Source organism: Bactrocera oleae, chromosome 5 (genome assembly GCF_042242935.1).
Source record: "Bactrocera oleae isolate idBacOlea1 chromosome 5, idBacOlea1, whole genome shotgun sequence".
NCBI lineage: Eukaryota > Metazoa > Arthropoda > Insecta > Diptera > Tephritidae > Bactrocera > Bactrocera oleae.
The window spans coordinates 38963173-39107351 of NC_091539.1; the positions used below are offsets into that span (position 1 = coordinate 38963173).

The 144179-nt window shown below is 33.6% G+C and overlaps 4 protein-coding genes and 1 long non-coding RNA gene across 7 annotated transcripts; 2 read left to right on the top strand and 3 right to left on the bottom strand.

The window, feature by feature from the left end:
* Positions 1-2799: 2799 nt before the first annotated feature.
* Positions 2800-67300, top strand: sbm (L-type amino acid transporter sobremesa). Of its 2 annotated transcripts, none has more exons than XM_014233566.3 (8): positions 2800-2914; positions 46783-46998; positions 54745-54846; positions 61829-62071; positions 62564-63062; positions 63130-63226; positions 64260-64578; positions 64652-67300. In XM_014233566.3, exons 1-8 carry the CDS (start codon positions 2875-2877, stop codon positions 64714-64716), a joined length of 1581 nt encoding a protein of 526 aa, XP_014089041.1. In that variant the 5' UTR covers positions 2800-2874; the 3' UTR covers positions 64717-67300. The 2 variants fall into 2 exon arrangements, with proteins under 2 accessions (XP_014089041.1, XP_069966559.1); XM_070110458.1 differs by lacking the exon at positions 2800-2914 and adding an exon at positions 41964-43793.
* A 1166-nt stretch (positions 67301-68466) lies between these two features.
* On the bottom strand, positions 68467-69425 carry nmdyn-D6 (nucleoside diphosphate kinase 6). Its single transcript, XM_014233548.3, has 2 exons — positions 69136-69425; positions 68467-69071 (listed from the first exon to the last, which is right to left on the bottom strand). Exons 1-2 carry the CDS (start codon positions 69333-69335, stop codon positions 68822-68824), a joined length of 450 nt encoding a protein of 149 aa, XP_014089023.1. The 5' UTR covers positions 69336-69425; the 3' UTR covers positions 68467-68821.
* A 103-nt stretch (positions 69426-69528) lies between these two features.
* On the top strand, positions 69529-70794 carry LOC106616703 (probable RNA-binding protein 18). Of its 2 annotated transcripts, none has more exons than XM_014233539.3 (5): positions 69529-69675; positions 69739-69833; positions 69925-70045; positions 70106-70198; positions 70283-70794. In XM_014233539.3, exons 1-5 carry the CDS (start codon positions 69673-69675, stop codon positions 70589-70591), a joined length of 621 nt encoding a protein of 206 aa, XP_014089014.1. In that variant the 5' UTR covers positions 69529-69672; the 3' UTR covers positions 70592-70794. The 2 variants fall into 2 exon arrangements, with proteins under 2 accessions (XP_014089014.1, XP_014089015.1); XM_014233540.3 differs by having other exon boundaries at positions 69971-70045.
* Positions 70770-72035, bottom strand: mRpS25 (mitochondrial ribosomal protein S25). Its single transcript, XM_014233541.3, has 3 exons — positions 71792-72035; positions 71532-71726; positions 70770-71023 (listed from the first exon to the last, which is right to left on the bottom strand). The coding sequence occupies exons 1-3, from the start codon at positions 71926-71928 to the stop codon at positions 70852-70854; spliced, it is 504 nt and encodes a 167-aa protein (XP_014089016.2). The 5' UTR covers positions 71929-72035; the 3' UTR covers positions 70770-70851.
* A 58194-nt stretch (positions 72036-130229) lies between these two features.
* LOC118681481 (uncharacterized) lies at positions 130230-131034 on the bottom strand. Its single transcript, XR_004977229.2, has 2 exons — positions 130907-131034; positions 130230-130393 (listed from the first exon to the last, which is right to left on the bottom strand). It is a non-coding gene; the product is annotated as an uncharacterized lncRNA (long non-coding RNA).
* Between the last annotated feature and the right edge of the window lie 13145 nt (positions 131035-144179).

The following is a 144179-nucleotide window of genomic DNA, read 5'->3' on the forward strand; positions in this document are numbered from 1 at the left end:
ATCAAAACATAAGCCCTTAGACACATTTAATGGAGATTTGGTGAAGTGCAACAGCGTACTTTTCTAGAAGTACTCTTGATTACAAATTGCAGGTAAATACTAAAAAAAGTGTAATAAAATATTGGCTTGATAATTAAATTAGGAATATTTTTGGTCACTTAACTCATGTACATGTGCATATATTTAGCTAAATAAACAAGCTGTCATTTTAATTTGCTTGTGGCAGGTAAGAAAGCTGTGTTACGTATACGCAGTGGTCGTTAATTGCAAAGTACACACATACATATGTATATGTTTAACGATCAACAAAAGTAATAAAAACTAAAACGAATTTTGATAGAAATTGTAAGTAAGTATGCATATATAAATTTATATGACTTTGGGTTAGTCAAAGTTAGGCACTGTAATAACAGTTGACTCTTAAAGTATGTGGGTGTAAGAAAGAAATTTTTTATATCAGAGCGGAAATTCGAGACAAGTTCAACAAACAACAATTTTAAATAGAATGAACAATAACTCAACTCATGGTGACATCAGTTTTGCAATATTTCGCCATAATGCTGTCATAAGAAAAAAATATATAAAAAGTCAAAAAACTTAATGGAAATTTAATTGAATCACATGCCTTATCACATGGAAGGTTAACTGTAGGTAATTGGAAAAAATCACGCTTTATTTTCTTTCAATTTCTAAACTAAATTGCATACTATACATGTTAATTTATTCGCACGTCCCTCTTGCTTAGTATAAATCGTTATATTAAGGAAAGTAAAGCAATAAGCTCATAAGGGATTCACATGTCGCTTTGCGATACTTAAAGCAAATTGGAAAATAGCAATTAAAGTGAAAGTTATGAGACTGTTAGAATGATTTATCGGTTTGAGAATCGGGCAGTGAGCTTACTTAAAATCCATTTTTATTATGAAAATTATACGGAAACGAAAATAAATTTTTCACATATCATTCAAAATCATAGAGGTCTTCAAGGGTATCGAAATCGGTGTTAAAATTTCGAATTCGAGCATAAATAAGTTAGAAAAATTATTATGTGTTTTTCAAAGCTTTTTCGAATTTTGATATTCGGCAATTCGTAGACCCATGCCAAATATCGAAGCAGTAAAAGCTCTATTTTTATTATCTGTATTTTTGAATCCTAGCAAGTGATATTTTGGTATTTAACCAATGCATTTTTACGGGTTTCGTGTTTTTTTAATTCTCTATCGAATATATGAAATTTTAAGAAAATCGATTTTTCCATATTTCGATATGTTATACCGCGTGGCCCTTAATATTAGTTGAGCACTCATCTATCTTATTTTAAAACAATTGATACAGTATTTTTTTTTTTAATTTGCAAAAATGCATCAGAGCCCATTTGACATTTTTGAAATTGATAAGGGTTAGGCCCACTCGCAGCTTCTCGAAACCTCTACGAACTACGAACACTTACAAAAGGAAACAATAACTGATTGTGGGACGGCAAAAGTCTGGCGAAAAAGGTTTTAATTTTTCGCTCTGCTAAGAAAGTTATTTACGTCACGTTCATCAATAGATAAGTCTGGAGGTGGTTAGTGAATCTAGTTAAGACCTCTATGCCTTCCTGTCCTCTCAATGTAAATAAGGATGTAGCATTCCATCTACCATAATTATAGCGCCTAAGTGAGCTTGACATAGCAATACGTACAATCTAAATGAATAAAAGTTTTCAGATCCTGAATCTAAGTTCATTGCAACTACGAACCGAGTTATATTTTTTGTAATGAATTTTAATTTATAATTTATTCAACATTAGGAAAATCGGTCAGAAACCACTGGTACCTTCCAAAAAAACTAGACTTTAACTCTGCTAAGAGTATACTTTAAAATTAAAATGTAATTTTCCGTCTACAAACAAGCTCGAGGAACTGGAATTTTTTATAAATCGAAGGAAACTCTTCTCACTGTGTGTACTTTTAAAAATAATAATATAGCAAACCGTTTGCTTCAAAGCCGCTGCCCACTTTAGTCTTTAATGCAACACATAACTGATAATTTTCAATCATGACTCAAGGTGTCATATGTGTTACTCCCAAAGGCTGCATAGATTCCTTAGAAACATAATTGTTGTTACTATATTATTGAAGAACAGATCGAACTTGAACTTTTATAGTTAATTATTATATTAATATATTTAAAATTTAATAATTTTAAAGTTATTAAAATTCGATTGCATTATTTGTTCTTCGTATCTGGTAAATTTGTCTAATAAATCATTTCATATATGTATGTATGTGGAATCTGATCGCTGCATAATTTTATTTTCCTTTCAATTTCTTATTTACTTTTTTGACACAAAGTAGATTTGAGTCGTATTTTTGTGTTGCTTATTTCTGAGATTTATTTAAGAAAAAATCTGTTTTGATTACAACAGAAAGATAAGACCGATTTTTTGGACGTTTTCACACACATATACACGCAGCCATACATATTACAAAAAAATACGGGGAATATTAAAGGAATCGGAAATATGAACAACAGCAGCATTGCAAGAAATCGTCCATACACAATTCACCGAGAATTGTCTGAGAGCTTTACAACTTTGTTGTAATGTGTAGCAATTACATTTGTATGTATGTGCCGTTTGATAAAGAGCTAATTTATAGCAAAAACCACGACTCGTGTACTCCTCGGACAATTGCTCGTTTGCGCCGACGCCATCAATGTACCACCACCACAATGGGCAATTCAACTCAGCTCAGCTCAGTACAGCTGAACTCAACTCAGCAGTGCATTTGTGTTTGTTATAAATACAGACAGCACAACTCTCCAGCTTTCATTCTCTCGCAGTGGTTAAAGTGACATGAAAGTGAAGACATCGGTGTACTGTAACAAGTCATGTATCATGATCCAAACACAGCTAATATTCTTGCCAATGGTAAGCAAAATTTGTAGCAAGCTACATTTTTCTTTTGTACAAAAAATTTGAATGAAATATATAAAAAAAACTGACAATTTGAGAAACAAGCAATAACGGACTATTGAAAATAAGTCTTCCAATGCAAAAAAGGACTCTATGAAATGAAGAAGTGCAATTTTTTGTGTGAAAAATACGTGCGAAAATGCAATATTGTGGCTAAATACAAATTTTTATGTATATATAATATATATGTGTGTGTGTGTGTGCGAAAAAAAGTTCAATAGCTCATGCATGGATGTCTAAAGCGAGCGTTTGTACTACAATTGTGCTAAAAGTGTCTAGTGTATGTGTGTATGCTTGCATGATTGTGCCATGTGGCCGCTCTAATAGCCAGTTGGCGTATTGTCGCGCAGTCAGTCAGGCATTCTTCGCCTGATTTTCTGCCATACTACAAGCATCGTGCTGAATATGGGCGCGGCGTATCTTGCGTTTGACGTGTGCCTAGCAGGTGGTATGCAACATATTCTGATATGCCTACTAACAGCGCTATGACCCAACATGTGGGCGGAAGATGCACTAAAATTAACAAAATTGATATGTATGTACATACATATGTTACATATATTATATATGTATTTCAAAAGAAACCTGAGTAGTTGGCGAGAGGGTCTTATACTAAATTTAAAATATTTTCTTAAACAATACTTATTTATATATATAAAAATGAAACCAGTTTCCCGTTGTCACGCCATAACTTGAGAACGTTTTCTAATACTCTGTAGAAGGTTCTTACGGAAAAAAATATTAAGAAAATGTCTGAAAAAGATTGAAAAAATACATTTAATTTTGCATATTTTAAAAAATGCGTAACGAATGACACCGTAATTCACAGCCATAGACTATATTGAAAGAGCATCGTTTGTTCGGAAATGTGGTTACTTAATTAAATTCTATCGCATTAATTTACTAATTTTTGAAAATTACTCGTCACAATTAAATGTACCGACTTTGACGGTAATATAATATTAATAATACCAGTGATGATTTCATTATAACGTAAGTATTTAATAATAATAAAATATGTGTACTATGAGTTAGATTTCAGAATAGAAGTTAGATTTCATATTCTAACTGCAACCAAATTCGAAATGCCCTAAACTTCCAGCCAATTTCAGTACTATTGTACACGGACAAAATTAATTAATTGCCCGTATTTTCCCAGTCGCACAAAATAATTATTCAAATCATAACTGGCTCGGTAATCGAGCTATATAGACAGAAAAAATTGCTGAAATTAGTTTTAATAATAGCATTTTACTAAATTATACTGCTTAGTCAATATAATTTAATTATACCTTAGCCACAGCAAGGTGTGGCCGGGGTCTTCTAGTACTAAATAAAAAAAGTTAAAAATATAGAAATTGAAATTTTCTTGGGTGTATATATTGAAAAAAAATTTATTTTCTAATAAAATTGTCCATCCAAACTCCTTATCGCTTGTAACAGTTGTAAAACTAAAAGTAAAAACTAAAGTTATACCAAGCTCATTAACGGTATCAATTCACAGACTGTAGAAATTGCACTGAAGGAAAATATGGTCTCCTAAGGTTTTCTGAAAAAAAACACAAATTTCTATGCTTGCAAGTATACACCGTTGTTTTCTTTTATGCACGAAATTCATTCTTACGATAATAAGGGTATTTATATATGAAATGCTTGTTTTCAGCAGTCGCCTGGCTGCACTACTGTGTGTATCTGCTCAGCCAAAGTATGACACAGTGTCATAATTTGGCATAAGAAAATTTAAAAAATCTTACTTGAAAATAATTTCTGATAAATTGCGAAATTTATAATTACATAAATAACATGTTTTATGTAAATATATTGAAGTCTCTATGACCACTGCTTTAAAAAAAAAACACTTCAGTGACATTATATGCTGCTAATACTTCAAAAAATAACCACTGCATATAATGTGGAAAGATTTTTATTTGAATGTGGCGAAGGAAAACCGCTGACCGAATTACTTTTTTTTAAAGCACTTCGTTTTTTGATAACCCAGAAAAGGTTGGGAAATAAGGAAACAGAAAACAAAAAAGAAAAAATTGGTTTTTTTATGTTTCGATTGGTTATACCTTTAAAATTAACATACGTAAAATTTTCAATTGATATCTCGAAAAGTTCTTTCGTCACAGCCTTTTAAAATGTATCCGCTGAGTTCGATCAGCTTACTCAATTTATCTCTGGAAGCGAAACAGCATTTTTCGATTTTTTTACTCGGAGATAAATGATCCGATCACAATCAATCAATAATTTTTTTCTCTCCATACAATTACCTACCAGTTTTTTGACTCGATCAAATATCGAAATTTAATACGACCAAAATTTTGGGGTAAAATAAAACTTTTTAAACGCCGCCATTTTGCATTTTTCGATCGTATGTTATTTTGCGGAAAATATCTGCTAGTAGAGTGGGTATCCTTTTTTATCGTCGTCGAAGATCGCGTGTAATTCGAAAAATATTTAATTTTCTTTCTAAAATTGTTTATTGTGTATTCTTAAAATTTGTATTTATACGCTATTACGTATAAAATTAATAAAAAATTGATGTAGTAGTTTTGTTTTTTAAATTAAAAAAATTCGCCTTTTTCTAGAGTTGCCACCTGATAAAAAAGAGAATACAAAGTATTATAAAGTATGCCAAGCAAATGGCGTTCAATAAATATTTTCTACTTTTTTATATAAATTATTGCTTGTAATTAGTGAAAGCACAGCTAATAGAATTGTAGATCGGCACATTGTTGCTCGTTCTTATGATTGGAGGAATTCATATATACCATTTATCTTGTAATATTTGCTAACTTAATAGATACGTGCTGTACTTTCATCGGCAACGGCTTTTATCAAGAAGCAGAACGAAAAATTTACTCTTAATTGTATAGCTCAAATCGGCCCACCGTGCATTCCGATGCAGCACATTGTTGGTAGTTCGGGTCGAAATTTCACTATACTGACGTTAAATTTCCCAATGTTATTTCACCAACTGCCTGATGCGCATGCGACCGGAAGAGCCTTGAAATGCAATTATATGCAGAGAACTTAGAGCGCGAGAAAGGAAAGTCAAAAAAAGACATGTTGAGCATAGTCAGAGAACACTTGAATGCAATGAAATATATGCACATAATAAATATATGCGACTGCATACCAATTTGGTAATGAGAAAGCTCCTGGTTCATACACCCTTATTTTGGCATTCAAAAACAATGTGGGCTGACTACAAATACTCAGCAACATTTTGCTATATGAGAGCGTTGCGATGCTTACGTATAGATGTAACATTTTTAATTAAAATAAAAAGGCGAGAGCGCATCTACTCAGCCGGAAAATAAAGAAAAATTTTGTTGGTGACCCAACAGAAGGACAGCCGGATATAGGCAGATGCAGACAGCAAATTGGTATATACAAGCATATATATGTAGATGCACATACATATGTATTGAGAGAGTGCGAGAGGCAAATATTAACGTGAATTGATGGTCCCAAAGGTATCTTGCTGTGGCAGCAGTGCTTTACACTCAAAATTCATTTGTAGGTGACTAAGTTACCAGGCGGCCGGGTCTAATCGGCCGACAGGCAGCTACCAAGTTGCTTGCTGCTCTTTGTTGCTTGATGTGTGCACCGCGAGGTGCCTGTTGTAATTGTGCAGAACACCAGCTGCAAGCGGCAACAGCTGTTTTTGGTGGCGTGCCCACCAATCAATAGCGAAAACAGCAGCAACAGCGACGCACTAAAAGCTGCAAGAAGTGCGTTAGTGTGTCAACACAGTTGGTTGTAATTATATACCTATATAATACTGTATACACATTTTCTCCACCCCCTCAAAGCATTTAACCGCCTTTTGTGTATTTATAGATACATTTATGCTCGTACTTTATACTTATGTACTTAAGTTCACCGTTACCTAAACAGTGCCGGCATTGAGACACCGGTGGCCTTGTTTTGTGTTGCCCTCTTTTATTTCCAGGCATCATCAGCGACAGCAATAAGCCGATTCGCCGCCAAGTAGCAGGCATTTTATGACATTTCATCACTTGTTTCTTTATCACTTTGCGATTTTTGTTAAAAAATGGGGTTAAGGATGAATTCACCCTAAGAAGCAGGAAGGGGTTAAACTGCTCTTTAGTATAAGGATGCTTATCGTTTGGGAAGGTACTTCAGAGTATTTCGTAAGAAAACATTGATCAGAATACTGGAAAGCTCAAATTCCTTCAGTCATAGAAGTGGAATAAGCATTTCATATTATTTTAGTCTTAGTTTAGTCAATTAGCAAATTGTTTTCACTAATAATAATTTTTTACCATAAAAGAAATTCATGGCAGTAATACATGCCTAACAATATTTTCCGAAAATTCTCATTGTAAAGCTGCAGTGCATTGATGTTACGAAGTATAAAAATTGGTTTATATTTATACAAAAAATAGTTCCAGTGACTCCTGTCAGCCTAATGTAGTCATAAATATGTAAATAATAATTGAATCACATCTTCAGCGCGCCTATTGTTTCAATTGAATTGTTTCGATTGCAGCGCTATCTACTGTTTTTTTTCTATATGGAACTATATCTGAGAATTAGTTAGGTATCTTAATCAGACTTGTAGGGAAATATTTTTAGTATGAGCAGTCATTCGCTAAATTCACAATTTACAGTTTAACTTGATTAACGAATTCGACCTAAATCCATATATCGACAGACACGAAACAGAAAAGTTATATAATAAATTATACGTTATTTACCGGCTTAATAATGAAATTTAGTAACAAGATAGTATTTGTATTTAATAAATAAAACTTATAAGAAAAGATGATGTTATATTACATCATATTAAAATTATCACATATATTAATATACAGTTAATTATATATAGTTAAAATAATGATTAAATTTATGATCTCATTGTTTTAAGTCAGAGCAAAGTTACGTTCATATTTATATACATATAGTCCGACTCAATTCACACTGTCATTTTATTTTGTTTAGCACTCAGAATTTGTGTATTTTGTAATTAGCGACAGCGCTCACTTTCGTCTATATATGTATATACGGTTTAAAACCAATTTTATTTCTTTGTAGCTTGTAAAAACAAAAACTGTACTTTAAGTAATTAACTAACGATAAAATAACTGAACGCGTATATTTATGTATAAACAAAATGAAAAAACAGTTGAAGCAAAAACAAACCTATTCACTACAAATAGCTGTTGATTGATTTGATATGTATATATATGAATAGATCTGCTAAAAACTACAAAGGTTTTGTAAAAGTTATGAAATTAAAGAAATAATAATAAACAGCGTAAGACCCGCATAATTGCCAATAATGACCAATACCCACAGTAAGCACGCAGTAAGCACTATGTATGTAGATTTCGCCTGCAGGGCATAAACAAAGCTAAGAAAAGCGTATAGAGCAACACTTGAAATTGTGGCCAATATTATTGACTTTTAGCTACGAAAAATAGGTAAAACAAGTTGGCTAGAAAATAGAGTTTTATTTTTGTATATTTTCAAATGATTTTATTTTATTTTATATTTTTTTCTTGCTGCTTTTATTTTACTCCCAACGTCGATGGCTGCGTGATCTCGTTCACGGCATTCAAATTATTTGTTTTCGTATCTTAAGTATGTATCTGTAAATGTATCAAACTTTCTATCCATTTCTTCCTGCGTTTTGTTTAAATTGCAAATGATAAGGTCTAATAGCAAAAAGTGTTAGCTGCAAAAATGGTGCACGTGACGAAATGAACGTAACGGCAAAAGCCTGAACTGAAATTAATTTCGCACAAAATTTTTCCAGCTCAAATGGCTTTTATACTTATGTGCTCCAAATGCAGCTCAAAGCCAGTTAATTATTTAATATTATGTCGGAAATTTGCCAATTTGAAAAGTAAAGGTTAATTTGCGTTTATTAGTATAAATTTGTTTTTGTTTTTGTTTTGAAAGTATCGTCAATTATTTGCTATTGCTTGTAGTTGTAGTCTGATTGACACGGTTATCTTTATATATGCAGATTGTTGAGTTCTTGTCAAAATCAGTATCTAACCTGCATTGCTGATAAGTATGTCAAGCCATAAAGTCAAAATGATGAATTATCAAGTACCTGTGATATAGTTTTAAAACTTTGTGATTAATGTATGTATGTATTTTCATAAATTATGTGTCTGTAAATAACGTTTTTAGCTGCTTTTGGCATTAAATCATTAAAAGTTTTATATGATTAATGGATCAAAAAAAAAAGTTTAATTGGTCACGCAGAAACGTTCTGAATGAAATAATACTAAAACAACAAAAAACTATAGCTTCGGTGTAATACCCTTCACAAACACAAAATATTCTGTACAAGCACTTAATTCCGATCGTGCAGTTGGTATGGCAGCATATGCTATAGTGGTCCGATATCAGCGGTTCCGACAAATGAGCACCTTTTTGAGGAGAAAAGAGTGTGCAAAATTACAGATCGATATCTCAAAAACTGAAAGACTAGTTCACGTATATACATACAGACCGACATGGCTAAACCGACTCAGCTCGTCGTGCTGATCATATATACTTTATAGAGTCTCTGACGTTTCCTTTTGGCTGTTACAAACATCGTGGTAAACCTAATATACCCTGTTCAGAGTATAAGAAAAAAAAACGTTAACTTCGGCTGCACCGAAGCTATAATACTTCTCACCAATAAAAAAGTGTTCCTACAATAATATTATTTAGATTGACAGACAAATATGTCTAAATCGAATCTGGTCACATGTATATATATATATATATATACCTATATGTACTTCATAGGGTAACCAACGTTGCTTCCTGTTTGAGGTGTAAAGAAACGGTGGTAAAGAAATTGGTTTATTCGCGATTTAACAAAAAATATATATTTTTTCCTGCATTAACTATTTTAAGGACAAAAAATGTAAAAGATTTTAAATAACTTTGTGCAAAATTTAATAAAAAGACTTTCAATTTTCTTTTTTTTCACTGCCATTATTAATTATGTATTAGAGAACAGTTCTGCAAAATTACGTGTTCTTAGCCCTTTTTTTGAAAGGCAAGCAACCGGAAAACGAAATAACTGAATAATTGGTTGTATACAAGATATTTGATTTAGTTGTCCGATCTGGCCGATTCCGACAAATCTCAAAATGCACCTATGTATTACCATAAGTTTCATTCGGATATTTCAAAAATGGACGAAGATATTTTTATAATCCTGAAAAAAAAACTTTCCCTAAAAAATCGCTGCCCCGAAATCGGTTTTATCCCCATATTCTCTCAGGCAAAGTTGTTCAGAATTTATTAACTTAAATGTTACAACTCATTAATTGATTAGAGCATTTCAAACTTCTTAAAAGTAACTTTAAAAAAAAACATACAAAACCATATTTAAACCTCAGATTATTTAGAGATATAGAGTATATGCTCCAATAAGTACGCCACTTTATATCGTGACTGTCACCGAATTGTAGTAGCTGACCAAATATGGTAATTTTCAGAATCGTGCAGCCAAAGTAAAGAAATAGACATTTAAGACATACTCTTAATATATTTAGTTATTATGAACTATTTTCTCTTGGACTCAAACAACGTCTTAGTTAGTTAGTTAGAGTTTACTAATTGACCAAATTAATTATAATAATTATAAGAGAGGCGTTAACTTTCCAATATTCTGATCAGTTGTTTTTATTTTATTTGTTTAAATTTAGTTATTATAATTAGTGAAAGCAATTTGCTGAAACTGACTAAACTTAGACTAAATTATTGTGAAATGCATATTAGATTTGTAGGACTATAGGAATTTGAACTTTCCAATATTTTCTTAATTTAGTCAATTATTAAAGACAATTTGGTAACTGTCTAAATCAAGAGGGTAGAAATGCCTATTTCATTTCTATGACTGCAGGAATTTGGACTTTTCAATGGGAAATTTTGTTCTTTAAAATTTTTATATTCAGGATAGTTTGTAATTTAGTTTTAGTTTCAAGCGATTTCAATTAAATCTCCAACTCGTTCATAATAAGTTCTTCAATAATTAGTATATTTATGTAAAGAATGACATAGGAAATACGTAATTCGTATTCAGTTGCTAATAAAGCGGTGTCAACTATTTCTTATACACATGTATAACTAACAATTTTTGCGAATCCATATATACAATAATAAATATAAAAAGTACTTATAAACACACAGCCATACAAGTATAAATGTATATACGTGTCTATGTACTTATGATTTTGTCATATACGAGTATGAATTCATACATTTTTTGGTTAACCAGACTGAAATGCCATTAAAAGGGGTTTTTACATATCACGTTTCTTTATTGTTGCAATTTTTGTTGGAGTTTTGTTGATTTAGTAAACCTTGATAATAGTCACATGTACACATTAAATGTGTATTTGTTGTTATAAAAGGCAAATGATAATATTTTCATTTCGCCTGGTTTGATTTTTGCTAACCATGCAAATTGATTTTGTGGCATCAAATGACAGTGTCGCGGCGACGCGGCTGTTGATAAAGAATGGCGGCATTTTTGTGGTGAGCAGTAATACATGTTTGTATATGTGTGTAGTTTTTCAAATAAATTTACATACATACATATGAATTTGTACGCTGTGATTTCTACACATATTATTATACTATATATATATATATATATTTATATTATGTATGTATGTATGTATAAAAAATACTGTATTATGATTAGCCATGCGAGATATACAAATATATCGAAAGCGGCTAGGTGAACTTGGAACTGCTTTCAACTGATAGTATTATAAATTATTGTTTATTATAGATACACCTACGTAAGAGTACATATATATGTACATTGCAGCGAAATACTTAAACGCCAAACAATGTAAGCTAGCGACATTTGTGCTATGCCACAATAGAAAATAGAATAAAAATTAAAACTATAAAAATTAAAAAATGTATATGTATGTATGACAAATACAAAAAAAATCAAACTGAAATAATGTAAGCAAGATCAAAGAAATTGGAGTAAAATAAAATAGCAATAATAAGAAAAATATAAAATAATGAAACTAAAATAATGAAACTAAATTTTAAAAATACGTCGTATTCATTTAAAATAACTTCAAATGATCTCTTACGGTTTTTTCGTAAACTTAACCATTTAAAAGATATTAAAGATTGAAGTTTGACTATTTTGAAGCAAATTTAGTTTTTTTCTTTAATTTATAACTCAATGAAAAAAAATAATTTTAAATTACAAAGCTCATAACCTTATAGGAAATTTAGTACTCAATTTTTTATTTTTTTTTTATTTTGTGTTTTCTTTTGATAGGCATTGATGTCTGACGATGAATATCTCGTAAAAGCTTAACTTAATCGAAAAATTTTGAATTTTTCTATTTGATAATAAAAAATAGAATACCGTTAGGCGAAAGACCTTTCCATTAAAATCAACAGCTTATACTTGGAGTCTTTCTTGAGGTGGCTATGAACCAATTTTTCAGTGTACGTAGCGAAAAAAAGCATTCGGATTTTTTGACCCACCCTAGTATATATAGTATATTATATTATAAAGTATGCAAAAAAAGTAAGTTCATCCGTGTACATACTTCTTGATACCATTTATATACTGTTAAAAAATATAAATAGTATGTAAATAATATTTACTTCAGAACTGTTCTGGCGCCACTAACATGAATACTCACTTTATTTCAGAAGCTTTCACTTTTATTGGTATTCGGAAATCTATTTCGTATGCAAACAAAGTATCAACTTAATTGTATGAACATCCTACTATTTACTCTGTATATATGCATAATATATGTAAATATATAGATTTGTGTATACGAGTATACATTACACTTACCAGTTCTTTCCTTTGTGCCTTCTACGTCACAATATTCTATAACCATCAATTTCTGCTTTTGTTCAAACTTTCTCGTGCTTTGGAGGTGTGTCCCCTGCGGACTGTTACCATATTAAGCTGTCAGCATCCTTTCGAATGGATTTGTTTACTTTGTAGCTTAACTTAGTCCTATTTGAAAATATTTATACAAACTGATAAACACACGAATGTGCGTTGAGCTCGTAACTTTTACTCTTCATTTCACTTTCTATCTCGTATTTGCCAAAGTTATTTGAAGGGCTTTTGCGATTAATCTTTAACTGTTAGACAATAACATTGTTCGGAGTGTTTTATAGACTTTATCTCTTTAATAATTTACTTATGTTTTTGTTTAAACTTTTATGTGCTACTAAAATTTATAAAAACTAATTTAGCGGCAATTTAAATTGCTTAACGCTCACGTAATGAGATTATAGAGAAATTGCGAGATAATTGAATTTAAATGAGCTAACTCTGAGGGTAACGGATTTTTGATTACAAATTGCTTAGTTTTAAGTTTTATAAAATTATAAATATCAGTGGCAATGTCGTAATTTTGTGAACAAACAAAACAAAAACTTTAAACGAGCTACGTAACAAATTTATTTTGAATGTGTCAAGTTGCAATCTTACACCAAACGTTTCCTAAAAAATCCTAGGAAGCCTCTTGACACTCATATGTTAACCTTATGTATTCATGATCAAATTGGGATTAAATATCCTTTTAGTAACCTAATCATTTTTTCGACTTACTGTCGCACATAAAATGTCAAATATTTAGCACTCAATTATTTAACTAAATGTCAGATGATAAATAAACTTCAACAACGCATCGTCGACACAGAGTGTTTGTATATGTGTCTAAAAACGGTAACAATCGGATAGTGATGGAATGTATGAGAAATGAGCTAAGAAACAGACAATTTAGTGAGCAATCAAGAAGTGACAGGACACGCACCGTAATTAATCAACCACTTCTCAATGTGTGCGCGAGCTGATTCGCATTTCCTTAGGCGCTCAATTGTCAAATATGTATATAAATAGAAAAATTATTTATATTGAACTGCATAAATTTGGTGGGCGTTATTTGTGGTGCTAATGCTAGTATATAAGTATATCCATTATTTTATTTATATTCTATTAGCAGGTTCCTTTCTCATACAATAAATATCTAATAAATTTAGGTATATAGTATGTATACAGGTACTTAACATAGAAGAAAATTTATGAACACAGTAAAAAGGTTTGGTTATGTCTGTGCTAAGGAAGGTACATACATATATCCTGCCTACATAAGAAGGGGTGTGACATAATCTTTTCTACTAAATTGCTTCATATTAATTACAGTAAACCCGAAAGCCGTCAGTACAGTGATTTAACTGAATTATACACTAAAGATCAAATATGACCCGGACTGGTCCATATATCTGCAAACTTAATCGATCAATTTAGTTTTTGCTATATTGGTAAAACATTTTTTAGTATATGTTTCAAATAAAATCTTTATCAATGGCTTGACCATATATTTGTATTTTTTCCGATTGTTGGCAACTCTGGTCAGAAATGCATATCCTGGTTTCTTAATCAGCGTAAATACAATATTGTCGCTTGTATGAACAAGTTTATAAGTTTTAAATTTTATTTTTTAGTTAGTTGGTAACTCCGGAACTATTTTAAAATTGAACCCAACCTTGAGAGAGAATTATTATAACGGGTAGGTTTTTCATTATTAGTAATGTCGAAATGCGAAGGATCATATTTCGATTTTGGCAACTAACTTCGAAAAACGCAGAAATTATTATTTTTTCTTTATGACTCAACGTCTTGAAAAATTTTAGTTTGTTTCAATATCCAACGCAGTGTTGTAGTTTTTTTGATTCAGTATTAAATTTTTTTTTCATTCTTTTGGTTTTGTTTTAATTTTTAATTTAATTATGTTTTATGTGAACATGCTTTTACGACTAAATCCATTCCACATGCGTTAAAAATAGAATATATATACATACTTGTACGTATACATATGAACATATATACACACTTATATATTAACTTATTCATAAACCGAAATGATCAATGAAATTTCAACGAGGCAGGCAAACCTGTATAATCAGAATTGTATCGCGTTTCAATGTTCAAGTACTGAACGCCCTTATTACGTATGTATATATCGTGAGGACAAAATATGTGAATGCAAAAGCCGGCTTGGGTAGGGTCGGGGTCGTATAAGTAACATACGGGAACAAATATACATTCATATGTGCAAATACATACATACTTACATATGTATAAGTGCGTAGGTGTTAACCCAACTGTGCCAAGCGTAAGTCAAGATGCTAATGCTTGTAGTTGACATAGAGCGGAGAGAGCTAGTATAATGGGAGGGAAACATTTCAGAGAATATGTATGCATGAAAGAGCAGATGCCCAAGAGCAAATTACTCGTATATGCTCGCAACTGTTATGTAATGTTATATGTGATATATGGTACTTATATTGTTCGTAGAGTGAGACTATGTGTGGCTAAAATTACTGGACTACCACTTGCCGTGTTTGCTATGACGCTTCAGTGGGAGCTGTGGTGTAATTGCTGCAAATGAAGCGATTGCCTTTGCTGTTAGTTGTGCTCTTCGTGACTGGCAGGGTGAATACGATGCTGTTGCAAGTTAGTGGGGAGCTGGTGAAATCATTTACTGGTAATAATAACAGTAGCAAATAAGAGTTTTCAATTCAAAGGGATGTGTGTGGGATAATGATGAAGTGGGCAACACGTGGGGTGTTAAATTGTTATCGAAATAGAAAAAAAAGTACACAACGTAATAATTTATGAATAAAAATAATTGTGCTCTTTTTCTTCATATTGCCTGTCGAAAGGGGTATAATAGTATATAATCTTCAGAAATTCAATACATTATTATTAAAAAAAATTATTTTTCTTGAGCAAAAAAGGTTAATAAAGATTTCTTTAGGTGGAAAGTACGTGTAGAGACCAAAAAAAAGTACTGTTTCGCGACTAATTTCGAGAAAATGAAAACGGTGCATATAAAATGGATACCATATATGTATATTTAGGGCAATGTTTAAAAGATAATAAAAAAACATTTATTACCGCAATCCTTATTTAAGATCCTAAAATCAAGCATTACTTCGCTCGAGGAAGTTAACCATGAAATTACTCTTAAAAAATATGCCGCCATATATGTGGTGTTCTTAAATTGAAATTATATTTAACTGAAACGAAGTCCTCTCATCGATTTACAAGTAGTCGCAACATAAGCAACTTATGAGCTACTTACATCTATAGCACAGAGCCCCTCACATTTTTTTATCGAGCCACTATTCTCGTTATAGCAATAAAAGAGTTCTTTTTAAAAATTCTTCTGTAAAAAGAGAGAAAAGTCTTAGTCTAAGAAACGAAACATATCGAACCAACAAACCGGTTGCACCTATATTATTTTAAATTTATATTCCCAGCCTCACCAAATGTATCAAATACTCATCTTTTTTATGGAAAATAATGTGACAATTATTCGCACTAAATTAAGCAAAATGCAACAAAAATAGAAATATTTATCGGTGGTTTAAAACGAGTGAATTTTTTTTAACCATCTTCTCTAGACAACATTTCTTCAGCCATTGTTATTCCAAAGCTATCCCAGTAATTTACAACTTACTCTATTCGTCCTATCAAGGACGTTGATTGGAGCGCACGCGCATGAAATTCTATTGCCTTTCATAAATTAGGCACGAGTGAATTAAATAAAGCATATACAACAACACCACCAATAACAACAGACGGTGATTTTGTACCGTGGGCTATTTTTATTTTTCTTTGCTACTTCATTCGGAACAAATATAAGTACATATATATAAATGAATATTTATACATATACGTCTGTATATGGTTTAAACATTTCACCACAAAGCCAAAAAGGCAGTCAGCGCGGAAACAGGCGCTTCATTTGTAAATGGGAAAATGGGCTTGCTGAATATTTTTATGAACAGACAAAGTGGCGAGTGCATGTGACGCCAGAGCTATTGATACTGTATATCATATATTATTATATATTTAAGTATGTATAGACACATAAACATATATAGGTATAACAAAACTTGCATATACAAATTTGTTCCTGGGATGCCTACTGTTCACTGGCGGCTGTTCTGATGAATATATATAAAAGCTACGCAATTGCTTGTGCGTCACGAAGCAGCCGGCACAGTGCTGCTGTGTTTGAGCTTTTAGAGTTGCGAGTGCATAAAGAGTGCCGCGCGGCACACAAGACTTCGCATACAAATGGCAAAAGCACAGGCGTGCAGCAAAACCGCGGAAGCGTCCAAATTATAACTGTTATGCTGCTATTCTAATACATACGTATAAAGCATATGTTTAATATATGTATGTAATTATTAGTACAGTAGTATTTCGAAATAACGAATATATCAATTGTCAGGCCAGTTCGTTATTTCGATTTTCTCGCTAGTTCGAGTACTCACTTAGCGAGGTATGTTTTCACTAAAAATAAGTAAACTATCCAAAAAATGTAGTTCAATAAATTGTTTTATTAAATTATTTGTTAAAAAAAAAAATCAAAAAAGGAGCAATTCAAAGCGTATATGCCTGTTGCCTTAAAGGAAGTAATATGCTCAAAAACCAAACTTATGGAATCAAAATATTTGCATATCAGTAATATAAGTTTGTGTAGCTATTTAAAAAATTCATTAATCGTCGTTTGTTTCGTCGTTTAGAATACGAAGATTAAGATTTTATCAATACAAAAAGTTGTATGTAATCGACATTGTTCTGCTTTACCACTGGAGTAGCTTATTAAAGCATTTGATAAAAGTTGCTTCAGAGATAGACTTCCATGCCAAAAGTAATGCTGTCACATCATCATAAAACTTAAAGGCCTTCAAAAATGCAACCTCATCTCCCTCCTTATTTGCAAAAACTCTGGACAAAATACTGTACTTATAATGCAGTTTTACTAATCTAATAGAATTTTGGCTGTGGGGGAACATTTGAAGGCATATAAGATACGCATATTTTGGCACCAACGGAGCCAACGCTCTTAAATAAATTTTTTTTTACAAAATTTCGACACTCGTTAAACTTTTTTGTGCTGATTAACAATTTAAATTTTTTAAGTAAAATTTTTTTTTGCACTCATATTTTTACTGCGCAGATGCTTTTTACACATAGTTGAAAATAAAAGAAACTCAAACTTAAACATTAATAAAATAACTGTTTCTTTTGAATTTATTTCATGTTTTGCTTTGTATTTTGTTTTCACCATAATTTTATTTTAAACCCTTTCTACATAGGTCTTCTTTATGTTATTCGTTAAACCGAATAACGACAAATCTCACGTGTTCGTTTTTGAGGGTACTCAATGAAAAAAATTAGCTTGTTCGTTATAAGCGGTTTTCGTTAAAACGAATATTCGTTATTTCAGAATACAAATGTATATATGCTGTGTAAGCAAACCACATAACAGTAAAGTGTTTCTCTTTGTATTTATATGTAAATACAAATACAGGCATCCAAATACATACAAATATATGCGTACTTTGAAATCTTTTGCATGTACTTTGGCAGATTTGCGGCAGCACATGTAGTCATTACAATCTGAGGTTTGAGTCATTTTTCGTCCTTCGTTTTCTCACTTAAATTACTATGTTCGAGTAGAATAGAACATTCGATACTTTCTATTTAATTATTTTGAAATTATTTCCAAATTCGAATTCGAAATCACCATATGTGAACAGTTGGTCGGATTATGGGAATAATGTTATTTAAATTTAGGGGCAATACGTTTCTTACAATCTCTTGAGATATATTCAAATAATTCCCGGCCTAACCATTCGATTGTACCCTTTTTATATATTTTCTTAACTAGGCGACTACAAATTAGAAATTCGAAAATACACGTGCTATTAGAGCGACTTCACCCATTTTCGGTAGCTGTTTACCTGCCAGAACAATTGTTGGCCATTTGATCCTCTAATTTATAACTAATGGCTTCAACGTAAAAATTTATGGTCAACCACCCATAAGTTGTCTAATTATTAAAAAGAGTACATACCATCCTTTTAAAATTTTTTTTGAATTTTAAAAGTTCTTAGTTAGATTAAGTTTGAGTAGTTATATGAAAAGTGAGTTTGACATTTATCAGCAATCATATTTTCGAGATTGTACTATTATTTAAAGCGGTTCCAAATTGTTGTCAAAAAGTTGGCAAAGATAGCTCTAGCGGTTTAATAGATGTGAATATATTAAATAAACGCGGATCAGCCACACTCATATTTAAATATATAACACTTATATTTATTTTAATTTTTAAACTAAAATATAGTTATAATATTAATGAATTGAAGTGAAAGCGTTGCAATTGTATGATATCGTTAATACTGCCTTCTAGAAAAAAATTACAAGATTTACTCCTTAAATCAAATCAAAATTCTTAAAGATAATAATTGAAATCCCTTTTTACTATTATATTAGGTAAAGTAAAAAGTTCGTTCGGGTTTTACCTAAGAGATGGCGTTATTGTCTATAGTACTAGTGTTACGTGTCGCATCATGTCATAATATACGGCGCTGAAAACGTTTATTCGCGCTAAAAGTTTGTCTTTGACAGTTTTTCGATTGATTTACTCAGTTCATTGTGAGCGCTCGTCAAAGATGGACACCAGCAAAGAGAAAATTCGCTATATTTTACAATTTTTCTTCAATCAAGGCGAAAAAGCAGCCAAAGCGGCTGAAAAAATTAACTTAGTTTATGGGCCCGATACTGTAAACGAACGTGTAGCACAAAAGTGATTTGCCTGGTTCCGTTCCGGTAATTTCGATGTCAAAGATGCACCACGCGTCGGGAGGCCTGTCGTCGAAAATTGCGATAAAATCATGAAAATAGTGGAAACAGACCGTCACGTGAGCACTTATTTAATTGCTGAGGAACTAAAGATAAGCCAGAAAACCGTTTGGAACCATTTGCATAACCTTGGTTTCAAAAAGGAGCTCGATGTTTGGGTGTCACACGAACTAACGCAAAAAACATGATGGACCGAATTTCCATCTGCGAATCGCTGCTGAATCGCAACAAAATCGACCCGTTTCTGAAGCGGATTGTGACTGGCGATGAAAAATGGGTCACTTATAATAACATTGAGCGCAAACGGTCGTGGTCAAAGCTCCGGGAAGCGGCCCAGATGGTGGCCAAGACCTGATTGACGGCCAGGAAGGTTTTGCTGTGTGTTTGGTGGGATGGGCAAGGAATCATCTACTGCGAGCGGCTCCCCTATGGCCAAACGCTCAATTCAGCCCTCTACTGCCAACAACTGTACCGCTTGAAGGCAGCACTCATCCAGAAGAGGCCATCTTTGATCAACACAGGCCGAATTGTGTTCCATCAGAACAACGCCAAGCCACACACGTCTTTGGCGACTCGCCAGAAGCTCCTGGAGCTCGGATGGGAGGTTCTAATGCACCCACCTTATAGTCCGGACCTGGCACCAAGTGATTACCATCTTTTCCTGTCCATGGCGAACGCGCTTAATGGTGAGAAGTTGGCCTCAAGAGAGGCCTGTGAAAATTGGCTCTCCGAGTTTTTTGGCAATAGGGACGCAGTCTTCTACGAGAGGGGTATAATGAAGTTGGCATCTCGTTGGCAAGAAGTTTACGAACAAAACGGCGCATATTTGACTTAAATCGGACAAATGTACACAAAGTTATCGTGTTTTGAAAAATCGATAAAAAACCGAACGAACTTTTTACTTTACCTAATATTTTGAGAAATAGGTACTCGATCATTGAAGCGCCATTCTTAGTGATCTCCTTGAAGGACCTAAGTTCCATTCCAGATTCCGACTAAAATTGGTCGGAGGACATCGGTAAACCTCCGAACTTTAGTGCCATGCACTTATATTCTCCTAAAATTCGGTCAGTAAGTTTAAAATTTGTTGGCGCCTCAGAGAGTATTAATTAAACTTAACACTTAAGTTCTTAGGGATAAGGTCATAACATGCGAGGTATAATTTTGAATACATAAAATAATATAAACATTTAATAGATATAAAGGATTAATTAAAATAAAATATCTCTTTTCTACCAAAAATATAAATTTAATGATATATATATTAGGGTGGGTGTATTTTAACTCGAAAATTTTCTTTAAAACTGAGTCTCTAAAAAAATTTTTTTTTTGGCAAACATTTTCTTTTTTAAAATCTACAGATTTTACCCCCAGGCTAAGCCAAACATTTTTTTTTTCGCTCCACCCTAATATATATATTCGAATAGGTATATATATATCTACATATATTGTGTGAATTTTTCGCTTGCTGTTGCTAACTGAGCGTTCACAGTTATTTATTATTTAAATGAAATTGTCACATTGACGTAACACATCACTGACGTGCTGTTCACATGCATGTTAAGTGAAATTATGCAAATACACACATACATATGCTATGCATGCATATGCGTGTATTTATATATATTTATTATGTACACACACAAAAGGCTATTCCTGACTCTGTATATAGGTACAATATGTTTACAGGCATGACAGCATATTGAGGTCACTGAACTATGCACATATAAAAATATAAATAAATTCTATACAGATTGCATATAATAACTTATTAAGATACATATACACACAAATAATTAGATGCGAGAACTGGCAAGTGGCATGCCATTGTTTTTGATAGAAATTTCTAGTGATTTTTTAAGTAATTCCACACAAGCATCTTTACACACATATGCAGAAGGAGACAGATGCGTTAGCATTTTATTTAAACTCGTATTTTCATCAATTTTGATTGACAATTGATTTGCAAAAACAATTGAACACACAAGTTTGTAAATTGAGTAATAAATATGGAGTAAGAAAGCGAAATTCAGCAATCAGACGTACTGTAAATATTGCTCAATATTATGCAAACTTCCCAGCAGATATACAGTTATTCAATGCAACGAGTTGTATGTGTATTAGTTGGTGTGTACTTGTAATACAAAATTCTCTGTAAATATCGGAGCGCATGTCAATTTTGAACATTCGAGCTCATATTGGAAGTCCAAACTTTCGTTTTTAATCAAACTTTTCGGAAGGTTACAAACTTTCAGCAAAGTTTCCAATTGAAAAAGTACTTGTATATGTATTGGCTCCCGCTACACATAGTTAATTGATCATGTGCTTTACATATTTACAAAGGGCTATACTCATTTGCAAACCACAAAAATTAATTTTTTTGTCTTTCTTTTGATTAGATATTTTATTTAATAAATAACTAAAAATAATGTACGTTTACAGAATTTAATGTACTTAAATAATGGGCGAATCTTTTAAAAAAGTTTCAATTTTCTTGTTCCTGTTTGGAGGCTCTCCGAGCAATGATATCTGGCGATGAGTAAGATTTTTTGTTATTTTTTATTTAAAATTATATACAGAAAATGACTGAAAGATAAGTCAACATTGATTGTTGATTTTTGAGGAAATAGCGGCTTTCAAAAAAGTCGTTCTAGGGTGTAAAAAGTTATACTTCATTACCTGAGCCGTACCGTCGATCAAATCGGTCGGTCCAGCCGTTTCGGTTTCGGAGAAAATTTCCTCATCGACTTTAAAAACAGCGTTTAGAGAAAATCGTTTTAGGTATTGGGAACCGATTTGTATGCTTGGAGACATTCTTACAAATACCCTCATATCTCCGACAATATTCTCAAATATATGTACATGCGTTATATATGCCAAATAATCGATTCTTTGAAATCAACAAGTGGATATAACCGCTTACATTTGTTTTAAAATATATATTATTAACGTTTTTTGTAACAAAAAAGGAATGGAATTGAAGTAATTTCCAGCATAGTACGTAGACTTAGTCAAAAAAATCTGCTTAAAATCAAAATTTTTGTTTCATTTTTGCTCAAAAATTTAGGCTGGGGATAAAGGATACCTACTCTTAAAAGTTTCTCAGCTCATTAAATTTGTTTAGTTGATTAACAGTAGGACGCTATGAAGAATTACTTTGGATGTGGAAGCCTAACTTGATAATGGGTTAGAAACATAGAACTATATCTTCCAATAAACTTTAAAAATGTGTAAACCTATAATACGCGGATTTTTGTTTTTGAAAACAATATTTATTCAATCGTCTACTGTAATGTTGTCGCCTTCAAAATAGTCCCCACTCGGTATTATACACTTATGCCAACGTTTTTCCAATCGTCGAAATACTTCTCAAACTCGATTTTTGAAAAAGCTCTTAGCTCCTTCAGCGATTTTCATCTATATTGTAAAACGACGGCCCTGTAAGTTTCTCTTTACTTTTGGAAAAGTAAGGAAAAAGTCACACGGAGCCATGTCTGGCGAATATGTAGGCTGGGGCATCGTTACTGTACTGTTTTTGGCCAAGAACAAGCAACGAAATGTGAGCTTTTAGCAAGAAAAAATCGCCAAGCTTATAACTTTTGCAGCTGCTACAGACAAAGTAAGCAATGTATACAATTGAAAATATTATCGTACTTCAGGGGGATGTATACCAACGTAATAAAAAAAATGGACTCTCCAAGCCCGCGATATTTTAAATTTCCAAAATTCCCGTTATTTCTTGAACACACCTCGTATCTCTTTTTAAAAAATATGCCAAATATGAATGTAAATATATACGCACTGATTTTCTAACGTTTTCTAAGGAACTATTAAGCATTCAGATCACTTATGTTGAATTCCAATATCCTGCTTAATTTATAAGTAGCAGCTTACATAAAAACGCAACACTCCGGTACTGACTTGCTATATTATTTTCAATTAAAGTGGTAAACTATTTATATATAAATATATATATACAATATTAGCTGTTTGATACCTTACTACTTAAATGTCGGTCCATGAGAAACTGTACTTTTAACTTTAAAACTAAACTTAGGTAACAGTTACTTCATTATACCCAATTTTCTGGTGATTACTGATTAATAATAGCAATGGATATAAAATTACTTAGCTAAATAAATTAAGTTAGTTATGATTTTCTGAAAAATCATTAGTGCTTTAATACAATGCCATTCAATTTTCTCACCACACTCTGTCACACCTTATATATTTTCTATTGTAGAAATTAAATTAACTACCACTTTGATGTAGGTATTAGTTAACTGCTGTTGACAAGCTGTCATGCATGCTAATTTACCTCTGAAATTGTACCAATTTTTGCAAGAAATTTATACAACAATAGTTTCAGCGACAAAGTACATGTATAAATATATGTATGTGTGTTTCCATCAAAATAGTGTGTGATTCTTCCTCATTCACATCTCGGGCTTGTATGTAGTTGTTGGTTATGCCACTTCAAATGTTACGTATACGCCATGTCTACACCCACGCAGGTACATATTAATGTCACGTATACGCCTCGAACATTGAATACGAATTAATGTACAATAAATATGGTAGATATATAGATACAATGAAAATGTCAACTAATTGTCAACTATTGCGTTATCAATATGTCAGACCATAAGTCGTAGCCTACTGGCGCTATTATTAGAGAATGGTGGTGAAGTGAGTACGTACAGTAGCTTTTCTATAGAAGGTTTGTACATCTGGTAGCTCTATGTATTATATAAATATTCAAGCAACAGAACTGAATTAATATTTTATTCAAATATATATTAATGAAGACATACTGTCGTTATATTTATTTAAAAATTTCTGAAGAAAATTTTCACATTTCACAAATTTTATAATTTTTCAAAATTTTTAAGATAAAATCGTATGCGAATATATTTATATGCATTTACAACAAAATCATATATTTTGTTAGTAATCTGAATACTTTTTTCGCCACAATCAATGTGTAGATACAATGTTATTGCACTAAATTCATTTTCATCCTTTCTCATATGAAAAGATCATAATCTAGCTATAAATTCGGTATCCGAATTTCAATTACTTTTTTTGGTACTTTTTTATGTGATTTATGTACATGCTTAGAGATAAGCATGTGTTTTATTAAAACAGCCTCTGTAATATATTCAAAAGCATTAAGTGTAGAAAGTAGAAAGAAAATGTGGAAAAAGTAAAAATAACAACACTAGTTGTTATCTTATTGTGTCTTGTATCTTATTGTGAAGCTTAGTTATGGCAATTTATTTGTTTTTGATTAATGGCGTTTTGTGGGCGTTGCAGTGGTTCGATTACGCCCATCTGCAATACCAACCGACTTACGGTATCAAGCAACATGTGTACCAAGTTTCATAAAGATATCTCAATTTTTACTCAAGTTACAGCTTACACGGACGGACGAACGGACGGACAGACAGTCACTCGGATTTCAACTCGTCTCTTCATCCTGATCATTTATATATATACCCTATATCTAACTCGATTAGTTTTAGGTGATACAAACAACCGTTAGGTGAACAAAACTATTATGTGCTAACATGTTGCTACAGAGTATAATAGAGTAAATATATTTTTGTCAATATAAAATTTTATATAAAATAAAATACACAAACAAAACTTGATATTATTGAAAAAAAAAATTGAAAATTGAATGAAATGTACATTTATGTGATAGAAAAATTTAATTCTTTCTTAATATTTATCATTGCGTTCCCACACACATGTATGTATATATCTTCAATATATACATAAGAGCATGCAAAACGATATTTTGTACCGTGCGTCATTGAATAGTTTTTTTTTGCTTAAAAAGCAAAATTGATCAATTAGGTCGCCCATGCCACTATTTGCAGACATCAGTATTGATAATATCATAGTCGCAGTTTTTTTTTGCTATGGCTTCCCTATACGAGTGTACAATTGGTTGATTATACTTACTCATTTGCCAATTGCTACTGACGTCTTTTTCTTATCGAAAATATACATATGACTTCGTTTGATTTTTTCAAAGCTGAATGACATAGTCACAAGTTCGAGGCTACTCACGCGCTTTTTTATGAATTATATACTCATATATAGAATGTATATACATATGGTATCTACTTATATGCGCGTGGAAGCACAAATAAAGCAATGTCCTATCTAAATTTGTACATACACATGTATATATGTATGAGTGTATAAAAATGCCAAAGGTTTCATCAAATAAGATGAATCACATGTGGTTGCGGACATTACCATTAGATTGCGTTTTGCTTAACATTCGCTCCCATATACATCTGTATATGCATGTCCGGTGTTCATGTATGTGTGAGCGTGTTTACATTCCTTTAATAATTTATGTTACTCGCTTACAAAATGACAACCGCTTAGTTAATGTTATTGGTTGGTGCACAAACACACACGAACACAAGCACTCAAACATAAACTTGTACATATAAATAATTCATTTGCGGAGGTTCGCAAAAAATTTTTCAATGGCAAATGCCAAGCTTTGTTTTGATGAACAACAACTGTTAGGCCCACACAATCATAAATTGTGCATATGTGTGTGCGAATTTGGCTCTAAGCTAATTTGTGTTTCTAGTGCCGTTATAATGCGTTTACATATTTGCAGATCAAGGATATAAATAAATTCCCATATAAAAATATGGCAAGCATTTGTCAATAGTGGCAGCATGTTATATCAATTTGTATGCCATTTTTCGTGTGTGTGTGTATGGATGAGCATGTTTACTTGTTTGTGTTTAGTTTATAAAATACTTATGTGCGATCAGCGGCAATTGTGCCATCATATTTTTGCACCCGATGGCAGCCCTGTAGGAACAATTTGATTTTGTTAGTTGGTTGTATTATAGGTTAGCAACTATATTTCCCGAATTTTAAATAAACCAACAAATTTATTTGTGAACCTCTATGAATAATTAAAATCTGTTAAGTCAGTAACGTGTAGTCAATCGCTAAGCGCTTTTAAAGCTCATTTCACTAAAATAGCAAAGAAATATTTCGAACAGGGATGATTTCAGTGTAAGGTATATACTTTGTGCGTGTGTAGCGAACGTGGAATTATCTGCATTTCTGATTTCAATGATTGATTGAAATCAATTCAATGTACTAGCTGCATTTGCGTCAGATTAATTCATTAGCACTATTTTTATACGACTGAGGTGAAAAAACTAATATATTATAGAAATAACAGCGTGTTTCCGCAACAACTGGGAAAGCAAGAAATGGCTAGCTAATGATTACGTATACTTCTAAGGATTATAAACTAAAGATAGAGCTAAGGTCTGTTTAGTAATGGAGGCTTTACAGTCACGTCACTTTTGATTCATTTAGGTGGGTATTTACTCACTACGAGTATAGGTGTCTTTGCTGATCAAGCGCTAACTGAAAGCATCGAAAACCGATCTGTTCAAGCGTAGATCGAAGACAGATAGCTTTTTATATGGCCCTGTACCAACTGAAATGTAAAGCCATTTTTATTGTAATGACCGAAACATTGGACCATCCTTCATTGAGAATCATGAAAATAGATTCATATAAGGGAAGATTAACGAAAATAGGTAAAATCCCCAGGTTTGGGGTTCTACAAGAAAATTTTGGTTCAAAGTGAATTTACTGGAATTTAAAGACTGAAATGTTGCTCAATACCATAGAGGACCTTTTAAAGTCTGTTGGCATGAACGAGAATCAAACAAGTGATAAACATATTCGCAACTCAGGTCGATACCAAAGCTGGGGTCATTTGGAGAAGTTCACAAGGGTTGAATAGCTGGACAATTATTAAGGATTTTTTCACGTGCCTTGTTTTCTTACAGTTTTGAAAGTTATATTTTTCCACTCTGAGTCCATAGATATTCGGGTTTCGAATAATATCTGGTATAACCCACTTACTTCGAAAATTAGGTTGGGAAAATAAAGATGATGCTATTGCATCCCTAACCGGAGTTACCAACTTAGGTTGATTAAACCAGATGCAAGTCCAAAAAGTAAAGAGAACAAGATGGCAACCCAAAAGCACACTAATTCTAGAAAATATTTTTTGTTTCATTGCAAAATAATTTTGTACTATCTATATACATACATATATAAAAATTACGGACCACGTTTTGTCCGAGAAAACTTCAAAACTACTGAAACGATTTTAATTAAATTTAGCACACTAGGTCCAATTTGAACCAACTACAAAGGGATAGTTCATATCTCAATTATGTTAAAAGTCAAAAAAATTCATAAATAAAAGAATATATTTCTAAAAATAAGCAAAATTAAAAAAAAATATATTTATTATTATAATTTTGAGTCAGATACTAAATGGAAAATTCACTATTTCTTCCTTTGACAAATATAATATTTGAATCAATCATTTTCAAAATACAACCAGAAGTACAATCCCTTGGATTTTTATACCGGTAATATTCGCCTTTATTCGTAAATAATGTTTTCACTGTATTGAATAATTTATTATAATAGTATTTCATGTATACCATAGCAACGCGTGACCGAATCTGATGGTAATATAAAAATTAATTAGAATCTTTAAAAATTTCTATTATTCACCAATGAATGCGCCTGTGAAAAATATTTATATTAACTAATATACTAAAACTAAATTTTGTCGTTCAATTTCACACAGTGGAATGATAGATAAAATAAAAATATACAGAATATAAGAATTTTTTCACACTTTTACACCTACAATAGCTTAATAATATTTATTTTATATCGTATTAATGAAGGCAGAGTGTCTATTAAGGCATTTTCTTCCCCGTGTTAATTATCACTCAACGGATGATTGTTTAATTATTTCATGAGCGGTGCAGCGGATAATAAAAGCACATTTACTATTCTATTAACTGATCCACGACGCCGTAGATCTTGGCGATGTTGAAAAATTTATACAGCGACTTACATGAATATGAAAGGAAATTAGTGCAAATATTTGTTTTTCAATTATTTCATATGTATGTGTGAGTGCAGTTACTGGCCGCTGCGCATGACGTGGTGGAATGTGTGGGGGTATATTAAAATTTATTGCTGTAATATCTGGATGAACGCTATACATATATGTAAGAGCACGTCTGTACGAAAATTTTTCATTCACGAAGAACTTGTAGGAAAATTAGCTAATGGATAATTGCATTGGTTTTATTGGGCATTAAGGATGGTTATTAATTCTTTAAAAAAATGCTGATTTCTAGAAGGTTTCATTGATAAGTGGTAATGAGGGAAGGAATTTAGTTCTATGCTGCAAGTAAAATACTGAGTAGCTCTATTTGTCCGAAAAAACTTATTTATTTACTCCAACTTATTTCAGCAGAGTTTAAGATGAATGTGTCTAAAATATTAACTTTCGAACTAAGTCCAAATTTTCAGAATTATTTGCTACATTTATGTATTGTTTCGTTGTCTTTCTCATTGTGATTGGAAATAAATTAAAGGAAATTATGAAAATTATACTTCTAAATAAGGAGCTCAGATCAGTGGATACAGCATATATATTTTTTTTAATATCGTAGAATATAATCAACATTTGGCTTTGGGACCTTATGTTTTCCGGTAAAGATAGTTTGCTTTAGAAGGCAGACAACAAAAGACAGGAGTTCAGAGCTGGTGAGTCAAGTGACTTAACAATTAAAGCCTCCACTAGGCCACCTTTCTAAAGAAACATTTTAAGCGAATATTTTAACACACAATTTAATTGATTACCCATTAAAACAAAGAAAAACTGTTAACTTCGGCTACATTGAAGCTATAATATCCGGCAGCTGCATTTCTTATAGCAACTTTACATATAATTAATCTCATAACGCAATCTGAGTTGTTATGGAAACTATAAGTTTGTATGGAAACTATATGCTATAGTGGTCTGATATCGGCAGCAAATGAGCAGCTTCTTGGGGACAAAGGGACGTGTTTGTTTCAGATCGATATCGCAAAAACTGAGAGACTAGTTCGCATTTACGAGTATACAGACGGATATGACTAAATCAACTCAGCTCTTTACGTTGATCATTTGTATATATATTTTAAAGGGTCTCCAACGTTTCTTTTAGAGTGTTACAATCTTCGTGGCAAACTTAATATACCCTATTCAGGGTATAAAAATTAATCTATTATTTCATTTATTGTTGTTCACGACTTTATTATATTTGTTTTCTAAGCAATGCTAAAAATTCTCCGCCAAATTGTAAATTTTCTTATTAAAAGAAATGGACACATTTGGATTGTTATTTAAATTGTTCTTAATGAATTGGAATAAGCATTTAAATGAGTTTAAAAATGTGTAAATATTTTTATTTAGATAAATAAATAAGTTACGACAATAAATTAAGTGAAACAATTAACAACCTAATAACGATCAAATAAACACTGAGCAACGCAATTATATACAAGCACACCTTGGTGATAGTTTCTAGTTTAGTGAAATATCAAAAAAGAAAGTAATGAAAGTAAAATTGGAAGTAATCACGTCTACGGCCACCTTGAAAACCATTCAGCCAAAGTCAGACGCAGCGTATGAGTAACCAAATCACGCGGTCTTCGACAGACAATCGCTTTGCTTACTCGTTTAGCTTTGCTTATACATATATCCATATTTGTGACTTTTTTTGTAATAAATATTTTAAATTTTATTGTATTTAATTTAACAGTATTTATATACTTTTATTTTATGCGCTTGTCGACTTTTTATTGGCTTGCGGCCAATTTTTGAGCGTATTAATACCAAATACCATTCAAAATTCTTGATATATTTGATGTGTTGGCATATAGAAATACAGTTGCATTTATAAAGATTAAAAATCATACAGACAGATATCATTTCTGACGTACTCATTGAAATGCTGCCATTTTTCATTCAGATTTACGTGTGTTGTTGATGACAGCGATGATCCGCCTTAGATCCGTCGTTCTATGCAAGCGTATACTTTATAATTATATACAGACCTATAATATATATTAATATAAAGTGGGAACTTAAATAAATTTAAAAATAACAATAAATGCTTGCCTTGCGCTGTCGATCTTTGTCTTAATTTGTATACATTGAAATATTAACAAGTGCTGCGCTAGATTTTGTCAATTTATAATGCATGTAATTTAAATAGGAAATGCCATAAAATCCATTGAACCGTTGTTGCTCTAAATTTTCGCTTTATAAATTATATAAATTCGAGCTCGTCAGCTATAGGCAAAAATAAATTATGAACAGCTGCGTTGAGCGTCATAAATTTCTTATCTGTAAAATATGGCATATTATCAAAAGATTTGTAGACTTTTTACTTTAATTTATAGTAAAAATTCTGATAGACATATATAGTAGAGATATATGTATACAGGTATTTTATGTGTAATACAGTAATTTTCATAACTCAATTGGAATTTTCTAGTTGCGTCTTTCTGTTACTCTCTGAAAGCATTGTGACTCCTTCTACATGAGCTTTGGAATCACATTTCTTAACCATAGCTACTTAGAGCAAGATAAAATGAGGAATACCGTGCTGTAGTTGAACGAAAGATCGCAGCTTATATATTATTATATTTTTTAGTGTTCAAAACTTTAAAGTGTTTTTTCCAACTTCAACTCACATTTTCAAAGTTGGTGATTGGTCATGGATTTACACGAATTAACCTTAAAAAATTCTACAAGATTTTGTGACTTACAGAAAGCGTCAAGACTGTACAATGGTTCAAATATATTTTTATATAATTCAACTGAGCTAAGTCAATAATTAGTAGATAAAGTCCACATTCGACGAACAATATTTCCAATCGATAAATAGATCATCATTCTTATCCCAGAACATAGTTATATAAAGCGAGTACAACATGATGATGAGGCGATTCGTGAAGTGTTCAAGAGAAAAAGCTAACCGAATCGGAACTGACTGAAATTAACAAAGTTCAGCGCATAAAAATTCTGAATAAGTGAAAGCACTCAACCCTGTACCAGCTGTTGATAGGAAAGGAAAAAAGGCTACTATTTATTTGAAAGGTCAGATGGAAAATATTTTTTTGCATTTCTTGTAACGAAGAATAAATTAAGTTTTAAACTAGTGTCATCTATTCCATTTACACTTGATATTTCACGACCGAACCCGTATGAGCAAAGCACGATTAAAATTAGAACGTTATTCTTACGATGTTCTACATTTTAACAGTTAGAAAAAAATGTCTTTTTTAATAACTCATTATATAAAAAAATTAATTAAAATATACACATGAACTGTTATTACAAGACACAATCATTAACGCCTCATGTATATAAATATATATTCTTATATACCATATACTACATATTATATATATCATACGAGTATATGTATACGTTCGTAGTATAATTATATAAAATCTGCAGGCCGTCAGCGACAAAGCTATTAAAAGTGTCACAGCTACGATCAACATGCTGATGATGAGCATTTGTTCGTTAAATTGTACATTCCTACAGAAGAAGCATTAATTGAAACGTATTACTCGCCTTAATAATTTTCAATTTACGATTGTATGGGTACATACCTAATAATTTTGCAGTCCACAAAAAGTCGGCAAATATTTACAGCAATGACAGCTTTAAATGAGCGCGGAGTCAATTAAAATGTGTTGTTGCAATAAATTTGTTGAGTAGAAATCATTAGTGTGAAAGTTTCATTCAAATTCAGAGAGTAAGAGAGATACATGTATGGTATTTAGATTTGAGCTTGCTAATAAAGCCTGTGAGCGTAAAGCTTACGCTATATCACCATTTGAGAAGATACAAATTAACCAGCTGAGCTTATGTAATATAGTCTTACACTGAAGTGAATGTATAAGGGTGTAAAAGCTTGTGGTTCTAGATATTATTCAATTTAGAGTTCTACAGATTTTCAATTGCCTATTAATTAAGAGATAAATTGAGGTTTATAGACTTTTCTCGGAAATACTTTATTTTTTTGCACCAATTATTGCCACATTATAATCATTAAATAAAAAAAAAATATATATATATATAAACGATATACAAATACTTTCAACTGACAGGGTAAATAAAGTTCAAATAAACTACTCGGGAAGACAGTTCAATGGTGTCTTTTGAATATGAAAATATAATATAAAACATTTGTGTTGTTCATTTGATTTTAGCTAGGCTCTGATAAACTGCAGATATCTCCTTTCGGCTGAAATTGATCAATGTATAAAATATGTTAATAAATTACTTTCTCCTAGCTCCCATGTACTACAAATATACGTATACTTTTCCCTCCTTTTGGTCAATCGTATCTGGTATAAGTGATCATTACGTGGATTGTTCAAAATATATTAAAAAAACAAAAATGGTGAGGGTACACATTGGGGTATACCTTTACTAAGCTCTCTTTTAAGAAAAAATATATTAAGTTCCAACATTTTGGGTAATTTATGCCGCATATGTCGGTCCTTAAATCAGATGTTCTAATAACATTTGGAGATATTGTTTCGCTTGCCGTCTTAAAATGCCCTTCAAAATATATCCCTACCTCCCTATATCTTTAATAAACTAGCACTCTTCTACTCGGTATTTATTAAAAATAAAAAGTAATATAACTTAACTTACTAGGAGGGAATGTGCTTAGTGCTGGTTCCCACACGAAGACTTTTGTTTCTTCGACTCTTAGTTTGTGAGCGAGCAGGTGAAGAAGAAAGAAGAATTCGGTTTTCCTTTTCATTTTGAAATTCTGGTTTCTCATAGATATTTAGAATACATTCGGAAATTTAAGTTTTGTCGTCTATTTTTTTATGTAATATGATATGCAAATATGAATAAGGACAAAAATATTTTTATGTACCGCTTAAATGAAGCGTACAAGAATTTAAGAATATAATAAAAAATTAAATGAATTTTCTGTCGAACTCGAGTTACCGGATTCTGAGCGCCTCTGTAAACGTAACACTAATGAGCAACAAAAGTGTTCGTATCTGAATTCAGACTAAAGGGTACTTGGTGCACAATATAGGTACAAACAGAATTATATTGTACACCTATTTTCAAACCAAAGCTTTTGCTGGAAATTTGTGTAGGCAGATGTACAATAACAAACAATTCATACGCCGTAAGTTCTTAAAAAATTCTAAAGTATTAATATTTGGCTCAAACTGAATATATACTTTCTTCTATGTTTTATTCACATTAAAACTATAGACAAATTTCTATAACTCCCGTTTTTAAACCTATAAATTCTTGAAAATATTCTCGAACCGATAATAAATATAAAATATTTCTGAGCATACTTCGTCACGACAGACGCATAATGCAACAAAGCTAAATGATATGAATAAAAATTGCACTTGTGGACAATCTGCAACAATGAAGCAGGCGTTTGTATGCTATTTTTATAAACGCTCATATAATAGTCGGTTTGCCATTGGAGCTGTGCGCCTCTACAAATGTCAATGTCGACCGCAGGCAATAAGATGCAGTGAATGGAATCTTTGCGGCATGGCCATGCAACATGGATGCGTTAGATAAAAAAAGCTTTTATTCACATGCGCACACAAACATATAAATAAATGCACATAAATGCTGTTATTACGAATGTGAATGTTTAGGGGGAGGACAGCAATTAAGGCGTGCCCACATGCGTTAGCACAAAACTATGCATTATTGCCGATGGCAAATATATGGTGAAGTTGTCAGTTGCAAAATAATGCATAGCAATTTGTGTGCGCAAAATGTAGGCCATTTAAAAACGGCCTTAAAAATTTGCTAAAAGTCTATAAAAAATGATCGCATATTTATGTGTGGTTAAATTCCTTGTAGCGCCGCAGAAATCGATTTCGGCATGCCTTTGCCGACATTTGAAAGGAAAAGTCGCAGTGCGGCGGTCGACGGAAACTATACCTTTAATTATAGATACATATATATACCCATTTATACTTACATGTACATATACCTACATCTTTAATCATGTGATTTAATTTGCGCCGCACTATCCAATTCATAATACCGACGCAGCGTCGGAGATTGCCTTTGTGAATTCTTACGATACTGGCATAGTAAGGTATCTGCAAAGAAATAAATGTATAATCTAAATCGAATAGATAATTTGAAGATGTGTGAATTTTCACAGACAAAATTTTTGCTTATTTATTTTATTTAATTAAAAAATATTCTAAAGCAATAATAATTATTTTAACGAATCTATCAGTGAAATCTTTAGACAAATAATAAATAATTATAAAATATTCAAAAGCAATAAAAATAATTTAAACGAATCTATCAGGGAAATCTTTAAACAAATAAATAACGAAAAAAAAATACGAATCAAATACACAAATATTTCGCCGGACCATGTGACACTGCTTGCTGCCGCGCTGTCAGTGACGTCAATTTGCTTTGATCTTCATTTCATTTTTGCTAATTCAAAATTTCGTATTGTTTTACTAGCAGCTTCCACCGGTTGTCCAAGGCATCACTATTATTTATATGAATTTTTTTTTTAACAAAATATTTAACATATTTTTTTAATAATTTTTGAACAAAATATAGTAGTAGCAGTTAGTAGGTTAATTTTCAATCGCAAACTAGAGTTTATTGGCTAATTTGGTGTTTAGTTTAAAATTGACTAACAAACACGGAGTTCACTATTGGCAACAATCACTTTAACTCAACTTATACGCCACATTTTCACAATTGGAAGAATACCCCTGGTTTTTAATAAAGAAACCTTGGAATATTAAACTCACAGTTTTGTTAACCACTCCAAAGAGAAAATTAGAACGTCGATCATACACACAACAGTATAGTAATAAATTCGGATTTATGATGTAACACAAACATATCTACTGTTACTTCAATAATTTTAGACGGTATTTGAAACACTTAGAGTAAGTTATCTGTAGACAAAAGTTGTAACAACAGAAACGGAAATATATTATATAATAATAATAATCATATAATTTCTTTCCATAATAATTTAAATTAATTTGGAATCTTTAAGAAACTAAGAGATAAAGTAGTTTACCAAAAAGTATTCCGTTCTAGAATACCAATTTGTTAAGAACCTGCACATTTTGCAAGTTTTATACGACAGTGAAGTGAACTAAACAACAAAGCCACATGCTACGCTCGGGTATAATCACTAACGTCTAACTAACTCTAATTATGTCCGGATATATACTCGTACTATATGTAGGTATACCATAAATGTAAATGCTTTTCACAAAATTCATGTGGTAGATATTATTAAAAAAATCAGGTATCTCTAGGTAATTATGTGTCTGTGTATTTATATGTATATTCCATATCTGCCTCAATGCTTTACTATTAGTATAAAAAATAGCAAACAAACAACAATTTAGTATTTTGGTTGCTGTTGCGCGTGTCATGTGCAGATTTTGCCTTTTTATTGCTGCTTTTTTGAAAATTAATTATAGTGTAAAAAACTGTTTTCGATTTGTTGAAAGTTGAGGTTTCCTTGAGCGACTGAATACAAGCGTGACTTTCGAAATGACTACAAAATATAATATTTATTTGTGAATAGTCAAAATATCCGTCTGTATCTTTTTTGAGATTGGGGGGGTAAGAATTTGTCCACAGCATGACATGGTTTCGCCTGAGACAATAGGACCAGAAAGCAGTTTTCACGCTTTCTCTGGTTGTGAAGCCTATCCGAAACGAACTGATTAGCGCATATTCTACATGTTTTGAAAGAGATGTTTAAAGAGTTGGCGAAAGATCCTTTTAGCATATTTATTGTAAGAGTGGTATTCAAAACATTTAAAAATAATTCTCTCTAGACACTTAAATAGGGAAACAACGTAAATATGTATATTAAGATAAAACCTAGAAGTATTTAAAACATAATATTTCGTGAAAATTGGAGCCTCTTGTAATCGACCCTCTTACAAGTAGGAACTCATACTCAAAAGAAACAATTTTAAAGAGCATGAAAAAAAAATGTGTGACCATAAAGGTTAAAAACGGATTTTAGAACTGAACGAAATTGTTGAGACTGAGGCAATATTTACAAAGTTATGAGAAAATCAAAAGAAGTACCGCTTTAATAACTTGTTGGAAGTGTCTCTTCAGCTGTAGATCTTCAGTTAAAAATATAGGAAGAGTAAGGCAAGAATGGGCAGAGACAAACAGTACAGCTTTTCTTTTAAGTAGTAGCTCTATAGACTGTAACTTTTTTAAAGTTTGAGTAAATGGACGCTTGTAGTTCCATAGTAGAGTAAACTCTTCGAAGGGCTATTTCATCAAAAAGATTTTGATTCTGTATTATTTACTTTTTTAGTATAAAAATATAAATAAAAGTATAAATATATACTTATATATATGTATATACATATCATCGTGTGCTTGAACTCTGAAAAGAGTGCCTGCAATAACGAAAATCAGACGTAATTAACACTCTTCGTTTCTCAATTTGACGTCAACACTCTAATGATAGTTTTCGCGTGCCACACGATTATATACTCGAGTGACTTTCGATAACTGATGCATAATAGATTTGTACTTATACAAACGTGCGGAAAATATTAAAAAATATTGTAATTAGTGCAAGTCATTTAGAACACACAAAGAGAAAAATGTAAGAAAACAAAACCGGAAGATTCAGAAGCGTACACGAAATACAATTAAATTTTATATTAAATATTAAAAAAATATTAATATTACATTAATGACATTAGCCGACCAGACAAGGTTAATATAAAAGAGTAAAATTTTGAGGTCGTTAAGACTGATATTCAGGACACCTAAATCACTTATGTTTGCAGTAAGTATGGTTATCCAATCCAATCCTTAATGCCGTTTCCTAGAGCATGCGCGACGGTTTACTAGATTTGTTTCCAACCGTTGGCTTTTCGGCACATTCATTATTTTGGTTTGAAATTAATTGCTACAATCTAGATTGATTTTATGGCGGATTATTTTCTAAAATAACACAAATTGATATTTCACTTGATGACCAATTTATATACCAAAACTACGTTATAAAACAAATAGGATCACAAATGCAAATATATTATATAAATAAAATCGAAAGCTGTTGCGGAAGCAATAAGAAGCACACATTTTTATATACTTGTAAGCACATACAGTTACTGACAATTAAATAGAATCAAGTAGATGGTTCTGAAATAATTAATAATCTTTATATTTGTTGGATAGATTTCCGATTTGTTTTGCCTGTAATCTTTTAAAACACCATGATGGTAGCTCTGTTATATTTTACTGTTATCTTTGTGTTCAAATTAAACAAAAGTGTGCGCCAAAAAAATAGAAGCAAGGAATGAAAAGACCAATTATAGCCGTTATTTAGTAAAAGTTATATTGTAAGTATATAATCAGTAGGATATTTGTTAAAGCTTGACACTTTGTTGCAATTAAATATTATTTGCATAGCGGCAGAGCGTATGTTAAGTTCATGAAAAATTTACAAAATAACAGTTATATCCAAAGGGAAGTTGCAAAAATTATAAAAAAAATCCCAGGAATTTGTGTTTACTGCTTTGAGGGGACAGCCACGAAAAACGACGTCTCAGGATGACAATTACATAGAGATTTTATCAAAACACGATTCTTTCTAGTCCTCTGTAGCTATCCAAAAAGAATTTGGCGTAGGATTTTTCGGGAACTGTTGCGCGTCGCCTTTTAGAAAAGAAACTTTTAGGAATGTTGTCCCGGAAAGTCTCAATATTGACAAAAAAAACAGCGGAACAATCGGATTGCTTCTGCTTCAGCGCATATCAATTGGACCGGTGACAACAATAAATTAACACGTATAACAATAAATAATAATGGCAATAAATTGAATGACAAGTGGAGGTACATATACAAATATATATATTATTATATATGGTATATATATATATATGCATATACGTATGAATATGTAGAGCAAAATTACCGAGTGACTAAGAAGAATTCGAAATAAAAGAAAAATGCAAATGCCCACGCGCTAATTTTGACGTCGAAATTTTGCTTTTCTTATTGACACATTGGAGGCATACGCGGGTACATATGTGTGTATGTGTTTGTGTGCTACTTAATTTAACACTTATCATGGGTGTGCATATATACATATTTATGTTAATTTTTATATGAAATCGGTGGAAAGGTAAAAAATAAGAAAATTGAGTACCGCATGGTTACATACAAACATGGTTACTAGACTCATGTGTGCTATATTTGTATAGAACGTGAGAATTGTTTAGTAAAAAATACATACCTTAACCGACGTTATCTTAATTCTGGGCTCAAGGCATCAACTGTAATACACTGCAGTGAATAATTTTTGTGCTTCTCAGTTGCTTGGTTAGAAGTCTATACTAGAGTACAATGTATGCGTTGTAGTTGGATAGCAAACGGTTTGTGATGATTCTGTAGAGAAATATGTTGGCTTTTCTTACAAAAAAAAATAAGAAAAAAGGTCACACCTCGGCTGTATATGTATGTGGGTGAGTAAAAAGAAACCAATATTTTTACGCTTGGTACTCAGAAAAATAGGTTCTTAGATACCTCTAAGAAAGTCTCTCCAAGTATGTTCTCATAAATATAACGAAAAGATCCTCCGTCTTACATTTTCTATTTTTTTCTTATTTTGATATAAAAAATTCAAATCTCGCTTTCAACTACTTCAAATAATATCTCGTTTCATAGATCAAGTAGGAAACTCTACAAAACGGTCTGTTACCATTTTTTCGTTATCCTAACTGTTTAAAAAATATTACCGGTTGAAGTTTGATTATTTTAAGGCAAATTTGTTTTTTCCTTTTGAATTTTTTAACTCCATGAAAAAAAAATCATTTAACTTGCAAAGCTCATAAGTAGTCTTGTAGGAAATCTACTGCTCTACCAAAAATGGTCTATTTTTTTGATTTATTAATTTTTATTTTTTCTATTGATATGCATTGATGGTTGACTATGAATGTCTCGTACACGCTGAATTTAATCGTAAAATTATAAGGGACCATTTTGTAGATTAGCTGGAAATGACATTTGAATTTTTCTATTTGATAATAAGAAGCGAAAAAAAAATTTGTTCGGAGATTTTGGCATTATCTTAGATATGCCAAATTTTGTGTGGATTTCTTGTCAGATAAAAACAATTTCCATGCAAGGATTTGATTGTGATTGATCAGATTGTTGTTGTTCAGTGGATAACGAAATAAATTCAAAGATGCAGCCTGCTTCATTATATATTCGATCTAATAATTGTGGGTATAAAAAATGCGTGGTCGCTCGAGTTTACCTCTACCTTATTTACAGTATAGATAATTATATAGCTAGATACAAACATATGTGCCCTATCAAAGTTTATTATTAACCCCACAAACTTTTTTCTTTACACCGTTATTCATTATTGTATATTGGGTAACGAGTCTTCTGCCACCTGAGAGTGAGAACAAACAAATGAAAATATTAATTTTCAATGTGGGTGTGTAGTTGAATTGTAAATATTAAGGAAAATCCATCTGGCTCTTGATAGGTGCACATTTGTTTGAACATATATTTATACGTAGCAGAAAAAGAGACACAAAATATGAATTTTATAAACAAGTACTGTAGTAGTAATATTTTTGATGAATGAGTTGAATTTTGGTTATCACTTCTGAATGAAATATATAATATAAACAGTTGAGATTGGATTTTATATTTTTCTCAAATATTCTATAAGCAGGAAAACTATAGCCAGATGATATTTGGTTAGAATTTGTTTGATTGTTTTGTATAGCAATTGAAATATGAAACATTTACATGAAAATATCCAAGAGAAATTTTCAAAACCTTCATCTTTCATAAGGAACACAGATACTTTTTGAACGCTTGCTGGTTTATTAGCGTTCCAAAATTTCTCATACTACCTATTAGCTAATCAAGCGAATTTAATAAAACCCACTTAGTGTTTTTTTAAAGCTCATGCCCTCTAGGTGGCGCTAAAATCAAAATATTTTCTAAATGTATGGATTTAATGCGAAACATTTTACAGCTCCTTAATTTTTACGTGAGTTAAATTTCTAGTTAAAATAATTCACTTTATATGTACTTTAATAGCCCGAAAGATATTTTGAAATATGAAGAACTTAGTATCCCTATGGTTCTCCGTTTAAACTCATTCTCCCCCTACTCAGTCTCAATAGTTACGAAATTATAAAGTTCAGACGTATGGAGAGGGTGATAAAACTGTGACTGTTTTTTACCATACATAAGATAGAGATTTCATTACCCACTCAAATGTGTTTTTTTAACCCACTAAAAATGCGATGTAATTCAACAGCTATTTATCATTGAAATCGCGAATTACACTTTCTTGATTTTCTTACTAACATTTCTCTGAAGCTATCTCCTATTGCCTACATTCGGAGAGTTTTCGGGTATGTTGTGATAACGATCGCTTTCAGGCAATTCGAATGTTGGGCACGTACTTTAATTTGACTGCAACGAAACTTAGGAAACCACGCATTGAAATTCACGAGTCTAATGCAATTAAAAATACTTGACTTATCTAACTACCCTTGTTCTAAGATATATTTTAATTTCGTTTCTTTTGCATTAGTCTCAAATAAAATGTGTCTGTTTTCAGCTTAGATTAAGACTTTGTATTTGTATTTCCAGTTAGAAAACAATTAACGAATATGAATAATAAAAATGGAAGTAAATCAAAACAAAAAATGTTTACAATGCAGTAAGCAGAAACCAATATTGGAGTAAGGAATTTATTTACAGTGCAAACAAAGTGCGACAGTCTGTGGAATATGATCGCAGACATGTGAATTGATTTATGTATGTATGTGTGGATATATGCATGCATACAAATGTATGTTGCTATGTTATAATTTTTTATGTGGCTGAAATTGTTGTTGTATATGAAATATATGTGTATGAACGTATATATAAACAATAAAAAAATATGAATTCCCAATTAAAGAGTACTTATGTACACTCAAAATGTTCAATTGGATTGCATATGAAAAGTACTCATACTAAGACTCACTCATTTACTCAAATGGAAAATGTGAAGAAGCGGCTACATACAACTGGTACTCGGGTGTAAATATTAGCATTTAATATGTATGTAGATGTGTGCGAGGTGTGCGGTAGCTGATGACCGATTTTAAAGCAAAAAAAAAACCGGCAAAAATTACAAACACAAAATTCAATTGAGCACTGTAGCAATTGAGAGTTTCTGGTGGTTAAAAGAAGAATTTATTATTTCTAGCAATTATTGCAAATTTACACTTTCAGTTATACGAAAGTATCCAACGAATACAGAGCGAATATTGAGTGATTGGTTGATTGGTTGTGGCGAAAGAACGTGTGAAAATTACTGAAAATTTTTAATGTAATGCATAAGAGTTTGGCGAGATCATATGGTAGATAGCAAAGAAGTGAAGTGCTAATTATTTAAAACTTTTTCAGTGAAAAGCGCCTGAAAACACACATGGCTAGAGACATCTGAAGAAGCAATATATTAAAAAGATATTTTATGAAAAAGTGAAAAAAATTAATATAAAAAGTTATACGTGCTATTTAAGACAACAAAAAGAGCAAATAAATTTTTAACAAAAACAATATACAACAACAAAATAGCGACGAATTCAAAGTTGGCAAAAAGAGAATTTTCATAATTTATTGCAACACCAAAAACACGCAAGGTGGAGTCTAAATGCATAGAACAAAAGAAACAAAAAAGATAACATATTAAATACTAAAAAAATAAATGAATTGGTGCAAACATTTTAATGACTTTTAATGCTGACGTGTACTGTGCAGAGGAAAATTTATATTAAGAAAAATTACTAAAAATAGACAGTTGAAAAACTGGAGGCGTGAGAAACGGAAATCTCAAGCAGAAAAAAAATAATAATAATAAATAAAGAATTGTGAACTTAAATAGAAAAAGTCAAAAGAAATCGTAATTAAAAACACAAAAAACATTTAAGAACTAAGCTGTAAATTAAAAAAAAAAAAGAGAGAACTGAAAAAATCTTAACAAATTCTTGCATAGCCAAAGCTCAGTGGCAGAACTTGTGACGAAGACAACCGAAATAAGTTCGGCAGAACAAAACAGACACCAGTGCTCTCTTCCTCTCAACATTGCAAGCGCATAACTCAGCAATAAGAAGAAAAAATCACAAAAAATTGTACCTAAATACGTAATCTCATACGAAATTCGTCGGCGAGAACGGCGCGAAAAACTTCCAAATTCTTGCATCATTTTCTGACGCTGCGCGAAGAACGTCATCGTACTATTGCATATTTTCTCCAAGCTGCTGGAGCGTGCAATTAAGCAATGTATATATAAAAACCTATCATGACAAAAAAGGCAAAAAGCCAAAAAGAAAAGTGAGCTAGGCGGAGCGCCACATCGTCAAGGTGTAAAGAAGAGTGTGCGAACACGCTAAAATACTTTCCTGTATTACTGAAATTCTGTTCGCCAAGGCCCAGCATCAGCCAATGCGCGCCACACACTCTACGTATAGACATTACAAAAAAATTTCATTAATACATACATGATATATGTAAAAATACATATATATATATACACACATATATATATATACATATATTTAATTATTTGCCGAAAACTTTGCTGTGCTTGCGAACTTTGCCGAACTGATTCGAGTGGCACACCGCGCACCCGCTCCCATCATCTGTTTGCGGGTTCGGCCTTGTTCATCCGCTTCAAGTTGACAATTTTTCCCGGCATCCGCTGTTTGTTGGCAGCGTCAACCACGCTTTTCCTTTGCAGCTGTCTTCGTTTGTGCGCTTCGTGTGCTCGCACCGACATACACACACACATCAGATAGGAATTGGCAATCGTTTGCGCCTTCGGCAACCTTCAAAGCATCTGAATCGGCAACATCAACATCATCGGCATCATAGACGTCTGCAGGCGCCAATTTTTCGATTCACAGCGAGGTATAATCGGACGTGTGGCCACGATACGCGAACAGTCTACTGAAATCCGTTGTTGTCGTCGTTCGCTCGTAGTTGAAATTTGCGGCGAAATAATTTGTAAAATTCGTTATCCGTCCATGCCATGCGCGATAAAATCACACAACTATTTTGCTTGCAAAAGAACGCATGCAAAAATAATACAACAGATAATCGAGGTGTGTGTTCATTAACGGTTCTACTACTTACACGTTGACATATACATACATATATAAATAGATGCATACGTACTTGTATGTTTGCTTGTCCATCTACACATATGTGTGTACTGCCTCTATATATTTATGTGGTCATTTAGAAATACGTGTGCGTGTGTTTGTGCCGCCTACATAATTTTACAGATTTTTCGAAAATTTTATTTTTTATATTTCGGCTAAAAATAAATGGCTTGTAGTGGATATCCAAAAAGAAAATCACATTTTTTCGACAGTGTTGGAAGCATTTAAAACAGAATTAGTGGACAATGCAATATTAATTGTTAGACGTAGAAGTAAAATAATAAAAAAAACAATGAGCAACTACAGAAAAAAATACAGAATTATGTTCAGAACAAAAAACCAAAATAAATAAATACAAATTAAAATAAAAAATTAAAAAGGATAAGAAACATAATATAATAAATTTGAAGAAAAAACGAAACTTCGGTTGCAAGGAAGCTATGATACCTTCACAAAAAAAGTTTCCTTACAAAACTTTGATTTTGTTCCGCCAATTTGAATGGCAGCTATATTCTATAATGGGCCAATCTGATTAATATGTTCGGAGCTTGAAGTGTCAATAATCCATGCCAAATTTTGTGTAGATATATTTTCAAATAAAAATGTTTCCTATACAAGGACTTGATTTTGATCAATCAGTTTGTAAGGCACCTAAATGCAGATATCGGCGCTTCCGATAAATGAACAGCTCTTTACCGGAGAAGAGGACGTGTGTAAAATTTCAGATCGATCCGTCATTCCATCGAAAATTTACATTGAAATATTTTTTTCGTACAAAATATATTTTGCTGTGTTCTTTGAGGCAAAATATTGGACACATATTTTTTATTTCGACTCAATATGCCAAATTTTGGAGTTATGAATTTTCAATTTTGAATAAAGTACCTTTAAACATTTGCGTATACAAACAAAAGTAATTCTATATAAAAATAAATAACTAGCTGGCCTATTCTTTACGATTTTTTCTCAACTTTCCAATGAGAAAAATTTTGAAGTTTTTCGCCTTTTTTTATAATCAAAAAATAGGTTTTTATAAACAAATATTTTTTTTTCAATTTCGAACTATTTGTATACTGTATTTTTAATGAAAAATGTACATACCATATATAGATATACATATTTACAGGGGCTTCGGCCATTCTTTCTGAGTGTTGCAAATTTCGTACAAAAATAAAAGAATATTTGAATAAATTATATAAAATGATAAAGCAAATTACGAAGAAAAGAAAAATTAATAAAATATCGAATAAAAATCAAAAATAAAAAATTAAAACTTTAAATATAATAAAATATTTGAAATAAATAAAACATCGAATAAAATGTTTAAAACAAATTAATATCAAACATTCTTAGATAAGGGTGACCCAGTAAAATAAATAAAAAAACTGAAACAAATAAAAAAACAAATAAAACAAAACAAGTAAGGACGTGCTAAGTTCGAGTGTAACCGAACATTTCATAACAACTTGCAAGCAAGAGCGGGGGATATACCTTCAGGTGTTGGCAAAACTTTATGTTAAGTGAAAAGGTTCAACTTTATTATTCGACGAAATAGTGAATGTATTACAATCAAATTTGGCATCATATTAACTTATTTTGAAAGTCATAGACTCACTTAGTATTATTATTATATTTTCCTTCTCGTCAGTACTTACAGTTATATGGTGGATAAAGCAAGTTTTCACCCGATTTTTATCCATTTTAGGCACACAAATAGTGATTTGTATAGTGGAAAGTGAAAAAATCAGATGGAAAACAAAGTTTTGTTATATGGGAAGTAGGCTGGTACGCTGTTACATGGGAATGTCAAAATAATTTTATCTACCAAATTTGGTTGAAATATGTGTAGTAGGTTCGGTGATATGGGATTTCACCTAAATGTGGACAGTGTCACGACGCATTTCGTTATTGATTTATCACACTTTTAGAAGTTTTTAACAAAACCATTACTTGGGGATTGGGCGTGGTTATCATCCGATTTCACCTATTGTCCCTGTCGCAAGAGGTGTCGAAAAAGTATGTCCTTTGCAATTTGGGTGATATAGCTCTAATAGTTTAGGAGATATATATATTAATCCCATTAGGAGGCGAAGTCACCCCCACTATTAAAAAATTAAACATACACAAGCAATTTTTCAAAACGCACATATGCTTCTCAATATTGCGATTCGTTGCACCAAATTCCGGATTTTGTGTATAATTTGCGGCTTAGTATAGGTTTTCGATTAATGACATTTTGTGGGCATGTCGTGGTCCGATTACGCCCATCTATGAACTCGTCCTCACTTTTTTGCAAACATACACGTGTACCAACTTTCATTACGATATTTTAATTTTAACTGAAGTTACAGCGTGCATAAACAGACGGACGGACAGTCACTTGGAATTTAACTTGATATAAATAACTGTTAGGTGAACAAAACCAATATACTCTGTAGCAACATGTTGCAAGAGTATAAAAATCTAAAAGAACTAAAGGGTATAATTAAATATATCAAATACATTAATAAAACATAAATAAAATATATTTTAAATAATTTCGATTCATAAAATTTATAACAACTGAATTAAATCCAATATAAAAATTATAAAATGAAATTAAAATACTATAATGAAACTATTAAAAATAAAAAACAAAGTTATATTAAATTGAAAAAAACTTTGGTTTGTTGCTTTTCAGCACATATATATAAAAAATAAAAATAAGATTTTTTTTTATTAAAAATTAGAACAATTATATATCAATAGTGTATTAAAACTAAATTTGTATTAAACACTTTGCTAATTGTGCTACACTCTTTCTTTCTTTTCATTTCTGTGCTATCCTTAACATGGTCATTTATACAAAAATTGTGAAATATTGGCATATTGTGAACGCAATAATAATTTCATTAAACAAAATAAAAAAATAACAAAAATAATGAAATAGGACATAATGTGCCAATTAAAGTCACGAGCAACGGGACAACGAGTGCCAATGGGTCTTTTGGGGCAGAAGGGCCCGAAACAGAGACCGACTCATCAGGGACCGGGGGGATGCGGAAGTCGTTGGAGAGGAAGGGCTCAGCGCCGAACGACGCTGTTCACCTCCAGAGACGGGTGGGACTCTTCAGTGGGGTGGCTTTAATTGTCGGGACCATGATAGGTGAGTACAACAAATATATATTATACTTAAATCGTATGCAAATTTTGAAACAGTAATACTAAACCAAATTAGATACATAAATATAGTTAGTTCTTTAAATCCATCTTCCTATCATGATTCCTTTTAGTTATGAGCGTTAAAGGTTTATTAATAATCTATACATATTTTTTCAAAAATCAGACTACAATTTTCCTCGTAAAATACGAAAATTTCCACACCCAGAAATTCCAAGGACAATAATTTTAATTTATACTATGAATATATTTTTTTTGTGTATAAGTCAATATTAAGTTTCGAAATTTTTGGACTCAGTTGATAGCCTGGTTTTCCGATTATTTGTGTTACTTGACCTCAGTTTGAAGAAAACACGAATGGAACGAAACTGAACACGTTGTTTCGTTAATATTGTAGATTTATTTCTATGAAAACATTTATAGCAGCTGATGAGATGAAGAAGTAATAAACATTTTGAATTTTATGGATTTCAAATTTAAAATCGTCTGAAATAACAACCCTGCAGTGAAACACCAAATATAAATTTACCAGGTTAGAACTAGAAATTTCTCTCGGAAAGGAAAATAGAAACCACCAGAAATATACCGTTTCTAGAACGATTTTGATAATTTCGAGCAGTGGTTTGGCTACTACTTAAAAGCAACTCCATTATTTTTGCACTAAATTGAAGGTTTTGTTTAGCATAGTTAGAATTATTATTAACATGTTAGCTATCGATGTGTATTGCCTGGCTTTGTCCTGATGGATAAGAAAGCCCCTCATATTCGCTAAAGCTAACCATTTGTGGGTGATCGCTTATTTCAAATGGTCAAATTGTTGACATCACAAGTCTGATTAAAAGTTTGGACGTAGGGAAGTAGCTCATATTAAATGCATCCCTGCTAACCGTTTTCACTTGACGTTGTCATAAGTGACCCACTTGTCATCACCAGTAACCATCCGCTTCAGAAATAGATGGAGTTTTTTGCGATTCATCAGATATTCACAGATACAAATTCATAACCCATAACCTGCTTCTCTTTATATTCAGGCTTATTTATGGTAAATGACAACAAGTTGAGCTTCTGGGCAATTGAAACTGCACTTATATGACTTGGCCGAACTTGACGATTCCATTACTTTTCGATATTTTCAACAATTGGCCTTCCAGGTCGTGGTGCATCTTTGACATCATATAAATCCCTGAGAAATTTTTTTAGTACAAAATCCTGTTTTTCTAAAGCTGTATTCCGTAATCAAGTTGCACTTATACAACGGGAGATAGAGAATACAAAAGTCATATAGAAAGCCATATAATATAATATATTTCTTTTTACAAAACCTAATAGTTTCTATTTTGAGCTGATTTGAGCATGACGCGGTTTTTAGCCGAAATCTGAAATGATGTAATCAATAGTATATATTTTTCACCAATTTTGTATGCTAAGAAATCTTAGAAAAGTAGCATAAATTATTTATAACTTACAACATATAAAATGGCAGTAACTTTCATATTACTAATACAAACTACCACGGACCGGAAATTGCATGAAGAATATGAATTTGAAAATTAACACACAATTTTAAGCTAGTTGCCTGAAAAAGTTGTATTTTTATAATATACAGTCATTATTTAACACATTACGAACGCATAAGCAATGGTATTTAGCGCGTAAATGTACAGTATTATTTATAGCAAAAATAATTTCTTATTTCTCAACGATTAAAATGTGATTAAAAGAGAATTTATTATGTTTATGTGTTTAAAGCGAATTTAGTAAATAACTTAACGCTAATAAAGCGCAAGAAATGCCAGTACAGTATATGCGTAGATATGTTCATATGTGTGGTATCTTATTGGCACGTAGGCAAAAATATTCAACCAAAGTTTTATAAATATATATACATTCAAGTGAAAATTAAAGCAATACAATATTTTTTGCCCACGAAATCAGCAAAATATATTGAATGAAAGAAATTTGAGTACAATTCATAAAAAAAGGAATGAAAATAATAAAAACAATAACAATAATATTATATTAATAATAGTAATGTAAAAATGAAATGAATTCCTTTATTTTAAATTTAAGTTTAAGTTTTGCTAGTTCTTTTTAGCCACTATGTTTGATAACAAGTCGACTTAAGGTTAACAAATAAGGATACAAGATATTTATATTGAAATTTATCTTGATTTTGATCGGTCAGTTTGTATGGCAGCTATATCTTATCCGACACTTTTTAAAATTAAGCTAAAAATCCTGCTTTGCAGGGATATTTGTTTCTCTGTATATAGATTAATTTGAACCTATCAATTCAATATATATAAGTTTTCCTTGGCTCACCCTAATATACATATATACATAAGCATACTGCATAGTTGACCCAGGCCGTTGTACTTTAAATTTGATTAAAAACCAATTAATTTACTCTGAATTCCCTTAAAACACAATGTGACCTGTCTATAATCCTCCTCGATTGACAATTCCAATACTGCAATGTGTATCTCACATACATATACAAATATATTTTAGCGCAAAGAATGTTTTAATTTCATTTTTTAGATGTTAAAAACTGTTGCGTGCAATTAGGACATGAAACGTCAAAGACATATATGTGTATATAAGAAGTATTTGAGAGAAAAAGAAAGAGAAAACAATAAAACAAACGCTAAATTGAAACATAGAAAAAATAAATGTTCCACACTCTCTTGCGTAGGTGTTTTGGCAAGCGACGCGAAGGCTCGAAAAAAATCGAAAAGCAAATGAAATGTACCACATGACTATCACTAATTAAGTTATTTATTCATACATTAAAAAAACTTAAAAAAATTAAATAAAGAAATCTAAGAATTTTCAATGCTAATATATACCTATAAGAAAAATGGGTGTGGCAACGAAATTTGCTATAACAAAATCTGAATATATTTATTAAAATATATATACTGTCACTTATTTAAATATATGCGTATATATTTTCTTTAGTGAATATCGTGAGGGTATAAACCTTGAAAAAGCCTAATAAATCTGCCATAGTAGCAATAGATTAATAAACAAGATCATAACGACTCAGGATATAGCTCTTTCCATTTACCCGCAATTCAAAATTGTTATTAAATATTAAAATACATTTAATCTTCATAAACCACTAGTGTAAATTTTACACACTTTTGACTGAAAATTTGTTGGAAAGATCGTCTACGAATAAACTCCCTGAGCAGGAGGCTGTGAAGAGGACATTGTATTTTTTATTAATTTTTATTATACTTTAAAGCTACTCAATATTTTTTACAAAAAATCTGGAAAAAATTTTAATTTATTTCCGTTACTTTGGGGGTTTATACCTTCTCTTCTACGGTTTTGTCGACAACAGCATTACTTCAAATAAAATTTTTTCAAGAATCGGAGCGTATGCATTTTTTAATAGTTTCTTTTAGATGCATTTTCGTGCTTATTTCTATTGCGTGGTCATCAAATACAGATTTAACTCAGTAATGGGGTATCCTGCTTACCCGATAGCTTAAAATACCGTTTTTATAGGATTTCTCGAATTTGAGAATAGAACTAAGAAAGATTTAGTTAAAAAAAATATTTGATAAAATATTTTACATCGGTTAAAAATTTATGTGAGGAATCTAAAAATAAAGATTCTGTAGTCTATAATTTAAAATCTCGATAATTAAACGAAACTGGTTAGACTCACACACTTTTTATGAACTTTGTATTTTTTAGAGGTTAAACAACTATTGCATGCTTAAACATAGATTTATGAATGAATTATTAACGAAAAGTTAATGAGAAATTTGACACTTGTGGAAATTATAAAATAAAAAATAGATTCGTCCAAAAATATGAATGAATAGGTAGGTAAATGTTTAGCGATATTTCGCTTTGTTGTAAATACAAGCATGTGTATGTATGTATAAAAAAATATCGATTATTATTTTTTTTCATTTTGTACTCTGAAATCGGTTGGTAGACACCTCAAAAAAATTCTCTCCCTCTAGTAGTAATTATTGGAAAGGAAAATTCATATCGCAGTATCTACTATTTGTAATGTTGAAGTTTAATTATTTTAAGGCATATTTATGTTTTTTTATTCAATCATTTTTATTTTTTTTTATGAATTTTATAACACACTAACAAAAAATTATTATGATACCTTTAATAATTTTTGAACAGTGTAGTTTACGAAAATATTGTAAGACTCCATTTTTGTAGAGTAATCAGTTTTATAAAAATATAAAGACGATATATATTTTTTTCAAATAATACTAGTTTACAGTCATTTTGCGACTGTGATGGAGGCTGTTTCTTGCTAATTTTGGATTGCTAAAACCGAAAATGATAGTAAAATTTCCTAACAGGTAGGATTTTTTGTTTCGTAGTCAAGGGGTGTAAAGATCTAACTGCCTAGCACCATTTACTAAAATGACAAAAATAGCCGTACGTCATGGAAAATTTTTGAACTTAAATTCGTAATCAGCACACCTCAATACACCCACAGACCTCTTAGCACATTAGTCGCAAATTGTTTCTTCAGATTTGTTGAGTAGTGTAATACATAGATACTGAGATATGAATTCTTCTTTCCAAATAATAAGGATTCCTCCTAATACTAAGAGCTCTTACTTAAAGAGAATATTACGAGTTGTCTACAAACCAATTTTACAGAGAGTAAAGTAAAAAAAAAGATAAGTGATTTTGTAACACTTTCTGATATATACGCGTATGTATGTATAAACTTATTCCTATATACCTATATATATTCTTGCGTTCGTGCATTTTGTCATGCCAAAAGTGGCTTCTGAAATCACTTTCACTTTGAATTCCAAAATTTCTAAAACAATTTAACAGTACATACTATTAATAGTGAGCATCGCAATGGCCCTGTGCTGAAACGTTGTCACCATTGAAATATCTAATACACGCACACAGATAGATACACTTACACAATATGTATGACTTTTGTTATTTTCGCTTATTTTCTGCATTTATATATAAATAATATAGTTTGAACTTTTTGTTCTATATTTACCGAAGTTTATGGTTATAGGTGTCCACAATATCATCGTAAAAATATAAGAAAAACAAAAATGTTTCTATTGTGCGGCGCCAGAACATTGACCAGCCTTGTGTGGAGGTCAGGGTTTGATGAATTAGAAGTAATATTTGTGAATAGTTTGTATTTGTATTTCGTGGATATTCAACTCAATTTATAATGTGTTTTATAGATTAGATAAACTTGTCTTTAAAAGTTGGTTTAAATGGTTTCCATATCCAGTTAAGAAAGTTAGGTTAGTTCTAGCATGCCAGTTTTAAAACCGAGGGAGGAAAGTTAGGTTAGGTATGCTGTATCCCTTCAGATGATCGGATATTATAAAGAGTAGAGTATTGTGTAACAGTATACATCATAAATTATTTTCTTATTTAACTTCAAACAATCTAAAATTAAATATGTCATACGCGGTCTTAATTTAACTAATAAAAATTATATTATGTAAGCTTTTGGGGTCCGTCAAAGCAACCCAACTTTAAGCTTGAGAAATGCGCAGCTTTGAAAAGAGCACGCGTATAACCACTAACCATGGTTATGATTATGAAAAATAAAAATCACACCCTACTTACCATATACCTGACGTCCGTTTATAATTTGTATGACCCATAAAAGCATCGCGTGACAAGTTGTAACGTTCTACTTGTAGTAGCGTCAAAGGAACAATAACGTTACATAATACATACAAATAAAAATGCATTATATGCGTATTTTACTATACATACATACATACATGGTAACATATCTACAGTTGGTACATAAAAAATTTAGTATGCATAAGCCTTGCTTGCCCGTCAAATACATACCCACAGTAAATATACACACACAGGGCCTTTGAATGCCATGGCGTCTATTGCAGTTTAAGGTCGAAGGTCAAATATAACCGAGTACATACAATTTTGTTGGAATATTGCAATGCAGTTGCTCAAGGACATTCGCAATTTGTGCGGCATATATGCTGAAAGTAGTCAAAAAAAAAATTGGGAAACTACACAAAACTTAGTTAAAGTGAAATAAAAAGTTTGGTAGATTTTTAAAATTAGTTATGTAAGTACATAGCACATATTTTAGGCAAAGGATGGATGATTTAAGTTTGGATGTACATATAGTTAATATACAAATGCAATCTATCTATAAAAAAGCAGGTATATACTTATGTACCATATATCCTTATGTAATATATGGTCAGAGGAATACTTTTCTTACGCAATACTGTGCTTGCTCAATAAATTGTTCTCACTGCGTGGCGTCAGTGTAATTGAATTGCAAATAAAAATTGATATAACGGCTTAAATACAAATTTGTTTACCGTTGGCTAGTTAAAGTATGAATCAGTCATTCGTAAATATTTATATACGAAATTATAATAATTTATTCTGCTTAATTAGAACTTATCTACTTGTATAAGCAATAAAGACTGTACTTAAGGGTTTTAAAATTAATTAAAAATTATACATTACTATAAATAAAAATAAGAAAAAGAACAATTAGCTCGATTTATGAAAATCCTTAAGTGTTCATTATTGTTAAACTAATAAATGCGGTAGATAATGATGTTCTACTCTGAACAGGCTATATTAAGGTTGCCACGAAGTTTGTAACAGTCAGAAAAAGACGTCAGGGATACGCTATAGTATATATAAATGATCAGCGTGACGAGCTGAGTCGATTTAGTCGTCGGTTGTCCGTCTATATATTGTATATGCGAACTAGTCCCTCAGTTTTTGACTTATTAATTCAAAATTTTGCAAACGTCGTTTTCTCTCCAAGAAACTGCCCATTTGCCGGTTCACTATAGTATATATCTGCTATACAAACTGATCGTTGGAACTCAATTCCTTGTATAAAATTGCAAACTTCAACCATATTGCTCAGATCGGACTACTGTAGCATATAGCTCCCATAGAAAATGACCCATCAAAATCAAGATAAATATCTTCATAAGAGATTCGTTTTTCTGATTAAGTAATCTGAATTCGACTTGAAGGTTGTTTATACCAAAATACCATTTCCATGCATTAATTTGCAAAAGTCAAAGTCAAAAAGTGATTCAAAGAAAAAAAGATATGGTGAACAGGTGTAGGCGACAGCGAAATTGCCCTAAAAGCGCGAAAATTGCTGACGCAAATTGAACTTATCATATGTAGTTATAAGTTCACCATGACCAACGTCCAAGACGATTTTCGCAAATGACTGCAAATATGCCACCATATTATTTTGACACATATATATTATTTTACAAATATTTTGCGAAGTTTGTTGGAAGCATATTCTTGCCAGTATAGATGTTTTAGATATAATTTGTGATAAAAGTAATCACTCAGGTAGAAGTAGGGAAAATTAAAAAAAAAATTGCTTTAAAATGTATGATTGGTCTCAAGTACGAGTTTTAGCCAGAGGAAGTATTTTTTAAAGAAAAATTATATTTTTTCGCTTAAGAGAATTTATAATAACGTTTTTGCTATTGTGTTTTAGGGCGTCGCATGAGGAAAATATACATATTAACTACTAAAAATGAATTTATTTAATTTATACATACAATATATTACCTTTTAAAATAAAACTTCTCGTATTGTTTACATTTTTTGTATTGTTGTTAGTTTATGTGTTACTCCAACACCATTTATATATTTTATAGATATTAACTTAATTTTTCTTAATAAATATTTTTAACATTCTCCTTTTACGCTTAATTTTCAGGGTCTGGAATATTTGTGTCACCTTCAGGTCTACTAGTTCGTACTGGTTCCGTTGGTGTTAGCTTTATTATATGGCTGGCCTGTGGTTTGCTCTCCTTGTTGGGTAAGTAAAGCCAGTAATCGATTAGGAATTAAAAATTTACCCTAATACGCTGTTGAGTACGATTTTGTGACTATGAATAAATTGTGATGAATCGAACAAGCAACTCGCATTTCAAATAGAGCCAGCATAGTGGCTATACCACTTTAATGAGGTACCCAAATACTCTTTTTGTATTGAATATTATTATTAATGTTGTTTCTACTTGAAATTGTTTGACTATTAGGAAAAAGTTAAATATAGCGAGCAGAGAAGTGTCAAATCGCTAATAGGACGACTAACTTGCCTGCAAGTTATTGCGCACATTTACTTAACGCATGATATATTTTTGCTTAAGAATATATTCATTCTACTTAAAGTACACAACAAAAACTTAGATTTCAATAGCAAACTCATAATAGAAGTTCACTAGTTAGCTACGAGAATATTAGGGAAGTAATACATTTTTATTAAAGTAGCATGGAATTGTAATAGATATATGTTGAAAATACATTTTTAACATGCTCAATACTATATCTTATAACTTCACTATACTTCGAATATATGGAATAATTATATTAATTTAAAACTTAAATACGCAATATGCCTTAAGAGTTTTAGAAGTAAATGTAATATTTTTTGTATCTACCCAAGGTTAATTTTTCATTTTCACTGAAGTTACACATACGCCCTGTTGTCAAGCGTTGAGCAAATTACAAAATGACCATACTTACCGTGCTTAATACTAGCGATGGTTTTTAATTTGAAAAAGGCAGTGTTAACAGCATCTGATCAAATAAGGACTGCTATTAAATAATTAATACTAAAAAATTACCTAGCACCACCGAAGCTATGAAATGGCCTCATTAAACTGAACAAAACCAAAAAAACAACAAAAAAATATAGTACTCCAAAGTTGTTCTAAATCTGTCGGGGTTAAAGAAGTTAATTAAATAATTTTTCTTTTGTTCTTGCAAAAATTATATATTTACTATAGACTACAAATATTTCAAATTTATTATTTATATTTATATTTATAAATTTTCACAGCATATAATTTCTATTGATTTTTATTAGCGCCAAGCTAGACTGAAGTAATTGACATTTCCACCCACAAGCAAATTCATCAAAATTGCTAAATGAAATACGCCAGAAATCATCACAACCTTATGTCAAGTATTGGGCGTTTAGGAGTTTATAACATTGTATGGAATTTGCAAATGTGCGAGCGCAAATATACATGCATACATACCTATGTACGAGTACATTATTCTGTTTTGTCAACAAGTGTTTAGGTAGTTCTTTTGTTTCTAATTGCATTGTAATAATTTTCCCAATTATTTTACGTCGCATTTGAAACAGCCGCGTTGCACATGATTAACGGTCGTGCAACTCTCAAAAATCGACACAAATACATATGTAAATACGAGTACATACAGGTATGTGTGTACATATGTATAACGGTGTAAATGCACCTGTAAACCTGTGGATGCCACTAGCTATCGCATTTTGTTTGGCAAATTGTCAATAATTTCACACTTGGCCGGGCTCTGGCGTCGCTTAGAAACAACATGCACATTTGCTTACATACTCATAAGCCCATATATGTGCATGTGTGTGTTTGCACGTAAATCTACATGTGTTTTGTTGCATTCGTTTGTGGCGCCCATTTGTCATTTGTGCAGCGCTTGCAAAGTAATGTGTTGAGAAATTAATTAAATAAAATGTGCTTCATAAAATGTATTTATATAGAGTATATATATAAAATAATATATAGTATTGAAATGTGTATACGTGCATTTTAGCAGAAGCATTTATTTAGCGATTAATATTATGTGTATATATATACATATTTGACAAGTTTGCCAAAGAGATTATGGTGCGATGTTTGTATATCTTGATGTGATTCTTCAATATAGGTCACTTTGGTAGAGTTAATTTTTTAATATTAAAAAAGGATTTTAGAAATTTTGAGCAAAGGATTGATGGTTTTAAATTTTTTTGCTTGAATATAATGTCACGAAAAAGGGGCGAAAACTGAAGAAAGGTAACTGAACGCATTTTTCCATAGGAGCAAAAAAAACTATTTATTTATCTAGCGTTGATCTTTGTTGTAAAAAAAAATTTTATAAATTTAAAATTGCGTCTTTCTCTTCGAATAAAGAAAGCGGACACAATATGAATAGTGAGAGCTGAATAGAGAGGAGCTAATTTTCAGAAAACCGGATGTACATAAATGAAAGAAATATGTTGTAGTTGTTGTAGTAGTCGTTACTTTTTCACATAATTTTTACGAATGCCGAGAAAGCAGTCTTTAATCGGATATCCGGATCTGTACATTTACTAAGCTCAACTGCAGTGAAAATGGAAGACTGTTTTATGCAGTTACAATAAAGTATTTAAAGAAGGCTCCCATTTTTGAAGTGACAACAACAATTTAGTTTAATTTCTACTATTTCAAAACCCGTGGTTAATTAGCCGCATTTGCTCTAGGTAAAGATCTTTAGAACACTTCATATATATACATTTGCCTTCGCAGAAACCCATTGCCTTCAGATGTCCTTAAGAGTCTTTTCAATACAGATTTAAAATATGAAAAGCAGAAAATCTCGGATGCAAAAACTGTCTTACAACAATTTCGAATAGAATCTTTCAGTGTTATTTTGAATGATAATTGCCAAAAGCTATGCAAGACTTTGATATGTCAAACTGCGATCTTTGATTTGTTATTAAAAGCTGTCCGGTCTAATTAAATCTACCTCAGATCTTCGCCTATTTTTTAACAAACTTTCACGAGCCGTGGAGTATTTAGTATTCTATATTAAGAGGAATTAATAATGTTAATTTTGCAGCCACCGTGCTTTGAAATCCTGTACGTGTAAATTGGTTGGACGCTGACTTAACGAAATTTCTCAAAACTTCTGAATCTTTTACAAAATCGGCGTCAAGTAGAAGTCGCAAAAGAGATGCTTCACAACATAGCTTACATTCATCAAACCCATCATTACTGGTGACGAGTTGTGAGTTTATGAATATGACGTCGGAACCGATCAACAAACTACGTTAAAGTCGGTAAAAAAAATCAAGATGATGCTCATCGTTTTTATTGATTACCTTGGAGTGGTTTATTATGAATTTATTTCACGGGGTCAAACATAATAAATGCAATATTTTTATTAGAAAAGAACTGTCCATAAGAGCACACCACTCTCTCACTAGGACGTCGCTCATATTTGCAACCTTAAACCACAATCTGGCAACCCTTATCTGTCTCTAAAGTGATAAATACATTTTCAAAGTTCCTCATATTACTGTTTATTTAATCCAAAGAAAGAATAACTTAAATTCACTTTTAAAAATTTGTCTCGCATTATTGAACATTAACAATACGCATGATGTACACTAAACGTGAACACAGGAACTTCCAATTAACTCAGAGACTCATAAGCACCCCAATGGTCGTAAACTCAAAACCTTACCTCGAGTTTGTTCATTAAGATATCATGAACTTTTAATACCCTGAACAGGGTATATTAAGTTTGCCACAAAGTTTGTAAGACTAGGAGGAAACGTCGGAATATATATATAAATAAAATATATATATAAATGATCAGCATGATGAGCTGAGTTGATTTAGCCGTCTATCTGTCTGTCCGTCTGTCTGTATATATAAAAACTAGTCACTCAGTTTTTAAGCTATCGATCTGAAATTTTGCACATGTCCTTTCTTCACTAAGAAGCTGCTCATTTGTCGGAACGGACCACTATAGCATATAGCTGCCATACAAACTGAACAATCGGAATCAAGTGCTTGTAAGGAGTCTTTGTATTTGTGAAGGGTGTTATAGTGTATTGTAAAGTGTAAATATATTTAAAAAAATAACAGATGTACATTATTCTCAGTTTGTCGCCACATCTGTGGGGTTACCAATGTTATGTATTCCTGGCAAGGCAAGTTGTTTCCGATCATTTGATACCCAGTTTTCCGCGAATTTTGTCTGAGTAAATAGTTGCTAATTATGCATACGTCCCACTTGTAGATAGACTGCTTTTCTTTTCTTTATATCTTTAATAATTTTCTGTTTAGACTCTATCTATTCATAGAATTTTGGTAATCCTACTCTAGCTTGTTGATATCTGCTGTATTCAGAGTCAAGGTCGCTTACGCCAAGTAAACAAATGTTAAGATTCATTTCAAAGATCGTATTGGCTAGTTTTCCGCACTTGTACTAAGGATGCTTACACTAACCGAGTACTAACTAGAAGCGATTAGGGTAGTAAAAAAGAGTCTTGCTATAAGGTTCGTGCTCACATTTTTTTCAGATTTTATGGTTAATAACTTTCTGTTAATTGCCAATTATATGCTAACAATTAATGCGTTCAAATTATTTCCGAAAACTGAATATGGTAGCAGGAATCAAGCAGATAAAGCGTGTTATTTGTAAGCAAATATGGCTATAATCTTCTCAAACTGTAAACAATCCACTGCGTAAGCACTTCGGTAGTCGATATGATCACAGGAATATTCTTTACATACTTATGACTTAATAAATAAAACAGTAAATATAAGCTTTCAAATACATTCAGTATGAATGTACGTATGTGGGTTTGTTGTTGCAACGCTCGAATGTGGACAATTCGTATGCCCAAACTGATTTGAGATCTGCAAAAATAATAGAAACCATTACAAGCATCAACAACCAGAATAAACAAAATGCATAAGCATATACACACAAACACCCCTTTTTAGTATTCACTAGCAGAGCTGTATAAATAGAGCTAAAGGCCACAAATCGCATATAAACAGCAGTCACTTGTCGTTTAACCACGATTAAACAGATGCAATATCGATATGGAGTTTGCACAACTAACCATTCTTCCTAAGCGATATTTCCTAAAAATATTAGATGGATAAAATAAAAATAAAATTTCTCTCGATTGAACTTGTTCTCCTTTTTCTATACTGATAATATAGCCGCCTAAACGATTTTAAGCAATAGTTCATACATGGTTCCTTCCTTTCCCAATTCAAAATACCACCACCAAACCTTTACATATGGTTCTTATACTGCTGATGAACTCAATCTTTCTTTTTACTCACCAGATGGTACCACAATGAACCCTTTCATTACTGGAAACTTTGCACCCATTCAAAGAACATTAAACAACTTCAAAATTATAAATATCAAGAGTGACTAGCGAAAAGCGAACTCAAGTTTTATATGAGGTCTGAAGATATTTTCGTGTACCGCCGGACCCAATCGTCTTGCTTCTTTTTTTAATTTAGACAAAGCGGAACTGAACCCGAAATACCCAAAAGTTGGACGTTCTCATAAGAGTTCTCCAGAAGAGTTTTTCCATCTTCTTACTAAGTAGATAGATTGCAGAATAACATTTAACATAGTCACATACGTTTGGCTGGAATATCAAATAGGATCATAGCTATATAAATATTTTTACTGTTGGCTCTCGTACTGAGATTGAAACAGGATTAAGGATAAAGCAGGTGTTGATAAACACCACAGATGTTGTTATTGAAATTTCACAATAAAACTTCCAAACAACCCAATCAGGATTCGATTACCAAAAAAAAATGGCTTGGGCTGAATATAAAGCGAGTCAAAGTAGAACAAAAAATTGCCCTAATTTTCGACAGGTAGGGTTTTTAAAAATGCTACGCCGGTGATCGCCTTATTTTATAACTATACTCCCGCTTCATTTGCTAATAGCGAAAGTCTAACTAATGCCCGCACGTAGTATTTTTATGATGTATTTTATTTTTATACAAGTAATAGAGAAAATAATATAAGTAAATGTATAAAGATATTAGGAAATAAATTTGCATTGCAATACAAAGTTGAGAACTGCAAAAAAGGCGATCGCGTTGACCTCCACAGTATCTTATCAATTAACCCCTCGACGAAAATTGAGAGAATTTTTTCTTAACTTTTCAAATCGCTTCTTAAGGATAGAAAGTGATCATTGAAGTGGTTTTTATAGTTTTCACCATAGATTCTTGTTTGTTGATTCATTTTTTTGCGTTTGCGTTTTTGTTGTATATGCGTATGCGTATGCGTTTTTATGTTTTGCTTATTCAAAGTATACATTTGCCACAATTGAGGGATATGACCAACCTTTTCAACTGGGAGGATCTGAACCGCCAATAATATCAATATTGGATATGCTATTTATATGAGCAAGACACGAAAAAGCTTCTGTGAATTACAAGCAAAAACTGGCATCAATGAAAAATATCTGTATGTATGTATTTAATGCATTGCGCCCCAACTGCACTGCGTCATACTCAATGGGCAAGCGAGTGTAGAAACACAAGCAAAACAACACCCAACAAATAATAATGTGCAAAAGTAGAAACACAAATGATGAGTAATATGTGTCGATGTACAATATAATAAGTACTACTAAGCAACAACAATAATAACAATAGCAATCAGCTGGCAGCTGGCAGCTGGCAGCGAGCGGCTGTACGCACAATAAAAATACAGTGAGCTAAACAGAGGAACATACTTGTAATACATACATACATTGCGAGTGAGATTTTGGTGGTGAAGAAACCGGTTCTCCATAAGATCGTCGGCACGAAATGTTGCGGTGGAGGCATCGGTAGACAAAGCTTTAAGCATGTATTGTACATACGGTGTGGCAAGTTAGATTAGAAGAAGCAACTGCTAAAGTAATTGTGTTCGAATTACATACTCATACTGAACTACATACCCTGCAGTGAAATCAACTAGGCATAAGTTTTTTCAGAACCAGTTATAAACTACTTCAAAACTACATTTTATTAAGTTTAGAGATATTTTCATGGAGGAATGGATGTTTTTATATTATTTTAAAAGTATTTATATGTTTATATAAGGTAGATTCTTATAAGGAGATGTGTAGATTATAATTTTTTAATATAATTAACTTTCCAACGACTAATTTTATCAAAATATCTTCTCGGCATTACAATAAATCAACATTTGGCCTAATCTATTTTCAGGCGCTCTGGCATATGCTGAGTTGGGTACGATGAACACATCGTCTGGCGCTGAGTGGGCATATTTTATGGACGCATTTGGTCCGGCTCCCGCATTTTTGTTCTCATGGGTATCGACATTGGTCCTGAAGCCATCGCAAATGGCTATAATTTGTCTCTCCTTTGCGCAGTATGCAGTTGAGGCATTCGTCACCGAATGCGATCCACCAACATCGGTGGTTAAAATGGTTGCACTGCTGGCAATTGGTAAGCTCAACAACAAACTATAGATGCTATGCACATACATATTTATGCTTTTTCGTTTGCTTAGTTGTGTTTTTATCCTCAAAATCCTTGAAATGCTAAAACAAAAATAAAAACAAAAATAATAAAATTCAAAGGAACAAATAGTAACCCCAAAACACAACAAACAACAAGAAAAAAAGTCAAAAGCAAATCATGCAAACGTTCACCCATACACATACATATTATACATACGCACAAACGAAGTTTTCTTTAAACTAGTTTTTTTTATTAATTTTTTGACAAAATTGTTCTCTATATTTCTCCTCAATACTATTCCGGCTATTGTATACTTTTTGTAACCACTCATCCGTCCTATCAAATAAAAAAAAAATTATATATATGTAAAAAAAATCAAAAAACAACCATCAAAACTTCCTACGTCCCACTACGATGCCTCCGCCTCTCCGACTCTGCCTACTACGCCTTCTACGTCCAACTCGCCCCCCTCTATAGTTATGATACTGTTCGTGAATTGTTATAGTGTGAATCTGGGCATGGCTGTGCAGAACATATTCACCGCTGCCAAATTGGTTGCCGTCCTCATAGTGATTTGCGGCGGCGCCTGGAAATTATTCCAAGGCAATACACAACACCTGTCGAATGCATTTAGTGGCGACACACCCACCTTGGGCGCTGTAGCGACCGCTTTTTACACCGGCCTCTGGGCCTACGATGGCTGGAATAATTTGAACTATGTCACCGAAGAAATCAAGAATCCAAGCAAGAATTTGCCACGTTCCATCATAATTGGCATACCGTTGGTGACACTGTGCTACGCGCTCATCAATATATCATATTTAGCGGCGATGTCACCCACCGAAATGATTGACTCAGAAGCCGTCGCCGTGACCTTCGGCAATCGCATACTGGGAGCTATGGCTTGGCTAATGCCGCTAAGTGTGACAGTGAGCACTTTTGGTAGCGCCAACGGTACACTCTTCGCGGCTGGACGGTAAGTTGGCAACTAAGAATTAAGCAATGCTTTTTTTCCTTGAAACTATTAATTTTTTTCATTCCAGTTTGTGCTTTGCCGCGAGCCGTGAGGGTCATCTAATGGATATACTGTCGTACGTGCATGTACGTCGTCTAACACCAGCACCAGGATTGATTTTCCATGTGAGTATTTATTCAATTTAAGCTAGTTCTGCGACCATGCAATTTAATAAGGACGAGAGCACTTTAATATTTTGATATAGTAAAGAAAGGATTGGGGCCTTTAAAGAAAGTAGTCTACTAGTTTGCATTTGAGGTGCGGGTCCAACACTGTTGTTGTTATTATTAAAACGGTATAAGACAAACAGTTTTGGAGATAAGGCCGAGCTGACAATTTTTGGTTTGGACCTTTTCGGTTACGTAGACTCGACTGTTAGCAGCTCAATGCTAGTTGTCAACGTCCAGGGAACGTCATGATTCGACAAGGTTCGACCAGAAGACGTGGATCGTAGTAGGTGGAAGTATAGAAGAGGACAGGGCTCATTTATTAAAGTCTGTTTGCACCAAGTGGAGTGATAACAGTTTCACCTACAGAACGCAATTAAGTAAGCGTTACGCTAATTCTGGGAACATCATTCATTGGGAATGACGTACTTTGTTTATAGGGTGTCGTTACTACATCTAATTTTAAAATTTTATTTATGGGTCTTTGGGAGGTAGTTTTGCTTGATGTGTGTGAGTGTCTAAACAAGAGCTTTTACACGACGGTATCCCAATATATATGGCATGGAGAGAAGTATGGAGCATGGATAGCAATATTCATTAAGGGTCTTCAAATCGATGAAATCGCTAAAGGGAAATTGGGCTCGAAAGCCATCGTGATACCACTAGACACAAAACAGAGTACTAAGCCCGATCTAAATAGTCTTAGATCCTCGAAATAACAGCCCTGTGTTGGTTAAAATCCGGATAAATTTCGGTAACGTAGAACTGGCTGTTGTGGGAATTAAAGGCATGAAACATTAACTTAATACACGTCTAAGCTTTATGCAAAAACTTCCTGTAGAAAATTTGAAACGAAGCGGAGATAAAAGAACTTTCTCTTCAATTCGTCCGATTGGGCTCCTGGTCACTAATAAAAATTTTTAACATTCATACTAGAACTCAAGAACTAGCAACTAAGTTCTATATATAATAATACTATTTTCAATTTCAGTCGCTCATCGCTACCGCCATGGTCTTGTACGGCACCATCGGTTCATTGATTGACTTCTTCAGCTTCACCGCTTGGATTTTCTATGGCGGTGCTATGTTGGCGCTGATTGTTATGCGTTTCACCAAACCCAACTATCCAAGGCCATACAAAGTGCCTATCATCATTCCTGTTGTGGTGCTGGTGATCTCAATATATCTAGTGGTGGCGCCGATCATCGATACACCGCGCATCGAATACTTATATGCGTTGCTCTTCATCTTGGGCGGCTTGATATTCTATGTGCCATTCGTTAAACTAGGCATGACACCAAGATTTATGAGTAAGTCCATGAATGTACATATATTAACAAATATAATATTTAATGTTATATTTTCTTTTTCGCTTTTGCTCAGACAAAGTGACACTTTTCTTCCAGCTGCTGTTGGAAGTGGTGCCAACTTCATCGATGTTCGAATAAGCAATTAAAAAACCAATTTCATTAATACCGGCTGAGACAAAAAAATATTGAAAAATGTGTTACAAGAGTAACAAACAAAAAAATATAACAAAATTTTAATCATTCAATGTAAAGTAAAGGAGAGACTATCTATTCAGGATCTGAGAGAATAATGTACGTACGAAATAGGTTAACTGTCTAAACTACATAATATAGCAGAGCAGTAAACACAAATATTCAACTATGAAACGTGTTGCAGTTAAATAATAGATTTACAAAAAAAAAATTTATATAAAAAAAACAAAAATTAAAAAAAAAATATAAAAAAAATTAAGAAAATATATGCATTATATAAAGTTTCTGCTAAAGACCTACATATATACAATATTATATATTTTTTTAGTTGTAAGCTTATTAGAATCATCAGATTGTTGTCAAAACTTAGTAAAACGTTTACAAAACAATGTTATTGTTTCTAAAACATTACATTAAATGTGAAAAATGTAGCTTGAATTGCTATAAAAAAAGTTTATTTAACTAGATGCGATGATATAGTTAGGATTTAGTATATGTATATTTAGGTACATAATACAAAATAAGTATGTGTGCTCATGATATATGCTATATTTGTGGTATATTATGATATATAGTGTTTAGAAATTTATGTAAATTGTAAGTTTTATGAGCTGATGTTTGAGAAATGGTGGAACAGTGAGCGGCTGACGACAGCAGAATATTGAATTTTTGATAAAATAATGAGGAAGCCAAAAGCAAAAACGAGTTAAGCAGCTGACTCAGCTAAACAGCTGTTATTTGAGTGAGGTTATCGCGTTTTCCAGTTAATTTAATGAGGCATTTTTATAACAACAACCATAAAAATAAGTGAAGAAAACTTAATTGTTGATATATTGTATCAAGCTGGTTCAAAAAACAGTTTATAGAGAAACAGACAGTTGAAAAACTGTTATTTGAGTGAAGTTGTGGCGTTTTCTAGTAAATTGATAGGGGTATAATTATCGTTATAACAAGATCTTTAATTAAAAATGCTTACTTGCTGATAAATAGGCCTTCCAGGTGTTCAAAAAACAAATTTCCAACTACCCGCTCTTTTAGATTTCAAATTTGATTCACAAGTTGGTGTAAATAAAATAATGCTCAAGACAAAATACTTACATTTCTGCAATCCAAAAGCTGCATATCAATGTAAAAAGGTAGCAAAACACATTCAAATCAAAAATATTCTAAAATTGTATACAATATTATCCTCATTCAGCATCAGCATTATGCCGCTCATTGGCCTTCATCTGTCATCGTCAGCTAAATTTCATTGAACAAATCAGAATTTTAACGCATAGCAATATTTTAATTCGGTAAAAGTTTATGGAAAAGGAAAAAGAAAACGCAAAAAATCAATAAGTTAGACTATACGAGTATTCGCTCTATATATGTATATTTTAGAATCGTTTTAAAATCCTAACCGGAAAAAATTGTGAAAACCATGGGACTGCTGTAGGCATTAAATTTATTAAATATTTATAATTTACTAAAAGGACAATGGAATTTAGAGTTATAGAACTGCAAAGCTACTTATATAGAAATTGTTATTTGACATACCCTACAATAAAAAATAAAACAAAATAAAACAGCTTCAAACACAGCAAAAGCGGTAAGCTATGAACTTATTAGTTCAAAATTGTTGTAATTAGCAACTAAAACTATTGCACACAACTGAAAAGTCCAAAAGCTTTCGAACTTGCTGTGTACAAAGCTAAAAAAAAATATAAAAAAACATTGCTACAATTTAAGGAGCAAAGTAAAACAAAAATAAAAATAGAAAAATAATCCCAGAAAATCACACAAAAATTATTGCACACCGCTTACTACCTAGATACCATTTGATATTTGGTTAGAAGTGTTTGAAGCAAATAAAAATAAATTTATATTATCATTCTCAATTTCGTATAATTATTTTTAAATTAAGTTAAAAAGACAAAGTACTATAAATATAATAAGCCACTGCTTATACACATGTATTTATGTATATGTGTCATTTACACTTTATGGTAAACAACCGCTATAAAGAGCAAAAATGTATGGAAAACAGTAATATGTATGTACCATCAAAATAATATCACATAATAAGCAGCATGTATACATGTTTTCTCTAACTCAACAATATTTTCGAGCATTTCGGCATTTAATATGAGAAACTTTTGCGCCACTTATTATACACATATGTACATACATATACTATATATGATTATAACAACAATCAAACAACATATATGCATATACACACAGATTTCCAAGAACAGCGTTTTAAATTAACAAATTATTAACTATAAATCTATACATAGATACATACTTACATGAATTCATATATGTAAGTGCACATGTATTTTGGAAACTGTTTTTCTACACTTTTTGTCTTACGATTATACTTTTTATATAGTATTTCGTTATACGAATATATGATTAATCCTTTTGAGAAATTTATTTTTAATTTACTACAACCTCGAAGATACGGTTACAACAAAAAAAATGAAAAAGCTATTATAAACTTGTATTGAGAATTTATCAATAAATCATCAACTACAAAAAAAAACATGTGTGGCTTTTATTTATTATTTTTATACACTGAACAAGGAATATTAAGTGTGCCACGAAATTTGTAACACCCAGAAAGCAACGTTGGTGAACCTATGGAGTACATATATACATATATTTGTCTGTCTGTCTGTATATACGTACCATATGTACCATACAAACTGGACGATCAAATTCAAGTTTTTGTATGGAAAACATTTTTATTTGAGAAGATATCTTTACGAGATATGGCATGGGTTTTTGCCTAAAGCAATGATGCAATCTCCAAAGAAATTGTTCAGAACAGATTACTATAGCATATAGCTACTATACAAACCGAACGATCGGAATCAAGCTCTTTAAGGAATCTTTTGTATTTGTGAAGGGTATTATAGCTTAGGTGCAACCGAAGATAACGTATTTTCTAGTGTTAATTTCAATTTGAAGACGATAAGGAATTTCAACAACATTTTTTATAACAACTGATATGAACGATATAAAATTAACTTACAAAACTCTTTACATTCCCCTCAACAGTTGGCTCTACATAACCGAAACGATCAGGATTTATATACGGTCAATCACTGTCAAGTCAGCAGAATTCATTAAAATTATATTTTATGCATCTACAATAACAATTTCTTGAGGAATGCTATGTCTCTATATACACCACATCCATTCGGACCAAATTGCATTTACACCAATTTGTACTTGGAACTTGGAAGAAAGCGTGCACGTGGTTATCTGTTGTATGGTAAAGTTGAAAGACCTTTAAATAATGTTAGTTGCAAAGTCGTATAAGTAATTGGGATTTTTTAATTCCAAGCTGTACTAACAAATATTCCAGAGAATGTAATATAACTTCAGTAGTTTTGGATATACACATATTAAACATAAGTTCACTACTTTTAATCAAGTTTCCAAACGTATCAAGTTTGGTGCAGATATACAACTTTTAAGTGTGTCTGTTGCGCAGATAAATTGATGGAGAGACAGACATCGTCTATTTGATTTCTGTCTATAATCTAACTATTTATATCGCTTCTAATCCCATATTTAACTCAATATAACATATACAGACAATTGTTATTCGAAGTTATGTAGCATAAACACATTTTCTAACATCGGCTGCGAAACACAGATATAGCTTGCTCTTCTCCATTTTTTTATAGTAAATTAAGCATCATTGTTATAAGCATATTTTATTTGTATCACTGTATTTCTTTAGGGAGTAGTCCAACTTGTTAGAAAAGTGTTTACTCAAAATGACAAATTTATTTATTCTATTTTTTTTGGAGACAGGGTCTCCACAACGATTATTTTTTCTAACAGTAATAAAAAAAATACTCAACTAAAAGCAAAAAAAAAATCATATTAAATTTCATACTAGTGCTTATAATCCAGTCTTAAAACTATTTAACAATCTTGCTAACATTTACATTACTTATTATTTACAAATTGTAATCCATTTGGAACTCAACAGCTACATATGCGTAAACAAATCCATTCAAAACAGTTTCAGGTTAACATAATCCTTCAGTCAACTATTGTTGTCAATAGCCGATAATTGATTTATATTTAACTCAGGGAATAAAATAGAAATTTCTCTTGTCGCAGATTCTTCACTATCGGAACCATGGCAGGCATTACGTGTATCCGAGAGACCATATAGCGCACGTATACAATCAGGATGTGAGTACACAGTTTTGAAAACCTTTGTTGGGCCCATCAATTCGCGCCACTTGGCGATACTGCCTTTTGACTGCAGCACGAACGCATGACAAGGGCCACTGGCAACAAAGAATGGTAAAAATAAGCTTTATTGATTTATGGATTTATATAGGATAATAATACCTGCCCATAAATGTAACAAGTCTATTGTAGAAGAACTTTCCTTTATGCTCGGCATAGAAATGCTCAGACAACTCTTTCGTAATATGCACTTCTTTGGTGTGTAGTATTGTAAAATGCTGCTCTATCATTTGTTTTATCTGTTGGAATGCGTAGACATTACGAACTACATGTGGTTTAAGGAGCGCCAAAGTAATTTCCATTTAAAAAAATTATATGTTTACTTAAAATTACCGAAATGCTAAAATTGAATGGAATTTTAATCAGCTGTCCTGTGAGAATAGTAGAAACAGCCACTAAAATGTTCCCAAGTTGTTAGTTGCCAGGCAACACTGATAAAACCAGAGAACGTAAAATACATGATTTACGTTCTTTGGTAATGTTTTGTTTTTAATTTGCCGCTGTGCAACACTGCAATAAACTGCTTTCCGAATGTTTCCATAAAGAAATGTCAAACGCATACTATTTATTGATTGATTTCTTTACGTTCTTCGTTAGTGTACTTTGGCAAATACTTTTGTTTACAAAATTACAAAAATAATGGCAAGTTTATTGATAAATTTACTGTGCCAAACACAATTTTAATGCATGGAATTAATATTGCAGGCGACAAGCAGTGGTAAAAGTTGCAACAGCGGTAGTGGTGGTGTACTAGAAGAACGACGTATATGGATTGGCAATTTAGATCCAAGGCTAAGCGAGTAAGTTAATAGTTCCTTATCTACTTTGTATATTGTGGTTTGTTCAGTTAAACTAATCTGTCAATTTCATTTTCGTGCGTTGCTATTATTGGTATCAACTCTTGAAAATTTTGCAAAAATGCGGTCCTGTCGAAAAGTTTGATATGCTCTTTCACAAGAGCGGCCCATTGGTTGGGCAATCGCGTGGATACGCTTTCGTCACATTCGGAACGGTGAGTAAACATAATACTGGCAAAACTTGTGTACTTACTAAAGAAAAAACCTTAAAAAAGGCGGACGCGGCGTTAAAAGCTCTGGAGAAATTAAATGGCACACCCATAGCGAATCGGCCAATTGTGATACGGCTGGCGAAGAATGTTAATTACGTAAGTGTCTACACATTATTTTAAGTAGACACGCATATCCTTCATATGGATACATATACATATATTAATGCTTCTCATGTTTAGGACGAACTCAACAAACAAAAACCACGCATCGAAATACCTGCACTTGGTTCCAGCTCACGCGATGAACAAATGAGTAGAGAAGATGCGATACGAGCAATAGAGTCGAAATTACGTGCGCTGGAACGCAACGGTGAGGAAGAGTTGGAGTTGAATCTTTTGAACTCGGCTAGCACACAAGTACCGTTTATACAACGTTATCAATTCAACAAAGACCGTGATGTAAGCAGTAGTACCTCAGGCGGGCGCACATACACAAAGCCATATAATTCTGCGCCATATAACCGACATCAGCGGCCAAAACGAAGATAGAAACTGGAAACGACGGGAGGTATCGACAAATTCTGTTTAGTGTTTATTCTGTATCGTGGAACAATGTATCTGGACTTTCATCAATTTCATCAAGTATTTATAATTGTATTCATATGCGCGCTATCCATCCGTATACTTATCAAATATTGTGTTCAGAGACTTAAGCCAAATAAAGTGATTTATTTGTAAACATTGTAACTTGATATATGTGTTTTATTTAGGAATTAGGCTAAAAGTGTAAAATGCTGGCTTTTGTCATATTACTTTGGCGCAAAGATAAATTTGCCACGCAGATGATCAGGCAATTTAACAGTGCCAGGGCATAGCACTTGACCGGGTATCTCACAGATGCAATGTCTATCGCAGCCATAACCAAAGTTGGCAGGATTGTCTTTACTCTCCGCTAAATGTGCCTCTGCGTCCAATTGGGCCCTGTAAGGTGAATAGAAAGACGGAAAATTGTACGTAAAAATAAAGAAAACACGCTAACTTCGGCTTCACCGAAGCAATTACACCCTTCATATATAAAAAAGTTTCCATACAACTTGATCTTGATTGGTCAAGTTAGTAGCATTGCCTTAGTTAGTAATCCCTGCCAAATTTCGTGATGATACCATGTCAAATAAACACGTTTTCCATACAAGAACTTGATTTTGATCATTCGGTACATATAGCATATATGCCATAGTTAACCGATATCGACGGTTCCGACAAATAATCAGCTTTTTGGGAAGAAAAGGACGTGTACAAAATTTAAGAGCGATGTTTCAAAAACTTAGGGGCTACTTTGCGTTATACAGGCAGAAGGAAGGCTTGTCTTGCTGATCTTTTATATATACATTTTATAGGGTTTCCGACCTTCCTTTCAAGGCATAACAAGGTTAACAGTTGTACAGGTGTCTCGCTGGAGGTTACGACGACATTTCTCTACAGTACTCACTTTGACTTGCCAACAACTTTGCACAGATGTTCTATAATTTCCTCACGATCTCGGCTATCTATGTCGATGAGCATATCACGTCCGTCGTCAAAGTAGCAGCGCACAAACGGGGAGGGCGTCAAGTTCTTAAATGTCACCACTTGTACATTTGGATTCTTATATTGTATTTGATTCAAATTCCAAAACACAAAGTCTCTAAAAATATAAAAGGCATTAGATGAAATAAACTTAAGCCTGGAACTGTGTTGGATAACACTCACCTGGCGCCTTTGTGGTGGTCACCATACACATTGTAATTGACACTGAAGATTTTCACTTTGTCCTTGAGCACAAGGCGTCCTGCATTCAAATATTCAATGGTACGCCGTATAGGCGCGCGACCCTTCATGAAAGGCATGCCGACAGACTTTTTTATTTAAGTTTTATTAGAGAAAATAAGAAATTACAAAACCAAAGGCCGCTTATTGAAAATGCGGTTGCATATATGCACAGCTGACAGTTTATGCAAACAGCTGTTTTCGAATTCGAAGTCCAATTAGCAAAACTATAGCGCTACTATATCGACAGTAATGGCTTCCGTTCCGTTAGTTTTGCAGACATTTTCGACAAATTTCTGTGCGCGTTTTTGTTGTGAGTTTTTGTGAAATAATTGTTTTTATTTACTGTGTAAAGTGATAAAAGGTGCTATTAAGTTGTGCTTTTTTGTTTATAGTGTGTTTATAATGTGTTACAGGAAACACAGTGCAAATGCCTATGCCCTCATTATGGTGCTTGTGTGTTTGTTCGTCATTTTGCCGAAACGCCTGTTACCACTTATGTGCAGGAAAATTTTCTTTAATAAACTTTCTATTTTAGCAATGAAAAGCTTTTTAGCATGATTTTTAAGTTTATTTACAGCTTCTGCTGTGTTTGTGAAAGTAAACAAGTTTATGCAAATGCTTACAAGTGCCATTTTAGCAAGCAAAGGCAGTCATTTTAGCATGACTTCGCTTAGCTGTGATTTCATATTAGGGTTGTACAATTCGAATTTCGAAGTTCGAAGTATTCCGGAAAAATGTTTCCTGGAAGTGTGCAATAGTGTTTTGCCTTTATGGTTAATGGTGATTTGTATTTCCGGTAAATGTGAGTGTTTTGTGATAGAAAATTTAAAATATCAAAGCGGCTGCTCGGAATGGCTTGTGGAAATTTGCATCAGGTGGTAAGTGAGCATTTTATACATTGTTTATTAATATAGCTATGGTTGCGAATTTGTTTAGAAAAATTGGGATTATATAATAAATTTTATGCTTGTTAATTCCAAAGCAGAATTAAAAATTAATAAAATATTTTTAATTTAAAAATTGAAATAACAAGTAAAAAAAAAAAGAATGATTAAAAACTAAAAAGGTAACAAAACCTCATTACTAGAAATAATACCGAAATCAGAATTAAAAATCCGAAATTAAAAATTAATAAAATACGTATTTTTAATTTAAAAATTGGAGTATCAAATATTTTTTAAATCAAATGCTGGAACAAAAATGGATAAAAATTTAAGATTTATTGTACATATTTCTAACTGAAAAATTATAATTAATATTAATTTAATGTAAATAAGACAAATAATGTCAAACCATTTTTATTGGGAATTTAATAAAAATAAGTCTTCCTTATAAAAAGATAATCAAAACGGTAGAACACGAAATTACAAAATTCAAATTTATAATGAAAAACTGCGGTTTATCATTTATATATTTGTCAACCCGGTATTTACCTCATTAAAATTTTTCTTTTTAATTTTCCTTTCACTTTAATTTGTTGTAAATTTTTAGGTCCGGTAATTGAAAGATCATATCTTATTATGAGTTTTGGGATTACATAATAAAAAATATTAATTTAAGTGTTAATTCAATTATATTTTTAATGAATTATTTCTTCCCTGTATATTTACAGGTCGGTTGAAAAATGTCTGCGCTCGAAATAAAAAAATACTGTTTTTGGTACGGAATATATATTTTTATTCAATATAATCTCCCTTAACTTCAATACACTGATTGCAAAGATCCTCCAATAATTTTATGCCATCCCTATAATGACTTTTGGGAAGCTCTGCAAAATACCCGTTTACGGCTGTAATAATTTCTTCATTCGGCAAAAAACGCTTTCCACGAAGGAATTATTTCAGGTTTCTGAAAAGTTAGTAGTCGTTGGGATCTGGTGAATATGATGGCTACTCCAGCAATTCGTACTGGTTGAGTTTTGTTATTGTTAAAACACCTTTGTGGGCAGGTGCATTGTCTTGATGAAAAATGAATTTTTTGTGCTGCAAACCAGGTCTTTTCTCACGAATTTTTTCATCCAGCTGGTCTAAAAGGTTGCAATAATATTCAGAGTTGATTTTTTATTTTTCTGCAGATAATCAATCAACAAAATTCCTTTTGCATCCCAAAAAATCATGTCATAACCTTCTTTGTTGATCATTGTGACTTCACCTGCTTTGGAGCTGAACAACCAGCTTCAGTCCACTGTTAACGTTCTTGTTTCAATTTAGGACCATGGTGGTAGATCTAAGTCCCAACCATAGTTATAAAACGACACAAGAAATCGGTTTTATTCTGTTTAAAACGCTCCAAATTATGCTGAGAAATTTGTTTTCGATCCCGAAAGGGGTTTCGAAGTTAATGTTTTGCTCCTATATCGATTTCAAGGCCATTTTCCACCCAGCAAACGGTAGAATAATCTCTTCAAGTATTTGGACGTGAAGGTGTAAGTTTATACTTTCCTTAATAAAAAATATTGGACCAAGCAAAGCCAGGAAAAACTCCCACACACTTTTTGTATGTTTTGGAATGCGGTTTTGTCGGCGCTAAAACATTAAAAACGAAGTTTTGCGTACGTTCAACATTTTCGGCAATCTTACACTGCTTCTTTCCTTTCACGATTATGTTTTGTAATTTGCCTTGCAGTTGCTCTCTTACTCCTCAAAGTATGTAGTTTATTCATAATTGTAAATAAACTGTTTGAACTGAAATATAAAAGATTCTTACCTCACCTTTAACATAATTAGGTAATTAACAATTATTTAACAATTTACTAAAATTAAATATCGTGTTATTGTGAAAGAACTTTCTTCGAATAAAATTGTTTTAACTTATATTAAAAAGGGATAATTTTTCCATCAGCATCTGTCTAAAATCGTAGCTATTCAGAAGATGTAATCAAACTCTAAACAAATTGCTTGTTACCGCTCTTAATATTGGCAATAAAGCCTCATAATAATCCGTTAAACAGATGTTAACTTTTTTACACTTTATCCATTACTGCCTACATACATATATATGTATATTGCTCTATGTGCGTCTATATCTAAATATATGTACTTATATATAGGCTTATATATAATATTGTAAATCTTAAAGACTCATAAAGCAACGTCATTATGGATGTGTTACTAAAACACAAGGCTTCAAAGTTGATACTTGTAGAGAAGAATGTTAATATTTGCTTCATTTGTGTGTACGTATATACTTGTAAATATGTGTATGTAAATATTTGTTTGTGCTTGTTTAAGTTGTAAAAACGTTTTTCTAAACGCATTGTTGTTTGCTCTTTCATTTCTTCTTTACTCATTGTTTCAACCAATAACTTATCAGTGCTTTTTCATTCAATGCATCTTCGTTTTTTGTTTGCAACACACATTAGCTTTTCCACTGATTTTTTCCATTTGATGGCTTTCTACATTTACCATTTTCATAACTGACCATTAACATAAGTCTAGAGGGAATTTATCTGGCTATTAATGAACACTGGAATTTGCATGTGAATTTGCATATTGTTGTAGTTGTAATTTATAGATATGTACTAAATACTAACTAAATACTCTTACTACTGATCATGGTGTTATTTTGTGTAAAAGAACCAATGAGCTTTTATGGTGAAAAAGTTAAATACTTTTCCAAAAAATTCAAAAATTTTCTATACACAGCAACAACAAATTTTAGGGGCTATATCCACTTGCAAGTCATATTTAATATATAAAAAATAATAATGTACATTTAATGAATTTAATGTCTTTCAACAATCACTGATTTATTTTTAAAACATTTGGATTCCTTTGATCCCGTAGCTGTAGAAAATAGGTATCTGGTGGCGATGACTATGTTTATACCCTGAACAAAGTATATTAAGTTTGCAACGAAGTTTGTAACACCCCAACGTCGGAGGCCCTATAAAATATATGCATAAATAATGAGAATGATGAGCTGTGTGGATTTAGCCATGTCCGTCTACCTGTCTGTCCGTATATATTCGAATCAGCCCCTCAGTTTTCTAGTTATTGTTCTGAAATGTCCTGTCCTTTCCTCACTAAGAAGCCAATATCGGATCACTATATCATATAGTTGCCATACAAATTGCACGATAAAGTTCTTGTAAGAAACCATTGTATTTGTGAAAAATATTATATAAAGCTTCGGAGAATGTTTTCAAATGCATATACCTATGTACACTCGATACACTCGTACATATAAGGAAACAAATTTCGATTTTTTTCTTGAGTAAAAGGCGTTTTTGTTCATAAGGGGTTTCGAACCCTTTTACAGAATTTACAGGTGCTTTTCTCGTCATATGATATCTTTAGCAGAATCCTATACACTTAATTTGTTCAACTCGGCTCAGAAATATTTCCCGATTTCCTATCAATTGGGCGGAAATTCTTTTTTATAGCTCACGTGTTATTTTTTTTTCTCATATATTACTTCATTTCGAGTGTACGTCACGTTGTTGAACAGGCATTAGCAGTGAACTTATGGTTATTACAGCTATGAGCAATTCTAACTCTTTCAATTCGCATACTCCTGTTTGCTCCGATGCTAGTATTGTAGATGTAGATGAAGGGTTCCTCATATTAAAAATAATATTATCCAGTCTTAAGTGTATTATGTTGCGTACACCTTAACATATTTTCAATTATCACTTAACTGAAAGCAAGAAGGAACTCTACTAGATATTTATAACCTCAATTTCAATAGCGGAAATACATTTGATTTCCTTGTTTTGATTCTACTGTTATTCTTTTTCACCAACATCGTCGTTCTGCGCTTTAAGGTTTTGTTGACACAGTGTATTGTTTGTTTGTACTATTGCATATTTTTGGTCCCACGAGTATGCTCGGAAAGGAAAATCCATTGCTTAGTAGACTGTAAAAAGTTTTTCCATATTTGATTAGTGTGAAGATGAATATCTGTTATCTCCTTGAGTGAATTTTCATTTTTTATATATGTATGTACATATGTATATTGTATTATATATACTTACAGTCGTACAATTGTATTACATTTTATTCAGTATTTTGTTCGCAAAAATTGCTCGTTTTGCAATATGTATTGTGAAGCTTACATACATACCTACGTAAAAGAATAAGAGCGATACAGATCGGGTTGTCTAAATGCTTGTCTTCGTTCAATTTCATATACAACAACATATCTCTGCGAAGCATGTGTGATATACCTATAAACAAATAAATTCATATGACATATTTGAAGATGACAGCAACAACAAAAAAAAATTAAGTTTGGATATTTCAATGTTTATGTGTGCTAAGTATGCAACTAAAGAATTTTACTTATTGTAAATATATATTTATTTCTAGTAGGGTGGGCCTCAATAGGGGACAACAAACTTTAGCTCAGGATATTTTAAGAATACCTTTTTAATCGTTAGATAAATTTTCTTTTAAGCGAGACAGAATGGAGTTCTACAAAGATGTTGTTTTCCGGAAAAGCTGCCGACTGATGTAAAACTTTTGTGACGGTTTAATATTCTGCGAAGGATTATAGACCTGTTTCTGTGTCATAGGTTAAAACAAGTATTTTTGAGTTCTTAACCGACCAAACTTAAATCTAAGAATGTTCGTCCAGCGATTCTACGTTGCCAAGTGTCTGAAGGTGGGATTTTAGAGATAGATGTTCTGTGGCGACCCCTACAATGCCCTTAGTTCTCTCTTACCTAAAAGTAGTTCTAGTGCTCCAAGATCTGAGATGTTTTTCTAGAGTCTATTGCTGCAACAACTGAGGGAGCTGAGTGGTGCCTATTTATTTCCTTTTATACCTACTTACATATATGACTGCATACTCAAATAATTTTCACCAAGTTTTCCACTGTCTCATTATTGCCGCCTTATACTCATATAACCTTATTGCCGCTTCGCTGACGCGTTAACGTAGAATCCCAGTTGGCTCGTTCTGTTATTCCAACAATTTCAGCTTGAACAACTGAATTGTAGTCATTTAGTTTGAAGCTGCCTTTTGAGTATGGACTAATATAGAGTAAGTCTGCTCTTGTTTCATTCTTTGACTCATCGGTGAATACATAACTTTCGCTGATGGTATTATCGGCTCTTCTTGTCTCGGTCACACTGCCATTATAGCCCGAGTTCTGTAGCTAGATCATTTATTTGAACATGCTGGGCTTGGTTCCAATGGCCAAGAATCTTGAGTCGTCAGTGTATTACTTTTACTAGTTGGTAGAAAGAGGCTCTGCAGATCCTTCAGCAGAAGGAGTTCGACTTTTGCTGTACAGAATCAAGAAATGTTCAAGGAAGAGTTCGATGGCATTACCTGCTGTCATCAGCATTTAAGGGAAGCGCAATTTCCTTATGGCTTTCTGAGAACTTTAAAAGGTAGTAAATAAACTGTGCGAGTTCCCAGATTAATAATCTTAAGATGTGAATTTTGAATTACCTATAAAACGTCTCTAATTCTTATCAAAGTTCATGTGTGACAGTGGCGTCTAAGGACCACCTTAATATGCGCGTAAGTGAGTGGCATATATGGTAGATACTTATATGATTTATTTTGCATATCACGTTGATGATGCAGTCATGCGGAATGAGTTTAGTTGAGGAGCATTTGTGGTCACATGAGAAATTCAAACGACGCTCGTCGACGACGAAGTCAGTCAGTAGAAAAGGGATCGCGGCATTTAAGCTGCTGTAGGGAAGCATGCAGACAGTCGTGTAGACAATGGCAGCAAGGGATAATCTGAGTACACTATATTTTTGAGTATGAGTGTGAGTTTACCTACATATGTATGTATATATGTGTGCTATATATTTTTGCGAATATAAACAAGCAGTTGCAATCGTATTTTTGCGCTTTTTGCTTTATCTGTTTTGCTTATTCACGTGTTTACCTTTGTACATGTACACACAAACATACATAAAATTATTACACTTGCATGCATTTAAACACAAACATTTGTACATAGTATATAGGGCTAGGTAACGGTATATATACATATTAATGTCTACACGAGTTTTCCTACACGTTTAGTTGAGTTTCACAGCCGCCCTTCTCACACCCGACCGCCGTATGCAAAGTGTGTTTGTATGCCGGAAATGACAACAATAACAACCGGTAACAGTACAGGAAGACATAAAATAAAGCAGTGAACAGGAAAAAATGGCACAACGCAAACGTCATTTCTTGCCACAGCAGCATTTCTACTTTCACACATTCACCATTACAGGGCGGCGCTGTCAACTGCACATGTGTGTGTTTATGGCGCATATTTGTATGTACCATATATCATGCATGCTTTGTTATTGTTGTACGCCTTGTTAGTTGCATTTATTACACGTTTAAGTGCAAAGTTGCCGATTGTCACTAAGCGCATTCTGTGGCAGATCCCACTTCGCAAAACGCAGGCACGCACACATAGCCACACACGCATGCGGACGCTTAGCACTGAAAGTCATTCAATAATGTGCAAATGCAGAGTGAGGTGAGAAGTGAGACCAAAACCTTATACAACACTGTGGGGAGTAGTGTGTGTGTTGCTGCAAGCGAGCGTTTTCCCTGCAAGCAGACAGTTGGACAGGTAAAAGGCAGCTAGCGCTTACCTTCAGTATAGAAAATACATTTCTTAAATGAAATATGATTTTAAATATTTCATTTCATATTTTAAAATGAAGAGTTTATTGCTGTAGGATTAAAAAGAGTGCTTGCACTACAGTCGGTTAGGTTTTTGTTATTTAAAAATATGTTTTTTTTGTGTTACGGAAATTGAAGCTACCAATGTCCTTTGCTAGAACTACATATGAAGCACGAGGAAATGTAGAAATAAAATAAATACTTAATAAATAATAAGAATGTCCCAAAAATGTGTGCTTGGGATAGAAATTCTCAATTTGTGAAATGAAAATTTATAAAATAATAGCTTAGCTGTGGTTTGTGGCTAAAAAGTTGAAGAGTTTGAATTTAGAGATTTCTTTGTCCCAATAAGAATAAATATTTTTTATAGTAATTTTCTTTCAATATAAAAGCAGTTGAAGTGCAGTGTTATAACAATATTTTCAAAATATCTACTTAAGAAAAATAAGATTTTTAGGAAATAATAAATTGGAGACAAAAGGAATTATTTTAAACATAATATTTATATTTTTATTCCTGAAGATTAATTTAATCTATTTTATATCCTAAAAATGCAAAACAAAACACAAACACCGCCTGCAGGCTAAAATACCATCTGATCACATTCAGATCGGATTAGTGCGCGCGCAAACCGAATCAACAAATATTTCTTTACTAGGTTGGTCCAACTTTTTTTTTACTCTCGTGTGAAATTTGATCTCCATATATAATTCATGTGTGGCAGTTGTTTCTCTACGGCGCGAAAGGTTTGTCTGACGATTTATACAGAAAAAAAGTAATTAACCAACGAGTTTGCTTGAAGTTTGCGTTTCCAATGGAATCACGGTTACGGGATCGTTGGAAATGTAGCAGAAGTGTTTTGAGGAGTCTACTTTATCATGAACACAAGTATTTGAGTGGCAAGAAGCATTCAGTGAAGGTCGTGAAGTCATCGAAAACATGCCTTACGCGAGTCATCCATTGACCTCTGTTAATAACGAAAACATCGAAAAGAGAGAAAACAGCGTATCTCAACGTCTCTTATGGATCGACTGAACATATTTTGGTTAAAGAGATGCTTGATAATGTAGCTAAGAACCCTACATTCATCAAACTCATAATTACTGGTGGCGAGATGTGGGTTTATAAATACCTGTATAACTTGTAAAACCTGTTCAATAATCTAGCGAATGGCGCTTCAAAAATGAGCCGAAACCGAAAAAACCAAAAGATGACTCAGCTGAGGCTTATGGAAGCGTTTGGAAAATTTGATTAGTTGGAGACATGCTTGTATTGGTTCAAAATGAGCCTATTTTATAGCCGAAAATATTAATATACGTAAACATGTTTTTTTGTCAGTCCGGGTAATTTTGTGCAGCCTGGGAGCCACAAAAGTTTCTCTTGTAATGTCTTCATACTTTATAAAAATTAAACATGAATCCAACGTTACACTCAAGGATGTGGGGTGTAAGCAAATAATCCAACTTAATGAAACCTGAATCAAGAAATGGACCACTCCGTTAGTCTGCTTTTTGTGTACGTTAATGATCTATGCTAATAAATACGCTAAGTGTGACTAGCTGAATACTAACATTTATTTTAAGTTTTTTGTAAAAGATAAAACTAAAAAACCAAAAACTTGGTTATGATTAAACTTTTTCTTAACACTGGAACTATTCCGGTATTTTTTATGTGACACAAGTTTGAGACATCCACATTAAAACCTTCAATTCTAGCATAATATAAGGTTGTCATATATCTCCCTTCCGCTTTTTTGCTCTTCAGTCAATGCTTTATAAAAAGTGTTATAGTGATCGGATTTAGTTAAAATATGCGCCGTTTTGTTCGATGATCTGTTTCCATATAGACGGCAAATTCATAATACCTTCCTCGCAGAAGCCCCCCTCCTTATTTGCGAAGAATTCGGACAGCCACTTTTCACAAGCCTCTTTTGAGTTCAACTTCACACCACCAAGGGCATTCGCCATGGACAGGAACAGGTGGCTACGTCCGGGCTATATGGTGGATGCGATAAAACCTCCCATCCGAGCTCCCGTAGCTTCTGGCGAGTCATAAACGAAGTGTGTGGTCTGGCGTTGTCCTGGTGGAACACTACACCCTTCCTGTTGGCCAATTCTGGACGCTTCTGGTCGATCGCCTGCTTCAAGCGGTCCAGTTGTTCGCAGTAGATGGTAGAATTAAGCGTCTGGCCATATGAGAGCAGCTCATAGTGAATGATTCCCTTCAAATCCCACCAAACACACAGCAAAACCTTCCTGGCCGTCAATCCCGGCTTGGCCACAGTTTGGGACGATTCACCGGCCTTCGACCACGGCCGTTTTCGCTTGATATTGTCGTATGTGATCCATTTTTCGTCGCCAGTCACCATCCGCTTCTAGAATGGGACGAGTTCGTTCCGTTTCAGCAGCATATCGCAGGCGTTGATTCGGTCCAGAAGGTTTTTTTGCGTCAAATTATGCGGCACCCAAACATCAAACTTTTTTTTGTATCCAGCCTTCTGCAGATGGTTCAAAATGGTTTGGTGACTAACTCCCATCTCCTGGGCGATGTCACGAGATGCCATATGCCGGTCTAACTCGATGTATTCCATGATTTGATCGGTATTTGTCGTCACAGGTCTTCCGCCGGCTGGCTTATCCATGGTGTCGTTTTCACCGGCTCTGAATCGTCGAAACCATTCCTCCGCCAAACACCATTAATCTCACGGAACGTTTCTCTAGCGGATTTGCCTTTAACGAAGGAAAACTTTAAAATAGCGCGAATTTCGGCGTTAGTGAACTCCATGTTTACACGTCTATAACTGTTGAACGCAATATCCAAACTAATCATGCATAGCGTTGTTTTGTAGGTTATGTCAAGACCTTTCAAATTATGTATAGTGTTGCCAGATACGAGCTCTGTAGCGCTTTGTACATAGCCGCGAAATTCAAAAGACAAAAAAGCGGAAGGGAGATATTTGACAACCTTATATTATTATTTAACAGAAATTATATACTTAAATGTAATAATAAATTTACTTAAGCAACTTTAAAAGTGACTTCTATATTATTAAACATATGCGAAAATGTAACATAATCAATTTCCAACTGTGATATTTTTTCCGCTTCCTGTACCGATTTCTCTCTAAAAGATATTTTGGGTACTTTTGTATTCACAATGGATAAAAATCCTGGTATAATCAAATCGGATAGTGATTGCGAAGATTTGGATGACCGATCTCGATATTGATATGTTCTTTAATATTGTAGAACATACTTTTATTCTATCAGTAATAGTTTCAACAGCCTATGCGACGAAAGACGTTTTAGAGCACTTTTTTTACTCGTTGGGTTATGTTACTTAAGTTTTAGTAAGGCTCCGTAATCCTTACTAGCATTAAATATAGCCTTTGATACTTAGAGTGCATTTATCTTTGCAATGGAGAAGGGATTTTTGAAATCGGCTCAGTAGTTTTTGAGTTTATTCAACATTCATGTTTGTCCGTACATGTAAGCTGTAACTTGAGAAAAAATTAAGATATCTTGATCAAACTTGGTACACGTATTCTGTGGCATCGTATTAAGTATTGTAAATGAGCAGAATCGGACCACTGCCACGCCCACAAAACGCCATCAATCGGAAACGTATAAAGTGCCATAACTAAGCCGTCAAGATATTAAAAAGTAATTTCGCACAACAAATCACATTAAGGAGGGGCACTTGTGGCTTGAAAATCTTAAAGAATGGGGCCCAGCTTTCTAATTAGTTTAATGTATATATCTTCCAAATGATTCAAGATATATCACCCAAATTTACCCAGGATAAAATTTTTCACCCTTCATAACACAGTGTGAAAATAGTTGAAATCGAATAATAATACCGGCCACTCCCAATTTAGCGGTTTTGTTAAAAATTACTTAAAGTGCGATAAACATTAAGTTTTACATCCAGATTGGGAGGAGCCTAAAAGTGGACGATGCCACGCCCATCGTCCACTCTTAGGAGAAATCATCTCATGCCCCGTTAGTCCGATTTATACCAAATTCGACAAATAACATTCTTCTGATATTCCGTTATTACAGTGCGAAAATGGAGGAAATCAGACAACAACCACGCCTACTTCCCATATAACACAGTATTAAATTCTATCTAAGTCGTTCATTTTCCAGTGTGCCACCTTATAACCAAAAATTGTTCAAATCAGACCAAAACTGTTCACGCCCCCAGGTACTGAATATGTGGACCCCAGTGCCTTTAGTTGACATTTTACCGCAAATATTGGTCATCGTGTGGAATATGTAATTGAAATTCAATGCTTGTATGTCAAAAAAAAAAAAACGGGTTGAATCGGGTCAATACTTCCCATTTAGCTAATATAAAGATTTTCGAACTTTCGGGTGATTTAATGGTATAGAAATTATAATTGCCAGACTGCTTGTACCGAAGTAGCTAAAATCATAATACTTAAGATAACTGCAATGTCTGACCAAATAAATGTTTTTTTGTGTGTATGTATATATCTATATTAGAAGCGACGGAGACGAATGAAGATGTAACACTTATGCATGAAGCTGAATCACTTTTCACAGATTTATGCCATTGTTTGCATTTTCGCTGTAACTTAATTTCACAGCTCACTTATAATATATTTCGCCAATTTGTTGTTACTGCAGATTTGCGGTCCTCTAAAATTGGTGTTTCCCAAGGAGCCAAGCCATCTTAACATGATCTAACATAAGGAATGCTTACATATTATAAATTTGTACTCTCAAGTATATCTGCAGAGCACTTGAAGCTCAAAGGAAATATGCAATCTGTCCTGTGTGTGTGTGGGTTGCATATGTGCATGTGTGGGCGCAATGTTGCATGCAGCCAGGCACTTATGCATTTAATATAGTTCATGAAATATTGTGATTAGGTTACAACTACTTATTTGCTGCAAGTAGTAGAGCAGCAAGCTGAAGGATAACTGCTGCGTTGCAGCGTGGAGTATGAGTTGCATTTGTATGTAAATAGTAGAGAAACATACACATGCCATAAAGCACACGGGTGTGTGTGTGTGTTTGTTCTTAAGCATATGCTAAATTCTTCCAAGCAATTCACTTTCTTGCTGGTTTTTTCGCGCATATTCTTTAAGTCTCTTTTTCTCTCTCTACGAACGTTATATCTTTAATGGCCGTCAAGGCCATAGTGTTGCCATATGAAACATTACTTGCTCCTTAAACTCTTTCTAGAATCTTATAAAAAATCGTTTATGAAGGCCTCTTTTATATTTAAAAATTTATTTAGTACTTTAAAATCATAAAGATTACAGCTAAATCAATCTCCATATATAAATACATCCTGAACAGGGTATATTAGGTTTGCCACGAAGTTTGTAACACCCAGAACGAAACGTCGAATACCCTCTAGAGTATATACATATGCAAATCAGCGTGACGAACTGAGTCGATTTAGCCATGCCCGACTGTCTGTCCGTCCGTCTGTCTGTACACGAACTAGTTCCTCAGCTTCTGAGATATCGATCTGAAATTTTGCACCAGTCCTTTTGTCACCACGAAGCTGTTTTTTTTTAACGGAATCGCCGATAATGTTAATAGCTGCGATATAAACTGATCGATCAAATTAAAACAAATTTCTGAAAAGCTTTTTTTTTGACAAGACAAAACAAGAACAAATTGTTCAGTTCAGATCATTATAGCATGTATGGTTGCCATACAATCTAACCGATCAAAATAAAGATAAATATCTTCATAAAAGATCTTTTTTCTTTATTAAGTAACCCTAATTCGACTAGAAGAGCTTTTATATCAAACAATGTGACTAGAAAGATGCAAAAGGTTTTTCGTTAAGTGCAAACCGTTAGCCGCCTTTAGACTTACTAAAACGGCTCTGTCAGAATTATGAATACATTAAAATTACAGTTTTGTTATTCCTTAGGAACGTATAATGGAGCACTAATTATATTTTCAGCCTCATCTTAAATTTCTTTTGCTTTATAAGGTGCTGCTTCCCTAACTCAACTTGGCTCTATTAGTGATTTCGCTGCTAAATATTAACTTATTTTGATCTCTCTCTATAACCTTATTAGATATCAATAGTTGTACTTTATTATCATTTTTTGCATTAAATTTTCAAGAAAGTGGAACTCAAAACCTCAAATTTGTAAAGTAAATGCTCACAAAAAAAAATCGATATTTATAAATGTTTTCCAAAGTGTTATTTTTGACACAAATTTTACTAAATGACAACATAGTTCGATTCTAACCATGTTTTTCTTTGAGGCCATATTTCGTCTTCCGTTTTTTACGTTTTAGTCCAGAGTTTAACTGACATTATTTGTCGTATATTTGTTTATTTCACGGATTCAGAAATTTTGACTTATGCCCCAAAAAATAATAAAAATAGCAAAAACTCATATATAACATTTGGAACATAAAAATAGATAGATAAAATTTAGAACATTTAAAACATATAATCACCCAAATTTTTTAAGTTCAGAACAATGTGGCAACACTGTGCAAGTGTACCCATTATTCAGTCGACTACACAAGTAATAAATTCTTCCTCCTTTACATACATATGTATTCCTTAAGCATTTCATATTTTGTGCTCCAATTTTTTCTTCCTACCCCATGCTATTTGCACTGCTTGTTGTCTTTGGCAAATTGCGGCAATGGACACGATAATTTAGATGTGCATCTGTGTGGATAAAATGGCCTTTAGCTGCGGTTTGGCCGGCATCTTCATTCACTGCAACACGCCAGCGTTCCGAAACGGAAGCGAAGTGGGGCAAATGCGTTGTAGAAGTCATAAACGACCGAAAAATAAAAAAGCAACAACAGCAAAAATCCAACAAGGCGACAGTAAGCAGTTAGTGTGGCAATATGGCGAGTGGTGTATGGCATATGGCAACTACATTCTTGTATCGCTGCCTTGTGTGCGGACATCTTCCCTGTGTATGTGTGTATATGTACGTTAGTATGTGTTTATGTGTCCGTGTGATTATGTGCCAGGCATACTACGAGCATCTCGAGAGCTTTTCGCTTTACTGCAGGCGTTTCACAGCGTTTCTTGACTCGCCTGCAATCGCACCGACATTGTTTTAGACATTAAAATGCAAATTCGATTTGATGCAGCCACTACCGTTAGTTTCCACTTGACAATATTAAATGCATACATACACTCTCCGCAATCGCTCCTGCATTCAATCTTTCGATTTGTTAAATTATGTTTTTATTAGATCGTTGAATTTATTTAAAAATTTTGATTTATATATGTATACATACATACATGCATATAAGTATGTATGTCTGTCTCAATATTATTATGAGTGTCACCATAAAGTAAATATATTATATAAATGTGTGTGTAGGTCATGAAATTTGCTTGCAAACATATTATAATATAGATATTGCATATATTTATAGCCGTTAAAACGATTTAACAATGCTCTCGGTTGGTTAAATGGTTTGCCTGTGAGTGGTTTGGATAAGCGTTTGTGTGCATGTGTGTGTTTTATGCACATCATTTACCATTGGCCGTAAGTGTACTATAAATCATTTATTGTCATTTTTATCATGAATTTTTCCTTATAAATAAGCGAACGTAAAATTTATATTTGTCTATTGATTTAACTGCTCAATCAGAAAATCTATGAGCATGTTGGTATATAAGACTCAAGAGGCAGTTAATAGCAAAACAAGAAAAAACACATTAACTTCGGTTGTACCGCTATCACACCCTTTGCAAATACAAAATATTTGTTAGTTTGTATGACAGCTATGTGCCATAGTGATCCGAACTGAACTTAATATATAATATATGCTAAAATTTTTTATTAACATGAAAGTTGTTTCCTTATCTGAATAAGGAATTTAGAACATTTAAGTCTAGAGCTCTAAAAAGACCCAGCTTTGATAATTAGTTCTAGGAGCAAGGAAAAAAAAGTTCACTTTCTTCCATTTTTCAATTAACTTGTCGAAATCACCAAATTTCGGAATAATCTTTTTCTAAAGGACCTTACAGGCGTTGGTGATTCGTGGAATTCGTGTTATATGTGTTTTTAGTCTTACATCAATGGAGCATTTGCAAGTGGGTACCTGTGATAGTCTCCCAGTACCCTCGTCGAAAATTGGACTGGGAATTGTTTTTTGTTTTGCGAACTGAATGATGTTGGTGGAACCTTCAAGTGTACTAAAATCTATAGAAATTTCAATGTTTTGGAAATTATAGACGGGTTTACCCTCTTATTGCATCATTATTGAAGCCGATACCTTAGCGATGATGTGTTTGCTGGTTAAGCAGTTTCAGTTTTCCAAGTATTTTATTCTAGAACCACTTCTACAAGTATACTTATTTTGGATGGTGAATTGACTAAACGAATAGCCAACGTTAAGAGTTGTCATTATAAAATGAAGTTTTTTACAACTAAAATCAAAAATAAATTTATATTCCACATCAACATCGCTATATTAGCTAAGTTAAATGTATTTCACTGATTTAAGTACTGTTATTTGCATAGTTTGTCTGCTATAAAGTTACAACTTATATTCATACATAGGATTAGCTTGATGGTCTCGATAAGTGTGGATATTTTATAATACTGCCGTCTCGAGCCATCCCCAAAAGTTTTCAATTAAATTTGCATATTGGAAATTGTTATTACTTTCTAATAATTACTTCTAATCCCCTCCTACACTATTATACCTGCTACTTTACTGTAAATGGTCTATAGAATGACTTTTCTCCCTTTAGATGTCATAAGTATATTTACCGGTAGCTTTCAAATTTAACTTATTCGTTTCGATTACAGAATTTTATGCCATTCCGTTGTCCATATTTTAAGGGTCATATTAACGTTTTTCAAATTTGTAATCATAGTTTAAATTCAGTTATCGAATACTTGCCTAATAGTGGTTATGCGCTCATTAGTACCAGCTTTTTCCCTAATTTCAACTATCGAAACATGCAAATTTTACACTTTCCTTAAAGTAAGTCTGGCATTTACTGGATAAACACTATGGGTATACTTTTCATGTATTTTGTCATATTTATAAATAATTATTTTTGATTGTTACTTTTAAGCAACTATAAACTCTGTTACATGTTCGGCCGAGCTTTACTTCATATCTGTGGACAGTTTTTGATCTTATTCGTTAGTCTCATGCTTCTAATGAAACGTTTTATGTGAGGCGTACACCTGCGGTTCTTATGGTTCTTATGTAATTTTAGATTGCGACTCTCTGACTATGAGTTATTCCTTCAATCCTTAAAATTATTTCGTGATGCCATTCCACTGGGATACAGTAGACACACTCGTAATAATCTAACCCAATTTGTCCAAAATGAGCTCGAATCCCCGAATAATATTTGCATATCTTTCGGCTCATGGAGTTTTAAACTAGGGAATATTCTTACGTTCTTTTCATTATGGTCTTGCCATTTTCTTGCAGCTCACTAAATGAAAACAAAAAGAGTGAAAGCTTTCACTTCCAATTTTCCAAAATTCCCACACTTGCTTGCATATATTTCTTAATTACTCGGCATTACTTTTAAAATTTATTTTCTATGAAAAGTTCATAAATTCTTGTAAAACACTAATAAAAACAATAGCCTTGCTAAACTCTTCGGAATGTTTACTCTGTCGTTGATGGTCGACCGCACACTGCATAAACAAAACTGACCGAAAACTTGCAGCAAATTCACACATTTTTGTGTGCTCGGACAAATAAAGTGCTACGAATGGTAAGAAGGGGGTAAAATGGGATGCTGAAATGTTGAAGAACGAAAACAATGGCGAATTAAGTGTTAATGGCGTCCACGTGTACGTGTGTGTGTGTGTGTAGGACGTGTGGGAGCGAGTGTTGATGAAATTCCTCATTTCGACATAAAAGCAAACAGGCGATGCAATTTTAGATCGCCTAAGTTTACGTTGAGCCAACAATCTTTACATACTCAATTTGATGAAATTGCAAGAAATGACCTTTGCAATTATAGAGGTTCTCTGTATTACAAAATAACGGATGGGTATGCTGAGTGTAAAGTAGTAAGTGTGTCTCTGCCTACGAGTGTAAATACAAAGAGTTCGTAATGAAATTAAGAAATTTCAATTAAGACTGTAACCCAGTCCGAATACAAACTGACACAAGGAGCTGAGCAAAAATTGCTTGCCTCAAACAATCGTTTGCGTCCCGGCAGGAATGGTATATATTATATATACTTTGTCTTTGTAGACTAGAGTTTTCTAAATACTTGCATATAAGTATGTACAGTCACTCACAGTGAAAGTCGGACAAGAACTAAGCAAAATTTCTACTGATAATAAATTTGTAATGAAAAAAGATATTAAACTCAATTTTTTTTTATTTTATTACAAAAAGTCCTACTGTTAGAATACAATAAAAACATATACATATTCAAAGTAACGTAAAATTAAGGAGCAAAAACTGATCATGGAGCAAAAACTGAGCAAAGGCTACTTTTCGCCTCACATTGAAAGTCGGGCAAACTGTATATCTACCGAATATAACGGTAAATATGCCGTTATATCTGTTCTAAGCTTTATTATAAGCCTAAATATTTGTAATTTGAGTAAATATTTCCCTCTATATGAAGCTGAAAGACTTTTTTTTTATTATGGACTAGAAAAATGTAGCTTTATGAAAATATAAGACCTGACCTTAAAATTTCCATAGACTTAACGTCTTTAAGAGCAAATTTCCTTTGCACAAGTCATAAGACAAGTCGAAACTAAAACAAAGGTTGTGAGGACCACTATGCACAGCGGATGATTTTTCGTGGAGAGCATTTTTATTTCCGAAACAATTATTTCAGATATCGTTGTAAGAATCTATTTTTATAACATACTATAAAATACTAGAATTCAAACCCCATCTATTAACCCTTAGTCAATAAACTAGGTTTCATAAGACGTGCTATGCTAAATCTTCGAATCATCCGCATTTTTACACATTTTCAACACAATACCATTTTTTCCTTGTTACTCTTCTCTAGAGCTTGTTGCTCTACAAGGTTGTGCAATCTCACACGATTTAGGACTGTAGCCTTTGCGTTATTCCAAGTGATTTTGACATCGGTTAATTCGCACAGTACCAACCTCCTACATGTTAATTCTTGTCAGTCGCGAGCTCTTTTCCTTCTTGCGAATCTCAGTTAAGCGAGACACTCGTAATACTGTCTGGAGTCTTCATCAGAAGCAGCGCCATTTTCTGCAATTTATTTGCTTCAATACGGGTTCTTCTTTCGTCAAACTCTATGATTGCTTACCGTTTTGAGCTAGAATATTCTGAAAATGATTTGTACGACATTATTAGTGTTAGTTAAATTGGAGAAGTGGACATCAGTATAGATTAAATCATTTTTAAACCTCATTCAGAAGTCCGATATATTTTCAAGACAAACACTGCGTTTTTGTCGAAAAAATCCTTGGATACTGTCGACTGTTGTAAGATACAATTTTTCTTCACTATTCTCGATACAATCACTACTGTTTTTGTTACATCCTGAACGGGGTCTATAAGTTTGCCACGATAAAATAAAGGATCAGGTCTGTCTGTTTGTACTTGTATGTATGCGAACTTATCCCTCAATTTTTGATCGATCGAAATCAAGTCCTTGTGCGTGAAACTTATTTGACGAAATATTTTCACGTAATTTGGGACATATTATTGTTCAAGGCAACGCTACAATCTTCGAAGAAATTTATTCTTATCAGACCACTATAGCTGAATGAACGGAAACAAGTCCTTGTATGGAAAACTTTTTCATTTGACAAGTTATCTTCAAGATCTGTAATCTCCGAAGAACCGCCGATATCGGACCACTCCAGCATATAGCTGCCGAACAACCGGTCAAAATCAAGTTTTTGTAGAAATCTTTTGTATTTGTGAAGAGTATTCCAGCTTCGGCGCAAACGTAGTTAACTTTTTTGCTTGTTATACATTAAGTTAGGCTATATGTGTGGTATAAAAGCATGGTGAGATAAGTTCTTTAAAAGACGGCAAACTTAATGTGTTGATCACGTTTTCTAAACTACTAAATTAATTCGTTCTGAAACGAAAACACCTTTCAACATTTCCTTAAATGATTCTTACTACCTCTTAATATTTCATTAAATGAACAATTCTACGGTTGTGTTAAAAAAATAACGGGAAGATTGGGAATTGGAAAAAATAAATTTATTCATTTGTCTACACTATTGCTATCGCCTTAAAATAGTCTCCATTAAATATTATGCACTTATGCAAGCACTTCTTCTAATCGTTGAAACCTTTCTCAAACTCGATTTTTGGGAAAGCCTTTAGCCCTTTCAGTGATGCGTTTTTAATCTCATCTATGGTTGTAAAACGATGGCTCTGTAAGGTTCTCTTTATTTTTGGAAATAGGAAAAAGTCACGTGGAGGCTGGGGCATCGTATAGTACTGTTTTTGGCCAAGAATTCACGAAAAAAATCCTTGGTTGACTTATGCTAACAAATGAAAATCGTAAAGCTCATAAAATCACGTCTAAGCTTAGCGGCTTATCGTATTTCAGGAGTATTTTTTTTAATATAAGTAATAAAAACCATTTTTGCAATTGAACTCTCTAAACTCGCGAAATTTCGATTTAAAATTTAAAGTGTTGAACACACCTAATATAGCGATCTACCTACCTTTTTGCAACAAGCTACCATTCGGTCTCGAAAATATTCTGTTCGTCTATATGCGTGGGTTCATGCGTTGGAGCCGACTTTTAAGTAGAACAATGACAAAGGGAAAGAGCGGCTGTTTTGATAGCTTTTGCCAAAAAGCATTTATCAGCATTTCCAAACAAAAGCAAAACAAAGGAAAAATATGCAACTACAAAACAAAAACAACATAATAAAAACAAATGGGCAGTTGGATCGGTTTATCGTTGCAATGCAAATTTTAGCTTCGGTTTTAGCAAATGGAAAATTTAATTTGAATAGTTTTGAACATGTCGCTAAAGAAAAGTTTTAATATAATTGTTTATCCAGTTGTTTTGATATTTTACATATTTACACACTAACAAATACATAAGCAAATTTTATGACCATTCAAAGTCAAAGCACTCAGCATTGCCTCGGGCTACTGCAGTATTTTTCTGTATTGCTGCGTAATGTAATGCAGCAAAAAGTATTGGTACAAAAATGAAAATAAATTCTTAGCTGAGGCCGAAAGTGAGCCGTATCGTAAAGAGCAGTTCAATTCGAGAGTTTACAATTAAATGTGAAGCATTTTGTTGCCAATGCGCAAAACTGCAAGGAGAGAAGAAGAAAGTATGTGCCTCCTCGCCTTCTGCTTCCGCCTAGAATAACAGTAGAAGCAACTGCCAAAAAGCCAAATTACAACACTGATTGTAAGTCGGTCCGATGTAGACATGCAGACAGCAGCAGCAAAACAATTAGTGCAATGCCAAATGCAACTTTCTCTGCTGTGAAAGCTAGGAAAGCTCGAAAAGTTACGCTGGATGAGCATTCAAGTAATACAATGCAACAACAAATGTAATGTGTATGTAAGCCAATGTAATCACAACAAAAATTTCACTTGGCAGCGGTTGCCTCCACCATATGAATATATTCCTATTTATTATGTTCGTAAAAACCATGAAAATGAGACATTTCACGAAACTATGAGGGCGAATGCCAGTAATTGTTGCATTTTAATTAATTCAAATTTTTTCTGGAGTTTTTAATTAAGCTATTGGACGGCTAGATAGTGAAATCTATGTATGTACGTAAACAAACTTTACAGAGCTAATCCTTTTTACTGATCCCTAAATGCTCACTAGATTAAAGCTTTGTTAAAGGGAAGACGTGCTGTGTTTATTTGCCCATATAATCAAAATACACTTGCCCCAGCGTTTTTTAAAGTGTTTAATAATTTTTAAATAACAGGTACCACTACTATAACCTTAGCCCTTTATGAAACATGATTATAGTATTACTGGGCTATGACAATTAAATTTTCATGTATAACTTACCTAATGAAGTCTGTAGAGCAAAACCAAAGGGTAGAGTTTTTACTTTCGAAAAATCGATTTTTTTCTCTTATCTTATTGTTTAACATTTCAAGAATATGTCCTTAAAATTTTAGGTCGATAGAAGCAATATTCTTAAAGTTATTTTCTTATTAATCTTCTGGCCTTTAACGCTCCAACCAATAGTTCATAAACTTTAGACGAGTTTTTCTCAAAACTACTCAATTAAATTCAAAACTACAAGTACTTGACCGATTCATTTCAAACTTTATACACATTTTCGACACATAAAATACCGCCACCAATATTAGTAAAAAAAATTTTTTTTACATGAAGGGTGTTTTCCACCCCCAAAATGGCGAACTTTTTAGTGGAAAATAACAGTTTACACTTTAAATAGCCGACAAATTTTTTTAAATAAAAAAAATTATCAGAGAACATTGGGGGGGAAGATTTGATCATAATTTAACTAATTTTTCTTGGTTTTTTTTCGGATAATTTCCAGCCGAGTTATGGTGAACACCACAAATTGTTTATTTTCTCAAGACGTTCTTGGGGAAGCTCTGTTACCGGCTTATGCTTCAATATTCCTGCATGAAAAATTACCCTATATTGTCGAAAATATGCTCAATAATGTACAAAAGGTCCGAATAAAATTACTCAATCCATATTTAAGTAAATAATTCGCAAAAAAGTCTTTTTTTTACCTTGAAACCTTACCCCCCCTTCATAGTATCTCAGAGAGTACAAAAAATTTATTTTTGCCTTTTTTGTTTTAAATTTGTTGTTTCGTTGCACTAAAGTGAGCTTCTCAAAAAAAAGAAAAAAAGGGGAGATTTGGTCACTAGAGGACATCTAAAATAGAAAAACCGATAAGATTATTGCTTTGTGAGCTTGTCATTCTGGCTGGAACTAGGATTGAACAATTTCGTTTAAGAATAAAAAAAATGGTTGATTTCGAAAACAAGTAAAAATTTTTTTAAAATAGAAATGGGGCTGTAAAATGGAAAGTTAGCGATAAAAAAAGATCCCAGTTCTTGTGAGAGCTATCGATGAGTAAAATAACGTATTTAAATTTCACCCCAATCGGTTGGATAGCAAATTTTTTTTATCATTCAGGCCGGGTTGTTTCGAGAAAAAAGTCTTAAAGTTTCAACAGATTAAATATATTTCTATTTATAAGCGTACTCTAATTAGACGCTCCCGTATAGGTGCTATAACTTCGTCAATGTTATAGCCAAATGACCAAATTTGACTTGGGCTGACAATAAAAACTACTTTTTATTATCGTTTTCAAAATATGCTTCTGAACCTATACAAACATGCCGACGCTTAAGCTAATTTCCATACACTTGTTATAAGCCTCGGTAGAGATGGCCTTCAGTGCCTTCAACGAATTTTAGTTTTTCGGTTTCGACACATTTTTGGACGCCATTCGCAATTGTTAGACAGTTTTGACGTCATATTCACTAATTCACGTGTTGTCACCTGTAATGATGCGTTCGATGAATGTAAGGTCCTCAGCTACGTTGTCAAGCAACTCTTTTGCGGTTTCTATATTGGTATTGACACGTTTCATACCCAAAACATTAACCAAAGTATGTTGTGTCGATCCATAAGAGATGTTGACATCCTTTGCTGGTCCGAGGCAAATTTTCGATGACTTCACGACCTTCACTGAATGCTTTGTGCCACTCAAACACTTATGTTTATGGTAAAGTTTACTCTTCAAAATACTTTCTCTTCTACTATTCTCTAGCTGCAAATCTGTAGGAAACACCGAATTTCAAGCAAGCTCGTTGTTAATTTTTTTTTTATAGTGAAATGGCCACACAAAATTTTCGCGTCGTACACAACAGCTGCCAAACACACACTAATTGACATATGGAGATCAAACTTCTCACTGATATACATACATGTGTATGTATCACTTAATCAATTTAATTGTAAACTGTTTGAGAATTGCAAATGAAGCAATATACTTTTGATAGCCTTAAGTTAAGTTGACAAAATATAATAGAAGCGAATTTACTCACCAAATTCTTAACTTTTCTGCTTTCCATTTCTCATTACTTTCCATTAGATATTCATTAATCCATCTACTATTTAAATGAATAACATGTATGAATTTTTAAGCCACATAATAAACATAAAAACCTTACTAAAAGTCAACTTAAACTTTTAAGAGCTATCCACAATATGTTATAACTTAATTTCCAATTTATAGTATATATAGTATAAAATAACTTGAACGTCGAATAAATTCTCATTTCTTTTTAACAACTTTTAATGTGGCTGCCTTCTTAAATCGTCGCAAGTTAATTGCACTGACCTTTATATTTGCCATTAATGCGTTATTACTCGTCGACAGCATATTTACATACAATTTAATAGTATGCAGTGGAACACAACTGCCATAAAATGTATCGGAACGCTCTTATCCCAAGCACGCACCGTCCAGGGCGAACGCATAAAAGGCATTGAATATGAAATCTTTACAGACACGCAGGAGTAAGGTCACACCAAGAACAAGCCATTCGGCTCGTAATGGCCTGTAAAACGAACATCATTTTAATTCCTTTTAAACTTTTAGAGATCCCCCACTCTCGCTTTCACGCTTACGCTATAGCACGCGCGCTTTCTCTCTCCCTTTCACTTACTCTGTCTCTCTTCGAACACTAATTCAATCTTGTTGAGCGAAAATTTATGTTCAAAAGTTTTAAGTAATTCAAATACTTAAAAAATTGCCCAGATACAGAATTGTGTGCTTATTTGGACAAGGAAGTAAAACGAATGTAAAAGAGCTCAGTTAAAAAATGAGAGGATTGGAGCAAGTAAGCGCGCTTCCTGGCAAGGCCATGCAAAAATACCGACAATAAATTCAAGATGTTGCTATTGATGGTAATATATTGTTGTTGTTGCCTACAACAACAATGTAAACTTCGAATATCCGTGATATTTTAGAAATGTATGCCCCGTTTTCAAACGAAATTATATAAATACTTAATAGGTGGTTTATGCATAAGTGTTCTTATGCTGAAATCTCAAATCGTGCAATTAACAATTTACAGTAAGTAGCTCTTTAACTCGCATTGGCTCACGTAAGTGTGGGTAAATCAATTAAATTTTAGCGGATTACCAATGAGAGACCACATTATGCCTGTCGCCATTTTCAAATAATTTTAAGCTGCTAAGTTGGAGGAATTAATATTTGAAGAGGCGAGTTAAGCGTTTCTGGTAGTTATTGCTAACAGCGGTTATTTATTGCGCACAATCTCGTATTGAGTATAATTGTTATATTCGTTTTTGAAGACTCTTACGGTATGTAAATTGGATTTTATAATTACGATTCGGAGTACTTGAGCTTTATTGAATAAAAGATTGTTGCTTTCATTTTGAGAACATTGCACTCGCTATGTCTACTTAAGTTGTTTCAGATGTTAGACTTGAGCTTTTGTAATGAGTGGCAAAAGAGTACTCAACTCGCTTTTGCGTTGCTCTCATGGTTTTGTGGTTTCAACGTTTTTTTCCCAGGCTAATTAAATAAATTTATTTCTAGAGAGGGGCATGTTTAGGTTTAGTTATAGATCGATGTTTCATTTCAATTCATCCATTGTAATGCTGTGACCCCCAGAAAGTCAGTTACAGGAAACAAAATTTAAATTAGTACTAAGTACTGGTATTGTATGGTGATACAACTACATTATTAAATTCCCATAACAACCGGTGCTACGTTACAAGAATTATTCTGGGTTTATTTGATCAAAGACTTACTATGATGCCTTAACCCGATTTAGATCTACTGTTTTGCTAGTGTAAATGCTTTGCTACAAATTGCTTTTAAAGGATTTTAGTTGCAGTTATACTATTTAAATCCATTTACACAAGTGAAGAGATAAAAAAAAATGGAATTTTCACATATAATATTATGGCTAAATATTTAAAAAATATTCTTGAAAAAAGAAAGATTTCTTAAAAATATGAAAAAAATATTTGTTGAAACTTTTACACAAGCCTTTACGGATCGCGATTATTATATAAATATTCTTTATAATGATGTAAACAAAGTTATAAGCTGTTCCAAAATAGTGTTTTATGAGAGAGGGTTAAGGTTTGATTTTGTTTATTCGATACTAAGCGGATAGATATCAAAAAAATATGAGAAAATGATCTATGAAAGATTGTTTGATATTGGTTTAGGAATGAAGCGTTCTGAGAGAGATAATTCTTCGTTTACAAAGATGAAACCATCAAAAAAACTAAGAGCTAGCAAACAAAACTCTTGTCTTTGATTCCTATGAGGGGCTGTTTCACTTAATTATAAGATGGTTTATAGGTTGCACATACTAATGTGTATTGTTAAAGGGCGCAAGTTAAAAAATGCAATTTTTGAAGAAAAAAAATAAATTTTAAGGGTATATTTATAAATATTTTCAGAACACACAGTAAAATATAAAAATTAAATAAGTTTTGAAATACTCGCGGTATCTGACGGCTTTATAAACAAGAAAAAAAGTTTTCCGTACAAGCCCTTGATTCCGATTGTTTAGTTCATACAGCGGACATACACGCTGTGTTGGTTTAATCCAAGGAGAAGATCGGAATCACTGCAGCAGTGAAGGACCTCTTTTTATATCTTGAACAGGGTATATTAAGTTTACCATCCTGTTTGTAACACCCAAAAGGAAACGTCAGAGAGCCTATATATGTATATAAATGATCAGCATGACGACTATAATATTTATGTAAACTGACCGATCAAAAGCGAGTCCTCCTATCGAAAACTTTTTAATTTGACAGGGTGTTGTCACGAAATTTGCCACAAATTATTATCTAAGCTTCACAACAATTTCCGAATGTATTGTTCTGATCGGACCACTATATCATATAGCTGCCATATAAACTGGTCGATCAAATGTTTTTTTTAAACTTACGTACTATAAAAAATGCATCTGTGATATCAAAGCTTCGAAGTCAACGTTTTTTTGTTTGGACTTTTGATTATATGGTGGTTGATGTATATGTATATTTGATTGTGAGTAAAAATGATATTAATATACTAGTACCGCCTGAAAATATTTTTTGTGACTACGGGTCTCCACTTACAACTTTTTATAAGATTTTACAGTTATTACCCAGATAGCGTTCCTCAAAACTATGTTAGTAAAATTGAACACATTTGATATACAAGTATAATCTTTCATATCTCACTCTGTCATAACGTACTAGGATTAGCCACAAATATTTCTTTTAAAAAATACAATATGAAATGAATATCGCTAAGCATAATTTGTAATTGTTTTTGGAAGGGGAATAGAAAATTAGAGACAGAGAAAAAGAGCTTTCAGAGTTTAAGGATTTACTGCATGACTGGCGCTTTAGTAATGCCTTTTCGATGTGTCTTTTGTATTAAATTTCCACTACCGGTGTAACAAAATCCAATATTTTCCTACTATCTATGTATAATACACACATATTTCCGATACTTCTAGAAGCAGGTCACTTAAGCAAAATTAATTCAATTCTTTCTGGCCAACTTGAAGATAATTGGAAATGAAGACCTGCCTTTGGCAGAGCGGCGGATAACTACTTATGTAGGTAGAAGGAATTGACAGATTAGCTGCATGCGTAAGACTACTTTCCACACGAACATAAACAAAGCGATGAGAACAATCACATTGAAAGGAAAAGCGGCACAGAAAGAGTAAGCCAGTGGTTATGCCAACCATATGGATTGATGCATAGATCAACTTAATTGGGCTCGTAGATTGAGACGCAGGCCGCTGCAAACGGGTAGACTGAGTTAGCAACAGAACACGTGTCGTGACGAGCAACCACAGCGAAGTGGTTCGCCTGCTGAGCTCCAAGTACATTTGCGAAATTGCAAATATTTGGACCGCAGATCTGTATGGTTACATATGTGCGTATATATGTATGTATGAATTGTACATATTGTACTGTATGTATGTATTTATATATAAATTCACTTATCTATACATAAGTATCTAAACTGGCGCTCGCGCTTCTCACTATTACGAAATACACGGAATTTGTGCTGGTTTCCCATTGCGGAGGCCTACTTTTAGGTGTTTAGCATAACATATGGCTCACAGACGCAAGCCAATTCAATTGATAGCCTACGCAGATTTCCGTCAATGCGGCTGCTGCCATTGGTTAAGGTTAAACTGTGTGTATGTGTGCGTAGCTGTTTTTGCGTCGAAGTTTTAATGAGGCGTTGACCAGCCTCGGGCTAACGGTACAACGCGCATATCGATTATTAGTAAGCGTGGGCTTTCTGCGTTGGCGGTTGCCATTTAAAATCGGAAAAGCCAACTAAAGTATTCGTATTTTAGTCAATGCATAGCTGTTGAGGGGTGGGTGGCGGCAGTCTCTTAAGTAATTGCTTAAAACGCTAATTACGAAATTTCAATAGCTGAAGATTTTAATTAGAATAAATTAGAAACAAATATGCTCATTATTATTGCACGAGCGGCTGATTATTTTCCATATTCCCTAATATTTGTAAATATGTTTGTATGTGTTTGTACTGTAATGTGTGCGCATTGGGTCGTGTTTTTCCGCTTTCCTAATGGCGATTTTGTGTGAAATTAATTTGATTTTCATAAAGCACACTTTTTCCCGTACAAAACGCTCAGCCGCTGCGGAAGGCACGAAAAAAGTTTGCTTTTCTCTTTTGATTATTTTTTTGTTTTATTTTCCGTGGCTTGCCGCAAGTTCGTGCCATTTGCTGCCGCATTGGCTATCGATGCGGTTAAAATCGCTATTGGCGCTTACATACGCAATTATAACTTTGCGGGTTCGCTTTTGTGTTTCGGCTAATTGAAAATGCGCATTTTTATTTTAAAGTGTTGGAAATTTGTACGCTTTAATTGTTCGGGGCGTTAATTCAGTAGGGGTTGTGGACGATCCTTATAATTTGTTACATTGTTGCTTGCAGCGAGTTTAATTAAGTGTGCTGCTACAAGTATTTCGAGTAATATTAATAAAAGGTGGTTTTTTAGAACTACGCAGCATTTCTAAATTAGTTTGCAAGATTTTTTTTTATGAACGTAACTCTTTATATATTTTTGAACCTTCTTTTAATAAAGTTAACAAATTAAATATGAGAGAATTGCTCTTTTTGGAATTATATACTTTTTTTATGAGTTAATATTTTTTATTGGTTATAAATAATTTTAATAATGTTTAGAAACACGAATTTTATTCCCACGATGCTTGTAACATCCAAAATGAAACGTCGGAGATCATATAAAATATATACATAAATGTATACATGACGATATACGTGTCTATATACACGTGTACGCGAACTAATTCCTCAGTTTTTAAGATATCGATCTGATATTTGAATTTATTTTATCGGAACTGTTGATATCGGACCACTATAACATATAGCTGCTATATAAAATGAACGATCAAAATTAAAGTCTTGTATGAAAACTTCTTTATTTGTGAAAGGTATTATAGTTGCGGTGCAGCCGAAATTAACGTTTTTTCTGGTTTAACCATAGTTTGGCGTGTTTTGAACATTTCCGTGCAAATGTTATATCATGTCAAAGAGAAAGTCCGCGTCAGTAAACCTGAACATAAAACATCACAACTCGCAAAGCATTCAGTGAAGGTCGAAAAATCAACGAAAACTTGATTCATGTGAGATGTCCATTCATCTCTGTTAATTACGATAACATCGAAATAGTTAAAGAACCAGTACTTGAAGATCGTGTTGGCATCAGAGAGATAGTAGAAGATCTGAACCATTTTCAACACATTTTGAGTATGAAGAGTGTCAATGCTAGTACCAAAATACTTAAATCTTTTGAAAAAAACGACGCCGATTAGAGGTCGCAAAAGAGATGTTTGACAACGTAGCTGATGACTTTATATTCATCGAATGCATTGTTACTGGTGACGAGAAGTGGATTTATGAATATTACGTCGAAACTGTCCAATAATTTAGCTAATGTCAGTTTAAAAATGAACAAGTGTACGGAAAATTGGATTAAGCGTTGTATTGGCTCAGGCACCTTTTTTGAAGGCGATAATAAAGATATGTGTTAAAATAAGTGAAAGTGTGGTTTCTTTTCACAGGACGAGTCAAAATTAATTAGGATGGTTCCTTTTGTTTTGATGATAAATATTTATTTTACCATGATTTGGACAATTCTTTCTCTGATGATAGCACACCGCAAAAATTGGCAACGAAAATATCCACAATTTGGCTTTGTTGGGATAAACAACAATATTAATTAGAGCTTACACATATACAAGTACCTTACAAATTCTTGGTTGCCCACGCGACATGGCGCTGTATGAATGCTCAGTACATTTGATATATAACTTTAACTACGCTTACCTTTTAAAAGAAAGTTTTTATAAAAAAATCAATCAGACCTACAACAAAATCAACTAGAGAAATGACGGACACGCGAATGCCATTTTTGTAAAGGAGTAAATTTCCTACTAAACAATGAGTGCAATTAAAAACCATTTTTTTCATTAATTTAAAAAATTTATAAGAACAACAAATTGCTATAAAAAACTCAAACTTCAACCGTTAATATCTTTTAAACGGTTAGGTTTACGAAAAAATCGAAACAAATCTTTTTTGTAGAGTATTCAACTTCCTTTTAAACGAGAAGACCGTTCTGTTACAATCAAGAGCTCATACTTGGAGAGACATTCGAAGAGGTGTCTAAGTGTTTACAGAGTACCAAGAGACAAAAAAATTTTCTTTTTTGTACTCACTCTAATATATAGTATTGGGTGCATCGTGTTCATATGTGGCTATATTCATTTCAAAGGTACTGTCATTTCGCGTCGTTTTCAGTAGATGTCATTTGTTTCAGCGTGAACAACAATTTGTTTCATTCATTTAAAAATGTCGAAATTTCTACCAGATAAAGTGTTTTTGCGGGAAGTTTTTCTTCATTACGTTAACATGAAGAAAAGTGCTACCGAAAGCCATCGTATTTTACTGGACGTTTATGTTGACCATGCTTTAGTCCAACAAACGTGCCAAAAGTGGTTGCACGGACTTGGACGACGGAGAACGACCCGGACAGCCAAAAAAATTTCAAGACGAAGAATTGGAGACATTGCTCGACGCAGATGCATGCCAGACGCAAGAAGAACTTGCAAAAGTATTAGAAGTTGACCAGACGATTAAAATCATTCGGATTCATCTAGAAGCTTGGAAATTGGATGCCTTATGAATTAAAGCCAAGAGACGTCTAACGTCGAAAAAAAGGAATTTTTGCATCGGATTGTCACTGGCGATGAAAAATGGATTCATTATGACAACCCACAGCGCAAGAGATCGTATGTGAAGTCCGGCCAACCATCGACATCCATGGTAAAGCCGAATATCCATGGTGCCAAGGTTATGCTATGTATTTGGTGGGACCACAAGGGTGTGCTCTATTATGAGCTATTGAAATCGGGTCAGACGATCAATGGGGACCTCTACCGAAAACAGTTGATTCTTTTGAAAAAGGCCATCGCGGAAAAACGACCAGAATATATTTTTCATTATGACAACGCTCGGCCACATGTTTTAAGGCCAGTTAAAAATTATTTGGAAAACTGTGGGTGGGAAGCTCTACCTCACCCGCCTTATAGACCAGACATAGCACCTTCCGACTACCACTTGTTAAAATCAATGCAGAATGCCCTCACCGGAGTACGCTTCACTTCAGAACAGGGTATCAGAAATTGGCTCGATTCTTTCTTGACCTCCAAGCCGGAGAAGTTCTTTTGGGATGGGATCCACAAACTGCCAGAAAGATGGGCAAACATCGTATATATTTATACAGTAGATACCAGTTGCCAGCTTCTACGGCATTCACTTTGTCTAGAACATTTGAAAATCCAAATAGTTATTTAGATTATCAGTTATATGGATCAGCTTCAGTTTACTGCCTTCCATAAAATTTTGTGTAGATTTTTTAATGCTTTCGTGAGGAACAGCTGCTTCTGCACGTTCATTGGACTCAATGTTCGGTGACTCAATCAGTTTCGGTGCTCATCTGGTCGGTGCGGATGTAAAAAATTACTTACGAATGATTGCATCACCTAAATAAATTTCAGTATCGCCTTCTTGTGGAAATACCATTAACTGTTCATTCTGCCCCTTGTATAGTGGTGATTAAATATAAGCAATTGACATAACATATTTTTCACAAATACTTTATTGCCATCAAAAATTAAGACTGACTTGTATATTTATTAATATAATTATCCTGATTCTTGTAGGTAGAACTTCGATTCATCAGACCAAAAAAATGTGTCTAAGGCTGTTCCGTCCAATTAGGAGAGATCACACAAAAGTTGATCTGGTTTTCTATTTTTACTTTCATAGAAAACTGTGGTTTTGCTATTTCCATTTATAATGGAGTTGTCAAACCCAAGTGTTCACTTTTCGCTTCTCTTGAAACTGCTTTAAGATGTACAAGCTTTTTCTAGATTCCTAAGCTTTTCTGATTACAGTTTATATTGTAATATAGCTATGTATGTATGCTTTAGGGAAACTAAGAGCTCACTGAAAACTCTTGATGAAACACCAATTGTAATGGTAAGAAATGTAATTACCATTATGTTCATGAATTGTAAAAAACTGGTTTATATGATCAAGAATCCCAGCAAAATATCATGTTTTTTTGTATCCTGAACGGGGTATATTATATATTGCCACGAAGTTCGTAACACCCAGAAAGAAACGTCGGAAACCTTATAAAGCATACGAGTATATATAAATGAACAGCTTCTTGATTTTGACATGTCATTCCGTCTGTATGTTTGTTGTTACTTGTTTATGCGATCTGATATCGGACCGCTACGGCATATAACTGCCATACAAACTAACCGATCAATACCAAGTCCTTGTATGAAAAACTTTTTTATTTATTATCTTCAATTTTGCATAGACTATTGTTCAAGATAATGCTTTAATCTTGGATTATATTTTTTCGATCCAACTACTATAGCATATAAATGAACCAAGTCCGTCTTTGGAAATCTTTTTTATGAAGGCGTTTATAGCTTCGGTGCAGTCGAATTGACCGTTTTTTCTTGTTTTTAATAATAATTAATTAATAATATAAAAATAATATAAAAAGGACAGAAATTAAAGTGTGTAAAATATAATATAATTCATAACTTCGATCATATACAAATACTCTTCTTAAAAGATTCCCAGCGTTGCTGTAGTTTTGTCTTATTTAAACTACCGCTACTGTGGCAACACGCGAAACTCGCACTCCTCATCGCCACCTTGTGACTTCCCGTTATCGTATAGAGTAAGCCAACAAAAACCAGAAACACACCATTAAACATGCAACAATGTGCCAAATTTATTTGCGGCCCATCGCCCAGCAGTTGTGCGCGGCTGTGACAGATAGGCGGCGCATAAGCGCCAAAAGCCATAAAACTATCGCGTTCACAGCCACCATTAGCATTGTGTGATGGCAGATGAAGTGTGACAAATTTACTAATTTCCGCTGCCACAACCGAAAGGAAAAAAAGTGATGTACTCTCTATCGCTTTGTAGGCAGAGCAGGCGAGTCTTCGCGCGGCCTGCTGACAAGAAAGCTGTGCCGGAGTTGGTCACCAAGCTGCTTGACTGCCGCGTAGTTGGTTGAGTGTTGGTGGAGGCTTCACAGGCGCGCCGTGCTCTTCCGCAGCTACTTAATGGCGAAGTTATCGCATGTCTTCTGCATGTGGCCGCCGTGAAATGCTTTCGGCTCACGTGTGCGCTTGTCCATTCGAGTCGCGCAGAAAGAAATAAGCCAACCGAAAATTAGCAAAACTTTCACGAAAAATTTATCGCAGCTAAAGCAAACAACGTGTCTGATTTATGTTGATTACTTAGTTTGCAGGTCTTGTTCGCTAACAGGATTTCTCAACGTGAAGCCTTAAATAGTTGCGCTGGTCGGAAGATTTTTCATGCAAGCTGGCGGCGAGCTTTCATACATTGTTGCGCTAGAAATGTATTGAGCTTCTGTTATTATATTTACATTAGTGAAATTATTGTTTCTGCGTTTTTTTTCTTTCATATACATAGTTGCACGCCGGCGTTGTTAAGAGGTGGCACAGTAAAATAAAAATAACAAGTGTAACCGAACATTTCGTACTCTTACAACTTGCAAGGCTCAAAGCCGGCTAAATACCTAAAGGTTTTGGTAATAATAAAAAATGTAGGGAAAGCGTTCTTTGTTCGACGAAGTCGTAAATGAATTAATTTCGGAAATATATATCTTAGATTAACTGATATTTTCTACAGAAAGTCAGCCATACGCACTGGGGTCCACATATTCGGTATGTGGGGGCTTGAACATTTATGGTCTGATTTTGATAACTTTTAGACCCGCGATAATGATTGATACATCAAGGGCACTATTTGTGCAAAGTTTTATCCGAAAGTATTCATTAGTGCTTGATTTGTGTACTGGAAAGAGAAAGAATTAATTGGTATTTCGCAAAGCAATATACGAATGTCATGATAATGAAACCTACCGAGTTTGGTGGAAATCGGTCAAGCAGGTCTCAACCAACGGTTTTAACAAAACCGTTACGTGGGGAGCGGGTTGGGTTATAATCCGATTTTATCCGTTATTACAGTGTCGGGAGGGGTGCTTAAGGAATTCGCTCTGAGCGAATTTGGTTTGTGTAGCTTAAGTGGCTTAGGAGATATGTATACTAAACTTATAAAGGGATGGGGCCACGCCCACTTTTTGAAAAGTTTTAGCCTACATATGCCTTGTGCCAAATTACAGTTTTATATCTAATTGTAGTGCTTAGTTTTGGCATTTTGCAGGTTTTCGATTGATGGCGTTTTGTGGGCGTGGCAGTGGTCCGATAGCATGCATCGACGAACTTGTTTTCACTTCTTTTGCTAAGGAATACGTGTACCAAATTTGATTAGGATATCTCCATTTTTACGCAGGTTGCAGCTTGCACAGACAGACAGGCAAATGGACGGACAGACAGTCACTCGGATTTCAATTCGTCTCGTCGTCCTGATTTATATTTATATATAAAACCCTATATCTAACTCGATTATTTTTAGGTGACACAAACAACCGTTAGATGAATAAAGCTATTATACTCTGTAGCAACATGTTGTAAGAGTATAAAAAAAGATAAATGTGAGTAAGAATTGTTGCGTAAGAAAAATAAAACCTTTCAGCGTAATTCGCGCATCTGCAGAAACTTGCGAGCGCTTACAGTTTGTCGCTTCGATAGTTCAACATTTGTTCATCGCTTCATTCTTCTTTCGCGTTCTTTTCTGTTTTTTCTAATATTCAAACAATTTACCACACTTTTTTTTAACAACTTAAGTATGAGCAGATTCTAAAGTATTTTATCTTCGTTATTAATTCTATTTGGATCTCTTTTTTAGTTGCTCCAACGTAGCAGTTATTTTCATTGTTCTCACTTGTGTCTGCTCTCACTCTTCAATTTCGCTGTGTAGTTTCCCTGGATCTTGTTTTTAATTCCGAAAAAGTTTCAATTGTTTGGATATTTCAGTGTGTAACCTAATAGAACTGTTTTTGGATATTAAAAAAATAGTAAGAATTCGAATGAATTCGTTGAGCGTCCTTCGGGTTGTAATTGAATTATTATTTTTCTAAGCTACTGCCAGAAGTGAAATACCCGAATGGAAATGATGGACTCGAACTCTTAGACCTAGTTGAATGTGGTATAGAAAGCAACAGAGCAATTAAGGAATAATGAAGATGCTTAAGATAGCTCAGCTTTAATTTGGAAAAGTGAAAATTGTTATAAGTTCTTCAAAATATTATAGATAAGATTTTTATGTAGCTGTATCCGGCGTGCCCAGCTATGCCCCTTTTTATACTCTCAACATGTTGCTACATAGTATAATATTTTTGTTCATTTACTTTTATTATATGGTATATGAATTGTTTTGACTTTCAGCATAAAAAGTATCTATGTCCGTCCCTGACTTGCAAGTGGACATAACTCTTTAAGTCTTATCGTATTTTCTTGCTCTTGTAGTTGCAATAGCGCAAAGTTTGATAGATTGTTCTGTGTACAACTTTTGTGGTGACAGTGCTTGTTATACGAATTCGTTTTAGATATGCTGAAACCTCATGAGGTCGTAACCTGATTGTTAATCTTTGTTTACATTAAAGTTATTAGGTTGTGGAAAATGATGGAATTCTCTTTATGATGCATCGGATCTGTCGTCTAGAAGAAGTACTTTCATGACAGAATCTCGACAGCGGGATCAGGATCGAATCAGCAACTCGTTAACCATTGTGATCGACATTATGCTGATGTATATTAAAGTTTTTTCGTATATTTTGAAAGAAAAAGTTTTTGACTATAGGTATATAAAATCTCACTGTGGATATTTCAATAATCCATATCCAATAGGATCATCATAAGATACAAATAATATCTTTTATTATTTTTTAAGGAACGTTCTCAGTTTACAGTTCTGGACCGGATATAAATCCGGTTCCGTTCCAGTTATCTAAAACCAACCGTTTTCGTAAACTCAGTCGTGCGTCCTGAGTATTAGAAGCAACTCCAGCGGTCTATCAGTTCTGCACTGAAACTTAATAATTTACACTGGTTTGTTGTAACCTATGTAAATTTGAATTCGTTGCGATTGGGCATGAGATGTTGGTATGCGTGTATTTTGGTAGTTTATATTATATAATACATACATAAATACGTAACTGTAACATATGTTCAGATGATCATCAGTTTATAAGAAGTTCGCAGCTTCTCAAGAGATCTTAATTTTAGACTTCTTTAAATTTTTCACTTCCAGCATCAAACCGATATATATATAGAGATCTCTTTAATAATATAATTTTGTTGGTTGCTGGCCCGAATTAGAAGGTCTTCACAAGTACGGTTTTCGGTTAATGTACTTCTTTTTAAAAATGACTTCCAAGGCTTACGCCTTTTATAACATTCTATATTAAATTTTTTTTCGTTTTTTACTCAATAAACTCTACTTTGAAGTTAAACATCAGCAATAAATATTCAAAACTGACTAGGGTAAGGAGTTACATTGGTTTTACGGCTTCCAAAAATCGAAATTTTGTCTTATTTAATTCTAAAACATCTCTACAGTATTTTCCTAAATGCTTCAGTTGATACGAGTTATAGTTTTGGACAATCTTAAAAAGGTGCACACTTGAGGTCAGCTGTATAGTCACTTACAACTTTAAACGCGTTTTTCTCGAAATGTGTTTTCAAAGTGAGCTGTCAAGATTTCTCGCGAACTACTTAACCGATCTTAATGAAATTTTACTTAGATCTTCGAGATGTAGCTAACAAGGTCTTGAACGACGGACCAATTTTATGATATTTATTAAAACACGTATTTTTTTTTTACTTCATACGATCCTGTAAGAAGTTCTGCTGTCAACGCGGAGGCACCGTTTTTCCTGGGTTCTGCCGGAAATGACGTTACAATGGCTGCATTTTGAAAACTTTCCTTTGAAAATTTCAATGAGTTTTTGTAAAATATGTACCGTTGGAACAATAAAATGATTGAATAAAAAATTTAATTAAAAAAAAAAACATTTTTGAAAATAGGCCGTTTTTTGTTCGAGAAAACTCATGTAACTCCTTAATTACCATAACTTGCTTAGGGTATCAAAAAGTCATACTAAACTATTTCCTAGTTAGCTGTTTCATCCTCTTTAATGCTACACATTAGCACTACCTCATTTGTCGCTCTTAGCACACCTGTGTGCTCAGCACTTCCTTACTTATATAAACACCTATTCACCTAACTTTTCACACGAAGTTCTTATTTTATGGCTGTTTGCTTTGCAAGGAAGTCTCACAGCTGTTTTTCCACGCTTTTAATTAGTAGTGCACTCATGTGGCGTATATTCACACGCTCCAAATCGAATGTTGGTTTCCTCCTCGTAATTTTCTCAGCGCGTATTTTCACACCTTGGTTGTTGTTGTTTCTTTTTTAATTGTGCTTCTTATCAGATATCAAGGTGCGAATTTAAAGAGTTTGAATGCTTGTTCGATTTCTGAGAGAGACAGATTGACAGTAGAAAAATGTGGTGTAAACAGTTCAAGGCGCGTAAGTTTTTTATAAAGCGATGATGAGACAATTCGACTGGTAATTTAAAGTAAGTATACAGTTTTTTTGTATTTTAATAAATTTTTATTCTTGTATTTTGTGAAACCTTTTGGGTTTTAGAATCAGGGATGTTTTTAAGGTCCTCGCAGTATTTGCATAGTTCAGTGCCGAGGTTTTAGTGGTCTCTCCACCGAGTTACTGTAAGCTTTTAACCACTAAAATTATGAAAGTAACCTTCTATGGTAAACGTTTCGAGTCTATTTCACACTCTGAAACAATTGCTGACCATCTACGTAACATCTACGACTAGGTAAAGAAATTTAGGTTTACTTATATCGGGTGCACAAATTCGAAAATCCGGTAACGAACTTCAAGAAATTCAGAGTAAAAGTGACTGCACGAGACACAGAACCTCCATCAAAACGATCTTAAATTTTGAGTGTACCCATTTTTAATCCTCATCCTTCCCAAAGGTTTCAGATAACATCTGTACAAAATATAAAGAGACTAAAATTAAAGAATTCATATTTTGTGCAGAGGGTCAGTTGCAATAAAAAAATCCCTTCAGAGATATACTCATGCATGCACTCAATTATTTATAAATATGGTTATGAGTCGGGTTGTTCTTATCCCAGATTTTTAGCCCATAAATTATCACCTTCAAGATAAGTTCTTCAGCCAATACAAGCATGCCACCGCTTAATCCAATTCTCTATACTCTTGTTATAATCCTCGGCTGGGATGGCCTTCAGTGCCTTCAACGAATAACTTGTCATGGCTTGAAGGGAGCCATATTGAAGGGAGTTTCGCGAAAAAGTCAGTCATAATCATGCTAAGATGTGACGACGCCTAAACGTGGTAAAAAATCCATGAATTCCTTGTTGACCGTTTGACTGTGTGGAATGAGTTCATAGTGAAACACACCACGTTAATAAAAGAAAACAATGATCATCTCCTTGATATTTGCCCGACTGTGGCGACACACACTAATTGACATATGGAGATCAAATTTCACACGAACATAAAAAAGATTGTACCAATATAGAAAACCAATTTTATCGAGTCGGTTTGCGTGTGCAGTTTAAAAGCTCTTCCTGACTTTAAACATCTCCGCGCTCGGTCCATCATTACTTTTAACTCCTCTGCGTCGAAATTAAAATTAAAACATTGCTTATTTTTCCGCGGTTGCTCCTGGGTGAGTTAATTTTTGAAGTGAAATTTACTTCTTATGACTTATTCTGTGAGGAGAATTCATACTAAAACAGAAAAAATATTACTGAGTTTTCAATAATCTAAGCACATTTTGAATTTAAAATATTCTTTATCACCTCAAGGGTTCTTTGCTGGGTGTTCTCATATGCACGTGTCTGTGAGAAAATTTGCTCTTATTTACTTGTATCCTTTCTATGTGTGTTTGTTTTTTCACACTTCAATAATAGCTCTTCATGCTGTTCTCACAACCTTTTACATACAGTGCCCGCAAATAGTGTTGTTTACTTAGCAACGTGCACAGAGCATTTGACGCTTGTCAAGCGAACCGAAAACTGTCGGTGAAATTCATTTAATGTGTTTACACTCGAACATCGCTTCATTAATTTGTTTTTCGTCTTTTCGTTGTCCTTGTCTCAGTATTCGTCTCATTTATTCATTCAGTCTTGTAATTCATTTAATTTGCTGCAATTAGTTGAATTCAATTCTGTGGAAAAGAAAGGCATATTTGCTTTCCACATTTACACTCACATGCACATCTACGAATATTTACACAAACTATAAATTTTCTGCTTGAGACATTTTCTAATTTAATTAAGTGGCTGACATACACATATATATAAGTATTTTTGAAGTTCTAGATCAAATAAATAAACCCACTAATTTGAGTATTAAAAGGTTATATAATGATCTTTATCTTGATTTGATATATACTCTGTGGGGTCCCTAACGTGTCCTTTTGGATTTGACAAACTTTGGGGCAAAGTTAATATACCCTGTTCAGAGTATAAAAAACGGTGAACCTGCAGCTGTGATTCTGGTTTTATTTTTAGATTATATGTCGCTATTCGGCGCCAATTGAAGATACCAATTGCAACTGTGTGGAGGTCTTCCTCTTCCATTGCTTTCACCGGCAGGTACTGAATCAAACACCTCAAAGCTGGAGATTTCTCATCCTTCGTTGAACTACGTCACTGTCGCTGTATATCTCGTACAGCTCATCGTTCCATCTACTGCGGTGTTCGCCAATTCGCAAATGACAATAAATCTTCCGCGAAACCTCTCTTTCGAACACTCTCAATGTACACTTATCAGATATTGTCATATTACATGCCTCCGCAGCATATAGCAGGACGGGAATGATGGGGGACTTGTTGAGTTTGGTCTTTGTTTGTTGAGAGAGGATTTTACATTTCTACTGCCTACTCAGTCCTAAGTAGCATCAGTTGGCAAGAGTGATTCTGCGTTAGATTTCAAGGCTGATATTGTTGTTGGTGTTTATGCTGGTTGAACGAATGTATCTACTTCAAAGTTATGCCTGTCAATAGTAACATGTGAGCCAAATCGCAGATGCGATGACTGTTTATTTGATGATATTTCGTCTTGTCCTCGTTCATAACCAGACCTAAACGCTGCGCTTCCTTGTCCAGTCTGGAAAAGGTAGCGGTTGTTAAGGCCAATGATATCAAAATCATCGGCGTACACCAGCAGTTATGTATTCTTAAAGAAGTTTGTACCTTCTCCATTAAGCTCTTCAGCTCATATTATTTTCAAAAGCAATAGATTGACGATTGAAGAAGTCACAAAATAGGAAATCTCCTTGTTTGAAACCTCGCTTGGTATCGAACGACTCGAAGAGGTTCTTCCCGATCCTGATGTGGGTTTTTGTGTTGCTCAACGTCAGTTTTCATAGCCGAATTAGTTTGCGGGGATGCCAAATTGATTTTCATGCGGTCGAAACGGTTTTAAAATCGACGAAGAGGTAGTATGTTGCGATCTTCTTTTCACGGGTTCATGGTCAATAGTAGATTTTCCAGGTCTAAAGCCACACTGATAAGGTGCAATCAGCTTGTCCACGGTGGGCTCCAGTCACACTACGCTCGATAGGACCTCATATGCGATATTAAGGAGGGTTATCCCACGGTAATTGGTGCAGATTTGGAAGTCCCCCTTTTTGTGGACTGGGCAGAGCACATTAAGGTTCCAATCGTCGGGCATGCTTGTCGCTAATTGCTATTCGAATCACTTTATATCGTCATCGATTGGGAAATCTAGTTCGCCATCTCCTGCTGTTTGACTTTCACTGTCGTTCAACAGGCTGGACAAGTGTTCCCTCCATAAATTCAGTATGCTCTAGACATAAGCCATCAGATAATTTTTTTTGGTCCTACAAGGGTATGCTCTGGTCTTAAGTAGCCGCATCCTTCCGTTAGTAGCCGCAACTTTTCTCAAGCTCTTTATACTCACGCAGTTCGGCCTCTTTCTTTTTTTGTCTGCATATGCACGTCGCTTTCCTTTTCAACTCTCGGTATCTATCCCACCCCGTTCATGTTGTGGTCGATCGCAATATTGTGAGGTAGTTAGCTTTCGACCTTCCCAAAAACTAATAGTTTCGCTTGCAGCTCTACGTACGTCAGTTGTGATTGTAGTTTTTTTAAGTCGAACCTTTCTTGTGTTTGTTGATGGGCGTACTTTGCTGCACAGAGGCGGGTGCGTATCTTTGCTACTACAAGATAGTGGTCCGAGTAGATGTTAGGTCCTCGAAGCGTACGAATGTTAAGTACACTGGAGACTTGTCGGCTGTCTATCACAACATGATCGATCTGGTATTGCGCTTTTCGATCCGAAGCCAGCACAATGGCTTGATGAGTTTTCTTGTGCTGGAATCTAGTACTACAGATAACCATATTTCCGGCTCTGGCGATCAGGGAAGTTTCGCCATGGAGCCTTCTTTTTCCAACTTTTGTGCCAAATATACCTTCTTTGCCCATCCTGACTAGACGCTCATCCACCGGAGTGAATGCCAGGACTCGACGATAGAGTTTTTTTCCCACCACGAATTCCACGACGAATTCTCGGATATTCCAGGTATATGCCCGTAAATCAGAGTCCTTAATAAGTTTGCAGTCGTCGTCATCAAAAGTGGGGTATTTCATCCGAGGCTGTTGTTCTTTTACATTGGAGGGAATTGGAATTTCTACGGGTCCCAAACCCAGGGCACAATATCGCAAGGCGAGTAGTACAAAGTTTTGTACACATTTCTCTATATATTGAGCCGCTTACTTCAAGTCCGACGTCCGCTCGCAGCCGCACCTCTGGTCAGCAGGCGCTGAAATTATGAATATGTCGGAGTGACTCCGCTGAAGCTTCCTATATGTTAGCCGTGACACCGATTGAAATAAATGAGAAGTTTCTTTTAGAGAAAAAGCCGTGTGCAAAATTTCAGATCGATATCTCAAAACCTGAAGGACTAGTTCGCGTTTATACAGGCAGACAGATGGACATAGCTAAATTCACTCACCTCGTCAGGAGATTTAAATGTCTTATCACTCTCACTAAGTAATACCTAATCAGGTGGTTCCGTGGGAGAGTCTAAGTTGGGAGTAGGTAAGGTTTAACGGACTAAAGTTCCGCACTTCGGCCGCTTGTCACGATCATTTATATACGAGTATATATTTTATAGGGTCTTCGATGTTTCCTGCTAGGTGTTACAAACTTCTGGACAAACATTAAATACCCTGTTCAGGATATAACAAGAAAAACGTTATCTTCTGTTGCACCGAAGCTAAATACCCTTCACATATAAAAAAGTGTCCATACAAGAACTTAATTTGGTTCGTTCACTTTGTATGGCAGGATATGCTATAGTGCGAAATGAGCAGCTTCTTGGGCTGAGCAGACGTATGCTAAATTTCAAAGCGATATCTCAACAACTGTCACCAACGTATCCTTCTGTGTGTTCCACGTGGCTAACTTAATATACCCTGTTCAGGCATTTATTAAAAAAAGTTGAATTTTACCCAAATTTTTGGTCGTTTTGGGTCTATCGAAATATGAAAAAAAGATAAATTATTAACTTATATTTGCGCTTCAGGCTGAGAAGGTTATAGCAATAGAGTACTGACCTGCATATTCTTTCTTCTTAGCGAAGTAAACAACAAGAAACTTTTACTGTTGAGTTAGCGAGTGGACGAGCCGTCTAACTAGGTGCGAAACCCGACTAATCTAAAGTTGGATGAATGTTGCTTTAATGGGTTCGTCGGTGTCAAGCACATGGCGTAAGTTGGGTTTGGTTTTCAATATGAAAAATTTTTCTTAAGAACCACTCAGCCATCCCGAAGTATGGAAGACTAATCAATACTAGCCAAGCCTTAGCAGTCAGTTTCCATATCTAACAGAAGACCGCAAATAATATGCCGCGACTTTGTGAACAATTAACAGAAGCAACATAACGGAATGTTGTAAAATAAAGGAAAAAGCCTATACTCTTTGGTCTATGCAACAAAACTTTCAGCTTCAATATTCCATTTAACTGTTAGTACGAAACTTTCTTTTGACAGTTTGGCTTGGCTGCTGCGTAATATCAAAGACCTATTAGGCAACCGAACCGGGCGCAGACGAACGCATAAAGCAGAAAATTAATTGCAACATGCAATTATTTCATGCGTTGCAGCAACAGATGCACATACGATGGAGATTTACAATATAGTTTTTGACTTTTGCAAGTTTCATTTAGTTCGGTTTAGAGCGCAAGGCCCGAAATTGTAGGAGGCAAGTTCGCGATGGTGGCGATGCCGATGGTGGTCATATCGTGCATGGTTTGCGCTAAGCAAGGTTTTTGTCAAAACTAAAAGTGTGAAGCCATCAAAAAAGTTGCAAACAACAAATCCGACAAAAACTCTGAGCAACAGAGCACAAAGTCGTGCGTGAAATTATACATATGTCTGTAAATATAGTTAAATTAAAAGCGAGCTAAAAAGGCGCGTTTAATTTCGTTGCGCCAGTGTTGCAAGCGCCCCTAAAATTAAAATGGCCAAAACAGAGTGTGTGTTGTATTTTCGCTTTTCATGGGGGGTAGGGAAAGTATTTATCCGATTCAACTAATTTTTAACATAAGGTGTATTGTTATAAAAGAAACATTTTCCCTGAATCTCAATAAATATCTCTCACCCATACTGAGAATGTCGGCAAAAAGTCAGCCATACTCACTGGTGTCCCCATATTTAATATGTATGGACTGTTCAAGCCATTAAATTCGAACTCATTTTTTCTTTGTTGCCAAGGAAAACGTGTACAAAGTTGAATTATGATATCTCAACTTTTACTCAAGTTACAGCTTGCATGGACAGACAGACAGTCAGCCGGATTTCAACTCGTTCCGTCATCTCGATTAGTTTTAAGTGATACAACCGTTAGATGAACAAAAACGGAAAATTTTTTTTATCAGTAAAAGCATTCACCGTAGACAGGAACAGGTAGTCATCACTTGGTACCAGGTCCGTATATAATGTATAAGAGTCTCCCAACAACTTAGCTCCCGGAGATACTGGCGCGTCATTGTCTATGTATATGACCTGCCGTTGTCCGTTTTTGGAACACAACTCCTCTGCTATTGGCAAAAGCTGGTTGCTGGGGCGATCCCTGCCAACCAAACACCTAGCAAAATCTTCCTGACCGTGGGCACCGTTTGCGTTTGCTCACCACGATTCGACCACGACCGGTTTCGAATGACGTTGCCGTAAGAGTCCCACTCTTATTACCAGTAATCATCTGCTTCGGAAATGAATCGGTTTTGTATCGATTCTCTGATAGATATTAGGTCTATGAGTTTTTTTGCGTTAACTCATGTGACAACCATAGATCCAACTTAGTTGTGTATTCAGCCTTATTTAAATGGTTTCAAACAGGGTTTTGTGTCCAAACGTTACACGTGCAACCGAAAAAATTCTTACATATTTTTTTTTATTTTTTTGACTTTCTAGAGCCTTCTAATGGCATGTATCATTACTTGACCGGATTTATACGCATACAATGTGAAATACAGATTTTAAAAGCTATCTATTGGAAAAATAATAAATTTCTTTTTCCTAGACCTTATATTTATATTGCTATATGTATAATATATATATACATAGACCTTATATGTTATAGGTATGTATAAGATATAAAATTGGCTGTGGATCTTTCTTGCACCTATTTACCTTCAACACTTTTGTTGAGCCTTTAATGGACTTGTCCTAATCATTTACTTTTCTATCAGGATTCAGGATCTGTTTTTTCCATTATGTAATATTCTTCGCGACTTATATATTTGGACCATAATTTTCGCATTAATAGCTTCTTTTAAACACCCTAATACTCGGACTTAGCTACATTATAAAAATAATTGTGTATATTCTAAATATCACGTTAGTTGTAACGGTTCCGCCGAGTTCGTCCCTACAAACGTGAATATGAACTCCTCAGCCACTGTTTAGACGAGCAAGTTTGTTGAAACTGAGAATTCATACGAGCGCATACGATGTGCGTGAGTATGTGCGAGAATGCCGCCGATGCGAAAGTGCCCAATATCTGTGCGAAGACATCGCACCATAAGATGTTGCAATTTGCCTTGCCATGCCAAAGCCATATCTCCGCGTTACATCATCGACATGCAGCGAGTGCTTTGTGGGCGAGTGCATTCCAGTCGTTGCATTTTAACTGCGAAAAACTAATTAAGTTTTGAGTTTAAGTGTAAATAATTTCTTTGTGGTTTCGCCACAAAGCGACTTACCAAATTGCTCCAAATAACATAGTTTTACGAGGGTCGGACTACAAGTATGAATGTATGGAATGCGTATTTGTGGTTATGCGTATGCACGTTTCCACATAAATATGTGCGATGGGTATGTGAGGAATGTGCGGTAGAAATCTCGCGAGTGGAGACCGCGCTGCTGTTGTCTCTTTTATTACGGATGTGCATGGCGAAAGTACTCCCAATTGCTATGTTTCTACTTTCCATCATAACTTTGTGTTGCATTGAAACTTGCGCGTACTAGTTTTGCTGTGTCTGTTAACGGGTTTAAATTGCTTGCCACTCATAGTGTTTCAATTCTGCGGGACGAGCATTCAAAAATAATTTCGAACCAATTTATTTACACAATCGCGAGATGTTCTCGAACAATTTAGAATAAGTCAAGAGCGTGTTCCGGACTGGACTATGGTGACGATAAAATAAGGGAATATAAGAAAAATGATGTGAGGGAGTATGACTTAAGGCATTATTTTATCCGAGATATTGTTTCTACTAATTTTTGAATTGGTATTTGGGTAGTCCTTTATGCTTAAACATATTGAAAAGAAAATTTTCGTTATAAATAAGAATTTTCCGCGCCAGCTGTGGATCGGAAACATGCATATGATCACTAAGAAGCAATTATCTGTGATTCCTTCGAGCCATTCCGGTTAATTTTTTCTTTAATGTCCTGAATTGAACACATTATATTATCTTACACTTGGATCCTTACTGTTTTGGTGATGTTAATTGACTGCCTCTGAGCTGTTATTTGACAGTTAAAATTTTGATAGGGTTCCGTCAAAGAATTTTTATTCATAAAAACAAAACAGGAATTTTAAATCAATCAGTGCACATATCAGATATGGTTAGATGTCTTGGAATCCCTTACCCTGGATTTTCTTCTACTCTGTTATCAGTCACTTTAGAAAAGGTATTGATTGGTTAATCAAAATATATTCTGACAATTGGTTACTCTGCCTTGGTAAAGCGAATAAGCGTAATATGACTCAGTGGCACTCGTGGAGTAGTGATTAGAGAACCGTTTTCACGATGTTCGAGTCTACGCAATCGAAACATGCTCAAATTTATATCGAGACGAAGTTTATCAACTCGACAGCACTCTTCAACAACAACAGCATCAATATTCAATTCTTATTGCGACTGCCGTTAATAGGAATAATAGTGGCAGGTATTGTCGAATCCCCGAGCATATTTCTGCCATGAAAAGGTATCACATAAAATTCAGAAGCCGTTCTGATATGGAGCTTCATTTGTCAATCAGCATTAACCCCCACTTCACAAATGGGTAGAAGCGCTCGATAGAGCTGAAATAAGATTTATTTTAGATGCTCATGGATTCATATTTATGCCCTCCCTTCGGCCATAGATATACGTCTTTATTTAAACAATTTTTAAGCACGTTCTTCCGTCTCTTAACCACTGTGTCATCATATTTCGCTTTTACGCGAATTCAAGATGAATCATACACGCTTACGTGCACAGCGAAATTAGTTGAATAAAATACTTTCACCCGCATGTGTGTTTGATTATTCGCATAAATTCAGCGTCTGTAGATCTGCATAATCTCGCGAAGTGAAGAGGGTAGATTGGAAAATATTTGCTAACAGATAGTATTTATAAGCGCATGCATATAAGTTTAGTTATGTACATAGGGAGATTTTGCACACAGGTGCATAAATTCATACCTTTGTGAGTGTGTGTGTATGTATTTGCCTGCTGTATACGGAAGTTTAAAGTTCAGTAATTTTTGTATCGGGGAATAAAAGCTATGTTTATGTAAGTAAGCTTTGTACAGAATATGAAAGCTAAGAGAAAGTTTGCTAATTTAAGAAAATCTTAATGAAATTCCTGTTATGCAAACATTTTAAAATAGTACTACTGGGTGTCACAGTACTCATCAACCGTTATATTATCAGGATATAGAACTTTTTTGTTCCTGCGATATAGAATTTTAATGTTTAACAAGATCAAGCATAATATCACACCTTTGTCTAGTAATTCAGCGAAGCTCGTGAAATTTTAGGTCAAAAACCAAAAAGCTGACATTATCTGATTATCTTTTAAAATAGTCTTTAAACTGATGCTCCGCGTGAATGTATGTTCGTCCCCCGTCATGGTATCGGGATGCAACCTAGCCCACGTATTCTTTGGCTTTCTGAAGATATTAGTATTTTATATGAGTGGAGCTAATACTAGAATTAAGTTCCAAATTAAGATAAAAACTCTAATTTGTTACATGACATTGAAGTAGAGAGGAGCATTTGTGGTTTAACAATTTTCAAAAAGTAGGTAGGTGTATACCATATATACGTTGGTCAATATGTGAGGTATCTTAATGAAACTTATGTCTGTAGATCTAATATATCTAGTTGCCAAAAATGGATAAAAACGCTTCAAGTACTCTTACACCTAATATAAAAATTTCAAACTTCTGGTTGGCTGCGTACTCTATATATCGGACAATGTTGTATGATCCCTAGGTAAAATTAGGTGAACGTATAATATTGGATATAAAATAGTTTTATGTAAAATCGGTTCACAAATACTTTCCCTTGTTTTACCCTGAACAAGATATATTAAGTTTGCCACGAATTTTTTAACACCAAGAAGGTCCATAAAAAATGAACGATCGAAATTAAGTTCTTTTATAAAACTTTATCAGGAGATATCTACACAAAATTTAGCATGGATTATTGTCTAAAGCCCTGTATAGTCTTCGGAGGAATTGAAATATCAAGTTTTGCTCGTATTCTTCAGCGCATTTATTAAGCAACTCTTATATCTTCTTGCCATACAAAATTAAATAGCTTTATAGATGAGTAATTCTCAAATTGTTGCCGCTTTTATGACAGCTCACATACTAAAGCATTTTGTGCAAGAAATTTGCTCTCAATATTGTTGCCAATATTAATTTGTTTTTGCCAAAGCTTTGCTATTTACTACCAAAGTGCGCTTAGACGGCACAAAGCAAGATTTTCCACTTGAAAGTTAACGAAATAGACTTAACAGCCAAATACGCGGAGACACACACATACTTGTATATATATATTTATGTACAGATGAGTAGTGCATGTAAATAGCTATAACGGAATAAGATATTCACCACACCACGGCTGCAACATCGTTTTACGTTCAAATAGTTTTGTGGCAGTTGCAGCTGTTGCGACCACAAAATCCACATGCACGTCGAGCACGCGCTCAAAGCCATCTGTAGAGTTGCTGCTCTGTCTGTATGTGTGTTCGCATGTGCGTGTGTGAGAGCAAAGAGAAAATGTGCGGGCGTAGATCAGCTTTTTAGTAGTACATATTAAGTTAAGCTCTACACATTAAGCGACAGCGCGGGAAAAGCAACTTAAGGGGAAGTGACGGAAAAGTAAGGTCAAATGGAGGTTAGAGGGGCGCTTGGTGCTAGTGTGGCATTAGAATTAACAGTAGTACTGAATCTGGCAAATTGTTTTCGCTGCAATTCGGCGTAGCTGCTACGTGCCGCTCATTGCTAATTCAACAAATGCAGCGTGACCACTTTATGTGTGCAGTCGACGCACACACCCACACGCAGGAAGACACACCAAGGCACAGCAACACAATGAAGCTTCGTACAACAAATTTGCGCACAATAATTCGCAGTAAAGTTTCTAAGCCACTGCATATGTGTTTGTAGTAAGCATAAGTGACGTGTGTGTGTGTGTTCACTTAAGCCTTGTTGCAAGATGTTTTAGCTGGATTGGCACACAAGCTTGCGCATTGTTTATGCTTAACCAATGTGCGACGTGCGAACGTGTTGGCAACATTTGGCGGCTGCTTTTGGCCGCCACTCTGGGTAAGTCCTTGACAGATAGCTTGCGGAATGGCTAAATGAAAGTTTACCGTCGCCTGTGCATTCGCAATGAGTTGGCACGCACTTTTGCACTGGTGTTGCAAGTAAATTAATTTTAAAAATATTATTGGCTTGCCACATTGAATAATGCTGATTTTTTGTTGTGTGATTTATGTGTGCTTCATATTCAACTGAAGGCGTTGGCTGTATAGCTTGGGGATAATGAAGGCTAATGGTTCTTTTATTTCAGTTGAAACATGTGTAGTTTTCTTGTGCTAGTTTCTTTTTTGCGCCTTCAGTGATATATTTAACAGTACAATCTGCTCCATTTGTGCAACATCTATAAGTGTAGGTTAGGTTACATTCGAATGGTATACGCCGTTATTTTTATACTCTTGCAACATGTTGCTACAGAGTACAATAGTTTTGTTCACCTAAATCTAATCGAGTAAGATATAGGGTTATGTATATATAAATGATCAGAAGGACGCGACGAGTTGAAATTCAGGTGACTGTCTGTTCGTCTGTAACTTGAGTAAAAATTAAGATATCTTGATGAATCTTGGTACACATGTTCCTTGGCAACATTAAAAGTTCGGTGGCGCAGATGGGCGTAATGGGACAGTAACGTCCACAAATAAACGAAAACGAATTGGCATAACTTAGCCGATAAGATATAAAACTGTAATTTGGTACAACGAATCGCATTAATGAGGGGCACTTCTGGGCCAAAACTCTTGCAAAACATGGCTTGCCCCGCCTCCTTATAGGTTTATTGTATATATCTCACAAACTATTTAAGCTATATTACCCAAATTTGCACAGGACAAATACTTTTGACTAACTATTTCGACAGTGTGAAATTCGAATTTGGATGATAATCCCACCCTTTACCCATATAACGGTTTTCTTAAAACTACTAAAAATGCAATAAATAAATCAGATATATCGTCAGAGACATTAAATTTTACACCCGAGATGGTACAAGAGTACTTAATAGAAGCCGCTGTCAAAATTAGACGAGGGGCGTGGCACTGCTATATCAAGTCTAAATATAGTCAAAATCGGACCATAACTAATCGAGCCGCCATATACCAAAGATGATCTGAGATGAAAATATCAGTCAATGCCTATGATATATAATTGAAATTCCTTTGCTGAGGATAGTTTGTCGTATGTTAAAAATGGGTTGAATCGGGTCAATTACCTAATAGAAATATTTTCGAACTTCTGGCTTCTGACTTTATACCACATATATGTGAGTTATCTTAGCATAAGTGAGTGAGAGTGTGTTTTTAATAACAGTGTACCCTTCTAGATAAAATGGATAAAAAAGGGCGAAAATTTGCCCTTTTCCCCATATATCTAATATCAGGATTTTCAAACATCTAGTTGAACTTACTCCTTATATATTGGTGATGATATGGGAGGTACCTTGATGAATCTAGCTCTTCCTTACTTGTTTAGAGTGCTATTTTGTTTATGATAACTGGTAAGCTTGTAATCCTAGTGTTGATAATAATCACTTTGTTTCTGAATATTAGGAGGTCAAACAAAAGTCCATCAGTTTATAGCTGAATATTTTATGAAGCTCTTGATAGGAGCTCTGAAAGAGACTGAAAGGGTGATGTAAATCCATCTCATTTGTTTTGAAATAATACTCTCTGAGCACTTTATCTTGTTGAACTCTGTTTTGCCGAAAAAAGAGAAATTAAGCCGTAAATATTTACTATTTTGAACGATCTATATACAAGAGCGGTACAATAAGTTCTTAGACTACAAAAGAAAAACGAAAATTTTGGAAACCTTTTGATTTATTACTCAACATATTTTTCTCTTAGTACATCTGTACTTGACCCAGCGATGAACAAATTTGTGCCGATAATTCCTTAACCCGTTTGAAAACTACACTTTCTGAAAGACTGCAGAAAAGTCAACTTCCGTGGCGGTTAAAACCTTCTCATAGGACTTAAATTACGACGAGTGACTTTTTCAAGTGTTGTAAACGAAAAAATATCTATTTTAGAGAATACTGTGGAAGGGGCAGCAGTTCGTAGCCTAAGTTCGACCAATTTAGCCCTGGCAATTTCTGCTATTGAACGTAGGCCAAATAATTTGGCAGAATAGAGCACTGTTACTGTTTAGTCATTCTCAAAATGGCAAACCAATATACCAAAAAGCTCGAGCGTCATCCTTCCGACCGATATGACAGTATACATACCTATGTCTTCTTCCGAGCAGCTTCGCCGATGAAGTCCCCTGTTTAAATTTTCTATTGTTGCAATGTATCCTGGTCGGCGATCTCTCCAAAAACAAAAAACGAATCACCAACTGATATTGCGCTTTTTCAATTTTCCTACACGGTCGGAAAAAATTTAGTACTATACGAAAGTAAATTTTTTTTGCGATTAAGATAGTTTTTTTGTAGGGTCTTCAAATGACAATTAAATTAGTTGCTATGTACTATTAGATTCATTGTTCAAAGATAAAAAACGAAAATACCGGGGAAGAAAAATTTCTGAAAAAACTATGCATGTGTTTTTGTTAGAGGAAAAAGTTATTGGATATCCATAGGTATTGAAATTCTAGTGAATATAGTAATAATAATTAAAGTTGCGAATAAATCTATTTATTATACACCTTATAGAAAGAAATACGTACAAAACTCGTCTGATTATTACCTGAATTTGAATAAATTTTTGTAGATATTGAAACGGTAGGAAGAAAGAGATTTCTGACTATTGTAATTTTTTTTTGCCCCGTGTTGAAAAATAAAATTCTTTACAGTGTTGAACTTTTGGGAAAGGATAAATTATTACTAGAGTGACAAATAGCATAGACGAGGGTTGCTTTATATAATTCAAAAACAAATATTAATCATCACTTTTGCCACTCTGATTAAGGTATCTCCAAAACATACGTTCTGAATGCATCACCCGCCTCTTCAGGTATCGAAAAACGTTGACCTCTTAGTTGATCTTTTACGTACCGGAATAAAAAGGAGTCATTCGGTGCCAAGTCAGGACTTTACGGTGGATGACTCATCAAATCGATTTTTTGAGTGCTCAAAAATGGAATTGTTTCAGTCGATGTGAAGAGTGATCCATCTTCGGCGGTTGGTTTTACTGATTTCTTGAAAGACAACTGGCAAACAAATGGTTGTGTACCACTCAGAATTTACTCTTTTGCGTTGTTAGTGTGGTTGCGATATTACCAGTTTTTCCAAAAAACAAAAAACAGGCAACCATTTGCTGTTGGAAGCGCTTCGTGCGCGAATATCTTTTATTAGACTGCTGTTTACTTTCGGGTCTATACGCGTAAATCCACGATTCCCCTGTCACGATGTCATAGATGTGTGCATCGCTATCATATTTTTTTCAAATTTCTCTCGACACCAGCTTTTTTTAAGCGATTGACAATTTGTGTGGGATTCAACGTGATCTCACTAACGCCTATAGTTGTCTCAATCTCGCGATAGGTCAGATGACGATCTTGCAATGTCTTTTTGCGCTCAGCATAAAAAGTTTCCAAACCAACGACTGATTTTGGACGACCTTCACGAAATTCGTGCATTGAATTCACCATACCAATTATAAATACTTGTTCTTGATGAACTTCATTGCCAAAAGTTGAATTCAGTTCATCGATGCGCTGTTGCTGAGTCGATATTTGTAAAAAATAATCGCGCGAAAATGTTCTCGATTTTATTAAATTTTTTGGTTGATTTGAATATTTTATGTTATTGCAAACAACACAAATAGTGCTCGTATGTAAAACGTTCTGAGTATGTATAACTTCAAAAATGTCAAACTTTACGATAAAGTTGTGAGTTGCCAGATTGCAACACTAGGGTTGCCAAATCCTGAAATATAAAAACCAACTTAAGTATGACCTTACATTTTAGAAACAACAAAAAGTACGACATATATTTTGTTTAGCGATCGTTTCTTTGAAGATAATGGCAAACCTCGAAATTTAGTTTTTGTAAGCACCGGTGTTATTGAAAGGTCGCAGTTGATAACTGGTTATATAAATTTTATTATTTTTTCAACGCTCTGATTCCAAAGCGGTTACTTTCATTTAAAAATTTTTGCCATAAAATACTGAAAATGTTTCAGCAAACTTTAAAAGTCTGCCACCGTTATAGGTTCGTTATTCAAGCGTCTTTTACTTATAAATATGTATATACCTATATTATATATATTTTTTACGTTTCCCATTTAAGTTTCACTCATTCACTGCTTCATTCATTTTTGCATTCATTAATTTCGTTAACGCGATTCAGCAAGGCGTAGCAAATAAATGTAAATAGGTAAACTAGAAAGTTACACATGAAATACTTAAATACCCGCAAAACATACCAATTAGCACACCAATACGCCGGCACCGCCCCACATCCCAAACACCGACAGTAACAGTACAAACTGCGCCATTTAAAAGGCACACAAACACCGACACATATATAATATATTGAGTGTGTGTGTGTTTGCAGTCATATACTTATGTAAATACCTGTGTGTGTTGCGTGTGTATTCTTGGTGCCATTCATTAACGGCTGTTTGCCTGCAACACGGCGAATATGCCCGACTACACCAACAAAAGTTTATTTACCGTTGAGCATTTGCATCGTAATGTGAAGTCGTAAATCCAAATATTAAACAAGTGTTGCGACATATGTATGCACGTATGTGTGTTAGCTATGTATTTGTGCTTGCTGTTGCATGTGTGTTCTTTGGTAATAAAACAGACTTGCACGCTCATTTGGGGGTACATATAAATAAATGAGCTGCTAATGTGGCAAACAGGAAGCGACGTCACAGGCACACGTTCTATCATACACTCATAAACACACTCATACACATATATATATACCAATATTGTATATGTTTGGAGGTGATGTGATTGCAAACATTCCCCGAGCTCTGCCTAGCGAAGTTTCAAATTATACTCAAGTGAAATGGTTTCAAAAACTATTCTGCACATTTCAGCATTTAATGTTGTTGTTGCTATGAAGATTAAATATTTCACCTGTTTACGCATTAATAGGTGGTGTGGTTAGTTGTATGCCTTCTGATTCCTCATCGGACAGAATGTAAATTTTTTAAAAGCGCTATCACGATTTAATGTGGATTTGCTTCAGTATTTGAAGGATATATGGTATAAGGTGTAGTAAAAAAAAAAAAAAAAACACACCGATTAAGATGAAATATGCACCAATTTGATTGAAAACTTTTTGCCATTGCCATATTGAAGTTAATTTTATAATGAAACTGTCCTAGAAATCCTCCACCCTAATCACAAAAAACTGGGAGAGTCGATTTTCACAAGCTGACTTTGAGGCGAAGTTTTCATCAGCAAAATCTGTCGGCATAGGCAGAAACAGCTAGTAATTATTTACGCTTCAGGTAAGTCACTATCGATGTGGCCTGGCGTGATCTTAATGTAACTAAGTTTCTCTCCTATTGGCCAAAGCTGTCCAATTCTAGTCAATAGCTTCTTTTAAACTGAACAATTGTTAACAGTGGAAGTTTGAATTAAAAGTTTGGTTTGTAGTAGATAATCCCCTGATTGTCTAAATACACAGCAACACATTTTTCACCGTCAATCTAGGTGTGATCACGAGCGTTGTCATGACTCACCCATTAGTAACTCCGCTTTAGAACTCGGTCTATTTTGTTGCGATTCAACAGCGATATGCTGATGGAAGTTCAGTTCCTGAAATTTTATTCGGTTGACTCATGCTAAATGGTTTTAAACGGGCTTTTGGGAAAATTTAGCGATCGAAACAGTGTTTACATGAGCTTGGTGCATCTTTGACATTAAATTATCGGAACGGAATCGATGAACCCAAAAGTACGCATGATTGGTTGTTACAGTATGAGACCATAAACACTGTTCTCATGAAGAACACCTCTACAATGAGGCAGATTTTCTCTTTACTGATACTAAGTCAAGCAATCTCAAAACTGCCTGGAAGGTTCATGAATACGAAATATTATTTTTCTAATAATTTTCTAAATAATGGATTTCTTTTTACTATACCTTTTATCTGACAGATTATCGTCTTATAATTAATGTTATGTTTACACTCTACCGAGATACAAATGTACGGTATGCCACATGTGTTTTCTCAACAAAATTCCCAGCTCTTAAAAGTTTAAACTACATGTTTGAATTGTAAATCGGACTAGAACTATTCAACCCCCCATATATTAAATATGTGGACCCCAGTTCCTACAGCCAACATTTGATCGAAAATATCGGTCAATCTATGAGGTATGTTATAGGAATTTGAACGGAATCCTTTTCAGATAATAATGTGCTTGTGTGTTAAAAATGGGTTGTATCGGGTCAATTATTCCTTCAGCCCCATATACCTAATGGAATGGTTTTAGAACTACTGGCTGACTTTATATCTCAAGCTTCAACAAATAAGTAAGATACCTTAGCAAAATTTACTGAAAGTATAATATTGGATGAACTATATTTTGATACCGAAAATATGTGAAATTGGTTCACAAATTAGCCAAACTATCATATTCTACATATATTGATTTTCTTTGTTCTAACAAACGGTGTGCACCTGAACGTAGTTCCCTGGCTTTGATCTTGGCAAGTTGTAAGAGTATTCCTACTTGTCAAGCATTTTTTCATACCATAAATACATTCGTATGATTACTAATAATATAATCCTTTCCAATCAGTACGAAATATATTTTTTTAATCAATATAATCTCTGTTAACTTCAATAGACGTATTCCAATTCATTCGTCGAAAACCGCTTTCCACGAAGGAATTGTTTTAGGGGTCTGAAGAGATAGTAGTCGCTGGGAGCCAAATCTGGTGAATACCGTGCATGCTCAAGCAAATTGAACTGTAATTCGTTGGATTTTGTCATTGTTAAAACACCTTTGTGAGCAGATGCATTGTCGTGATGAAAAACTATTTTTTTTTGCAAACCAAGTCTTTTCTCACGAATTTTTTCATCCAGCTGATCCAAAAGGCTGCAATAATATTTAGAGTTGATTTTTTATCTTTCTGCAGATAATCAATCAACAAAATTTCTTTTGCATCCGAAAAAACTGATGCCATAAACTTCTTTGCTGATCGTTGTGACTTCGCCTGCTTTGGATCTGAACAACCAGCTTCAGTCCACTGTTAACGCTCTTGTTTAAATTTAGGACCATGCTGGTAGATTCAAGTCCCAACCATAGTTATAAAATGACACAAGAAATCGGTTTTATTCTGCTTAAAACGTTCCAAATTGTGCTGAGAAATTTGTATTTCTTTGACGCTTAGTCAAACTTGGGTCTTCATTAACAATATTATGAACTTGCTCAATGATTTCTGGTGTGGTTGTGGTTTTTGGTCGCCCTGCGCGTTGATCGTCTTTAATCCTAATATGACCTCATTTAAATTCACCAGCCCAGTGGGGACTCCTTATACACTTCTTTAAATTGTTCATAAATTTCCTTTGCTATTAAGCCTTTCAAAACCAACCTGTATGTTTAGTTTGATGCCGATAGTATAATTTTAAACTATTTTCCTAATTTAACCGATTAAAAAATAAACATGTGGCAACCGTTTTCAAAATAATTATGTAACGTATTAAAATATCACATTCCTATCACACACTGTGAAAATGGGCGAAATCATAATCATCGCCATAAGACTATGCTAAAGCTAAAAGCATGAACTATCCATGGTCTCATTTGAATAGCAACTTTACTCAAACGCTTCCTTAAAGAAAGTGAAAATGCCACGTGTTACTAAGGATGGCTTAAAATACTAAAAACTCTGCTTTTAAAGCACATTAAACTTAAAAGTGAAAATAATGACTTAGGTAAACTCACAGTAATGTTGACCGAAAAATACTTGTATTATTATGAGAAAAACGTGGGATGGTTTGTGCCATTTTTATATATCGAGCGATTCTAAGATCTTCCCAATTTCCCAAGTTAATTATTTTCTTGCTGATGTCCTCTGAAATTTTAGTGTTTGCCTAAAAAAATTATCCAATGTATTCAAAGCAAATAAACCTACAACTTTTAATGTACTACAAGAAAGATATGATTGTTTTTTTTTTCATAAAAAGATTCGTTTAAAAGTTATACGAGTTTAATATCAAAGTAAAGTATATTGATCAAAACAAAATATTTAATACATAAAATGTGTAAAGTTTTGGAGCGTCATCTGATAACAAATTTAATAATGACCATTTATTTTAACTAAAATTATTTCAATTATATAGTTCATTATTCATTTATATTATATAAGAATAGAAGAAATTGTTATAATATCTGGATTGATCAGTTCAACTTAAATGAAGATTTAAGATCTTGCTCTTAAATTATAAAAAAAACCACACGCAACTCTTTCTCCATATAAAGATCAGAGGTTATTAATCATTTTAACACTGACACTCTTAGTTAGTCACATCTTCACATCTAAAAATCAAACTGTGCCAAGTTTTTTAATTTTTTTCCAATTTTAGGCAGAAAGGCTTCGAGATACATTGAAATCTGTATGAAATATAAATTGCATCTCTAAATATAAATAACATAAAAATATTCTTCTTTCATTCACATGTGCTGGTCGATGACTTCACATATGTCGTTCTCCTTTCTCACATCACTAACTGTTTGACGTTGTTGACTCATTTTGGCTCCAAGTTAATTAGTCGCCTGCAATGTGGTGTGAATCACGGTCGTAAAAATGAATTAAGTTACCAAACTTTGCTACATTTTTTGTGGCATAGGTGTGTGTATTTATTACTTCTCATTCGTAAGAGAAGACATTTCCAAGTTTGCCACTTAAGAATCTCATGCTCGTCATTAGCTTGTCTGAATACTTTCTGCGACACTTGTCACATACTTTCGCACTTTCGCACTTTTACGTTTACTTTTGATCTTTTTTTCTTTGACTTTGTGGGGCAAAAGTAATTTCCTTAAATTACTTGTTACACTCCTACATACATACAAACATATGTACTTTGACAAGTCAGAGCTGCGAGAGAGACTAAAATAAATTAGCCTGAAATAATTCGAGTGGCGCATATTCAAACGTTATGCAATTTTAAGCTGAAAGTTAATGTGTACGTATGTTTCTATATAAATGTAAAGGGTTGTTCTTGTAATAATTTCTTTTAAAAATTAAAATGTTTTGTATTCCAAAGTTAATAATCCAAACTATTTGTTTCAAAGCCCTCGTTAATACCAATACACAAAAGGCGGCACATCTCAGCTTTTAGCAGAACAGTAGTGGAATCTGTTGTAAAAGAAATATTATATAATAAAGATTGAATTATGGGACATAATAAGTTATTCTGTTGAACCCAAAGTTCTCTTAAGTTCATATGAATACTTCTGTCTACAGAAGGTCTACTATTTTCCCCTGTAACACCTTCCGATAAGGGGTTATATCCAGTAGTGAATTTCAAAAAATCGACTTTTTTTACACATATTATATATGGAATGTGCACATATTTGAAAATATTCGCCAAAAATTTGATCCGACACGAATTTTTGACTTACTGTAATTGGGTGCCAAAACTTTAAATGGGTTTTCTCAAAACGCCATTTTTAGAGTCGGTGTACGACTTGTAATTCTCACACAACATACCCAAATATATTTGTTATGTAATGGTCGAAGGAATAAGATTTTTGATAACAATTTAAATTTTTAGCCACACTGAAGTGTAAATTTTTTCAGTAATAATAAGAAAAAAATTTTTTGTTTTTGGACTTGAGATAATTTAAGCAGAAATATCATTCTCGTTACCTTTTTTTGGAGGTCCTGCAGGAGGAGCAGCTACGGGATCAAGTAAATCCACAATTTTTTAGAACTTTTTTCTCGAGCAAAAAACAAAATTTTTTTAATTAAATATTTTATTCAAACTTTTTTTAGTCCAAAGATTTTGTGAAATTTTGAAAAGAAAATATTTAAAACTTCAACAACTTGACAGAAGCATTTTTACATGATCATATGAAGTAAAAAGAAAAAACTTTATTAATTAAGACCATAAACTGGGTATTGGACGAAGGAAAAACAAAAAAGGTGAAATTTGTCTTTTTGGCAGACGTTTTTACAAAAAAGTTTTGTATAAAAATTTATCGATGCGTTTTTTGAATAGTTGTTAAAAACCGTCTTTTAAGACCTTATAAATTATATCTCGAAGATCTGTGGAAAAATTCATAAATTTCATTTTGTTAAATCGGATCATTTTGAGCATTTAGGACAATATTTTAGAGATGTTTTAGAATTAAAATAAATAAGACAAAAAATCGCCGTAAAACCCATGTAACCCCTTAAATGCTGTAAATGCACATTCCTTTTATTGAAAGGAAAAATTTAAAAAGCCTTTTCCAAAAGAAAAAAACTAACAACATGGTTAAACTGAATTACAAGTGCATATGACACTTAATACAAACCGGTTTTTCAGTAGCATTTCAAAGGTCTTGGTCTCGCATCAAATTTGCTATCGGTATGTCTTCTTTTTATTAATGGTCGTGTGATCGAATATGCCATTAACCTGTTTTGTTTTTAGTTTTTCAGAGTTGTTGGGAGCAGTATTTCTCAGCGATATTTTAACACATGGCTACTACTTGGTTTAGCGCTCCATTTCTTTCCAAAATATCAGTGAGAACGAACCCTCACTATCAAAAATCACAAATTAAAACATACCACATGGACTACCCCTTATATGCAGTTCGTTGACATTTATAAAGGTAACAAGTCTGCTAAGAAACGATGTAAAAAAAATTGTGACACAAAATGTAACTGATACGAGTGTCTGGTCGAAAATCGCAATCACGACTTGAATTTCCAGCAGCAACAAAAAAAAGAAGGTTTTTTTCTTAGGAAATTAAGTATACGCCCAGTTGGCATTTCGTACGAAAACGTACGATGGACGTGCATCACATGAAATGCCGGGCGCTTAGATTTGGAAACAAAAATCGTGACGCCTTGAAAGCAGAAATACACACTTTTATACGTGTATGCGTGCATACGTATTGTATATGTGTATTTGTCCATAGTTGTATGTATGTATATGCGTTTTAAACATGGATTTGTGTGGTTTTTGTAAAAGTGGAAAATTCCAGCTGGACATTGCTGTTCAAATACCATTTACCTTATGCTTACACTACACGATTTTAGCACCTTATTGTGCTCTCAACACACACACACACTACAACACAAATATAAATTACTACAGTACACAAAATGCAAACAAAACGAATTTTATTTCCAATTTATCCAACGCATTCAGACGCCAACACAGCAAAGTCTATAAGTATTTTCAATTTTATGCACAAAAAAAGGCATCTAACTGTTAGGCAGTGGCATCTGTGTGTGTCTGCGCGTGTGCATGTGCTTGTAGCGAGTAACTCGTTTTCTATTTAAACAGCAAACAGTTCTCTCATTTGCCGCTTTGCTCTACAGCTCCGCCACTTGATGTACAAGTGAATGAATTACAAATGTCACATGCAGCCAAAGCTTTCCGGTTGCCTTCTACATTTACGGTTATATTTCCTTTGCACCCGTACTACCACTGTAATTTCCCAACCACGCTCAATGCGCACTCGTTTGTGTGATTTGCTGCACAGGTGAAAGCTTTTATTTGGTATTTTTCTCATGCCGCAGCAAAGGATATTTGCACCAACAGCAGCAGCAGCGGCGGCAGCACGTGCTCATATATTTGCCATTAAGCATGCACCTACACACACATACATATGCTAGTGCGCTGCTGCATGTGCATAGCGCGTAAGTGTGTGTGTGATTTAAATGAGTAAGTACTCGTACACACATTTCTTTATGTTTGCGTTAAATTTCTTATGACATTTAATTTGCCAAGCTCAAGACCGTAGCGGCACCAGCATCTGTTACTGTTGCACTGGCAGCAGCAGCAGCAGCAGCAGCAACGAAATGAGAAAAAGAGGGAAGTAATTAGAACACAAATTGCACATAATATCTGCATGTGGCACAGCCATTCACTACAAATAGTTGCGTATACGCCCGGGCGTGTGAATAAAAACAGTGCTCTGCAAATCCCTGTGGGTACACTTGAAGCATATAAATATAAATTGTGCTGTAGAATTTAGTAGAGTTGCTATATTGTAATTAACAGTTTTTATTTGTGCATAAAGCAGTGTGAATTATTATGTAAGAAATTAAATAAATATTATTTTAAATTATTATTGTATATAAATATATTCCAAAATCAAAGAAACAGGGAACTATAAATTTTAATTTTAAAATCTTATGGATTGCATATTATTATCACGTTGAAATTAAAAACAAGAAAAATCGTTACCTTCGGTTGTACCGAAGCTATAGTTCCCCTTACAAATAAACAAGTTTGTTTTGATCGGTCAGTTTGTATAGCAGCTATATGCCACAGTAGTCCCACCTAAACAATGTATTCAGAGGTTATACCGTTACCTATCAAAATAATTCATGTCAAAATTCGTGAAGATAGAACTAGTTTAGGTATATATGTACATCGACTCAGCTCTTCATCGGATCATTTATATATATACTTTATTGGGTCTCGAAAATTTGGGTGCAAACTTCGTGGTAAACTTAATATACAAATATTTGTTAAATTTTTTAAATATTATATTTAAAATTTTTTAACACTTCCTGAAATTATTTTTTACTACAAGCTTTCTTGAACCAGTTTAATTGCATAGCCAAATATAGGTATATATTTAATTTGTTTTATGAATTGAATTAAATTACAATTTTTATTATTGTTGGTACTAGTAGCGCTTTTTAAAACTTTTATTTTCTTACATTAGAAATTTTTTTAACTTAAAAACTTTCAACAGGTGACAACCCTTCTCAGAAATATATCCGGCAGTAATTTTTCTGAGATTGTTAAGTTTGATAACCAAATCGTAACATCTCCTTTATTTTACGAATTTAACTGAATAAAATTTTCAAAAGTTGACAACTCTTCTTGATATACAGTCAACCGTAAGCCTCTTAGCCTCTTTGATTTTGAAACCTTCGTAATTCATCTTTTTTATTTTTAGTGTTTAAGAGTAAATTTTTTTAAACAGCTTCAGTTTAACACCATACGAAATACTAAATAAATGTTATATATTTTTTCCGTTAACTTGAAATTATGAAACAGATGACAATTTTGTAACTAATTCCAATTACATTTCATTTAATATCTGGTGATGTTCATTTGTCCGAAAAACACGTTTTTATGTAAAATTTTTTTTTAAGAGACATTTAATTTAAAATCTTAATAAAAATAATACACATTCCCAAAGTTTAAAGTTTAGCCAATTATGTGAAAAATTTTCGGATCTCTTGATCGTGTAGTCAAAATATTAAAACTATATTTAGTTTAAAAACCCCATTAAGTTATTATTACCATTGATGAATAGAAGTTATATCGAGGGACTAGTCAAAATTTTTATTTGCCAAAATGCTTACCAAAAAATGCCTTTTCTAGCTAGCTTAACAATTAGTATCACAAAATCTTACTCCATCGATCATCACCTGTTAAATATATCAAAGAACGTCGTGTAAAAATTCAAAGTCGACCAGTTTAGCCATTTCTGAGAAATTTTCCGCACCGTCTCTGAAAACAGAATCTCAGCTGATTACACTTAATTAAAAAACTCTTACAAATACGTTCGTATTTCCGAAACTATTTGCCAGATCAACCTCAAATTTTCAGGTAATCTTAAATATATGTACACTCTATATATACGCAAAACAAAAAATTGATTTGATGAAATTCACAAGGATAGCCCTTAAAGCAATCTTATACCACGCTGAATGATCCAAAAAAAAAAGAATGAAATACTTATGTTTTGCTTATTCAAAGTATGAAATACTTAGATTAACTAAACTTTCTAACTTTATATATTGACCTAAAATTCCCGATCTCAAATCTCTCCATAAATATTCACATTTTGGTTATGATTTTAAAAAATTCGATTATCCGATTTTCCATTGGGATAGCACTTCTGTTTTGCATGTTCTTATGCGAGAGCACACTCATTCGTATATATATTTAAGCTCTTTTTCTCATCATTTACTCGCATTCAGTCGCAGCCTCGTTACATTTGCATTGGCATAACAAAATGTCGCATAGTTAACCACACACGGTGGCATGCATAAGTCAACGTCATTAACATCAGCTGCTGGCTGGCAAAATGTTGCAAAAAACCTAAATGCCACCATAATTTAGCGAGAGCAGGGAATGCCTAAGAAAAAGAGTGTGTTGAAGAGAATAATATTTTGTTGTATTTTAGTAATGGGATTTATTGTAGTTGCACCACAAACTCGTGTTTCAAGTTTTGTGTTTACGAACAACTACTAAATGTGTTTCTTTGGAGTTGGAGTTTATTATAACAATTTGTGGTGAAATTTTGAGTGGTATCTTATAAACTCTTGATGTTTCAGAAACGGTTAACGGTAAATTTGAGTTTAAAGTTTATTTTAATAACTCTTAGATTAAATTTTAATAGGTATATTCATTAAGTCATGATGTTTAAGCTGACTTAACGGTAAACACGAGTTTAAATTTTTGTATTCACAAATAACTGCTAAGTGCGTTTCTTGAATTCGACGTGTATTTCATCAATTTATGTTAAATTTTGCTATATTCTTAATTTTATAATGTTTAAGACAAATTAACGGTAAACCCAATTTAAGAGTTTTGCGTTTAAGAACAACTGTTAAATGTGTTCGTTAAGTTGGAGTTTATTTGGACAATTTGTGTTAAGTTTTGAGTGTTATCTTGATAAACTCACGGTTCTAGGCAAGTTAACGGCAATTGGTTGTATGGTAAACTCTTTGTTTTGGGTGGCTTTGACAATTTTACAAATGCCCAGATCACATTTGTCTGCTTTCAGAGTCCAGATAATATTATATTATATAACTGGCCCAGCTGAAATCATCGCTACAACGGCTTTTGCTAAAATATTTCTCCAGCAAGCAGCACTTATTTTTTAACTTGATTTTCGATTCTGAGTTCTAGATCGATTTTGCCGACGGTCTCTAAATAATAATCTAATCACTAGTCTAGCTACTACATTGATCTCTCTCAAGTCTGCATATGTTAAAAACTAACCTTACGCAGAAAAATATTAAAGTGTTCTTAATTAGTCCCAAATTATAATTTCCAAACACTCTTAAACTCATTAAATACTTAACACGCTGCAGCTGCTAAGTCTGTTATAATGCCGCTAAAAATGAGATTGACATTGCTGATGATGATTTTCTAACATGCGTTAAGTTCTTAAAATCCTAAAAAATTAATTAAGTCTGCTGCCAGCTGAAGAAGTTTCCGAAAAAATGAATATACTGACGTAGCAACCTGCATGACAGTAGGTGCACACACATTGGTTTATAAATAGACAGCCAGACTGAACAGGAGCAGAAACAAACAAAATTTGAAATTAATTTTAAGTGCAAATGCGGGCTTAGCTACTTATGCAAAGTTTGCCACATATGCTTACCAGCATAACCTAGACTTCTGCTACGAACCAGTATACATTAGAGGATATACATACATACATTTGTGCATGTGACCATATTATATAATGCGTGTAGGCATATTAAGATGCGTTTTATTAAACGTCAATACTACATAGACATATTGATTTTGAGTAGACTTTATATTAAAATTGAAAGAAGAAAAGAGGTATGTATACGAGTACATATGGTATATCGCTTGATTTAAGCGAAAATTTTATATATCCCAAACTATTTCAAAAGTTTTAATAAATTGGTTCAACATTTTTATATTAATTACGCTTAGCGTAACTAAATCAGACCTTAATTACGTGCACTTTCCACAGAGCATATTTTGGAAACTCTTAGCTGATCTGAGTTTATATAGTTTATAATATACAATTTTATAAATAAGAGAGATATCAAAATAGAAATTGACACTGCTATTATATAATATATGTGTATATCTCCTGATATCGATCACTTAGCCGACCATACATCGAATATCGAATTTGAAAGTTTTGTCATTATTTCCGATCATACTAAATCTTAAATTATATTTGAACTCTTCAAATATAAAGGCTTTAGCTTCTCACAGTTGTGTTTGTTTTTTTACATTTCTCTCGACCAATCGACACGAACTTTGTTTTGAGCGATTGACAAATTGTGTGGATCCAAGGGAACACATTTTTTCATCGATTGAATTCACTATACCCTCGATAAACTCTGGCCTTGCTGTTTTTTGCTGTGCTTTCCATGTTTCGTTCGAATTGAATATTTCAAGTTACTGTAAACAAGACACTCGCTCGTATGCCAAACGTTCTGAGTATGTACAAGTATATGGTGATCCATTTCGAGGTTTCCTACTATTTTAAAGAAAAAAAACGCTGAAAATTCAAATTTAATGAAAAATGTTTATTATCATTTGAAAGAAAATTCTTTGACAGTTATTTTTTGCAGACTCTCTCTTTCAAATGTTGGCCACGGCTACGCCTCAGATGGTCCATCCGTTGAGTCCAATTTTCAATGACTTGTACGAGCATTTCGACTGGTAACTGGCGTATGACACGCGTGATGTTTTGCTCCAAGACCTGAATCGAAGTGATATTGTTCGCATAGACTTTATACTTTATATATCCCCACAGGAAAAAGTCTAATGGTGTGATATCACACAATCTTGGTGCCTAATCGACCGGCCCAAAACATGAAATTATCTTTCCACCGAAGTGTTCTCTTAACAAATCCATTGATTGATGCGATGTGTGGGAAGTGACACCGGCTTCATTTTTGAAGAAATATGGACCGATGATTCCACCGGGCCACAAACCAAACCACACCGTTGTTTGTTCCAGAAGAAATGGCAGTTTCTGAATCTCTTCAAGTTCCTTTTTAACCCAAACGCGGCAAATTTTGCTTGTTTTTATACCTTTTGAGGTAGACATGGGCCTCATCGCTCAACAAAATCTGGCTCCATTGTCGTATCTTCTTGGAACTTTTCAAGAGCCCATAGAGCGAAGCGATATTGTTTGAGAGGGTCGAGCGGTCTCAGTTCTTGCACAAGCTGTATTTGGTATGCTTTCAATATAAGTTCTCGACGTAAAATGCGCCAAGTCGTTCCATACGTTAGTACGAGATGCTGTGATCAGCGCCGAATCGACTCTCCACGGTCTTCGTGTACACTTTCAGCTACGGCCGCTATATTTTCTTCCCTGCGTACTAGACGTGATTTATTCGGTTGAATATTATCTAATAATGATGCTGGATCTCAAGATGGGTGAAGATGTTGCAATTACATAGTACGCTCAGTAGGCCGATTGTGTTGACCATAAGTTGAGCGAAGCACACGAAACACATTCTTTACAGAACGTGAATTTTCGTAATAAAGTTAAACAATCAGGCCTAGGTCTTTCCATGATAAAATGCCAAACATTATTGAATTAAAATAACATGACAGCTTGAAACGACTCACGAGTGGTCTGTCAAAAATAGGCTATTGAAAAAGGTACTTCTCTTTAGATCACCCGTTATAACATCAAAAATGGCAAACTTTACGATAAAGTTGTGAGTTGTCAGGTTGCAACACTAGGGTTAGCATATCCCAATATAAAAGGCAGCCATCAAATATGGTTACCTATGCGTATAGGTAACTATTGCTTTTTGCTATAATCTATTTTTTAACTACTGACAGAGCTTTCACATTTGCGCGGCTGATGGCAACGCTTTTGTGCCGACCTCTATGTTAGAAGCATTTATATTAATAACAGTTAAAAAGTATATACTTCGTAAAGGATTTGGAAGTACAGCAGCTTTATAAACGACACAATTATTTTTTCTTAAAGTTAGTCAATTTAGAATTTCTGACTGAAATTTAAAAAACTATAAAAAAAATGTAAATGTACTATCTAGCTGATAAGAAAATATATATACCTATATTGCATTAGTTAATCTTCTTTAAATGCCTTCTCACACAATAAATAAAAACGAAATATGTAAAGCCGTTGGTCAAAGCAGCGATCGTAAATAAGGCAATAAAAAATAACCAACATTTGATAAAGAGTACAATAAAAGAGAGAAAGGAATTTCATTCTGCGAATATTCTCGTGAAACGCACAGATCGGGGGTAAGTTATGGTTTGTGCGCTGCTCAGATAATCCTCCAAATAGCCAACACTTTGTTCTCACATAATGCCTTACTTTACACTTAAATGCTTTTGCAACACCTACTTTTTTATACTAAGTACACCTGTTTGCATGACTCGCCGCTGATTTATGGACAAAGTCATGCAAATTAAATAGAAATGACTTTGTTGGCAGTAAATAAAACAAATAGCCATTTTACGTAATTAAGCGCAAAGAGAAGAGCTCATAACATAAATGTTTGAAGATTCTCGTGGGTACTGCCTGCGAAGAAGAAAGCAGATAAGTAATAGACCATTTTTTTTGTTCAAAATATAATGAACAAGTTGCCTTTCTGATGCGCATCGTGTAAATTTTTATAGTACTTTGGTGGAATGAAGAATTCGAGCATCCAAGTGTACCTAAATTCTTTGTTCAAGTCGCTGCATTGAAAGTTTTACCAGGTTTCCTGACTATGCTTCACTCAGAAAGTTAGTGAAATACTTATACTAGTTCTTCTTTACTTTCTGCGAGCTCGGCATTACTAGAAATTCGTTTTCTATATGGTATCTAGAGCAATATCAAGCTGTAGTCTCTTTATTGTATTTGATAAATCTCGGATCATCAAACGCATGTAGATTATTTTATTAGGATCATATTTAGCTCAATACTTGAATTCGATCCACCAGTCCACTTGTCATCTGGATCTTGTACTTTTAATTTATCAATTTCAAATGTTTTATTTCTTTGTTTTTTATAAAGAGAAAGCATGGGAAGCCTGAACCTTTTTAACATTAATTTGAACTAAATCGTCTAACGGGTATCGATAAATTCCTCGCGTCAAGGGGATGCGGTGCTCAAACGTTCTTCCAACGTAAACTTACTTATAGCGTTCTTCCAGTGTTCATTTCGACTGACTTCACATAGTTTTTCCAGCTCTTTACCGTCTTTGCTCGAGCTTTTTTTCTAAGTGGTTAGCCCGTTACAGGCATCTTAATCTCTTTAGCTAAGAAATGTAATGGATGTAAGCCCGAGATTGCAAAAGCAGCAGGTTTTCATATCGTACGAAAAACTTCGTGTTCTGAAGCTTTGTGGCTGGGTAATTTTTATTTTTATTATTGAAAATTTACTCACTTGCAAGAGCAGTAAGACCAATATATTTTCTTATATTCAAACCGAAATTTTTGGAATGCTTTATATATGGTCGGAAACTTTCGTATTTGGTGGCGATGCGACTAATATTGCCCATAGGTACATCCTGAACAGAGTATATGTATTAAGTTCGCCACGAAGTTTGTAACGTCCATAAGGAATCGTCGGAGAACCTATACGCGTATTATTAAACAGAGAAACACTATAGTCTTCGGAACAATCGGACAACTATAGCATATAGCTATCACTCAAACTGATCGATCAAAATCAATATACAAATCTTTTTATACCCTTTTATGCTATAAGAAATACACCTGGGACGATGTTTTAGCCGAAGTTAGCGTTTTTCCTTGTTTTTGTATTCAACTGATCTAAGAACGCAAGCTTGAATTTAAGACCATTGTAATACATTCTATAAAACGGAATTCCTGCTTCCACACATATTGAATTTCTCTCTCTCGTTTCCTCTTCTTCTTATACCTGAAGATTAAACTGGACTTGTAAAGGTCCAGGGGTAAACTCCGAAATGATAAACAAAGTTTTTCTCTGTTCCCACGACAGTCGGGTCTAAGAAACTGGAACGAACCCGGAGTTTTACCGGCCAAGGACTGTCAACTCGGCACCATTGCCCGAAATTACTAAAGGAAGGTTACAACAACAAAAAGGTTTTCATAGAATTGGTACAATCCAGTTTTTATGCTCTAATGAAGCTTGGTCTTCAAATGTCAATTAGTGTGTGTGTGGCAGCCGTATGTTTAAGGAGCGAACAGTTCATCTGTCGATTTTACCATGAAAAACTCTAAAAATGACCAAAAATCGAAAAAACCAAAATTTGTGGTAGACTGAAGGCCATCCTTGCCCAGGTTTATAACAAATGCAAGGAAAGTTGGATTAAACGTTGGGATGCTTGTATTATTATGTGGGTAATGCTTCTACTGAAACAATCTTGGAACGAAAGTGCGATTTCATATCAGACATTTTATGCAACAAAATTAAAATGTACTTATAATGTTTTTCACTCAGATTGAAATCCTCTATCTCGTCTCGTCTTGTCTCTTTATATAATACAATTTTTGAGTTAAAGGTTAGATAAATGTGCATCGGTTATAGGCTCTCAGAGCTAGCCTATAGTGCTTGTCTGCTGTGACTCAAAGTACACTTAGTCAATGGGATAAATATTGAACTGATATTGAATGAACAGTCGATGCAGACTTTACTTTGAGCTTTTCATTAACGCTACAAACGCTCTGCAGTTGAGTATATTTGTGGTTAATGCAATTTGTTCAATTTGAAGCTTTTAAATTCTAGGATTAAAAAGTTTCAACACATTAAATATTCTCAAGACGTTTTGTGTAAATCTCATGCAATCGCCACTTAAACTTTTCTAATCACTTTCATTAATGAGTAAAGGCGCTGCAATGTCACGCATATAACGCTTTCAATTTGTCTTTACACTCGCGATGCGAAAGTGTGGCACAACAGCAACAAAATTGCGGAGCTTGGCTGTAGCTCAAGCGCTTCACAGCAATTACAAAAGCCATAAATAAGCAGGAACAACAACAACCAAGAGTGTTTAGATTTTCAGAATAAATCTCTGGTATTTACAAAATGAAATCCACCTTCGCACAATAAAAATGAGCCATTAAATATGCACTTAACAGCAGGATCCATGTATGTATGTATGTATGTGTGTTTCACGCGTTTGCCGACAACGAGAAGTTCATATCTTGTTTGTGTGTATGTATTTAATATGCATGATTAGTTGTTGCGGCAACACCATAAAATTTACGTGGACATTAAGTTGCTCGGGTGCAGCTACATACATATATATATGCACTGTATATGTGTGCGTCTGTGTGACTTCTGTTGTGCTTATGTGGCTGAGTGTACAGGAAATGTGTTTTATTCGAAAGGTTCTTGCGGGATGTTTGTAGTTAAATGTTATAGGCGCTAAATACTAACGTGTAAGTAATGCTAACTTCAATTCCTCTCCCCGAATACCGTTAATTATTGCTGTTAGAGTACATGTCCATAAAACGTATAACATTTCAAGTCTGATTAGCAACTAACCCCAGACATTAGTATTAACATTAAGTGCAAATGTGATTACTGGGGTGGGTCAAAACAAAGGAATTTTTTTTTCGTACTCTGAAAAATAGTTTCTTAGATATCCTTAAAAAAGTCGTTTCAAGTATTAGCTTTTAATTGTAATGGGAAGATCCTCCGCCTAATGGTTTTCTAGTTTTATTATTTGATAGACAAATTATGATTAGATGCAAAAATTCATATCTTGCTTCCAACTATTTAAAATGGATCTCGTTTCGTATATTTTGTAGAGGTGCCTGAGAACATATCTTTCAGAGAACCAAGCGAAAAGAAATTAATTGTTTTTTGACCCACCCTAGTGGTTATATATACTATATAATTGTAACCTGATTGTGAAAAAGCCAATAAACTTGTAGTTTGAAGAAGAATATAGACAAAAATCAACGGTAGGTGTGGTAGTATTCAATCAAGGCAAAATATAATATAGAAGTATATAAAATATGAAACTATGTACATACTTCGTGTGCCTTAGTCTTCTATTTTCTGTAATGCTGGTTGAAACTTCAAAATGCTCACAAATATTTTATCAAAAAAAAAAAACAAAAACATAATTTCCTAGAGTCTAGTCATCGAATGGGTTTGCTTAGGAGGTAAATTTTATTCCTCGAAAAACTAATTTTGACAGAAAAAGGGTTCATTAAATTAGAATGAGATTTTTATCGATGCTAAGTGATTTCCACTACAATATTGAACTTACTTTGTCTGTGGTCTCAAATTATCATAATGTAGAAAAATCTTGTTTTTGTAGGCATTTCTTTGGCCGTTAATGTATATTGGAAACTGATGGTCCGTGCTCTATATTAGGAAATCGTATCACCATAACTTCAGACCCATTATATAAAATGTCTGAATTACAACGTTTCCTTATTCATTCATACCCTATCTATGGTGGTGGCATTCATCCATTAACAAGTGCATACAAAATGGGATTAATCGTTGGCATGCTTGTATTGGCTCAGGCGATAATAAATATTGTATTCTATCCAGGGCAAATCAGATGGTATAACCACTATATTGTGACATTTAATGGCATATAAAAATCCCTCTGAAGTTCCCACCACATAATTTTCACGATACTCAAGTATCCATTTTATATAGCTTTGTGTTTTGTATTTTGTAAACAACTTCCAGCAAAACCATAACTGTAATTAGTAGAAACTGTAATTTAAAGTTTAGTTTAATCCAAGCTGATTCGGCACACAATTCTAAACTGAATTATTATTGTTTATTTTTTGCTTTTTCTTATTTATTTTGAAAACTCTGCGGGGAATCGTGGTTTAGTTTGCTTTTGTTGTTGGCAAGTTTCAGGAAATGGCTGGAAGTATTAATTGGATGAAGAGCGCATACACTCACCATGCAAAGCATGAAATAATAAAATATATTTTCGCATTTAATTAAATCCGATTTACTTGGAGTACAAATTTGCATTTCCCAGATTATGCATGGAAGATTAAGAGGAATTAAATTAAACTATATGAACTTAATTAAAATTTCATGGGAAAAATTAGCAGCAGTGCAGAAGTTAAATATGCATATTTGGAAAGAAATAGCGTTATACGAGTATATGTACATTCGGTCATGAGAGCGAAATGTCAACGGGTTTGTTGAATATAAAATAAACGTCTTTTTTATTGAAAAGGACCTCATTATTAATCAGAAATAATAATAATAATGCTGTATACGGTAACTCTACTCTTGAC

Bases quoted from the DNA above. Each gene is read 5' to 3' on its own strand.
- sbm (XM_070110458.1), top strand. From the start codon at position 43,721: ATGCGCGATAAAATCACACAACTATTTTGCTTGCAAAAGAACGCATGC. The intron at 43,794-46,782 runs GTGTGTGTTCAT...ATAATGAAATAG, and splicing joins TAATACAACAGATAATCGAG to GACATAATGTGCCAATTAAA. The intron at 63,063-63,129 runs GTAAGTTGGCAA...TTTTCATTCCAG, and splicing joins ACACTCTTCGCGGCTGGACG to TTTGTGCTTTGCCGCGAGCC.
- nmdyn-D6 (XM_014233548.3), bottom strand. From the start codon at position 69,335: ATGGAAATTACTTTGGCGCTCCTTAAACCACATGTAGTTCGTAATGTC. The intron at 69,072-69,135 runs GTATTATTATCC...CTTTGTTGCCAG, and splicing joins CTTGTTACATTTATGGGCAG to TGGCCCTTGTCATGCGTTCG.
- mRpS25 (XM_014233541.3), bottom strand. From the start codon at position 71,928: ATGCCTTTCATGAAGGGTCGCGCGCCTATACGGCGTACCATTGAATAT. The intron at 71,727-71,791 runs GTGAGTGTTATC...TTATATTTTTAG, and splicing joins GACCACCACAAAGGCGCCAG to AGACTTTGTGTTTTGGAATT. The intron at 71,024-71,531 runs GTGAGTACTGTA...TTCACCTTACAG, and splicing joins AAAGTTGTTGGCAAGTCAAA to GGCCCAATTGGACGCAGAGG.
- LOC106616703 (XM_014233539.3), top strand. The intron at 69,834-69,924 runs GTAAGTTAATAG...TTGCTATTATTG, and splicing joins TTAGATCCAAGGCTAAGCGA to GTATCAACTCTTGAAAATTT. The intron at 70,199-70,282 runs GTAAGTGTCTAC...TCTCATGTTTAG, and splicing joins TGGCGAAGAATGTTAATTAC to GACGAACTCAACAAACAAAA.